The sequence below is a fragment of the Diadema antillarum genome, unplaced genomic scaffold (assembly GCF_040938485.1).
Source record: "Diadema antillarum isolate AM-2024a unplaced genomic scaffold, OU_Dant_1.0 seq00002230_RagTag, whole genome shotgun sequence".
NCBI lineage: Eukaryota > Metazoa > Echinodermata > Echinoidea > Diadematoida > Diadematidae > Diadema > Diadema antillarum.
Genome location: NW_027272862.1, coordinates 12,224 through 156,402, shown reverse-complemented (window position 1 = coordinate 156,402; position 144,179 = coordinate 12,224). Strand labels below are relative to the sequence as shown.

The 144,179-nt window shown below is 38.5% G+C and overlaps 3 protein-coding genes across 3 annotated transcripts in view; 1 reads left to right on the top strand and 2 right to left on the bottom strand.

Moving 5' to 3' along the window:
- Nucleotides 1-21,457: 21,457 nt before the first annotated feature.
- Nucleotides 21,458-23,305, bottom strand: LOC139714320 (piggyBac transposable element-derived protein 4-like). The gene has a single exon (XM_071626034.1). The coding sequence runs from the start codon at nucleotides 23,303-23,305 to the stop codon at nucleotides 21,458-21,460; it is 1,848 nt and encodes a 615-aa protein (XP_071482135.1).
- Nucleotides 23,306-48,704: 25,399 nt separating this feature from the next.
- On the top strand, nucleotides 48,705-120,449 carry LOC139714319 (tetratricopeptide repeat protein 39B-like). Its single transcript, XM_071626033.1, has 19 exons — nucleotides 48,705-48,818; nucleotides 50,355-50,430; nucleotides 80,271-80,357; nucleotides 81,118-81,175; nucleotides 97,530-97,647; nucleotides 98,389-98,417; nucleotides 106,666-106,770; nucleotides 107,268-107,476; nucleotides 108,773-108,905; nucleotides 109,743-109,842; nucleotides 110,653-110,718; nucleotides 111,820-111,928; nucleotides 112,567-112,694; nucleotides 115,679-115,840; nucleotides 116,696-116,893; nucleotides 117,987-118,104; nucleotides 118,718-118,841; nucleotides 119,618-119,734; nucleotides 120,188-120,449. Exons 1-19 carry the CDS (start codon nucleotides 48,705-48,707, stop codon nucleotides 120,447-120,449), a joined length of 2,313 nt encoding a protein of 770 aa, XP_071482134.1.
- A 12,183-nt stretch (nucleotides 120,450-132,632) lies between these two features.
- LOC139714327 (5'-AMP-activated protein kinase catalytic subunit alpha-2-like) overlaps nucleotides 132,633-144,179 on the bottom strand; it is a 17,784-nt gene continuing 6,237 nt past the window's right edge. Inside the window, exons 6-14 of the mRNA XM_071626037.1 lie at nucleotides 143,760-143,878; nucleotides 142,952-143,060; nucleotides 141,867-141,969; nucleotides 141,189-141,303; nucleotides 139,153-139,226; nucleotides 138,573-138,624; nucleotides 137,971-138,140; nucleotides 136,682-136,844; nucleotides 132,633-134,825 (exon numbers count right to left, since the gene is read on the bottom strand). Coding sequence (XP_071482138.1) covers nucleotides 134,674-134,825; nucleotides 136,682-136,844; nucleotides 137,971-138,140; nucleotides 138,573-138,624; nucleotides 139,153-139,226; nucleotides 141,189-141,303; nucleotides 141,867-141,969; nucleotides 142,952-143,060; nucleotides 143,760-143,878 — 1,057 coding nt within the window. The 3' untranslated portion in view covers nucleotides 132,633-134,673. The remainder of the gene's footprint in view (nucleotides 134,826-136,681; nucleotides 136,845-137,970; nucleotides 138,141-138,572; nucleotides 138,625-139,152; nucleotides 139,227-141,188; nucleotides 141,304-141,866; nucleotides 141,970-142,951; nucleotides 143,061-143,759; nucleotides 143,879-144,179) is intronic.

The window sequence follows — 144,179 nt, the reverse complement described above, 5'->3', positions numbered from 1 at the left end:
TCAAAGGCAAAGAAATTCTCACTGTGGTATATTTGCAGGCTGGGGCATTTGAATTCACATTCAGAATGGAAGATCAAAGTTCAAAAAAATATAAAAGAGCAATGATTGAGGACCCCACCCCCACCCCCAAACAATATATACAACATGAAAGGGATTTGGAGATTGCCACAATTGAATACTTCTACATTTGTTTGTTTGTTTTGTTTTGTTTTTTGCTCTTATATTTCTTTTTTGGATGGGCAATAGCCTATGCATCTCCCAACTTAACGTCAATTTCATGATGCTTGGGAGCGAAACAGAAACTGCCAAATGAATTCCGTAGGATCTTAAAATAATAAATGAATAGGTAATCACCACCATTTTTAATATGGGCCTACCTCAGGTGAGTCATCAGGTAAGGTTGGTAGCCCTTGGGCTTCCTCGATGTCGACAGTGTGCAGGTCTTGGTCATCATTTACTCTGGTTTGTTGTAGGTCAATGGTCTGAAGTGTCGGTGTCATGGTCATGGTCGTCGTTTGGTTCGGGTTCAGGGGGAGGGGGAGGTGGAGGGTCGTCATGTCTTAGGTCTTAAAAGTTGTCGGGAGAAGAAGGCAATCGTTGGGCATCTTCAAAGTCTGAGTCATAGTCATAGTCCTGAGTGTTGATGTAAGTTTCTTCTGAGTCGGGTTGCTGTTGGGTATTGTCAGGTCGTTCTTCGTCGATGTAGGTTTCGTCCAAGTCAAAGAGTATTGGGGTCTGTTGTTCAGGGTGCTGTGAATTGGAATAAGAAGAAAGATTATGATTAGAACTCAAATGTATACTATTAATATTACCCCACGTTGTTATCTCTTCTTCCTCTTCTTCTTCTTTTGATAAGTTATGTTTTAGTATATTGTTGAAATGCTGAAAAAACAACAACTCGTAATTAGGCCAAAATTCGTTCCCACACAGTACACTCGTGTATTCTAAGAAATGATGTGATACAAGCATAACAAGACATGATTACGCGTGCACGTGTTACTACGGCCACATCGATATCACAGTGTACTCTATGACGATTCTTGCCATATTGCGGCTGCAATACAATTGTAACAAATACTGCAACACTCCTTTCAAACTTCTAAGTTAATATATCGTTCTTACCTCGGCAAGTTCAGACACTACAGGAAAATGGCCTGTGACCCCTCGGTAAGAACGAGTCAGAGTGCTATCATATTGGAAATGACTTGCAAAGAAGAGTTTTTTGATAATGAATGTGAGTGATATAGAGCTATCGTAGTATCAATAGCCGTAAGTTTGCAATTAGGACACTCCTACAGATGCATTCTCTTGCCATCCGTTCTAACGCCTCCTCACGCATGCTGCCATCATGCGATTTTGCTACGTTACTAGCCTGGATATTGCTTGCCTACGTTCCTCAAGCTTTTGTTTGAGTGCACTTATTTCGTTTTCCCTCGCTCTCTTTGACTTCAAATACTACATCTTCGCATTCATCGCAGCTTTCTGACAAGAATGGCGTAATTCGGCAGCTGTCTCTTTCTGGGACTGCAACTGCTTCATCAAATCCTTTAGCTGTTTTTGAAAACGTCGGCACTTTCTACGTTCGGAGGTATACCTTGATTTCACAACATTGAGTTCCCATCTTAATCTCTCAATTTCCTGAAGAGCTTCGTCTAATTCCTCCCTCCTACTGTTTCCCATCTTCTCCTTTCTCTTATTTCCTCTCTCTCACCTTGCGATGTCCGGATTCCCCCCTCTCTTCTCTCCCTTCTACTCTTTCCTCTCATTCCATTTCTTCATTCATCTTCAGTTTACAGTGCTCCCTTGATTAGAATGACTGAGATGATTGCTTGATGACAAGTGGTATTACGTAACTGCAGTAATTAAGGGTTAGTTATGAAAATCAATTATTGATAGGATATGATTAGAGGATCCCTCTTAGTTCGATTATACATGATGAATATGTTGTGACTCAATGTCAATTAAACAGAAATCATGGAATGATAGTTATAGCAATCAAAGATGAATTAAAGTAATTAAAGTAATCAAAGCAATTATCAGATTCGTCTCCATTCATTAAAAGATTAAATACCCTTGCACCTGATGAAACTCCCCTGCTACTCCTCCAGGTATTCCATGTGAAACATCGTCATTGCTGTCTGCGTCCTCATAGTCCTGATCGAAGTGTTCTTGGTTTGATTTGAGAGAAAAAAAGAATGATAGCTAACATTTTTTATTTCTCTAAAATTCATAGCACATCATCAAATACCAATGAATTCATCAAAGGCAAAGAAATTCTCACTGTGGTATATTTGCATGCCGGGGCATTTGAATTCACATTCAGAATGGAAGATCAAAGTTCAAAAAAATATAAAAGAGCAATGATTGAGGACCCCACCCCCACCCCCAAACAATATATACAACATGAAAGGGATTTGGAGATTACCACAATTGAATACTTCTACATTTGTTTGTTTGTTTTGTTTTGTTTTTTGCTCTTATATTTCTTTTTTGGATGGGCAATAGCCTATGCATCTCCCAACTTAACGTAAATTTCATGATGCTTGGGAGCGAAACAGAAACTGCCAAATGAATTCCGTAGGATCTTAAAATAATAAATGAATAGGTAATCACCACCATTTTTAATATGGGCCTACCTCAGGTGAGTCATCAGGTAAGGTTAGTAGCCCTTGGGCTTCCTCGATGTCGACAGTGTGCAGGTCTTGGTCATCATTTACTCTGGTTTGTTGTAGGTCAATGGTCTGAAGTGTGGGTGTCATGGTCATGGTCGTCGTTTGGTTCGGGTTCAGGGGGAGGGGGAGGGGGAGGGTCGTCATGTCTTAGGTCTTAAAAGTTGTCGGGAGAAGAAGGCAATCGTTGGGCATCTTCAAAGTCTGAGTCATAGTCATAGTCCTGAGTGTTGATGTAAGTTTCTTCTGAGTCGGGTTGCTGTTGGGTATTGTCAGGTCGTTCTTCGTCGATGTAGGTTTCGTCCAAGTCAAAGAGTATTGGGGTCTGTTGTTCAGGGTGCTGTGAATTTGAATAAGAAGAAAGATTATGATTAGAACTCAAATGTATACTATTAATATTACCCCACGTTGTTATCTCTTCTTCCTCTTCTTCTTCTTTTGATAAGTTATGTTTTAGTATATAGTTGAAATGCTGAAAAAACAACAACTCGTAATTAGGCCAAAATTCGTTCCCACACAGTACACTCGTGTATTCTAAGAAATGATGTGATACAAGCATAACAAGACATGATTACGCGTGCACGTGTTACTACGGCCACATCGATATCACAGTGTACTCTATGACGATTCTTGCCATATTGCGGCTGCAATACAATTGTAACAAATACTGCAACACTCCTTTCAAACTTCTAAGTTAATATATCGTTCTTACCTCAGCAAGTTCAGACACTACAGGAAAATGGCCTGTGAACCCTCGGTAAGAACGAGTCAGAGTGCTATTATATTGGAAATGACTTGCAAAGAAGAGTTTTTTGATAATGAATGTGAGTGATATAGAGCTATCGTCGTATCAATAGCCTTAAGTTTGCAATTAGGACACTCCTACAGATGCATTCTCTTGCCATCCGTTCTAACGCCTCCTCAGGCATGCTGCCATCATGCGATTTTGCTACGTTACTAGCCTGGATATTGCTTGCCTACGTTCCTCAAGCTCTTGTTTGAGTGCACTTATTTCGTTTTCCCTCGCTCTCTTTGACTTCAAATACTACATCTTCGCATTCATCGCAGCTTTCTGACAAGAATGGCGTAATTCGGCAGCTGTCTCTTTCTGGGACTGCAACTGCTTCATCAAATCCTTTAGCTGTTTTTGAAAACGTCGGCACTTTCTACGTTCGGAGGTATACCTTGATTTCACAACATTGAGTTCCCATCTTAATCTCTCAATTTCCTGAAGAGCTTCGTCTAATTTAACAGATCTCCTCCCTCCTACTGTTTCCCATCTTCTCCTTTCTCTTATTTCCTCTCTCTCACCTTGCGATGTCCGGATTTCCCCCTCTCTTCTCTCCCTTCTACTCTTTCCTCTCATTCCATTTCTTCATTCATCTTCAGTTTACAGCGCTCCCTTGATTAGAATGACTGAGATGATTGCTTGATGACAAGTGGTATTACGTAACTGCAGTAATTAAGGGTTAGTTATGAAAATCAATTATTGATAGGATATGATTAGAGGATCCCTCTTAGTTCGATTATACATGATGAATATGTTGTGACTCAATGTCAATTAAACAGAAATCATGGAATGATAGTTATAGCAATCAAAGATGAATTAAAGTAATTAAAGTAATCAAAGCAATTATCAGATTCGTCTCCATTCATTAAAAGATTAAATACCCTTGCACCTGATGAAACTCCCCTGCTACTCCTCCAGGTATTCCATGTGAAACATCGTCATTGCTGTCTGCGTCCTCATAGTCCTGATCGAAGTGTTCTTTGTTTGATTTGAGAGAAAAAAAGAATGAGAGCTAACATTTTTTATTTCTCTAAAATTCATAGCACATCATCAAATACCAATGAATTCATCAAAGGCAAAGAAATTCTCACTGTGGTATATTTGCATGCCGGGGCATTTGAATTCACATTCAGAATGGAAGATCAAAGTTCAAAAAAATATAAAAGAGCAATGATTGAGGACCCCACCCCCACCCCCAAACAATATATACAACATGAAAGGGATTTGGAGATTACCACAATTGAATACTTCTACATTTGTTTGTTTGTTTTGTTTTGTTTTTTGCTCTTATATTTCTTTTTTGGATGGGCAATAGCCTATGCATCTCCCAACTTAACGTCAATTTCATGATGCTTGGGAGCGAAACAGAAACTGCCAAATGAATTCCGTAGGATCTTAAAATAATAAATGAATAGGTAATCACCACCATTTTTAATATGGGCCTACCTCAGGTGAGTCATCAGGTAAGGTTGGTAGCCCTTGGGCTTCCTCGATGTCGACAGTGTGCAGGTCTTGGTCATCATTTACTCTGGTTTGTTGTAGGTCAATGGTCTGAAGTGTCGGTGTCATGGTCATGGTCGTCGTTTGGTTCGGGTTCAGGGGGAGGGGGAGGGGGAGGGTCGTCATGTCTTAGGTCTTAAAAGTTGTCGGGAGAAGAAGGCAATCGTTGGGCATCTTCAAAGTCTGAGTCATAGTCATAGTCCTGAGTGTTGATGTAAGTTTCTTCTGAGTCGGGTTGCTGTTGGGTATTGTCAGGTCGTTCTTCGTCGATGTAGGTTTCGTCCAAGTCAAAGAGTATTGGGGTCTGTTGTTCAGGGTGCTGTGAATTGGAATAAGAAGAAAGATTATGATTAGAACTCAAATGTATACTATTAATATTACCCCACGTTGTTATCTCTTCTTCCTCTTCTTCTTCTTTTGATAATTTATGTTTTAGTACATTGTTGAAATGCTGAAAAAACAACAACTCGTAATTAGGCCAAAATTCGTTCCCACACGCTACACTCGTGTGTTCTAAGAAATGATGTGATACAAGCATAACAAGACATGATTACGCGTGCACGTGTTACTACGGCCACATCGATATCACAGTGTACTCTATGACGATTCTTGCGATATTGCGGCTGCAATACAATTGTAACAAATACTGCAACACTCCTTTCAAACTTCTAAGTTAATATATCGTTCTTACCTCGGCAAGTTCAGACACTACAGGAAAATGGCCTGTGACCCCTCGGTAAGAACGAGTCAGAGTGCTATTATATTGGAAATGACTTGCAAAGAAGAGTTTTTTGATAATGAATGTGAGTGATATAGAGCTATCGTCGTATCAATAGCCTTAAGTTTGCAATTAGGACACTCCTACAGATGCATTCTCTTGCCATCCGTTCTAACGCCTCCTCACGCATGCTGCCATCGTGCGATTTTGGTGCGTTACTAGCCTGGATATTGCTTGCCTACGTTCCTCAAGCTTTTGTTTGAGTGCACTTATTTCGTTTTCCCTCGCTCTCTTTGACTTCAAATACTACATCTTCGCATTCATCGCAGCTTTCTGACAAGAATGGCGTAATTCGGCAGCTGTCTCTTTCTGGGACTGCAACTGCTTCATCAAATCCTTTAGCTGTTTTTGAAAACGTCGGCACTTTCTACGTTCGGAGGTATACCTTGATTTCACAACATTGAGTTCCCATCGTAATCTCTCAATTTCCTGAAGAGCTTCGTCTAATTCCTCCCTCCTACTGTTTCCCATCTTCTCCTTTCTCTTATTTCCTCTCTCTCACCTTGCGATGTCCGGATTCCCCCCTCTCTTCTCTCCCTTCTACTCTTTCCTCTCATTCCATTTCTTCATTCATCTTCAGTTTACAGTGCTCCCTTGATTAGAATGACTGAGATGATTGCTTGATGACAAGTGGTATTACGTAACTGCAGTAATTAAGGGTTAGTTATGAAAATCAATTATTGATAGGATATGATTAGAGGATCCCTCTTAGTTCGATTATACATGATGAATATGTTGTGACTCAATGTCAATTAAACAGAAATCATGGAATGATAGTTGTAGCAATCAAAGATGAATTAAAGTAATTAAAGTAATCAAAGCAATTATCAGATTCGTGTCCATTCATTAAAAGATTAAATACCCTTGCACCCGATGAAACTCCCCTGCTACTCCTCCAGGTATTCCATGTGAAACATCGTCATTGCTGTCTGTGTCCTCATAGTCCTGATCGAAGTGTTCTTGGTTTGATTTGAGAGAAAAAAAGAATGAGAGCTAACATTTTTTATTTCTCTAAAATTCATAGCACATCATCAAATACCAATGAATTCATCAAAGGCAAAGAAATTCTCACTGTGGTATATTTGCAGGCCGGGGCATTTGAATTCACATTCAGAATGGAAGATCAAAGTTCAAAAAAATATAAAAGAGCAATGATTGAGGACCCCACCCCCACCCCCAAACAATATATACAACATGAAAGGGATTTGGAGATTACCACAATTGAATACTTGTACATTTGTTTGTTTTGTTTTGTTTTGTTTTTTGCTCTTATATTTCTTTTTTGGATGGGCAATAGCCTATGCATCTCCCAACTTAACGTCAATTTCATGATGCTTGGGAGCGAAACAGAAACTGCCAAATGAATTCCGTAGGATCTTAAAATAATAAATGAATAGGTAATCGCCACCATTTATAATATGGGCCTACCTCAGGTGAGTCATCAGGTAAGGTTGGTAGCCCTTGGGCTTCCTCGATGTCGACAGTGTGCAGGTCTTGGTCATCATTTACTCTGGTTTGTTGTAGGTCAATGGTCTGAAGTGTCGGTGTCATGGTCATGGTCGTCGTTTGGTTCGGGTTCAGGGGGAGGGGGAGGGTCGTCATGTCTTAGGTCTTAAAAGTTGTCGGGAGAAGAAGGCAATCGTTGGGCATGTTCAAAGTCTGAGTCATAGTCATAGTCCTGAGTGTTGATGTAAGTTTCTTCTGAGTCGGGTTGCTGTTGGGTATTGTCAGGTCGTTCTTCGTCGATGTAGGTTTCGTCCAAGTCAAAGAGTATTGGGGTCTGTTGTCCAGGGTGCTGTGAATTGGAATAAGAAGAAAGATTATGATTAGAACTCAAATGTATACTATTAATATTACCCCACGTTGTTATCTCTTCTTCCTCTTCTTCTTCTTTTGATAATTTATGTTTTAGTACATTGTTGAAATGCTGAAAAAACAACAACTCGTAATTAGGCCAAAATTCGTTCCCACACTGTACACTCGTGTATTCTAAGAAATGATGTGATACAAGCATAACAAGACATGATTACGCGTGCACGTGTTACTACGGCCACATCGATATCACAGTGTACTCTATGACGATTCTTGCCATATTGCGACTGCAATACAATTGTAACAAATACTGCAACACTCCTTTCAAACTTCTAAGTTAATATATCGTTCTTACCTCGGCAAGTTCAGACACTGCAGGAAAATGGCCTGTGACCCTTCAGTAAGAACGAGTCAGAGTGCTATTATATTGGAAATGACTTGCAAAGAAGAGTTTTTTGATAATGAATGTGAGTGATATAGAGCTATCGTAGTATCAATAGCCTTAAGTTTGCAATTAGGACACTCCTACAGATGCATTCTCTTGCCATCCGTTCTAACGCCTCCTCACGCATGCTGCCATCATGCGATTTTGCTGTGTTACTAGCCTGGATATTGCTTGCCTACGTTCCTCAAGCTTTTGTTTGAGTGCACTTATTTCGTTTTCCCTCGCTCTCTTTGACTTCAAATACTACATCTTCGCATTCATCGCAGCTTTCTGACAAGAATGGCGTAATTCGGAAGCTGTCTCTTTCTGGGACTGCAACTGCTTCATCAAATCCTTTAGCTGTTTTTGAAAACGTCGGCACTTTCTACGTTCGGAGGTATACCTTGATTTCACAACATTGAGTTCCCATCTTAATCTCTCAATTTCCTGAAGAGCTTCGTCTAATTTAACAGATCTCCTCCCTCCTACTGTTTCCCATCTTCTCCTTTCTCTTATTTCCTCTCTCTCACCTTGCGATGTCCGGATTCCCCCCTCTCTTCTCTCCCTTCTACTCTTTCCTCTCATTCCATTTCTTCATTCATCTTCAGTTTACAGTGCTCCCTTGATTAGAATGACTGAGATGATTACTTGATGACAAGTGGTATTACGTAACTGCAGTAATTAAGGGTTAGTTATGAAAATCAATTATTGATAGGATATGATTAGAGGATCCCTCTTAGTTCGATTATACATGATGAATATGTTGTGACTCAATGTCAATTAAACAGAAATCATGGAATGATAGTTATAGCAATCAAAGATGAATTAAAGTAATTAAAGTAATCAAAGCAATTATCAGATTCGTCTCCATTCATTAAAAGATTAAATACGCTTGCACCCGATGAATCTCCCCCGCTACATCCTCTAGGTATTCCATGTGAAACATCGTCATTGCCGTCTGCGTCCCCATAGTCCTGATCGAAGTGTTCTTGGTTTGATTTGAGAGAAAAAAAGAATGAGAGCTAACATTTTTTTTTTCTCTGAAATTCATAGCACATTATCAAATACCAATGAATTCATCAAAGACAAAGTAATTCTCACTGTGGTATATTTGCAGACCGGGGCATTTGAATTCACATTCAAAATGGAAAATGAAAGTTCACAAAAATATAAGAGCTCGACGATTGAGCACCCCACCCCCCTCCCCCCCCCCCCAAAAAAAAAAAAAAAAAAAATATATATATATATATATATACACAACATGAATGGGATATGGAGATGACCGCAATTGAATTCTGTAGGATCTTAAAATACTAAATGAATAGATAACCACCACCATTTATGATAAGGGCTTACTTCGGTAGAGTCATCAGGTAAGGTCTGTAGCCCTTTGGCGTCCTCGATGTCGACGGTGTGAAGGTTTTGGTCGTCATTTACTCTTTGGTTCATCGTAGGTCCATGGTCTGAAGCATCGGTGTCATGGTCATGGTCGTTGTTTGGTTGGGGTTCAGGGGGAGGGAGAGGGGGAGGGTCGTCATGTCTTAGGTCTTAAAAGTCGTCGGGAGAAGAAGGCAATCGTTGGTTCATAATCTGAGTCATAGTGACAGTCATATTCCTGAGTGTTGGTATGGGTTTCGTCTGAGTCGGGTTGCTGTTCGGTATTGTCAGGTCGTTCTTTGTCGATGTAGGTTTCCTCCAAGTCAAAGAGTATTGGGGTCTGTCGTCCGGGGTGCTGTGAATTTGAATAAGAAGAAAGATTATGATTAGAACTCAAATGTATACTAGCAATATTACCCCACGTTGTTATCTCTTCTTCCTCTTCTTCTTCTTTTGATGATTTATGTTTTATCAATTCCCGTATTTCAAGAGTCCAGAATGTCAATTATTGATAGGATATGATTAGAGGATCCCTCCTCATTCGATTATACATGATGAATACGTTGTAATTCAATGTCAATTAAACAGAAATCATGGAGTAATAATTATTGGAATCAAAGATGAATTAAAGTAATTAAAGTAATCAAAGCAATTATTCAGATTCGTGTCCATTCATTAAAAGATCAAGTATGCTTGACACCCATTGAAAACCCCCCCGCCACCTCCTCTAGGTATTCCATGTGAAACATCGTTATTGGCGTCTGCGTCCCCATAGTCCTGGTCGAAGTGTTCATGGTTCGATTTGAGAGAAAAAAATAATTTGAGCTGACATTTTTTTTTCCCTGAAATTCATAGCACATTATCAAATACCAATGAATTCATAACAGGCAAAGAAATTCTGTGGTATACTTGCAGGGGCATTTGAATTCACATTCAAAATGGAAGATTAAAGTTCACAAAAATGTAAAAGTGCAACGATTGAGGACCCCACCCACCCCCCCCCCCTCAAAAAAAAATATATGAATAAATATATATATATATATATATATATATATAGACTGCGAGAAGGGGTCTCGACCATTTACAGCACCAGTGTAGCTCCTTCATTATTTATATTCTGTGTGAAAAGAAGAGCAATCATGGACGTAGCTAGGGTCAACGTGCGTGTTTATAGCTTTCGGTCTCGTTATTACCTTCATCTGGGCTGTAACGATATATATATATATATATATATATATATATATATGTATATATGAACATGAAATGGATATGGAGATGACTGCAATTGAATACTTCTTCATTTGTTTTGTTTTTGTTTTGTTCTGTTTTCTTTTTTTTTGGGGGGGGGGACAATAGCCTATGCATCTCCTAACTTTACGTCATTTTCATGTTTAGGAGCAAAACACAAACTGCCAACTGAATTCCGTAGGATCTTCAAATGATAAATGAATAGATACTCACCATTTATAATATTTTCCTAGCTTGGGTGAGTCATCAGGTAAGGTCGGTAGCCCTTGGGTGTCCTCCATGTCGACAGGTCTTGGTCGTCGTTTACTCTTTGGTTCATTGTAGGTCCATGGTCTGAAGTGTTGGTGTGACAGTCATGGTCATGGTCGTCGTTTGGTTCATCTGAGTTGTCACAGAGTTTATAGAAAATTGTCGGGTCAAATTTTACTATACCGCCCTGCCATAAATATTGCTTGAGGTAGGTTGTTAACTCAGGCAATCAGGTATGATTTATTCATAATGGAAATGTAAAACTTTTAATTATAATTAAAGTTATTATTGCATACACACCACCTGTAATAGCAGTCAAATGTCTAGGAGCATTACCATGTTCCAGTGCCTGCAGACCAATCAGAACATTGACCGGAATGCTATTCTTCAGGTATTTTGCTTGAGTCTGTGCTGCTCTCCACCAGGATGCTGGTATGTTTTGCGGATCGAACTTGATGGAAAATTGGTTCATCGATACAAGAATTCCACAAATTTGTCATATTTGAAAAAAAAAAGGATGCAGAAAATCAGGCAGGAAGCCAGTTATGGAAAATACAACATTGATGAGATATACAAGCAACCGAAAAAGTAATAATAAAAAATATAATAATTTGCCGTTTTTCATAATTTAATGTCTAAGCGCAAAGCTGAATAAAGGGTTTGATATTGCTACTGATCAGAAATGTAAAGATAAAAAAAAGAAACGATAAGACAGCAACGCAAAAGTTGAATGTACCAGAATTCATGTTTTGTGATAGCTAAAATAAACTTGTCTGGGTTGCGCCTAAGAAAGTGATATTTTTATCTCGCTCAATTTTTGGACATCCGAAGGCAAAGGTAAGGGAGTGGATTTCTCTTGCTTCCTCTGTCCAAGAGTGTACGATGCAATGCTGTACTGCAATCGATCTCAAGCAACTTCAGGAACTTCTTGGCTTCAGTCTTCACCTGTTTGTTGCCACTTTTGATTGACTGTGCCAGCTGGATAGATGCTACCTGCTTCAAATAGTGCGATAGTTAAATCCCATTTGATGGAGCCTTCATATCATCTGGATCATCATCATCAGGTTGGCATATTACAAGTGCTGCCTCATCTGTGCGAAATCTGTGCGAAATAGCATGGCTTCATGTATTGCTCAAGATCCCAACCTTGGATGAATTCATCCTTTTGCAAAATCATCCAGAATTCCCGATTCGCAAAAATTCAGACATGGCATATGCGCACCACGGACGGTCTGACTTTTCGTTTCACGTCATGGCGCTGGTTTCTAACGCCGATGAAATGAAGAATGGTAGAATACAGCCCTGTCATAAATATTACTCGAGGTAGGTTGTGAAACTCAGGCAATCTGGTATGATTTATTTATAATGGAAATGTAAAACTTTTAATTATAATTAAAGTTATTATTGCATACACACCAGCTGTAATAGCAGCCAAATGTCCAGGAGCATTACCATGTTCCAGTGCCTGCAGACCAATCAGAACATTGACCGGAATGCTATTCTTCAGGTATTTTGCTCGAGTCTGTGCTGCTCTCCACCAGGATGCTGGTATGTTTTGCAGATCGAACTTGATGGAAAATTGGTTCATCGATACAAGAATTCCACAAATTTGTCATATTTGAAAAAAAAAAATATGCAGAAAATCAGGCAGGAAGCCAGTTATGGAAAATACAACATTGATGAGATATGCATGCAACCAAAAAAGTAATAATAAAAGATAAAATAATTTACCATTTTTCATAATTTAATGTACTAAGCGCAAAGCTGAATAAAGGGTTTGATATTGCTATTGATAAAAAATGTAAAGATAAAAAAACTGATAAGACAGCAACGTAAAAGTTGAATGTACCACATTTCATTGCTTTGTGGTACTATAGTAGCTAAAATAAACTTGTCTGGGTTACACCTAAGAAAATGATCTTTTTATCTCGCTCAATTTTTGGGCATCTGAAGGCAAAGGTAAGGGAGTGGATTTCTCTCACTTCCTCTCATCCAAGAGTGTACGATGCAATGCTGTACTCCAATCGATCTCAAGCAACTTCAGGAACTTCTTGGCTTCAGTCTTCACCTGTTTGTTGCCACTTTTGATTGACTGTGCCAGCTGGATAGATGCTACCTGCTTCAAATAGTGCGATAGTTAAATCCCATTTGATGGAGCCTTCATATCATCTGGATCATCAACGCCGATGAAATGAAGAATGGTAGAATACTGCTTCATGGAACTCACAATTGTATCAGACCTGAGCCGGATTTAGTTATCAATGTTTCATCAACCAATGTATGTATTCCCGAAAAATTGTGCTCTAAAATAAATGTTAAATTAGATGGGATCAAAAAGGCCCATTTGTCATGTGATTGTGATCTTGGCCTCGGTATCGCAGTACAGCGCAGCCACAGCCGCCATCAGACAACCAACTGTTGTGCGACGATACTCCTCGGAGGTTTATGCACACTAAAGGAAGAAGAAGAAGAAGACTCGCCTCTATCTTGCTGTTCATACGGCAGAACAGGCTTTCTGATCTTAGATTCCTCTACTACGACTCCATCATCGGGATAACCTGGGAAGGCCACCCGGTAGTAGCGGGTACCAGTACTAGTAGTAGTGCCACTACTGGCGGTGATGCCGCTGGAACTTGCCTCCTCTTCATTTAGACTTATGCTGACAATTTTGCCGTTAGACCACCTCCCCAACTCATCCACTGCTTGCACTCTCTCCCCAACAGTGAGCATTTTGTGCTAACTTACAAAATTAGCAATGCATAATAGTATTAATATTCAATCTAGCAAACGAACGAGAAGACTCGAATACTGGGGGTAGCACCCCATCAGCTTCGTTTGCCAGTGGGGTCTCGTCTCAAACGGGGGTTTGCCGGCATGACCAGTAATTATAGCATCACTGTCAGGATAAACTGACACTCGGCTCGACATTACACTCTTTAAAAAATGTGGAAAGATGAGAAGTTGTTTGGCTAAGTTCATGCTTTGGAATGAGTATGCATTTGGCAAGATGATTGTTATTTACTTTGGCTTGTGATCGGAGTAACAGTTTGGGCAATCTGCTACACCACATCTGATGCAGGCATATCCACTGCGCTTCCTCATGTCGTTCTTCCAGTCAGAGCAGACAGAGCAGTCTTGGTACTTCTTTCCCAGAACCAGCTTGTATGATCGTACTTCTTCAGCATGTCTTCCAACAGCAGGTGCCATCGTTTTGGCAAGCAAGGCATCACAAAGCGGGGCCATCATTTCCTGGAACACCTTTATATAAAACTTTTTCCTGGACATTGGGAGTGGTGCCACCTTGCTGTAGAGAATGTATGCATTCAGAATTGCCTTCTGAAGGAATTGTACAGCCACTTTTCAAAGTCCACCATTTGGTTGCCCGTTCTACCTCATATTCATACATTTCCTGATCTGTGACGTCATTTCCAAGTTTAGTGTGGTTGTAGATGTAGATCAGATTTGGTTTAGCCTTGTTGCTTGGAGGTGAACTTCCGCCAATCGGTGAACTTCTCTTTGTCTCTATTTGCTCTTCACTCCCTTTTTAGAAAAAATATGGAGGCATTCTATCTGATTGACCTTGTTTATTATTTACATCAGTTGCATGCCTCCATTCATGTTTTTTTTTTTGTTCCAACCAATTATAATGAATACCAGAAAGTGAAATGGATGCAAGATCTGTGACCATATGCGGATGTGTTTAACTCGGACTATGTGGCATATTGAGGAAGAATGATGACGATATATTTCCCTTTTGTCTCTCCACAAATCTGGATTTTTGTTTGTTTTTGTTTTTGTCAGAGGCAGACAGATTCACAAAAAACTAAATGTGAAATTCTTACAGACTCTGCAAAAAGTTGTTGTAGGAATAATAATGTCAGAGGAAGAAGAATCATAACTAATAACCAAAGTGTCATTTGACTAAACCAAATCCTGAACCTACATCCTACTCTAGTTCCACCGTAGGTCTCTGTTATGGGAATTAATTGCCTGGATACATCCTTTCCATATTTCTTCCTCCGACTCGCCTTCAGCTGGGCATAGGGCAAATGTTGCCCGTTTTACTGCATCAGTATGGTCCAGGTCTATGGCAGGGTTCTTCCCATCCCCTCACACTCTTATTCATCTTCTCTTCACTGAGAAAGAGATTCTCAAGACATCTGGCCACATCCTTGTTGCAGTCTGCTAAATCTGAAGCACTTGCTTCCCTGCCATAAGGACATGTTCCAGGTGGCCCTGTATCTCACTCTGGCTCCTCGCTACAACCATCCGTGGCCTCCTCTCCAGCTCCTGCCTCTTCCAAACCATGAGTTCACTAACCTGCTCCTGCAGCGCGTCCACCTTGGCTACAAGGGCAGCCCATGCTGCTGGGGACGATATGGTGGTTGTAGTCGGAGCTGTTGTGTGGGATGGAGGCAGGGGTTCCGTCTGGACTTCTGGCAACATTCTTAAAGTTGCATATATATATACTTTGCACGTTTGTCTATGGAATCCCCGCTTCTATCTTTTGGGGATCGTGTATATTTGGGAGCAACTGGGGTAGGGGTATGACACGGGCAGACTGGTAAGGTGTTACAAAGCCTTCCAAGTCCTTCTTGGGTGTCTGCTTATGGCTGGTTTGTGCTCTTTGCTTTCAGTTTTAGGGCCTGTACTTGCCAGTCCATGAGGTGTGCGTTCTCTTGCTTTTTTCTCTCTCCCTCTTGTGCACAGTTCCTGTTTCTTTTTCCTTTGTGATCGGGAGTGATCGGGAAGAATTTGACGGAACTTGAGACAACTGTGAGTAAATGGCCTTGAAAGTTGTGGAGCCAAACCCTTCTGAGAAATTTTCCCCCTATTTATACTTCCCACCGAGGATCCAAAAACACTTTCAATATTCCCGCAATCAATTCTCATTGGTTAAAAGTACAATGCTTCTCTTTCTATGAATGGACACTTAATATGCAAATAATTATCGGGACTTGCCGACTGACCAATGACGGCCTAGAGAAGTTTACCTCATAAAAAAACTCTTCATGTTAAAATTCTCATGCATTATCCAGCAAATTTATCACTTTATTCCATACAAAAATCGTTAAACTATCTGTGTATACCTTAATCCACACTCATCTCTCTGACAATTGAAATATTATAGAGTAAAACAAGTGGATCAAAAGAACCACGGGAAACTTACTACTTTGTTTATGCAAATGAGCTTTGATCCTCTTCGTCATTGAAAGATTTGGTGATGCACACCACATCCTTCTCTCCATTGTAATCTACAGTGGAGTCACTCGCTCTGCGATGTGACAATGGCGCATCATTAACCTTAACGTAACCCGGCTCTTTACTCGGCCATGGAGCGAGATGCTCTTGCATCTCTTGCATTATACCATATAAAAAAAACGATGCCATTAAATCCATATTAATATTCTTCATCCTTATCTTATAGACTCTCAGAATCAATACATGAAATGACATATTTCAGCTTATAATGGAGGTAAGAGGGGAGAGTGATGAGGATAAAAGATCATTTTTGCTACGATCGGGATTCCTGAGAAAAGGACGCTACCGAAAAGTTTATTGACCCTCAGTAAGGACAGTGCGTAATATGACAAAAGAGGGCGCCCTTTCACTTTTATTCATAAGCGTGCATGACTTTGGTGTGCGAACATTTCTCATCGCTTGCGAATGCTTGCCAAAGTCTCTCTAGCAGAAACAAGTGATATTCGCTCAACCAATATTCTCACATCTGAAATTGGCAATAAAATGTAAAATATTTTGAGAGTTTATTATTTTTTTTTTGGGGGGGGGGATGGTACATCACAATACATAATTGTTTCATAAAAGGACTTGGTGGAAATGAAAGTCAGTTGCATCAGTTAGATCAGTTGCATGCAATCAGTTGCATGCAGTTGCATGAATGAAGGCATGCAACTGATGTCACAATCAGTTACATCAGTTGCATGCCTCCATTCATGGTATTTTTTGTTCCAACCAATTATAATGAATACCAGAAAGTGAAATGGATGCAAGATCTGTGACCATATGCAGATGTGTTTAACTCTTAACGTGCCATGGTCGCCGATCGGCGACCATAGTCCTGACGTGCCATGGTCGCCGATCGGCGACTAAGAAGAGCAAGAAAACTCCTGCTCATTAAAATGTTTGTGGTATCATAATTACTTGCACTATGAAACTGCCATTGATATATAATGATAGCAGATAAGTGTATCTATCGTTTGAACTAAATATTTGTGTATGCTTACATAGGATTTTTTAGAGTAAATTCATGATTTTTCGACAAGGTATGTTTTCTTCGCGCCGGGAAAATTCGGCGTGAGCGCACCCTCTGTGAGCTGTGTATAAATCAAAAGTCTCATTGGTAAACCACGCGTGTGTACGCTATTGAGTCTGCGTGTCTTTTCTATGAGGTTCCAGTCGTCTTGTTCCGCTTGGATGCTGTCCTGCGGGACGGCTGAAAGCATGCTTTCATTTTGTCCCTCAGAGAAGGTCAGCTTTTATTTTGACGGTCAAGCCTTTCATCCTTTTGTCTGTTTGATGTACTGTAATCGTCCCGACGCTTACATACAATCAGATACAAAAGAAGAAAACGCCTTTGTCCTTGTGTATGCACACGTACCAGCAAGCGAAAACTTGACTCGTGAACTAAGCCGCACGGCACATCCATATAATTTGCGTTGACGTGATCGTCATTGTTTTTAGCCTGTCATTGCCGGTCTCCTTGTCCAAATGAAAGTGAATACCAGGAGAAATTTAGGTTGGCGTACTTTAGGACTAAAGACAGAATGGTAGAAAAAGAGGGGGAGGTGAAAAGGGTATAAAAATACCCAGGTATAGTCCCCTTTTGTGTATGAATGTGTCATTACATAATATCATTAGCGCTAGAAAGAGTTCGATATACACACCTTGAGAAAGGGAAGTACTGAATACATAATGCAGCTGGTATGGTAGTGCCCGACATCATAGTAATTTCGTACGCATATTTCTGCGTACTTACGATCTTCAATACTCGCGGGACCTCGTAGACTGGCCTCACAAATCGTTTATAAGGACCGAAACCGCAAAAATAGAATGCAACACAAAAATGCAAAAACGTTAAGAAATTCACATTTTACCTCAGATTTAGAAGAAGATGTCGATTTATCGCAAGATTTTATCATGGGAACTATTCAAAATGTTCGTATTAGACATTTTGCGGTGAGAAAAAAAAAAATGAGCCTCATTAGCCGATTCTTTTTCTCTTTGTCCTCCCCTCGGTAAGAATACTAGTAGGTACATGTAGTGAACCTTGGGTAAGAATTGTGGTTCTGGTGCAAGAACAAGATGTGAAAGCATTGACTATGCCATTACGAAAATCATGTACCTAATTATAATGCGATTTTTTTTTTTTTTGCGGTTGTAAAAGACAACTTTTGATTTTTTTTTAAATTTTTGGAGAGAAAGATATACTTGAAGCCTATTCTCCAAAAACCTGAGTGAATAATTTGCGTACTTTTGCTGAATTCGTATTTTCAGGACTTTGTGAATAACCGGTGTTATTTTTTGCCGACATTTCATCCACTTTGTGCTGAATTCAAAGCCACAAAAAAAAAAGGCGTTCGGTGATACGATCCGCTCTCCTACTGTATACATAGTAAACGATTCATAGACATTCACAAAGCACACATCGCGATAGCTAATGTCCTATCTTTTTGGCCCTTTGTATGCGTTTATTGTGTACTTTCTTCTGACGATAAGTGTCCCATGTTTTGCAAAATGGTAAAGTGCTCAACAAAACTAGTCAACAAAAGGAATTCCAATGTTGACATTGATCAAATCCAAAAACGTACGTGAAGGACTTTCCAAGATAGCGGAAGTCATTCAAACTGACTAAACTCTCACTAAAACCCTGTGGACTTACGAACCTTGCGATATGTCTTTATTTCTTCTTATTGTTGTTGTGTATCAATGAGCTCCTCATATACTTGGCGAGCAACTCTCTTGCACTTCCTCTTCTACAAAATTTCGTGAATAAATTTGGCAAATACAACAGATCACAGTACTGTAGGCTGTCTTACTTGACACCTGACGCTGTTTTACGTAATTTGTGCAAAGTGCAACGTGATTTTGACCTTTTTTTAGCTTAGCTTTTTTGTTCTAATCTAAGATAGAACTAAGTGTACCCGTATAATCAAACCTTTTGTTGTGGAACTTGCCTTGATTCTTGTTTGTGTGTTGTTTGATATGTGTGTGTGTGTGTTCTTTTTTTTTTTTGGGGGGGGGGTACTATCCATACAAACGATCAAGACGCAGCCTTTTTCAATATTCAATAATTGGTGCAATTTGGTCATACAAGAATGTCGTTAACTCAAATCTTTACTTCACAAAATAAGTGAAGAAGTCGAGGTAAAATTATTATATCTCTCTATGATATATGAATAACTTCAAATTATTGTTGTAACGTTAACCTCAATATCCATCTGTCCCTTCTCTCTCTCTCTCTCTCTCTCTCTCTCTCTTTCTGACAGAATCGCTTTGTCTCTCAAACTCTTGTTGTTACTAATACCCTATTGGCGAATTTCATTTCTTCTTTTTTTTCTCTCTCTCTCTTTTTTTTTTTTTTTTTTGGGGGGGGGAGAACTATATACTCTAAAGAGGAATTGCTGTACAAGGCTTCGTGCATTGTTTCTTCGTACCTTGCGTCTCGTATGATTTGATGCGGATATAAAAACTGTTAGCTTACATGTTGACGTTGTTGTACAGTACGTTTGCATGGAGTGTATGATTTGATGAATTCCTTTGTTGTGCATGTTTTCAGCTTCGCTTATTATACTTTTCCAACCTTACATGCAACTAAGTGTGCTAATAATCATACTCTTGCTTTGTTTGTATGTGTGCTTTTGAGTCTTGTTTGTCGGTTGTTTATTTGATTTTGTGTTTTTAGGCGAAGAAGAAACTGACGACCTCGATCTATGTATGTATACAATATATATATATATATATATATATAGAGAGAGAGAGAGAGAGAGAGAGAGAGAGTAAGAAATATACGCATATAATATACTTATATATTTATATATATATATGTATGTATATATACATATATATATATATATATGTATATATATATTATATGCACACATGTTTATTATTATTATTATTATCGTTATACTGTATGTCATAGATAACTATTTTTGGAACGTCGAGTTCCATTTCCATTCGTCACTTTCTCTCTCTCTCTCTCTCTCTCTCTCTCTGTCTTTCTGGCAATAGTATTCTCTCTTCAAACTGATCTCACTCCACATATACAACCTGTTACTGAATATACATTGCACCTTCTCTCGTCAATATCTCTAGATACTACTAGTATCCTTCAGTAGTTACATACACTTCAGTTTTGCAATCTCACTATAATTGATCAGCTTTGATCTGACATTACACACTCAGCAACGCTGATTAAATTACAAATAAGAAACAGATGAGTATAGTTTATCTCTTTCACTCGTCACTGTGAATAATGCTTTATTTTCAATTCCTCATTCACACGATGACTAGTGATATCCGGAAAAGAATTCACTGCTCTTACATTGACAACTTACATGCATGTAATATGTGGTGATATGACAATTACTTATTCAAATGCGATCGTGGAACTCGCTGTAAAATCATGACAGCGGCTACTTATTGTTGAAGAGCCAAGGAATAATTACACAATGACATAAATAACCCCACATAATCTAAAGTTTGATAAGATACACCATTGAATTCATAAACACAATATACCATCGAGATTCAGAATTGCCACTGACAAGTATACATTGTAAGTGTAATGAGCACTACACAAATCCATAATTCCATAATTTGTCGGACATATGTATGTATACAAAATAAATTACTAGTACAAGTTGATAATAAACTAGTGCTAGTGGCACAATCACTGGCATATCACTGGTTACTCATGGGGATCGATTTGACCCATAATATCAACCTTTTCTGATAATACAAGAACTTGTGAGCTACATCTCAATAAATTATCACATTGTCATTGATATTTTGTGTATAACCATATCATCAATATGAACGTTTATCTCTTTGTACAGTATTTGATTTTTTTAATGCTATTAATTACTATTTCGAAGACTTACGGATAATAAATAACCAATCCTTACAATTACGGGAATATCACCATTATTGAAATGTACATACATTGTGTGTACACTGTAAATAGGCAATGTAATATGAGAGATAACTTGGCAGAGAAATTCATGTCTAAAGATTTCACGTTACCCTGGCTAATGACATAATCATTGGTAACTGGGATCGATTTGACAGACAATAACCACCTGGTTTTGTGTACATGCAAATGAGTACAAGTGAGAGTACACGGAACGTTTCTTTTGGGGTGAAGTTCAGACAGATATCGCGATTATACTTCAATACATCTCAGTCTTGGATCGTAAAACCAATAATGTCCATGTAATTACAATGAATCATGCACCTGGAAATGCTTGCCATCTGTGAGCTGTAATTTGAACATGCATATTCTATAAGCAACGGTAGACAGGCCTATACACGACAAGTTCATGACATTGTTTAGAGTTCATGTCATCAGAAGACTCAGTGTTTGTGACCTATGATCGGAAATCTTTTCTGGTGTGGTAGATCTCGAAACACGGGATGCAACACATAGCAAGTCCACATTGTCGGCAGTATGTCCTCGTCTGTCTTCGCCTTCCCCTCCTGCGGTCCGAACACACGTAGCAGTCAGGACGATGTTGTCGATCTTCGAACTCTGCTGGGAAGTGGCGCTCAGTCAGTCTTGCCTCGTTGTCGGCGATGGGAGGTGACGGTGTCCGACGATAGCGAGATGCTCTGTAGCCGTTCAGCAGACCCTCAATCACCCGACATCTGAAGTCGCGCGTGGACATCTTGTGGCCAGCCATGCGAAATGCGATGTAAGCGTTCACGAGAGCTACTTCCATGGTGAAGTGGTAGGTTACGCGGTATCCCTTGATTTTCTTATGAGGGTAGCGGTAGTAGGACATGCGTTGATCCATTTTGTCCACGCCGTTCATGAACCTGTTGTACACGTCAACAGTTGCTGGCTTCTGAATCGTACGGCGACCTCCTTCGGCGTTCTTACTCCGTATCTGCTTCTGTTTGAGATCGTTGCTGCTGACGGTCGACAGCACGTTCACGAGTTTCACGTCATGCCAAGTCACTGCTGACATCTCCCTCCCTTTGGCGAAAAACACGGGATCGTCACCTTTCGCAAGGTGCAGACCACCACGTCGGATCTCTTCTGGAAGTCCTCGTCGGTTGCTCCTCACCGTTCCACAGGCTCCAAGTCCGTTCCGTGACAGATCCTCGTAGAGCTTTACGGAACTATAATAGTTGTCCATCACGATCACGCGATCCGTGTTGTAGAATGGCTCCGTCAGCTGTTTCACCAGGGCTTCAGTGGCGCTGTCCCCATTGTCTTGTCCCTCGGCTCCGACATACTGCCGCCACCGCAGACAAAATCCCGTTTGGGCGTCACAGAGCATCCAGAATTTTATCCCCCATTTCCGTGGTTTGTTTGGGATGTACTGTCTGTAGGAGATTCTTCCTTTGAACGGCGCCAAGCTCTCGTCGATTGACAGGTATCCCCCGGGAAGGAAATGCTCAAGGTACGTCGGCTGGGACATATCGATGAGGGGGCGCGTCTTGTGAAGGGGGTCGAAACCGGGCTGTCCACGGGGCACGAGCTTCTCGTTGTCATTGAAATGAAGGAAGGTGTTCAATAGCTGAAATCGATTCCTGGAAATGACGTCGGCAAACCCAGGAGTCACTAAGATGTCGGAGTTCGTTTCCCAGTACTGAGGCACAGATGGCTTTGACACCAGTCCCATCGCTATTTGAAGTGCGGTGAAAGCGCGTATCTCCTCCTCATCGGTGTCCAGCCATACGCCGAATCGAGAAGCCTCTGGGAGGGGCGCTGGGCAATCGAAGAATTGTTGCGCATACTTGTTCGTTTCATCTGCTATGTGGGCAAAGATGGGAGTCGGATAGAACTTCGTAAAAAAGTCCACTGGCTCCAATCCTTCAGCGTCGAAAAGTAGTCTGGGTTGGTCGTCATACACTCGTCGACTTGACTTGAATCGCTCGTCAGGCTCAAGTCTCCGCCAATCGTGATCGGAGAGTGGTTCAGCATGAGTTGTTGGATGAGGCGGAGGTAGATCATTGAGGTGGTCATCGTCACCTCCATCAGCTTCGTCGCCTGACGAGTCTTCAAACAGTGATTCACCGTGCTCTTCAAACTCCGGGAGAAGACGTGAGGAATCACGTTCTTCTGTGCTTTCACTGCTACGAGATGATTGCGTGTCTTCTTCCCAGTTGTTATCTACAATATCCTCGATTTCGAAGTCAGAGTCCAACATGAAATCACGGACCTCTTCGGCAGTGAACTCACGCCTTCGCCGTTTTCTCGGTGGAGCCATAGAAGCGAGCACACTTTAGCTCATTCAGGAGAGACTGATAGAGTATTTAGAGATTATGAAGCAGTAACGTTGTTGAATCGCAGGAGAGATCGAGATAAATGATGATCACTGGCAATTTCCCCCTTCTTATGTAAGTCAATGTGATCAGTTCGGGTGATAGAATAGCAGGATTAAAACTATCAACGTTCGATACCTTCGCCAATCACGTATAAGCAAAGGTTATTATAGCTCTAGAATAAAACTTTCGTTTGAAAGACCTGAAAAGAAAGAGTACCGCCTATTTCCAAAACCTAGCCCATAATAAAGACGCGGCACGCGTGAATAGATGTTTCATGGCCACCGCCACCTCACCGCGGATACAATAAGAGTGCCTTATTTGCATAGATGAAAGCGCCTACCGAAAGACCGCCACAAACAAAAGAAGGCCTTGACACCCAACCTTGGTCATGGTCTATTACATTCGAAAAACATGTGTCAGTATTTTGTTGGTCAAACTATGGAAATACATGAAAATATCCTGTCGAAACAAGAATATCGGTCTGTAAACACTCGTAAAATAATTGGGAATGAATGTTTTGAACTGGCAGTAATTCAATTGCGAATGTCAACCTTACCTTTTCCCTGTTATATTGTACCTTTTCTCCCAGCAGATTCAAACGCGTTAATAATTGTGACAAACTATAATTATCATGCAGTTGATTTTAGTCAGTAAATCTAAGTTTCATCAAATATGTCAGCGAACTAAACATTGTAATAAAATGAAGTACATTCATTTCAATAAACCATTACCATGTCGATTTAAAAGACACATGTACATATATATATATATATATATATATATATATATATACACTCATATATACAGAGTGGGAAAAGATAAAGGCATTCATGGACGTATAGATAACGTACATGTTTCACGTATATACAGTATACACACATTCGTTGAACTACGTTCGTGAATGCCCTTATCTTCTCACCCTGGATGAATAATGAAGTAGCTACATGTACACTTGTTCTGTACAAGGTCGAGGCGCCTTCTCTTTCTCGCTCTGTCTCTCTCATTTCATATATATATATAAGTAACAAAAGATAAGTAACAGAAATACAATGAATAATACAATAATGTAAAATGAATTTTGTTATTGTTCTCTCAGTATCAACACTTGAGAAAGGGTGGCGAGACGCTCGAAAATTTGTGTGAAGAAATAAACCGTTGGTGAATACAGCATGAACTTTGTTACAGCTTTGTTACTTATCTTTTTATCTTGCCAACACGTGGGCTACCTTATCAACATATATATATATATATATATATATATATATATATATATATATATATATATATTCATATTTTTAATACACATATGTGTATCTTTATAATATTAATAATTTTGCCTTATTATGTTCAAATGTATGCAAATTGGTTGCTTTTTTGCGCGCTTTTGTGTTTACGTCCCAAGCCCTTGAAAAAGACTGGTAACTCCGTCGAAAGCTTGGGAGAGTAAAAGGCTATTAGTGAACATTACTGCAACGTCTGCGAGCAGTCTTTCCCGTCACACCTACACATAAATATAATTCAGCACCCACAACGTAGGAGGCCAAGCCCGCTTCACCTTATATGTTGTATATATATGATTATATATAATGAAACGTTTAGTCCGCGTGTTGGTACCAGTAGGTATAGAAAAGATGAAAAAGTAGAGTGGTAATGCATTTTGACAGTCTTCATCTTCATCATCATTTTTTCTGTCTACATGTATATAGAAATATATATATATATATATATATATATATATATATATACCAAAATATATGTATCTTACATACAATTATAAATTCAGCAATGTTATAACAACTGCACTTGATAACCTAGGACGGCGCTTCTTCTCTGTCATAATAGTATAGGACAAAATATGTACCATGTAAAGCAGAACATAAAAATGCTTCTCCTTCATGCTTCAGTCAGATTTTTTTATCCCGTTTTGCAAAGCTTCTTCAGCATACATAATACCGTGTTGTTGTAGCCTATAAGAAAAGCAATCAGCTTTTGTGAGAAAAAGGAAAGAAAGAACACAGACAAGTTTCAAACGTAAAACTTGCCATTCATCTCTCTCATCTTGACCACACAGTGGTATAAACACGAACTAAAGATTTGCCACGCAAACGCTAAGAGGACGCTAATCAGGCAGATCATTATGTTCTGAACATGCGCGACACAGCCAACAGCCATGATCATTGTCCAACACGGGAGGCTGCGCCGTCTTGATGTTAGCGTCGCCGATCTGAAGAACTCGCTGTTACCACAGATCAGAATTGAAGATCTCGGGTAGTAGAATACCCATTTCCATGAATTTTGGATACTAGAGGTATTCACATGTGCATAAAAAAATCACACTATCGATCGAGATAAATGATGATCACTGGCAATTTCCCCCTTCTTATGTAAGTCAATGTGATCAGTTCGGGTGATAGAATAGCAGGATTAAAACTATCAACGTTCGATACCTTCGCCAATCACGTATAAGCAAAGGTTATTATAGCTCTAGAATAAAACTTTCGTTTGAAAGACCTGAAAAGAAAGAGTACCGCCTATTTCCAAAACCTAGCCCATAATAAAGGCGCGGCACGCGTGAATAGATGTTTCATGGCCACGCCACCTCACCGCGAATACAATAAGAGTGCCTTATTTGCATAGATGAAAGCGCCTACCGAAAGACCGCCTCAGACAAAAGAAGGCCATGATATCCAACCTTGGTCATGGTTTGTTACATTCGAAAAACATGTGTCAGTATTTTGTTGGTCAAACTATGGAAATATATGAACTTATCCCGTCGAAACAAGAATATCGGTCTGTAAACACTCGTAAAATAATGGGGAATGAGTGTTTTGAACTGGCAACACCTCAATTGCGAATGTCAACCTTACCTTTTCCCTGTCATATTTGTACCTTTTCTGCCAGCAGAATCAAACACGTGAATGATTGTGACAGACTATATTATCGCGCAATTGATTGTGGGCTGTAAATCTAGGTTTCATCAAGTATGTCAACGAACTAAATATTGAAAAGAAATTAAATATTCATTTCAATAAAGCATTGTCATGTCGATTTAAAAGATATACATACATACATAATATGCAGAGTGGGAATAGATAAAGGCATTCATGGACGTATAGATAATTCAACGTACATGTTCCACGTATACACACATTCGTTGAACTACGTTCGTGAATGCCCTTATCTTCTCACCCTGGATGAATAATGAAGTAGCTACATGTACACTTGTTCTGTACAAGGCGCCTTCTCTTCCTCGCTCTCTCTCTCTCTCTCTTATATGTATAATATATATATATATATAATATATATATGTATATATATATAACAGCAACAAATAGTTTCTTCTCGGAGTCCTAAGAAAGTATAGATTCACTACAGTAGGTCAATATAAACTCCGTTGGAGACGTAAAGTGTCAAATGTATTGACTTGACAAAGCCCTATGGGCGAAAATGCGTCAAATTTATGTCTCCAACGGAGTTTATATTGACCTACTGTTGTGAATATATATATATATATATATATATATATATATATATATATATATACCTTTATATACGATTTTGCCTTATTCTGTTCAAATGTATGCAAATTGGTTGCTTTTCTGCTTTTGTGTTTACGTTCCAAGCCCTTGAAAAAGACTGGTAACTCGGTCGAAAGCTTGGGAGAGTAAAAGGCTATTAGTGAACATTACTGCAACATCTGCGAGCAGTCTTTCCCGTCACACCTACACATAAATATAATGCAGCACCCACAACGTAGGAGGCCAAGCCGCTTCACCTTGTATGCTATATATATATATAGATTATGATTATGTATTATGAAACTCATAGTCCGCGTGTTGGTACCAGTAAAGAAAAGATAAACAAGTAGAGTGGTAATGCATTTTGACAGTCCAACAGTGCTATTTATTAGCACATTCGGACTTTCAAAATTCATTACCATTCTACTTCTTCATCTTTTCTACCGACATGTATATAGAAGTATATATATATATATATATTTTGACAGTAATGTTATAACGACTGCGCTTGATAACCTAAGACGGCGCTTCTTCTCTGTCATAATAGTATAGGACAAAATATGTACCATGTAAAGCAGAACATAAAATGCTTCTCCTTCATGCTGCAGTCAGATTTTTTTGTTTATTCCGCTTTGCAAAGCTTCTTCAGGATACATAATACCGTGTTGTAGCCTATAAGAAAAGCAATCAGCTTTTGCGAGAAAAAGGAAAGAAAGAACACAGACAAGTTTCAATCATAAAACTTGCCATTCATCTCTCTCATCTTGACCACACAGTGGTATAAACACGAACTAAAGATTTGCCTCGCAAACGCTAAGAGGACGCTAATCAGGCAGATCATTATGTTCTGAACATGCGCGACACAGCCAACAGCCATGATCATTGTCCAACACGGGAATCTGCGCCGTCTTGATGTTAGCGTCGCCGATCTGAAGAACTCGCTGTTACCACAGATCAGAATTGAAGATCGCGGGCAGTACAATACCCATTTCCGTGAATTTTGGATACTAGAGGTATTCACATGTTCTTAAAAAAAATCAAACTATCATTTTTTAGCTCTGTATTATTCAATTTTCAAAACAGATTCAAATTCTGTCCATTCCAGTTGCATTACTCCTGTCTCGATACCGGTGGGACGTGGCTGTTGTGATGGGTCCGTACATGTATTTCCATAACCATCCTCCATCATGTCTATAGCAACGTGGATTGACTGTATGCATTGTGCCAACGATTTTCGTGTACATTTTTCAAGAAGTGATTATGTCAGTAATGCATCTAATTGTTATCAAAAAAAGAAAATCAACAAGCTGTATACAGGTACTTGAAATACGTGGGGTACCTTGTATGAAGAATGTGGTAATGACAGGGTGTTGAAGGAAGGCCTCTGATTTCGACGGACTGTGAGAAAAAATAGGAAATGATTATCATTAGCGCAGATAGGGTCTTTACCAAGAAAGAAGAGTCAATCAGAGCAACGTACAGAACAGAAACCAAGAATTCAAGAGACCTCCCCTGATGGTAGCATAAGTTGTGAAGATTTTGCATGTTCAAAGAAAGCTTTAGTTCATGAATAAACGCAGTATAAGCATATACAAACTTCGCCTTTTGTGAGAGTTCTTTCGGTCGACTTTCAAATGCAGTGAGCATCGCGGAGCTGCAAGAAAACGATACATGTTTTATGAAGACTAGAAGAGCCCTATGATAGTTATAGTCGAAGCCTGTGAATGAAACTTATATACTAGCGTGACACCTACGCTTTATTGAACATGGTTTGAGTTTTTAGGTCAGTAAAACACGTTTCCAAATTAATCTTTGACAGGAATTACTTCGACTCCCTTTGCCTATAGCATATTTTGCTTCATTTCTGTGCACAACAAAATATGAGTTTCAGTACCACCTGTGTTCTGCATTCATTCCTTGAAACCCTTCAGTTTGTAGCGAAATGAAGCATCATCCTATATGCATCCTACAGCATACGAGTGATTGCATGGATGTATACGAAACTACAAACGTGAAAAACAGCTCATTCTGTATTTGGCGTGTACATGCATTCATTTATTATGTATAATTATTATCATCATTGAGCGTATCTAATTGAACTCATGAACCAGACGGCGAAAACTTCCCCCTTCCTTTGCAGCGATAGTGATTACTATTGACATTGAGATTATCGTAACTTCACAGTCAATTATGCCTAATGTGAATAACAAGTCAACGATCAGAAATGAAGAAGTTGAGGGGCAAGATATAAAGAGAGAGTGAGGGAGAGAGAAAGAGAGGGTGAGACAGAGCACATACTTTGATTTATGCAAAGGCACGATCAGTGATCGAAATCATAAAAATTGATAAAGAAAAGTATGAATAATGAAGCTAGCATTCTACGCTACACCGGGACGACTGAACTTCGACAGTATAGAGTGTAAATACTGTTTCTGCTAGAGAAAAAGATGACACTCTGAGTTACAAGACGTGTAGTGAACAGAATTAGCAGCAATAAGAAAAGCGCCTCAGATCTTCCGACAGAAGATAGCTGTATTGACTATACTGCTGAATAACGTAAACTAATCAGGAGCGATTAGCGAGTAAGGAGACGTAATTTCAAAAGAGAGATAATGACATCAAAAAAGCCCACATTAGCAGAGTTTCTAAAGGTTGTCTTTATGTTTGTAGTTTCTTTTCGTTGTTTGTTTGTTTGATTGATTGACATCTTGTTTCTTTGCTTGATATTTTGTTGCCCCGGCGGCTCAATCCCACTTACCAGCATTGCCTTCTTCTTTATAGCTGCTACACGGGTACGATGATTTTTGAAGTCCTTTGATTCTCTCTTTCTATCATTTTGCATCATGGTAATTTTGTTGGAAAGATTTTAGTTTTTACTGCACCTCAAATGTTTTCCCTTATGTTTTTTTTTTTTTTACCTCAAATAACGTGATCATACTAATCATATAATGTTTAACAATTTTATATATATTTTCTTTTTTTTTCAAAACATAAGGATGCGTGCTTGACTTGATCATATTCTTTGATGTGTGGATGCATGACTTTCGCGACGGATGAGTGCTAGACTTTACATTCTGATTTTGCAGTTTTCTCCGATATTACTAAGGTTGTGAGACGTTAGCGGTTAAAATGTCGGGAAATGAATCTGCCGTCATGCGAAGGTCCAGCATCAAAACACTTTTCCGAAGTGAAGTACAATTTCTGGGATACCTCTAATATCGCTGATATTCTGTTTGTAAGTGTTACCCAACACCCAATGTACCGATCACGTCAAAAAGCAAAGTAATAGATTTTTTCACATGGTCATAATATTGGTGCGATACGAAAATGAAACTCACTAAGCTCCAAAATAATTTCAGTAAACAATGATATTGTTACCGATCAAAATCTTTTGAAATATTCAGAAATACGCAAACCAAAAATCACTCTCTCCATTTCTTTACGCCTCCCCCCCCCCCCCGAATCACCGCACTGCAGTGCACGCAAATGAACTATCAGTAACCTTTGTTTATTTCATATGGATGTGTAGTTCTTGGTCTGTGTGCCATTATGTCCTTCATTTTGAAATAGACTAATTAGTTTGAGAATTTCATATTCCTACAAAACGATGTTCGCATACAGTTCGCGGGAATATTAGACCTAGATGAGGGTCTGATTGCTCTTCAAAATCTGGTGAACGTTTCAGAATGAGGATTATGTAGATATGTGTAGTGCTATATTTTCAAATTCCACTTTGTTCCACGTATCTGGTTTCAGCCAGCGCTAGGCGCAACAAGCACGTGGCTTCAACTGCAGGTTTCAGCGGCTGTCCTCGTGGTGCTGTGAGTAAATCGCTTGTTGTGAGCCAAACACGCGTCGTTGTTATGAAGTTACTAAGGTTACACTTTAGTCATGCCGCGATCGCTTTGGTGGTGGGTAGCTACGCAAAACAAGGAACTGACCATTGATCGATTACTCGTAGACTTTTGATGAAATAATAAGGAAGGCATGCGCCGCATTGTCAATAAGATATTTTTTGGTCCGACAGTGTAGCACATTGTTCAAGGCATCCTCGGATTATCTCCGCCTGTGACCATGGGCTCGCACGCCAACGAGCCCCTCACCGACAAAGGACTGCCGATTTCAATAGGGCACGCTCGCCCCTCACACTAACAAAAGAGGGATTACTGTTGGCACTTCCTGCTCAAATGGATAAAAGAGTGGAAAGACTCTCCTCCAAGACCCGGGACAATTACCTTTACTCTCAAAGAGGAACCGGGACTAAATAACCAAAGTTTGGGAATGAACTACTCGGTCAAAAAAGTAAATTGCATGGGCAAAACAAACTGCGAATATCTTTGAAAGTATACGACTCTAGTTGACAAATGTGGTATCATTCGAAAGAAAAAATGTATATCTAAAACTTTGTCACAGAGTCAAACACACGTTCTATTGAAGAAAATTCACAATTAATTCTTCCTTTTCATGCTACCCAAAATTTCTTAATAATTTTTTTATGATATGATTTCTTTCAGCAATATTTCAAATTAGGATAAATATTACTGCAAACTGACGACATGGCACGAAAGAATTACCATTTCTCCACATTTTTTGTGCAGACAACATTTCAAAACAAGCAGTAATTACAGAGATATGACAGTTTGAAATTACCCTGTCTATCCAGATTCGGAGCTTCCGAGCACTGGCTAAAAATCTCTGGCACGTTAGGGGTTTTGGGCCTGGCACATTAAGAGTTAACTCGGACTATGTGGCATATTGAGGAAGAATGATGACGATATATTACCCTTTTGTCTCTCCACAAATCTGGATTTTTGTTTGTTTTTGTTTTTGTCAGAGGCAAACAGATTCACAAAAAACTAAATGTGAAATTCTTACAGACTCTGCAAAAAGTTGTTGTAGGAATAATAATGTCAGAGGAAGAAGAATTCATAACTAATAACCAAAGTGCCATTTGACTAAACCAAATCCTGAACCTACATCCTACTCTAGTTCCACCGTAGGTCTCTGTTATGGGAATTAATTGCCTGGATACATCCTTTCCATATTTCTTCCTCCGACTCGCCTTCAGCTGGGCATAGGGCAAATGTTGCCCGTTTTACTGCATCAGTACGGTCCAGGTCTATGGCAGGGTTCTTCCCATCCCCTCACACTCTTGTTCATCTTCTCTTCACTGAGAAAGAGATTCTCAAGACATCTGGCCACATCCTTGTTGCAGTCTGCTCAATCTGAAGCACTTGCTTCCCTGCCATAAGGACATGTTCCAGGCGGCCCTGTATCTCACTCTGGCTCCTCGCTACAACCATCCGTGGCCTCCTCTCCAGCTCCTGCCTCTTCCAAGCCATGAGTTTACTAACCTGCTCCTGCAGCGCGTCTTACTTGGCTACAAGGGCAGCCAACGCTGCTGGGGACAACACTGTTGTTGTAGTCGGAGCTGTTGTGTGGGATGGAGGCTGGGGTTCCGTCTGGACTTCAGGCCACATTCTTAAAGTTGCATATATATACTTTGCACGTTTGTCTATGGAATCCCCGTTTCTATCTTTTGGGGAATGTGTATATTTGGGTGCAAGTGGGGTAGGGGTATGACACGGGCAGACTGGTAAGGTGTTACAAAGCCTTCCAAGTCCTTCTTGGGTGTCTGCTTATGGCTGGTTTGTGCTCTTTGCTTTCAGTTTTGGGGCCTATACTTGCCAGTCCATGAGGTGTGTGTTCTCTTGCTTTCTTCTCTCTCCCTCTTGTGCACAGTTTCTGTTTCTTTTTAGATTTTGGAGGATCACTCGCATCCCTATGTCTTATTTGTGGGTTGTACTCTCGTAGAACTTCTTGGCACGTATTACTTCAAGTTAAACAGGCTGTGCAAAAAGCTATAAGAAACAAGCATGTCAGAGGCAGAAGGATTCTGTCATGGCTTGGAACAATCAGTCTTTGTTCAGGCAATGGTGAACTGTAATTGCTGCTCATTTATTGAATACTGAAGCAGAGAAAAGGGCCCCGGGCTCAACAGCCGTACTTTACGAGCAATGTGCATCAGTCTCACAGAAACATGCAGGCGCCTATTGGCAGGCGCAGACCAATGGCTGCCACTTAGTCACTCCTGGGCTGATAGGACAGAGCTCCCAACCAGCACGACTTCACCTACTCATGGTTTACTGCAAACTGCCCAAGCAATCTTTCTACCCTTTCCATTTCTAAGTTGTGCTACAAAATGGTCTCTAATTACTCTTGAGCGTAGCCCTATGCATTCACACCTGACAACACCATGACAACAATTCATTCTACAGTATAAAACTACTCAGGTCTCAACCACTAAACTATAATGAAAACAAAACTACACATCGCAAGTCTCATAATTTTCCTAAATACCAGGCTGCACTAAACAGTGCATGGCAACTCAGAAAAGAGATCACCACCTGTATTGAACAATATAACAAATCACCCAAGGGGACCAGCAGCTTGCCACGCCCCATTCTCATTCTACTTTTCCTCAATACATGTTAAAAACTAATGATGTTTCAAAAGACACTGTGCTGGGGAATTATTACATAATCTTACTTATTGCTTACGATTCACTGACACCAGCAAAAGCCTGTTCCCCGACATAAGTTAATGTCAAATTGTACAGGTTTCCTAGAAAGCTTTGAAGAACATCAATATCAGAGGTAAACAGATTCACAAAAAACTAAAAATGAAATTTTACAGGCTCTGCAAAAAGGTGTTGTAGGAAGAATAATGTCAGAGGCAGAAGGATTCGTAACTAAGTGTCAATTGACCAAACCAAACCCTCAAGCTCCATCCTACTCTAGTTCCACCATAGTTTTCTGTTCTGGAAATCAATTGCCTGGATACATCTTTTCCATATTTCTTCCTCCGACTTGCCTCCAGCTGGGCATAGGGCAAATGTTGCCTGTTTCACTGCATCAGAACGGTCCAGGTCCATAGCAGGGTTCTCCCCCTACCCCTCCTATTCTTGTCCGTCCTCTCTTCACTGAGAAAGCGATTCTCAAGACATCTGGCCACATCCTTGTTGAAAGAAGCAAATGATAGCATCTCTTTTTATAATACAATATATGTTTATATATATATATATAGATATAGATATATTATGATATAATATATATTTCATCTTTCATATGTTCTAAGAGGAATTCAAAGATTATTTGATGAAAAATCGGTTTTAACTGTCTGAGATATCTGAAAAAGGGGTGAACTTTATACTTATCAAATTCTGTCCCGTCGCAGTCCCTTGATTTTTTTATCACACCCTCTAGTTTCGTCTCAAGTTCCTATTCTGGGCATCAATTGCCTGAACACATCGTTTCCAGATTTCAGCCTCCGACTCTCCACCTGCTGAGCAGAGAGCAAATGTTGCTCGTTTGATCGCATCAATTCTGAGTGAATCCATAGGAGGATTCTTCCTCCCTTTGACATTTTTGTTTGCCCTCTCCTCGTTGTGGAACAGCAAATTCACAAGCCGCCTGGCCACATTCTTGTGGCAGGGAGCAAACAGCAGCATTTTCCTGTAAGACAGTCTGCTTTACTTGCAGCACTTGATTTCCTGCCACAGAGACATGTTCCAGGCAGCCCTGAATCTCAGCTTGGCTCCTCGCTACTGCTGTTCGTGGTCTCCTTTCCAGCTCCTGCCTCTTCCAAGCCATAAGTTCATTTACCTCCTCCTGCAGGGCATCTACCTTGGCTACAAGGGCTGCTGGGGATGGCAAGGTGCTTGTAGTTGGAGCTGTTGTGTGGAATGGAGGCTGGGGTTCTGAATGGACTTCTTGTTCAAAGAGGGTGGGGTGGGGGTGGGGAGGGTATGCATTACAGGCATTGCCTGGGATGGAGGCTAGGGTTCTAACTGTAGTTCTAGCTGTAATTCTGGCTGGTGGGGACAGGTGTTGGAGGTGTTGTCTAGGGTCTATGTGGGGTCCTAGTTGTCGATCTTGCTGGAAGGGGCAGGCTTTGGAGTGAAGAGATGAGGCTGGGTTGGAGGCTGTTCTAGCTAACTCTGTATGACGGCAATGCTTTGTTGTGCCTTCTCCGTCAGTGCTGGTCTCTGCTCTCTGGGGTGCTGTTGTTTGGCCACATCCTTGTTGCAGGGAGCAAATGGCAGCATGTGTTCTAAAACAGTCTGCTAAATCTGAAGCACTTGCTTCCCTGCTACAGAGACATGTTCCAGGCAGCCCTGAATCTCAGCTTGGCTCCTCGCTACTGCTGTTCGTGGTCTCCTTTCCAGCTCTTGCTTCTTCCAAGCTTTGAGTTCATTTACCTCATCCTGCAGGGCATCCACCATAGCGACATGGGCAGCCCAAGCAGCTGGGGATGTCAAGATGCTTGTAGTCGGAGTTGTTGTGTGGGATGGAGGCTGGGGGACTGGCTGGACTTCTTGATGCAAGAGTGCAGGTGTTGGAGGCGTTGCCTGGGATAGATGCTGGGGTTCTGGCTTTAGTTCTGACTGAACCCAATCTAAGTTGGATTCTAGCTGTGGTTCTTGCTGGGGGGGGGGGGGGGGGGGGGGCAGGATTCGGAGCATAGGGATGAGGCTGGGATGCAGGGTAGTCCAGCTGACTTTGTATGAGAGCAATACTTTGTCATGCCTTCTTTGCTCTTTTTCTGTGCTCTTGTTCTGTGCCATGGTGCAAATTTTCAATTTCAGTTTCAATTAATTTTGAAACTTCATCGCAATATACACTCAGCAAAAAAAGAAAGTAAATGCTTTTTGAAGTTTAGATTTCTCATAGAATATTTGGCTGAAAGTAGTGTATTATATACCATATTAAAGGTAATTTAATTGGCTATCAACCTGGTAGGTCAACAAAAAGGGAAACTTCACGCATGAGTGAACACCATTGTTTTTCTCTTCCAGGGCACAAAAGTAAAAATTGCAAAACTGAACAAGTTGTCATTCATGCCTATGTGCTCTTCTATAGAACAATAAGAACAAACAACTCATTTTACACAAAAAGAAACATGAATTAAGTTGCAAAAACAAACCTTTGATCTCTGTGATATCTTTAAAACTCAAAAGACCAATGAAGGCTAAAAACAATGGAAGAAAATTAAGCATCTTATGTCAAATCTAAATTCAAATGAAATAAGAGAAGGAGTAAGAATTAACAACAATGGTATAAATTTGAGTTTTTTTTCCTGCAAATTAAGAAATTGTAAATAATGTTTGGTTCTTGAAATTGCAATATGGATTTTAAATCACTAGTTTGAAAGAAATAAATACAGAAATTCTGCTCATTTAACCATCTTTATACTTTTTATTCCCTATGTCATTTGAAGTTTGACTTGACAGAAAATTCTTAATTTTCCCCTTTAGTTTCCCACTTTATTTTTCTTTGAGGTAATAAAGAGTTAAGAGAACAAAAACTTATCTTTCCTCTTTCATTCATGTCTCTCATTGTGTTAAACTGGTCGTTTGTTGTCAATATTATCGTGAAGGGCATTTGCAAATGAAGAGAACATGTCAATTTTTGCAATTTTTAATTTTGTGCCTTGGAGGACAAAAATGAATGTGCTCACTCATGCGTAAAGTTTTTTGTGTAATTAATCTATGAGCTTAATAGCCAATTAAATTACCTTTAATATGGCATATAACACATTGATTTTCATAAAGATCTTCTGTGAAAAATATGACCTCGAAAAAGTGTTTACTTTCTTTTTTTGCTGAGTGTACAACAGTCTCTTTCAGTATATATACAATGGTGTGTGTTGAGATTTGGGCTATGGTCATAGTATGACGTGGCACATTTAAAAGCAAGCTTGTTCTGAGGAAAATCAGATAGAGAGAATTATGAAGTACAGATATCCATTTCAACCATACTGTGATTGGGAGGAATTTATAAGAACAAAACAAGAACGTCAAATACTGGTACATGTTACTAAGCAAAATCACTGAAAAGCCGCATGATACAACAATATCAATAAAACATCACTGAACGAGTTAAGGACATTGAAAATTAGAACTGAGATTTTAATGATTTAAATGGGTGTGAAGGTGGATTTAAAGCATGACAGTATGTTATATGTAGGAACCCCCTACATAATTGAAAAGGTAAGATAATGTGAAATTTATTGGAGACGTAAACAGTACAGATATGAAGAATGCAGCTCAGAAGTCACATTCCAGCAGGGTTCCTTGTACCAGTCCGCATTTCCACGGTAAGCGACAAGTTGCCACACTCACAGAATTTTGAAATCAGATATAATGACAAGGACTTGTGGAATGTAACATGCAGGCTGATCAATACCTACCTTCCTGATAAGGATCCCGCCAGAGTATTAGAAAAGACAAGAAAAAAACAACAGCAAGTATACTGTACATTTTGCATGCTGTAACTGCTCAAAAGATGTTGCTTCAGATTACATTTAAAAGAAGATAGTGTGGTGCAACTTGTAAATTTGTCTGGAAATTAATTCCAATACTTAAACCCAGTGAACATAAATAATTGTGTTTTTGTAAATTGTTTTTTTTTTTGCAAAAATTGTTTGAGTACGTGGAAGGTGTTAGACATCACGCTGATGGGTTCGATTTTCATAAATTGTGTAATTTCTTGTAAACACTTGGGGTAATAAGTCTGGCAATTGGCCAGTTGAAAATTGAAAATATAAACAGGCCAACTTTGTAATAAAATAACTCGGGTATTTTCAAGAATTTGTCACTCATAAAAAGTTTATTCATGTGGGGGAAATATCCAGTATGATTTAAAGTTCGGATTGCACATTTTTTATCATGAAATTGAAGCAATCAAAGCCAGTACCATACACATAAAGTACCGGTACAGGTTTTATTTTACTCAAATTGATTTTACTGTATATTGAGCTCTGTGCTGACTGTGCCATACTTTAGTCCATGACAGAACTGAATTGAAATTATGATATCTTGTACTCTATCTTACTTTTTCTTGGTGTTAGTCTTTTCATCAAACTCTTCCAGGTAGGCCTACTGCTGTAGAAGAGGCGCCAATGGCTTCTCTGCTCCTTCAAGATTTCGGCTGAGCTACACATACTCTCAACCAACTCCAGGATGGCTTTCCACACATCGCCATCTCCATCAATTTGTGCAAGCTTCTTATGGAGCTTGACAATTGAAAGCAGAACTCGGTCATCATTGAATACTGTAAAGTCAGGTTGTATGTACAAAACAAGCAAAATGATCATTTTGATATTATCTGATTCTAACGTCACACAAATTTGCGTGCCCCAACATTTAAAGGAATGAAGGATGGCTGTTTCCTGTTCTCTTCTTTTAGGTAGTTTTGGTCCTTAATTTTGCACAAGTTAATTTAGGAGCTTGACGATTGAAAACAGAAATGATTCTTTATTAGATACTGTAAAGACAGCCATGTTTGCAAAACAAGCAATATAATCATTTTTCATCATTTGATTAGGATGCCCATTTCCACTTCCTTTTGTTTAAGATTTTAGTGCTTGCTTTCAAAGTATCACATTGGTATGCCATAGAGAAATCTTGCTGTGTGACACCATCTTTTCTCTTTTTTATGCCTCCGCCACGAAGTGGTGCTGGAGGCATTATGTTTTCGGGTTGTCCGTCCGTCCGTCCGTCCTTCCGTCCGTCCGTCCGTCTGTAATAAATTTTGTGGACAGGGTAACTATCAAAACCTTTTAAGGTATCCTAATGAAACTTGGCATGTATGTGTATTAGGGGGTGAAGTTGTGCCTATCAAATTTTGAGTGCACATGGTCAAGGTCAAAGGTCAAAAGGTCAAGGTCAAATACGTAAAATTTCACTATTTCCTCCATATCTATGCAATGCCTGAAGATATTTTCTTGAAACTTAGTGCAAACATGTATTACCCAATTAAGATTCTCTGGTGAAAGTTTTGGGTCATGAGGTCAAAAGTCAAAGGTCAAAAGGTTAAGTTAACCCTAACTAGGCCGGGCTATTTAGGTAGTTGAAAGAGCCGGGGGGGGGGGGGGGGGAGCCTCCCAGGCCCCCCCTCCAGATCTCGGCCGTCGACCGCGCGATCGCGACGAAAATTGGCACACACATTGCCTATGATGTAATCTAAAATACCATGAAGTCAATTTTTCAAAAAATCATTATTTATGCTAAATTATGTTAATTTATGCATGATGGTGCATAAAATCAGACTAATTGGTATAAATCACAAAATAAAGCTCAAAACAGGCACATTTTTTGTGTAAATATTCTTTTTAGTGTCCTTAGCAAATGTAATTTAAAAAAATTGTGATATCAGAAAAAATTCTTAAGTATTTTATTGTTTTTTTGAATTTCTTATGTATTTCGTTGTTTTTTCGACTTTATGTTTTCCATTGTTTTTTCGATGAAATTTGTCCGCGACATCACTGCGAACAAGAAAATATGTTATTCATTGATTTTAATCAATAAAACACCAAAATAATCATGCTTTTATGAAATTTGCCAGTAAGCACAGTTTGCATTGAAATTGTACACGAATTAACGTTTTTGAGCAATTTTTGGTCTGACATGCATGTGCATATTTATGCGTAACTTCGGAACCGCGTGCCCGGGCGTCGCAAATTTGGTGTCAAAAGATGCGGGAGACTCAAAAGAAAAAAGTCATGAAGCGTCGCGGCGATAGCTTTTTGTGATTGCGATACATCGCGCGGAACGTTGAGGGGGGGGCCTCGGAGGCCCCCCCCCCCCCCCCCCCCCCCCGGCCTAGTTAGGGTTAAAATATTAAGACTTCGCTTTTTTCTCCGTACCTTGGAAATTGTTCAAGGTATCTTCATGGAACATAGTATATATACACGTACTGACTGGCAGTTATTATCTAGAGAATCTAGGGTTCATAGGGTCAAAGGTCAGGGGTCAAAGGTCAAGTGCAACACTTCAAATTTTTACTATTTCCCTCATACATGTATTTATGTAATGCCAGCAATTTTTTTTTTTTTACACTTGGTGTATGCATGTATAACCTAGATTATCTGGAAATTTTCTTTTTCTCTTTTTTTTTTTTTGGGGGGGGGGGGGTGGGGGTTTGCCTCAAAGGTCAAAGATCAAGGGAAAGTGCTGAACTAACTTTTTCCTCCATATCTTAGAAGTTGCTCAAGTTATCTTGAAACTTACTACATATTTATGCATGTTCTGCCTGACAGTGATTATCCTATGAATTTTAGGGTCAAAGGCCAAAAGAAAATGGTAACAGTGTACTTTTCAATACAGAAATTACACTTTTTCTCCATACCTTGAAATTACAGTATTCATACACTTATGAATGGGTCAAAGTCAAGTTAAAGTCCTTGAATCCCCAAATACATGCTCTCCTATTCATCTAATTAAACCTAGGTAAAGGAAGGTGAACATTCAACACATTTGTGACAAACATGTAATTTCAATATTTTGCCAATATTGTGAAAATGTAATTATGCATTGTCCACATATACTATAGACCTATTAGGAGAATCATGCATTATGGCGGAGGCATAGCAGTCGCCTTAGCGACATTTCTAGTTCTGATCTGCAGTGCTCATGAAAATTCATATTACATTTATCTCTAAAACTGGATTTAGTTACTTAAAGACGTAATTATGATGTGACACTAGTTTCAAACTTCAAACTTCAAACTTTATTTTCACTCTTTTTCCAACAGAATGTACAAAAAAAAAACAATATGATACATTTGGCATGCGAGTCTTTGATAATATACATAGTCAGACAGGGATAACAACATGTTCATGTCTTTATGTTTAGTACAAAAAGAAACATTTATACACTCTGTGAAAAAAATAAAAGTTTACTACCCCCTTTCCAAAAAAAAGAAAAAAAAATCCTAAAATTAGATAGTTTTGCATACCTGATCCTTATTCTATGCAGGCATCTCTTGTGCCTGTTTGCTAATGGTTTCTTCTTTTCTTCCCCCCCCCCCCCCCCCCCCCCCGGAACTCCTGCACATGAGATGAAGGTGCTCCTGTCCACAAAATATGTGACAAGCCGGCTTTTTCAGCTGGTAGAAGCCTATGTTTAGTCGGTGTGTGTAGTACGCTGGTCTTTTGTGATTTTTGTCTCTAGTTGCAGATCCCAACCTGAAGTCTCACACTCCTCTTGGTTACCTGATGGGAGTGATAATTATGCCTTTCCACTCTCCGGCTGTAGTTCTCAGCTTATCCATGCCAAACAGGTCTAATCTAGATAGCTTTCTGTTGATGACATCAACCAAGCCATCAAAAAAATATGACAGGAATTGATGTCGATAGGCATCCTTCTTCTCCTCCCGTGAGAAGTCCTGCACATGAGATGAAGGTGCTCCTGTCCACAAGATACGTGATGAGCTGGCCCTCTCAGCTGGAAGAAGCTTGTGCTTGGTTGGGATGTAGTATGCCGGTCTTATGTGATACTCCTGGCAGGTTCCAATGTGCAATTTCACCCTTCTCTTGGTGACTGGATGGGAGTGGTAATTATACCTACTGTCCCACTTCCTACTTATTCTGATGTCTACTTCCCATGGTAGATATGAGACCTTTTCCCCTCCTGCAGAGCCTCCCTGGCAATGCTTTTTCCCCCCGTCTTTCTCTCTTCCTTTGATTTTTTTTCCCTAACCATACTTTGGCTTTGTCTACCTTGAACATAGTTTTACTTTCACTTAAACAAGGGATGCATTGGGATCCCTACACAGCATGGAGTCAACAAAGTGAAGTTTCTTTTCCCACTGCAGTTTGTGGTAACACAGCTGATGGTTCCCTGTGCATTAGGCAATGGCTCCCAAAACATACCTGCTGGTATCAAACTGTGATGACAGATTTCTGCTTATGACGTCAACCGAGCCATCAAACAAATATGACACAGGCCTCGAAATAGGATTTTAGAGGGGCAAGGCCATTTAGAAAAGGGCACTTTTTCCAAGAGGCAAGGGCACTTAAGTCAGTTAGAGGGGCACCAAGGCCACATTGGAAAGGGCATGTTTGGTGTTTATGAAAAAAGAAAGAAGAAAAACAAACCGAGAAAAACAAACAAACACACACACACACACACACACACACACACACACACAAAGTGCAACACACAACAAAAACCTCTTCCCTACAGCTGTAACACATTCCCGATCTCCGCGTTTCTATCAGGTGAAACCACATTTTTTAAAACAGGAATAAAACAACAGTAGGTACACAGTGTATTGATTGAAACTTGACACCCTTTCAGGCCAGCCAGGCCTGGCTGCCATGAAACTTCAAAGCACATTCCGACAGCTGGCTGGCAAAACCACAAGGCAAAGGAATTTGCGTGCGCGTGTAGATTGCTATGATTAGTCTGTGACAGACAGTTCATGACCTCCAAGAATGCGCCAGTACGCGCAGTTTCTTCTGTTGATTGGTCTCTCTCTCCACCCCTCCCCATTTCACAGTCTGGCACACCTTGGCATCGTGGGATTTTTCTTTTTTCTTGGTGAACTTGGTGTTAAACTCTTTACTACTCTATCTGAATACCAAGTATGCGCTGCCTAGCTAGTACATACTCGCGGCCACTGCGCTGCGGAGGCAGTCGGGACGGTAAAAGCCGGTCGGGCATACATGTACGTACACGTCGTCTCGTACCTCGGAAAGATACTTTGAGTTTGAATCAGATATATCGGGACGCGAGTGAACTGAAGGTATGATATTTGAGATCAGGAAAGTTGTTCAAGCTTATTAAAGAGACTTTGAGAAAGGGCATATCATACGTCATAAATAATAACTTTCATTCTAAAAGGGCACCACGGCCCCAAGAAAAAGGGCACATTTTTTTTGGCCGTAACTTTGATCAAAAAACAAAAGGCATTGCGGCCAACGAGAGGGGCACCGACGGCCATGGCCGTCGGTGGCCGTCGGTTAATTCGAGGCCTGATGACAGGAGTTGATGTTGATAGGTGTCCTTTTCCTCTTGTTAGAAGTTGCTGAGATGGGTCCAGGTACCGTCTCGGATCTGTTTCCCCAGAGGTATAGACACCATCTTCATTGCCCGAGGATAATCCCCTCAAACTACAGAGGCGGGCCCTTGTAAGTGCAAGCTCTTTGTTCAGTGACAAGATTGGTCAATCTGGTCCTACAAACGAGATGCTTTTTTTTTTTTTTAATTGCCAAGTAGTTTAGTGGCAATGTTGTCTGTGACCAAGCATTCACAGATGCATGTTGAAGGGGATTTTCAGGTGACAGAATTTTGCAGAAGATCTTCATTATCCCACAAGTTCCTCGGAGGTGCAGAACCAGCAGGGCATTCCCAAACAATACATTTAATGGGTTTTCCATCCACCATTCAAGGTGAATGGCAGTTCAGTCCAGTCCAGCAATTTTGAATATATTATCTGCAACTCTGAGAACTGCTTGGGCAACAATGTATTCCATGTTTTCTTGTGCTGTTTTGTTTTGTTTGGTAGTTTTCTAATGTAAAGCTCCTTTTGGGACATGATATTTCTGGTCCTTTAAAGGCAAAAAATGTCGTTGGCTTTGGCTACAAATGCCAGTCAAAGATTACATGGGCATTGAAATGAGTTGGTACTTTTATCTAAGGATTTTCTTGCAGTTGTTCCAAATGCTGGCCTTTTTCGTGAGTGTGAGCAGTGAGTGCTACAAGGACTTCTTCATGAATGCCATTTCTGCATTCAGAGAAAAAAAGGCATAATACTCAGTAACTTTCCCAGAGCATTATAATGGTTGCTATCATTGTTTGTTGATTTACAGCATTCACTCTCCTTGTGATGACATTTCTACATCTTTCTTTCATTTGAAAGCTTATTTCTTGCAGCTTCTCGCATTGCTTTCTCTTTGGTTCCAGGAAACCTTGCCTCTACTTTGCAGGCCTCAAGTTTCATCAAATTTTAGTCCATTCCTCCTTTTTAGATGAGGCATAAATCCACGTAATCGGGCACAAGTGAGGAATAGAATATTGTGGCCATGAATGGTTTATTTTGAAAGGGACATTCTGGCCAGTGGGAGAGGCTTGGCCGCTAATTGATGATGGCCAGTGGCTGTTCCCAGCACTGCTTTGCTTAATTACGAGCGCAAATTCATAACCAGACAACTCACACATGAAAAATTGCAGGAGAACATTTAAAACTGTAATTTTACACAGACTTGTGTAATCTGCTGTGTGGGACCTACAAGCCATGACAGATACTGGGGCCATAGCATTGTTCTTGCTCTGCCTTCCACAGTTGTCAGCTTTCAAGTAAACATGCACATGCTGCACATTGGTGCGTACATATGAGCGATCTGTGTGTACGGGGTCGCGACTGTCTCTAAAACCTATTTACTGACTGTGCCCGGGCCCCGGTCACAGTAACTCAAAAATAGGGCACAGCTCTTTTCATGACTCCCCTTTTAACCAATCAGATGAGAGGATTCTAGAAGTGAGGTATATAATACAGACTGTGTTTTGCCCTAATGAATGCACTGAAATTCAAGTAGCATCTAAGTGAACATTGTCATACCGGTATATGTACAATTTTCTTGCCAAGATAAAGGCTGGATTCCTTCTGGCAAGTGCTGATATATAAATAGAAGCATGTACTATGAACAGACATGCAAAAACATACGACTCTCAATGGTATGGTGACCACATGCAGCAGGTGGCCTCTATAGACATTGGGAGGAGAGGAATGGTATAGTGACCACAGGCAGCAGGTGGTCACTATAGACATTGGGAGGAGGGGAATGGTAAAGTGACCACAGGCAGCAGGTGGTCACTATAGACATTGGGAGGAAGGGGGTGGTATAGTGACTACAGGCAGCAGGTGGTCACTATAGACATTGGGAGGAAGGGAATGGTAAAGTGACCACAGGCAGCAGGTGACCTGTATAGACATTGGGAGGAAGGGAATGGTATAGTGACCACAGGCAGCAGGTGGTCACTATAGACATTGGGAGGAGAGGGATGGTATAGTGACCACATGCAGCAGGTGGCCTCTATAGTCATTGGGAGGAGGGGGATGGTATAGTGACCACAAGCAGCAGGTGGTCACTATAGACATTGGAAGGAGGGGGATGGTATAGTGACCACAGGCAGCAGGTGGTCACTATAGACATTGGGAGGAGGGGGATGGTATAGTGACCACAGGCAGCAGGTGGCCTATATAGACATTGGGAGGAGGGGAATGGCATAGTGACCACAGGCAGCAGGTGGTCACTATAGACATTGGGAGGAGGGGGATGGTATAGTGACCACAGGCAGCAGGTGGCCTCTATAGACATTGGGAGGAGGGGGATGGTATAGTGACCACAGGCAGCAGGTGGTCACTATAGACATTGGGAGGGGTGGGATAGTGACCACATGCAGCAGGTGGCCTCTATAGACATTTGGAGGAGGGGGATGGTATAGTGACAACATGCAGCAGGTGGCCTCTATAGACATTGGGAGGAGGGGATGGTATAGTGACCACAGGCAGCAGGTGGCCTATATAGACATTGGGAGGAGGGGGATGGTATAGTGACCACAGGCAGCAGGTGGCCTATATAGACATTGGGAGGAGGGGAATGGTATAGTGACCACAAGCAGCAGGTGGTCACTATAGACATTGGGAGGAGGGGAATGGTATAGTGACCACAAGTAGCAGGTGGTCACTATAGACATTGGGAAGAGGGGAATGGTATAGTGACCACATGCAGCAGGTGGTCACTATAGACATTGGGAGGAGGGGGATGGTATAGTGACCACAGGCAGCAGGTGGCCTCTATAGACATTGGGAGGAGGAGGGGGATGGTATAGTGACCACAGGCAGCAGGTGGCCTCTATAGACATTGGGAGGAGGGGGATGGTATAGTGACCACATGCCGCAGGTGGCCTCTATAGACATTGGGAGGAGGGGGATGGTATAGTGACCACAGGCAGCAGGTGGCCTCTATAGACATTGGGAGGAGGGGGATATGGTATAGTGACCACAGGCAGCGGGTGGCCACTATAGACAGGTGGCCACTAAGGCAGGTTTGACTGTACCGAATTTCCAAAAAAGAATTACCAACGGGACCCCCCACAATGATAACTTATAAAATAATGAATCATTCCCAATACAATTTCAGGTTACGAAACTATAACTCATTGCCCACATCTTAAAGAAAACCCCATTTGATTTGCTTCAGTAGTCAAAGAGAAATGAGGAAATTTCTAGTGCATGTCAGGAATCTCTTCCCTCCAAGTTCTGTCTATTGTATTCACACACAAGAGCATCCAAGTGAAAAACTTTGAAAAATCAGACTCATGACATGCTTTACAACAATCCACATTTCTCTGTGACCGCTTAACCAAATTGAATGTGGTTTTCTGCAAAATAGAGCTAAGATGTTATATTTTAAGACCCTGAAGTAGCATATAGACAGTTTAATCACATTGGGTGTTATCAATGCGAAAATCCCATTGTGATTTTTTGGGGGGACATACTGTACAGTCGTTTTCAGTTATATGGGGAGCTTGGCAAATCCAGTGGTAATACATATATGAAATTGTAGGAACGATAAGCATAAGTCTTGATTATTTGCATGAAATGATTTGGGTGAAGATCATTCATTTTGCTATTAGTAAAAACAACAATTTCAGAGGTAACTTTGGTTGTACATCCACATGTCTAATACTGTACTGCCATTTTCACCACAGTCCTCAACAAGTCCTGTAGACGTTAGTATTAAAAAGGGAAATATATTTTGGAAAATGTCTCCTCATTGAGGAGGGTCAAAAGTTCAGATGTTTTAGGTCAACAAACTTTGTGAATTCAAGCCAAGGACTGTACCAGGTAGAATATTGCATTTATAGTACATGATCATGAATGCACTATACTAGGTTATATGCATGACAGTACATGTACATTTTGTAAGTCAATGCATACATGGTTTTATTTCACCATGGCCAAAGGCCGAGGTGAAATAGAATTACCCAGTGGCTATCTAATAATTTGGAGTGAGTATTGCGTAGGATAGTGCATGAAAGAGCATGTACCATTTGTTAAAATGTACCGTTTGTTAAAATAAAGAAAGTGTGTTTATATGGCCGAATCGAGACGGATTTTCACAATTTTGTCATAGTATGAAATAAACTTGAAAACGAAAGGAAGAAGTAAAGAAGATCACTTAATGGTGTAAGACAGACCAGATTGTCTCAGGCGGTTACAGGAATTATTGTGTCATCAAGTTGGATGTTAAATGACAAAATGTAAAGAATAAAAGAGACTTTGTAATCACAAGCCTCTGACAAAGTTTAGGCCTGACATAGAAATGAGCTGAGATGAAGGAGTGTTCATCTGATTGACACAATAACTTGCAGTGTGATGTTTAATCTCAAGTACTGAAATAAAATTATGAATGGTTGTGTGAATAAAAATGTATATATCATAGATATTTATGAACAATGTAGTGTATATATCATATTGCTATTATTTAAGTTAATTGTCTGGTCTTTTTTTAAAGTGTACCCAGTATAGAGTTCATAGAGTTCATCCCTGTTTGCAACAGGGTGCCAATTTGCGGCAGGGACCATTTCACTTTTTGACGAGGTGCTAGAGAACCCTCACTTTCTATAACATTTGAAAATACATGTACCACTTGTAGCTCCCACTTTTGTTCTGAAGTGGGACTAAGCACACTTGATGCTCTTTAGCCATTTGTTAATGAATTGAACTGCCCCTGCTGCAAATAGGCACCCTGTTGCAAACAGGGATAATTACTCTATGGATAACAGATGTAAAGTGACTCAAATCTATGCCTTGACATGTGCAATGAAACCAACTTGTATACAACTGTTTATATTTTAAGATGCATAAACCATTGTTGATCCTTTATTTATTGAGGGCCATATCTGTGTATATTACGCAGAGTATCTGTGGCTTGTGTTTAAGACCCTGCCCGTGACATAGATTAGATAATAAAGTGCTCAGAGTTTTGTTTCTTGTATGCTCAAGGATTATTATTATTTTTATTAGTGTTGTTATTGTCATTATTGTTATTGTTATTGGTATTGGTATTGTTATTATTATTATTATTATTTATTACTATTGTTTTATTATTAATATTATTATTATTATTATTATTATTATTATTATTATTATTATTATTATTATTATTATTATTATTATTATTATTATTATTATTATTATTATTACTACTACTACTACTATTATTATAACAATAATTACAACTACTGCTACTGTTACTACCACCACTATGCCATTTATCATTACCATCTAATTATTGTTAAAATTAATAATTCCCTATAATTTACATTGTAACCATTGGTTATTGGTATGTTGGTTATTATCATTCAGTGGAATAATTACGTTTTCAAACAAATTGTAGTAATGTTAGTAATGAGCTTCATACTTACTGTTTTAAAACAAATAAATCCGTACCTAGTAATGTAAGCAATGAGTCTTCAGGCTGACTTTCGAAGAGAAATCAATAGTGAGAACATCTACTGGAGGATTCCCATCATGGAGAAGGAGGTGAAAGTGTGATGGTGGACGAGAAACTGGCTGTCTGCCATTTTAAGGCTGACATTCCTGATGAGAAGACAGACTGTGTTGGAAAGCGATCGCGCAGTTGTTCCAGGGATGTAGTTGTGCATGGAACTGACTCTGTAACCATGGTGACGGGGGCTACATCACTGAGCCTCTGGCATCCAGCGAGAAGCGGTGCTGAGCCTTGATCTTCAAGAATGGTATTAACTTTATGAGACATGATATTGAGTTGTTCATGGATAAAGGAATTGGTGACACATGCATGTGTAACATCCAGAAGTGCAGACATGGTTTGCTGGTAAGTTGGTGGACACTTGAAGAAGGGGGAGATGTCTACTGCATGGAACAGCTCGCTGGCAGGTGCAATGATGCAGGGGGTTAAGTGCCTTGTGTGATGACAATCATGAGACATGCAGCTCCACAGAGCTCCAAACAGTTACAACTCTGCTCAGGTAGAAGACAGCGAGAGCACGATTATGAGGGAGACTCGAGCTTGGAGAGGAGACAACATCACTGTCGTACAGGTAAGCATTTCTAAGGTTAGCCAGGAGTGCCTGCAAATATGTTGCTTCAAACTTCATCCCAAAGTCAGCACTTCATTTCATGTCCCAAGTAAAAAGTTTCATTAGCAGTGGCAATTGAATGAAATCTTTACAATCAGATGCATTCTGTTTTTTTTGTTTGTTTTTTTTTTTTTCGAATTAAAAGCTGCCAGCAACAAGATTTGAAGTACCAGCCTATTTAGAGTCTGTTTGGGGGAAAACCTTTTGCTGAGATAATTTCCATAACTTGTTCTAGTTTGCTCGTTTGTTTTTTTTCTCCACAAAGGACCATTCTATTTCATGTAATCCAAGTTGTAAACACATGGAAATCATTATTTGGGCATGGCATCACATTTTTGAAGGTTATATGGGTACATTTGTATTGGGCCACAAGTTGTGATGTTCTTTAATTAATATTTAACTGAGTGTATACTTATGTTTTCTTTTTTCTTTTTTTTCCCTCAGGATTCTACATTTTGGAGCATCATCTTTTCAAATGCATCACCAGTCTCAGAATCTGTGGTCAACTGTAAGATGGAAAGAAGATAGCAGTGTCATCACCAGCTACAGTAACAGATGAAGCTTCCTGTGTGCCCTGAATTCTCATCACATCCTTGCATAACAGACAAATCAGTGTATGAGGTTAGTATTTTCCTCTGTGATTTTGTAAATATACATGTTGATGTGAATTCTTGGATTTATGTAAACAATAGTAGATGAACTGATACCTACTACATTCATTATATTGTGAGTTATCAGTGAAAGTGTGGTTTTTTTAATGATTTGCAATCATGATTAAAGGTTCATATATGGTTCAGCTATTTATGTCAATTAGTATGTATTTCCATGTAAACATAATGTCTCTTCTTCCAAAATTGAAAACAAAAAGCATGTAAACAGCTACTGTTTCTGAAATTATACGTAGCATTGTTGGTATGTGCAATTTCCTCATCGTAAAGCTCAAACGTATTTATTCTTTTACTTCAGAATGTTGTTTCACCAGTTTTTTTTTATTTGATTATTTGTTTTGGTACAAAAGTATGTTTGGTATTTTTGTTGTGTGTTTGTGCAGAGTTTTGCAGGCATGTGCAAAATGTATGATTTATTTGATGAAGTATGAGCATGAATCAACCCTTTTGAAACATGTACAGTGATATTAGGCAGGATTTTTTGATTTTGTGTTACTTTTCTTCTAATATATCTTTTAATTGGTTAGGAATACCCTATTATTTTGGAGCTTTTATTCATCAATCAATTAGTAGTATTGACTAGTTTTATTTTTGATATGGGATTGGGAAAAAAAGCTGGTGTCTTGGGATACTCCCTGGTGAAGTATTCTTAGAATGTGACAGATCACATATTCAAACTTTTGTAATATATAAATTCATATCATTTTATTTTGCAGATTTAACCCATATGACATTATCCTGTGCATGATGACCAGATGGAAGAAAAGCAGTCTGTCAAGCTTCAGTCATGCTACAACCCAAACCCCTGCTCTCCCTCTCTCTCTCCCAGAGAGCTTGCCTCAAGGATACCAAGTCTCCTTCAAGCTGCCTCATCCTCGTTTTCATCTCGATGCCACACCAGCTTCGTGAGTTACCGTAGCTTTACACGAGTCTCTGGTGGGACGTCTGAATGGCAACATCCAGTGACACTCCCACCCCAGTATTCATGGAGTCCAGCTTGTCTTGTTAGATGAATTTTCTATCTCCTTTCTCATCAATGAACTCATGCACAACAGTGATGACTCTCGATGGTGATCACCAGCATCCCTCAAGGAGCAAAACATTTCTTCAACATTTCCTTCAAGACCATCTGGAGGTGAATCATCCATGCATCATCTGTCTTTCCCTCCATGCACACACACATCCCTGGAAGTCAGTCATCAAGGCATCTTCCAACGTCTCAGTCTGGTCCTCCGTTTCCTCATGAGCGCGATTCCTACCACCTCCCAAGAACTACCCTGTACTTCAGCGTTGTAATCCAGCATAGAGCATAGCCTCCTTCCAACTGCAACTTCTGCTTGTGCCACGGACATCGTCATGTGCACACCAGTCGAGCCTCAAAATCTGCAATTACTTTGAGTTTTAGTGATTGATATTACATTACCAACAATCAAATAGTCATTTGGATGGTAAGGTTGGTGCCCTGTACGTGCTTTCAACAATTATATTGCGTAGGGTTGCATTTGTTGAAAGTACTCTGTGAAGCATGACCATGATCTCTTTTCATGTCCATTTCAAGAAAACCTGAACTTTCTCCTTGGACATTATGAAATTCATTCAAAGTGAATCCTCTTCCAAGTGCATAAAATTCTGTAAGTCATCATCATTTTGAAAGTGTTTGAAATGGCTATGGTGGTAGACATGACTAACAGCAGCATTAGAAGTAGTAGTAGTAGTAACACTTTGTAGAGATACTGTAAAAGTGGAAATTTTCATGCAAGTTGTTTTTCACACTCAGCCTTGTAAGATGAATTTATGTTTTGATTTCTGTGAATGAAAGATATAAGATAAAATTCCATGTGGCAAGCAAAAAAAAAAAGCGCATGTTTATAGATATGGACTAGTTTCTTATCCTGTGAAATTTCAACGCCATGAAAATGTCCATTTTTACAGGATTAGATTTTTTTTCTAATAGTTTTGGAATTTTGTTCTTTTTTTATTTATTTATTATTCTTTTTATACACTCTTATCAGTACTATGTCTGCTACTGTTATCCTTGTTTTAATCAATAGGGCCATTTATGCTGCCATTGAAAATTGCAATATAAAACAAAATGTGGCTGAAATGTGAAAATCGCCAGGCAGTTGCACCAAAATATTGACTGAAACATCACTACGAAAAGGGCAGACTGGAGTGGGATATTTCTGACCTATTGAGAAGTCTGTGTGACAATTTTCATGGAGAATTATTTATTTTTATTTCAGTATTTATTGATATTCTTAATAAGATGTATGTCACAAAGCTTCCATGCATGCACAAGATATGCTACTAGCCAGTCAGGCTGTTCTGATGTAATCATAGTTGAATGCAGCAGACTTTTTGAGCTCACCTGGGCCTTCGGCTCAGGTGAGCTATTGCGATCGCTCTTCGTCCGGCATCCGTCGTGCGTCGTGCGTAAACTTTTTACATTTTCATCTTCTTCTTGAGAACCCCATGACTGATTTTCACCAAACTTGGCAGGTAGCATCCCTAGGGGGATAGGATCTCAATTTGTTCAAATGGGCACCATGGCCCACCTGGGGGGCCCCAGGGGGGCCCATACCCCCTAAAATTAAGGAATCTTAAAAAATCTTCTTCTCTAGAACCAGAAGTGATAGGGCTTAGTTAATACTATGAGTTAGTACATTGATGACTGTAGTTTCAAGTTTGTTCATGGGGGAATCAGGGGTGCCCCCCCCCCCCCCCACCCCCTCCCTTGGGACCCAGTTGAGGGGGGTCTTAATGGGGCCTAAATTGTACATTTTCATCTTCACTTTGAGATCCCCATGTCTGATTTTCACCAAACTTGGTAGCTAGCATCCTTAGGGGGATAGGATCTCAATTTGTTCAAATGGACACCATGGCCTACCTGAGGGGCCCCCAGGGGGCCCAAACCCCCTAAAATTAAGGAATCTTTAAAAATCTTCTCTAGAACCAGAAGTGATAGGGCTAAGATAATACTATGAGTTAGTACATTGATGACTGTAGTTTCAATTCATGGGATTGGCAGAATCAGGGGTGCCCCCCCCCCCCCCCCCCTTGGGACCCAAGAGAGGGGATGAGGATGGGTCCTAATGGGGCCTGAATTGTACATGTTCATCTTCTTTTTTTGAAAACCTCATGATGAATTTTGACCAAACTTAGCAGGTATTGGCATCCCTAGGGGAATAGAATCTCAATTCCTTCAAATGGGCACCATGTCCCTCTTGGGGGGCCCTGAGGGGTCCCCCTCCCCCCACCACATTAAGGAATATTTAAAATCTTCTACTCTAGAGCCAGAAATGATAAAGCAAAGTTAATACCATGAGTTTGTACACTGATGACTTTAGTTCCAAGTTTGTTCATTGCAGATCCAGGGCTGCCATAAATGCAGACCTCAGTTTCCAATGTTCTCAGGTAAGAGTGTGCAAGAATGCATGGAAGGTGAAATTGCGATACTCGGGTGAGTGCATGACCCCCGGGTCTCTTGTTAGATCATAGCATTCAGGGGCAAAACCTCTGAAATCATGTTTTAACTTTGTGTTGCTGTTGTTGTTGTTTTTGTTGTTGTTGTTTTCAGTGTGGTGTAATTGAACAGCTCTCAAGTAATGTAGTTTGTAATGTTGCAGTGTTTTTGAACTCAGAAAGTGCCTTCCATGTGCAAGTTAGTCAACTTGTGTGTCGTTTAAACACTAGATAAATCATGTTTGTTTAGAGTGCCTCAAGATACAGTCACTGACGAGTTCTATTTATCAAGTATTTTGCATTGCTTCATGCTTGTGCTATACAGGAGTGCACTGACAGACTTGTCAAACTGGGGCATCATTTGATGAAAGTTGCCAGTGAAAATAGTAACAATCAGTGACCAGAGCTTCTCAGTCAATCAAAAAAATAAATAAATAAATAAATTTCTGAAGTTTTAGAAACTGACAACTTGTCAGGGCTGGCAACTTTCATGAAAGGGTGCCCAGGGTGCAGTTGTATACTAGGTAAGGTCAAACGGAATTCAAAAAATCAAACATAAGTCTTTGAATTCTCAATTCTGATTGGCTGATACATGATTTATGTTTGATTTTCTGACTTCATGTTTGATCTTACCTTTTATATGTACTTACATCTTTATATGCAACAAACCCTGTTTGTAACTAAAAAGTACCAGTATTGAAAAGTGTTGATTGATATGTGTATACTGCAACTGATTGGTTGCATTTATGTCAATCACAGATTTCCTTTGTATCACGTCTCAACAATGTAAGTGCATCAGGGGCATTGAAAAGTGCTGAACGAAGTTAGATTTTGTGATGCCTCTTTAAGTACAGCATATGGATGTGATAATTGCTGTTTATATATACGTACATTATGGAATCAGTAAAGTGATTATGATCGATAGTCATTCGTTTCTGCTTTATTTCCCTTATGTGTTAGCAGTTATGTGTGTGTGTATGTGTGTGTGTGTGTGTGTGTGTGTGCAGAATACATTTTAAAAAAAGAGTTTGAATGCAGAAACAGATAAATTCAATTTTCAATGTTATGGAAATGAAGTCATCATCAGAGAGAAAAATTAATATTTTCTGATGAAACTGGGTATTTTTTTTTTTTTGAATATTATCTTCTTTATTTTTCAGCAGATCTACCTTCAGATATCCAAGGTTAAGAAAAATGGATATATTAGTTTCTGCATATAAACTCTTCACATTTGTATGTGTAATACAAACATGATATACAAGTACATACAATATATAATGACATGTACATGTATGTATGCATACATACACACTGTACATTAATATGAAGAGTTTGAATGCAAAACAAACACCTTTTTCAAAGTTTTTTTTTTGCTAAGTAAGAACACCATCAAATAGAGGTTTTTTTTTTTTCAATGACACTGTGCTTGCTACTGCAGCAAGAAATATTTTAAAAGGGGAAATCCAGTCTAAACATAAGTTAGTCTTATACGAAAAAGTATGATATTATGAGTTCAACAGTAACATTTTGATCAAACATGACGAGAACACCTCGTCTAAATTGAACTCACCGTTTTGAATGTTTACACAAGAGAAGCTGCTATCTTAATCCTATTAGGATTTGACTGCCATACCCAGCATTACCAACGGTTAGCTCTCTCATGACAGAGACCCCCTCCTTTGTTTTTATCTCAGTCTGGCAAGTGTAAAATGACTGCATGCATGGGTGCACGCACACATCAGTGTGCTTTGCCGCACATTGCTGTTGCTATGTTGTCATGAGTATTCTCTCTGTCATTTCTACATGCCGGGGAGGTTGGAAGAGACTTCCCCACATTCCAGAATATGATATCTTTATACAATTCAGGTTTTAGACCTTGCAATCCCCTAAAACAGTGTTGAATCAATCCCTAGACTAGAGTGGTAAAGAACTGTGAAGCACTCTTGCAGAGAAAAGAAATCCTGCACAAATAAAGATTGCACTTTCTTGACTACGTAATTAAAAAAATCGTGCAGCTTGTGTTTGGTAGAAAATTAACACAATATTACGATGCCCACATCACAATCATGCAACAAGAAGTAATTTGGTCATCAGCAATGCATTTCCACTGCCGCAAATGTATAAGTGTCTTTGATGTAGACTACACATCTACAAACTGGTGCTGAAATAATCCTCAAACTCGAGTTGGAGGAGGAGTTGCACGTCTAAAATCTTAGGTCTGGGGATTATTTCGACACCATTTTCTAGATAAGGATAGTCTGAATACCAGACCCTTTGCCAATTAGATCAATTTTGCCACTCGTGTATGGATTCAAAGGAGTACTTTCTTCTGTTATAGGTCAATGTTTGTACAAGGGATTAACTGTGCAGATAAGAAGCTTGGCTGGCGAGACAAAACGGTGTTGAAAACCCTAGCAAACATTGTTTTACTCGGGTTGCCTTAGACGGACTGTATTCCTAATGAAATCGGATGAAAAGTAAGGAAGTTATGACATTTTGAAGTTTTGCTATTTTTTGAGAAAACAGTTCGTGAATGGTCAATATGTATGCTAATGGCAAAGTGAACACGTCATGCCTTCACAACTTGCCATATAGTTTGTACATAAGATTGTGAAATTTCCAGTTTTTCCTTCAAATGCAATTATGCCCAAGGCTCAAATCCTGATCTAACTGATCACTATTCTGAAGTTATTCAACCAGGAATAACATCAGGTTTCAGACTTAATTGACAGAAACATTGAATTTTTTTCATTTTTTGTACACGATCAATGGAAAATTGTGAGGTTATGACATGGTCACCTCACTCATTTGCTTATTCATATCCACTGTACAAGAATTGTTTTGCAGAAATTAGCAAAACTTCAAAATTTCATAAATTCCTTATTTTTCATCCAATTTCAATAAAATGTTAACCATTTATCTAGTCAGATTTTACTCTTTTTTTATCAGACTAACTTATATTTGGACTGGATTTCCCCTTTAAAGATATTGAAATTATCACATAACCTGATTGTATTCTTCATTTTTCAGCAGCTTCATCTCAAATATTATAACAGTTTTTGTACTTAAGACTTTTTATATCATCAATAGTAAGCAAAACAGAAAAAAGGGGAAATAATCCTCTGATACTTTATCATGCTGTAGGCAGGCCCGTAGCCAGGGGGGGTGCGTCGGGTGCGTACGCACCCCCCCAAATTCTGAAAGGTCCACTTTTTCATAATAACGGTTTTTAGCAATTCTCAAGATAACAATCCAAATAAATATAAAGACACATTATATGCTACGTAAATGTGGAAGAGTACGTTAGAATGTTAAAAATAATTGCACGAAACCCTGTTGTTGTATGAACCATCGGATCGTCCCCATGCACACAAACACAAATGTTATGTATCAATTTGTGCGAGCTATTACATATTGAAAACTTTCGGTCATCTGCGAAGCCGCGCTTCCGCGCGAACGCTAAGACAACACGTAAAACGGGTCAAAAATCGACGCATTTTTCCACAAAATCTGCCATAACTTTTAAACTGTTTAAGAAGCAAACTTGGGGCGCCCGGATTCTGAAAGTGGACACTTTAGGGATTATTTATGTGTATATATCTTTATTGTAACATTTGTAGTAGTGACGCAAATTAGATCAGAAAAGTACCTTATGAGTAGAATTGTCTATGGCGAACAGTCCAAATTTGACGAATTTGAGCATATTTTGCCGTCTTGCAATTCTTCCAGACGGGATATCTCGAGAACGGAAGATCGCACAAACTTGGGGCGCACGGTTTCAGAAAGTAGAGGTTTTGCCCATTTTTGTGACATAAGAATCTTGTCCATTGATTGAGCTGTCCTGACGCAAATTTGCAGTAAAGCTAGACTACCCATTCACAATTGCTGTCATAGGGAACGTGTACAATCCATACAGAACTATCACGTGACGAGACTACCAACGAAAATTTGAGCCGTTGACCTTCACTGTCTGCCGTTGTCAGCAGTGTGAATTCCTGTGATTTCAAGCTTTTGTTTCTCGCCAAATATCATTTTCAACGCAATATCCAGATACAGTTGTGTGTGAGACATTATCTAGATACGTAGCAGCCTTATTGACAACATAACTGTTAAGTTTGGGAGCAAAAACGACCAAAGTATCACACAGTACTTCAAGACGTATTATAGTATACAAACGATTTCTTGAGCTTGCACCGTTTCAGGCTCTGTTCTGGATACGGCGGTAGAAACTCATTCTTTTTTGTTGTTTATTTTATCATTATTTACTAATCTCTTTTCTAACTTACAGGTAGCGGATTTCTTTGCAGGCCAAATTCGGAAATGTAGTGTTGATTATTACTTATACATTTTCTCATGTTGTGACAGTTCTGTTGGTTCTCATTTTAAAGTGAGCCAAAACCTAAGAACATTTTCACTTATAATTTCCAAAGAGTATTATGCAGGCACGCAAACTCATTTTAGTTGTATTTCATTTAAATGTAATGGGTAAGAGGGTATGAGAGAGAATGGAAAGTGCTGAGCTATGAAGTAAAATGGTAAAGTAAAAAGTTTGTCAGATAGTATTACAAAAGAAACTCATTCTTTTTTGTTTGTTTATTTTATCATTATTTACTTATCTCTCTTCTAACTTAAAGGTAGTGGATCTCTTTGCAGCCCAAATTCGAAAATGCCTAGAGACAGCTAGTAACCAAATATGCTACTATATTTTAATAAATAAGAAATAACCATTCCAGTATGTATCTTAGTGTGCACAGTAAGACAGATCAAATCAAATAGGAAAACATCTGAGCACTAAGCCTGAGGTCTGAATTTGCACTCAACTTTTTCCAATGGCTAACGGATGTTTAATTTTTGAATTTCACTGACCTCCAAATTTCACAAAGAAAACCTTCTTAGCATGATGGTTAATATGACATTTGACTGATATTGGAGATGTTTGCGAATCGGATCTACTACCTTTAATATTATAAATCTAAAATTATTATTTGAAAGTTCGGAAATGCTGGAAATATCCTACCACAAGGAGGCAAAATATAAATGGTTCACATTTACAATTCATTTTGTTTTAAAAATTTTCATATTTATTTTCGTTTTTGACAAACTCGCATACCAACGGCTGATATACTGTATAGTAAAGTGAATGTTTCATCTTCCAAACAGCATCCAATGGGATGGAAAAATCCAACTGAAAGGTGGACACCGTGACCATACTCGCTAAAGAAAACGCGTAATAGGGGTCGTTTTTTCTCACGGATTAGACGGAAAGTGTGATGTACGAGCGTATATAATCAAAGGGTATCAAAAAGGCCGAAATTTGGGAAAATGGTATATTGTTCAATCATGATGAAGTACTTCTTTAGGGTGCAGGAAACATTTAAGGAATACTTGTTTTTAAGGCCCGAAAAAATCATATGATCATTACTCGTTTAGGGGCCATTTTGAAAGTCCATGTATGAGCATGGTGTCCACCTTTTCATTGTCGCTACCCCTCCCGGGACAGTATCAAAGGACCGTTTTGTTAATTAACGCAATCCCCCCTTCCTTTAAAAATCCTGGCTTCAGGCCTGCTAACGCGGGTATACAATAGAAAAAATAAAAAGTTAAAACAACACCAGGAAAATCACTATTCTCAATTTTGCGGCGCGCTACGCGCGCAGAGTCTCGAACACAATTAAACTTTGCAACTTCCTGGCAAAATGAGTTTTTACTATTTCCTAGATGAAATACCGTAACGCGATTGCATGCAACAGACAAAAATACAAATTTCCTCGAGACTTTAAAACGTCATTAAAACAGTCAAAATTCACAATTTGCGGCGCGCTTCGCGCGCAAATTCTTATACAACTTTTGTAGTTCGGTCGTCCAAAGAATATATATATATATACATATATATATATATATATAATTGTGTGTGTGTGTGTGTGTATATGTGTGTGTGTGTGTGTGTGTGTGTGTCATCATTGGTATTGGTACCGAAGGTCCGTTTTTTTAGTGACCGCACCCCCCCTTGAAAAATCCTGGCTACGGGCCTGTGTAGGTTAACACCATCAGTTTATTTTTAAAGTACCATGCGTTTGGTGTTGAACTACAGCATGATAAATTTCCGGAGGATTTTTTCCCCTCTTTCTGTTCTACTAATAACTACAGTGCACTCCCATTATAACGAACACGGTTTTAACAAAATTCTGGTTACAACAAAGTAAAAATTCAGACTGCAACATTATCTGCTCTTTGTAACGAAAGAAAACTGCCGGTCTCAAGGACTTCATTATAACGAGATTCCACTGTATTTATGATATCATTTGACCAACACTTGGACTGTGTGTGTGTGTGTGTGTGGGTGTGTGTTTGTGTATGTGGATATACACATGCATGTATATCTGCCTCATGATAAACTCTTACCTGTGCCTTTATATTGCATTATCTTTTAATGCTGCCCTCATTCTCGCAAAATAAAGAGAAGCGAAGAAGGCACCACTGACCACAGAACTCTTAGTTCTGTGCCACTGACCCTACTCACATTGCCCTAATAAAGCTGCCTGACAGCTAGCCTTTTGACAAGGCCTCGTGGCTGAAGATTTAGACTATCTCGCCGCATCGAGCACTGCGAGAAACGGGTGAACGCGAGACAGTGTGGCACAGCTGCGCCGCTCGGTCTCGCGTTCACCCGTTCTCTCGCAGTTAGTCTCTTTTTCAGCCACGAGGCCTTGCCAAAAGGCTACCTGACAGCCGACGTGCCGTTGCTTCCTCTTTCCTTTTGCGACTGTCCCTCTACTAGTATATCTCACGTACTGTAGAGCTCCGAGTGTTTTCACCTTTTCAAAGCCCCTCTCGCCATTTTCGGGTGAGATTGTTCCTTTTTCCAATCTTCTGGGCTCTAGTAATAGTCAATAGTGAGACTGCTTTTAGAGCCCCCTAATCACAAATTATCATGTTGTTTATCATATTATAAATCTGCAAACTCAAAATTCTTATATCATGGAGATATGAAATGTGACACCAATATGTGTACCTATCCCAAGCAATACTAGTACATCAGAGGTCTCATATATTTCTTTATATTGTACTGAATAACGCCCCCATGTTTTGAACGTGTCAACTATAACATACAGGTTAGAATGACTTGCTTTCCTTTGTGTCAAATATGGAAATGATTGATATGAAATAAAAACATTTATACTGGGGATAAAGAAATATAAAGAAATAACATGATTTTAGCATATTTCCTATATATTTCTTTATATTTTGGTAACAAGCGCCCTCAGTGGGTGACTTCAATTTCAAATGTTAGGTCTTTGTAAAGTACGAGCTGCTCTACCTATTCTGTGCCAAATGTGATGTTGATACGTCATAGCACCCCCCCCCCCCCTCCCAAACTGTGGACCTGGAAGGGGTCAAAATAGCTTGGGTTTTATAGGGTTAAGGGGCGACCAGGTACTGTAGAGAGGTGGGTAAATGTTGGGATGGTCTGTATAGCTACACACGGACACCAATAGACACCAATCATCATCAAATCTGCAAAAATAAAAAAGGAGTAGATACACAGTTCTCCGCAACTGCAGATACAAAATGCAAAATATTACCACAATTTGTATGGTTGACTCCAATGCTACTATAACAGCATATTTATTCAACCGCCTGCCTTCTCAAAGACCTAAAATAGGGACTATAATCACAAACAATTTACTTTTCTCACATCACAATTGAACATTTCAACTGAAAAAGAACGAAGATCCTTAAAAAATCCATAGAAATTCCTGGATCACTAATAAAATTTAATGTGGCATTATGTCATTATCAACTCCTCATGCAAGTTTCACTCAAATCCGTTTACATTTTTTTTTTTAAATTTTACAAACAAACAAACCAATGCCGATGATCAAATGACTTCCTCCTTCCTTGTCGGAGGTAACAATTTGACGAAATTCTCTGGAAACTCAGAGGATTTCTTGCTAAAACACACTGTTTTATGATTCAGAACACATTGATATTACCTCACATAATTTGCTGTAATATCAGACTCCGTTTACAGTGCGGGGCTGGGCCGAGCCGCGACCGAGCACAGCCTCAATAATATTGTATTGCATTCACGAGTTCAGATTTTACTCATTGTTTTTATGTGTTCTATAAAAATCATCTAACTCTGTATTAACAGTTTAAATATCACTGAGGTCTTTTCAGTCTAAGTAACATTGCTGTTTGACTTTCCTATAGACCATTAACCTATAAATTCATTGACACAATAAACACATGTCCATAGGACACAATCCCATTGTTCGCCACATCATCCCTGTCTTTCACTACAAGACAGTGATTGAGAGGTTATATGTTGTGCATGGCACAATCACACTTGCATATAACACTTCTAGCTCACAATACAACATGTACACACTCGCGTCCTGAGATGCACATCCTTCCAAGCAATCCATTTTACATGGAAAGTCAAACCATGCCTGATACAGCCACTATGAATGTCTATAACTTTCCCTTGATCTAAACCGAAGTCCTTTGGTTGCATAAAATGCATGTACACAATCACCATAGGGCCTGTACATTCTGAACATTATGCACAGATACAATGTATATATAAAGAAGTTTTATTAAGCCCACAAAATGTTGTACTATACACCTTTATTGAATATGCTTTTTAGAAAGACATCACTATAAGGCCACTAATGGTTCACGGTCAAACATATCGTGCTTCTGTCACATTGCAATGTATTGAGAGGATATCTTTAGCAGAGAAATAGATTCATTACCATGTCTGTAATGCTTCAAAAGCAACACAAAAACCAGAAACCTAATTATACAGGCGAAAACTATACTAGGATCAGAAAAGTGCACTACCAATAAATTACTAGAATGCAATATTGTCAAATACTTATGATAGTGGATCCCGTGAAGCAAAATCTATTGCTGACATTAACTTGTTTAGAGCTTTTCATTAGATAACAACATAGTTGCCTGCTACAAGTGCTGTGACAGTTCCAAGGGGATTTTTTTCAGCTGCTTGTTATGTAAGGCCTATTTGTGTACATTTTGTTCCAAAACGGTCTGCAAAAGCATTTCTTGATAATTTTTGACACACATTATATTTCTGCACTTTCCCAATTTATGATCGCACTGTGAAAGATTATAAAATTATCTAATCATTTCAAAAAAAAGTTAAAGCATTTGGAGACCACGAGCGCGGTAAGGCCTTTGTTTTGCGCTAAAGACTTTTTTAAAATTTATTTTCCTTGTCAGCTGAAAATACCCGGAAGTGGAATGTGAAAGATAAGCTGAAAACCTTTTTTAATTTTTTTTTTTTTTTGCTTGTTAGCTGATCAAACCTAGAAGTGGCACCAAAAGTGCAATTCTTTAATGCTGTGCTCTATGCCGTGCATTATATACATACAATATCACCATAGCTTTTATAATTCTTTGTACAACTGGCCGTCCTTGATTTGTTACTATTCATATTTTGAATAAATCAGTAGGCCTATAACTCGTTATCAAGCTGCATCAGATTTACGAAGAATAGCAATGTATAAACCGCTAATGGGCCATCCGGGATTAAAAAAAGATAATAATAATTCTAATTGTATTGCGTTCATAAGTTCAGATTTTACTCATTGTCTTTATGTGTTCTATAAAAATCGTTAACTCTGTTTTAACAGTTTTAATATTACTTAGGTCTTTTCAGTCTATGTTACATTGCTGTTTGACTTTCCTATAGACCATTAACCTATAAATACAATAAACACATGTCCATAGGACACAATCAAATTATAATTGTTCGCCACAACATCCATGTCTTCCACTACAAGACAGTGAATGAGAGGTTCTACTGTAGTGCATGGTACAATCAAACCTGCATATAATACCGGCCACTAAACAGGAAGAGGTGGTGGTCCTTATGGACAGATGACCACTACAGATGAGTTGGACAACTCGATTTGATTTTGTTTATCTAAAATGCATACAAATGCATAGACAGTTAGTATATAGGCGCCTACAATTTTATTACTGAATATGGCAGTTCTATTAGCTGCTTTAACATGCTTTATGGAGAACTATTCTCCCTAAAATAACACTTCTAGCTCACAATACAACATGTATACACTCGTGTATAATACTCATCTATAATGCATAGAAAGAAATGCATACACAGTTAATACACAATTCTATTACTCATATGGCGGTTCTACAGCACCTTTAACATCCTATATGGAAATTTTTTCTCCATGAAATAACACTTCTAGCTCACAATACAACATGTATGACACTCGTGTCCTAAGATGTACATCCTTCCAAGCAATCCATGTTATGTGAAAGGTTCAAACCATGCCTGATACAGCCACTATGAATGTCTTTAACTTTCTCTTGTTCTAAACCGGCAGATGTCCTGCAGATCTACTTGGAGGTAGAACGATGACATTGATATCAGCCATGTCAATCAGTCTCTTTTAAGTCCTTTGGTTGCATATAAATACATGTACACAATCACCATAAACATCATACACAGATATAAAGAAGTGTTATTCAGGCCACAAAGGGCTTTATTTTACTCCTTTATTGAATATGCTTTTGTAGAAAGACATCACTGTAAGGCCACTAATGGTTCACGGTCAAACATATCGTGCTTCTGTCACATTACAATGCATTCAGAGGACAGCTTGTGCAGAGAAATAGATTCATATTATTGCCATGTCTGTAATGCTTCAAAAGCAACACAAAAACCAGAAACCTAATTATACAGGCGACGACTATACTAGAATCAGAAAAGTGCACTACCAATAAATTACTAGAATGCAGTACTGTCAAATACTTATGATAGTGATAAATATGTATAATAGTTAGGGGGCTGCACTCAAATCAAGCCACGCTTATGCTGTAGCCCCACTGTATTATTCATTGTAAGTTTGTTGTACGTTTGGCTGTACATTGTGCAAAGGCAATGAAAAAAAAAATTGTGAACGAACTATATTTATGTTTGTACATGAATGTGCATGTACAATGATGATACAGAAACCAATAAATCAAATCAAATCAAATCAATAATGGATCCCGTGAAGCATAATCTATTGCTGAAATTAACTTGTCTACTAGAGCTTTTTTAAAAAAACCATACAAAGAAATACATAGGGTGTCACCACTTTGCCCTCCTCCACCCCCCCCCCCCATTTTTTCTCTCTTTTTTTTTTGTGTGTGTGTGTGTTTTTTTTTTTTTGGATGTGTTTTTTTTTTTTTTTACCCCGGAAGTGGAATGTGAAAGATGCGCTGAAGACCTTTTTTATTTTATTTTTTTCCTTGGTAGTTGATGAAACCCTGAAGTGGAACCAAAAGTACAAAGTGCCCCTCTATCACCCCCACCCCCACCCCAACATACACACAAACACTTTTGAAAACATGGCGCCGGCAATCTCTGTAATACTTAATGAATGTCTACGTATTCTTAGAAAAGGTTGTCTTTGTAATGTTTCCCTATATTAAATTACTAAGTACTATATATATTAAAACACTCTGATTGGGAAAAGAAATTGGTGAACCTGTAAATCTACCAATGTCATTGAAGAGGTGGTTGTACTAACTTCTTTTCTTTGCTCAAATTATCGTTTTCTCCATCCTAAATAATATCCCAGCAACAGATAAAGAATTTCATTATTTCCTAACTAATCCAAATCCCCAAACTGTGTTCTTTCCTCCCATCCAAGAATATGAGGTGAAGGATGTAGTTCACAAATTAAGAGAAAAACAAAATTGCTGGACATGATGTTTATTCGGATTTTTTTACTGAAAATATTATATCCGAAATTTGTCTCCTTTAACATATTGAATTTGTCCCTTCTCACTGGTACAGTGGCTAGTCAAATGAAAATTGCTGAAGTGGATCCAGTTTATAAAAAGGAAATAAAGAAGACGTAAGTAATTATTGTCACATTTCTCTTTTGACCACAATTTCCCAGACTTGTGAACATTGGATATATTCTCGTGTAATTAAGTTTTTAAATGAATGCAATATTCTTTGTGACACTGTACTACTCACGCTCTGCTTGCTTTTATCGACAAAGTCGCCCACGCCATTGACGATTCATCACATACAGTCGGTAGGCCTATATTCCTGGACCTGTCCAAGGCCTTTGACACTATCTATCACGGTGTTTTGTTGTATAAACTCTCGAACTATGGGATACGTGTTCAAAGCCCCTGGACTGGTTCAGGAGCTATCTAACCAACAGGAAACAGTTTGTTAGTATTAACGGTTTTAGTTCTAGTTTGAAAACACTTTCTTGCGGGGTCCCTCAAGGTTCTCCGTTGGGTCCGCTTTTCTTTATTCTTTACATAAATGATTTCAAAAACTCATTTGATGTTTTGTCCTTCCTTCTTTTTGCCGATAATTCCAATATCTTTTTTTCACATCGAAACCCAACAACCCTTTTAGATGTAGTGAATAGAGAGTTAAAGTCAATTCAAACGTGGATTCAAGCAAACAAGTTATCTCTCAATGTGTAAACAAAACTAATTGTACGTTATTCAGTAATTTTGTCACTCATTTGCCAAGTGATATAGAAATGAATAATGATTTTTTAATTCAAGTTGAATCGTTTAGATTTTTAAAACTATACGCTATGTCCCCCGCCCCCCCCCCCCCCCCAAAAAAAAAAAATGACAGCGGTACCCTCCACCAATAATAGCTTTAAGAATAGTGAATCAATCCAAATACAATTCCAGAGTATGAAACTATAACTCATTGCCAACATCTTACAGAAAACCCCATTCGATGTGCTTTAGTGGTCAAAGAGAAATGAGGAATTTTGTAGAGGATGTCAGGAATCTCTTCCCTCCGAGTTCTATCCATTGCATTCACACACAAAGATCATCGAAGTGCTAAACTTGGAAGAGTCAGACTCGTGACATGCTTTACAACAATCCACATTTCTCTGTGACCGCTTAACCAAATCGGATGGGGTTTTCTACAAAATAGAGCTAAAATATTATATTTTAAGACCCCTGAAGTAGCATTTAGACAGTTCAATCATATTGGGTGTTACCAATGCGAAAATCTGAATGTATTTTTTTTTTACATACTGTATGTTGCACAAAGTACATAAATTTGTACAACTTAGGCACATTTATGTATCAGTTATTATAGCCAACGACTTTCCCGACATATACATATGTTTCAGAAAAACCATGCGGTTCATGCATACCCCCCTATTCAAAGAGACTTGTTTCACCTTCCACGTACTCGCACTCTATTTGCTTAAGAAAAAATGCTTTCACCGGACCCAAACTCTGGAATGATCTTCCCGCAAATATAGTCAATTATTACCTAATATAGGGAATGCGAGGCAGTTTTGTGAGGCAATTGCAGTTGGTATTTTGCAGGGTCGTGGAAGTCAGCAGGTGGATCACTATTAATAGCATCCGGGTCTCGCCAATACTTCAAACAACAACTCAAATTTATTTTACTTAATGAGTATAACCTGCCTGATTACCTTCAAACAACAACTCAAATTGAGTATAACATGCCTGATGAAAATCATGTAACCAGTTATTTTACATTATTCTCTTTCAATGCATAGATCAGTTTTAAGTGTACGTTTGCTTTATACCTCTGGTTTCAGCTGTCATCGTGTTTATGCTCCCGTATAATTAATGCGCGAGAGTGCACTCATACTTTGAAATTTGTATACTTGTTATGAAACTGATCGTAGAAAGGTCATGCTCGTATACCAGTGTATTTTTGTGCCATCTTTTATCGATTAGTATTTATTGTCTTACTTTTCTCTTTTTTTTCTTTCTCTTTTCTTTTTCTTCTTCTGCTCTTTTTACCTTGCTGTTTTAGCTTTCAACATAGTTTCGTCATTAGTACTTTGTGTCCTGTCTCCATTGCAAAACGAGTTTACATTGATACTTTTTTTTTCCTGGAACACGCGGTTACAAGCTTTGGTTTTGCGGTTCCTTCGTATTTCACATGTTATAGATAATTGTCTTTTATGTACATAATGAATTATGCTGACACACTTTCTTGTAATAACCAACCTTATATCATATTTACCCACGCCGACGAAAATCGGCAGGGGGTTATCTAAAGGGCTCCGTATGTTTGTTTGTTTGTTTGTTTGTTTGTTTGTTTGTTTGTTTGTTTGTTTGTTTGTTTGTGTACAAGATAATAAGAGTACGGGTGAACGTTTTCGCACCAAATGTTCAGGGAATGTTTGGATGATGACAGGAAAGAATCGATTAGATTTTGGTGATAATCGGTTGACCCCTGCAACTTGTGTGTGACCTTGCAGTTTTGACCCCATAGTATACTAGTAGTATGATGGTGTGACCACTCCGAACATTTTTCCGTTTCATACTTTGAAATACTATGTTCGTAAGAATTCCGAAATTTACCCTTTGTTTGAGGGACTAGTAAAGTCCTTCTGAATTTGTGAACATTTTGTGGAAGTTCGCTTTCCATCGTCACAAAATGGCCCGTATTTGTCGATTTTCCATATTAATATTGATTCTTTTTTTCATTGGAGGAACATTCCTCAATCACGGAAAAATGTTGCTCGCTCCCAGTCACACTGCAGTGCGGTATGCTTTCGTTTCGTAGTGCACTACGTCACTGGGCGAAATTTGAAGTCTTGGGCGAAATTTGGACACAGCACCGCTTCGCACTCATTTTCATTGTAGAGTGTTTTGTTTTGGTGGAAGTGAAAGTTCGGATTGTGACAGGAAAGAATCGATTATAGATTTTGGTGATGATCAATTGACCCCTGCAATTCTATGTGACCTTGTAGCTTTGGACCCATAGTATAGTATAGTATTGCATCTACTCTGTAGCGCCGCTAGGGCGTGTGTCTGTCGCCTTTGACGGCTCCTCTGGTTTGTATTTTGTTAATTTGCTTGTTTGCATGTACAGATTTGATGTGATGTAAAATAATATGAAAATACAGCTGGAACTGTTCACCGTGTCTCAAGTATAAGACCAGTACAGTTTCAGTAATTCAATTCAAAATATGCAATCACAGAGTTCTTCATGACCGTTAGGCCTGCAGACACAGGTGGGCCTCTTCACAAATATAAAAATAATGACAGCAAGCATTAAAATGAAGACAACGCCCAATATTGGCGACAGAGCAATAACAACATAATTTTTTCCATTACTAGAAGGGCCTACTGTGTGTATCACTGTCTGTGGACTGGGTGTAGACTGCTGTAAAGTCGTTTCTTCTCCCATCTGAAGGTCATTTTCATCAGTAGACATTGATGCAGTCCCTCTGGAATAGGGGAGACACATCTCACAATGCGGGGCAAATGAACAGCAGTTGATCGGAGACTCAACGTCCATCCAGTACACAGCTTCGATGTGATCGACCGAGTGTTCAGGTTGGCTAAGATATGGCGCCCTTTTGCCATTTTGGAAACAGGCGATAGATCCTTGTGGATCTGAATTCATTGCTATAGGAGCAGAGCAGTGTATCTCGATCCAGTCTGGGGAAAGTGATGACGTCACATTCACACAATGAACCGGTCCAGGTGGAGAGATTACATTGATGTCAGCAAATGCAACGTCATGATACCTTTCACCATTGATGTCTTCGGTAACAAAAAGCTTGTAGCGTCCTTCATCTTCTTTCTGCACATCTCTGACACTCAGAATCACCACGAACTCATCTCCCGTGGTGTTTGCTGTCACTGTGAAGCGATTTACCTGTCCAGCTTTAAGACAATGTTCCCCGATCGCTTCTCCATTTGCATAAAATAGGCAGTCAGAACAATATATTTCATATTCATAATAATTTCGAAAAGAGGAACCGAAAATGATTTCATTATCTGTTCCCATGCAGCAGTTATACACCTTGATCACGTTGATTGCATCTGCCGGACGGGTGATCAACACCACATATATTATCAAATGGAGAAGGCCCACTTTGTTGACAGGTGACATTCTCTATTTGTTTCGTTTTTGTCTGGCAATCGTAGCAGTCTATGACAGCTCACTGCAATTTTACAAACACATAAACGAAACAAACGAAACAAACGAAACATAATCACTTTTCAAACCTGACAACAAGGTGGAAAAGAAGTTGTTACACAATTGGTCTTTAGGATAACGTCATAACAAGGTGAAAATTGCTAATATTTCGTTGGTCTAACGTTAGGGCAACGTCAACACGTAAGAAAGGATTAGTTTTCTAAACTTTTAACAACGTTGGTACTGTACAAAATCAATGTTGTTGTTGTTGTTTTTTCACTGTTAAAGGCAATGGCCAAGAACAAAATGAAGGCGCAGGGCCAACGTCATATTTCTGGCATTGGGCCAAGGTTTGGACAACGAGTATAGTATCTAGGATTGCTATCACTGGGACGTTGCACTAACAAATGGCGTCTTAATCGAAACAAAAGTGATTTGAACTTGGACAACTCATTTATACTGACCATTTTTCTAGCTGAACTCCTGTCGTGAAGTACGAGAGATAAAGATTTGATATGACTGTATGATTGACAATGTGTATTCTATCCTAAGTTTTCCCGGTCAAGACCATATATTAGTCAGTCAAGTTCATATTCCGGGGATTTTATTTCACGATCACAGCATTGAATTAGTTTCTAAATTTTACATTTATGAAAATTTTACTATCCAAGCCATCAATAGTTGTTTATTTGCGTCATTCAAATCTACGTGCTAAAACAGGAGCACGTCGAGCTTCTGCGTACTTGTTTTCTGTGTTTAGCTTAACTGATTAAGCTCTTCACCCTGATTTCTGTGGCATCATGTTTGATCGACGCAGCTTTTGCGGATTCTAGGCGTCTATAAGGAGGGACGAATGGGTGAGGATGGATCTTGTAATGCGCTTCGCTGCATGAGACCAAAATCTGTCTCTTGATTGATTGTTGCTGTGGTCAATTATGTAAATTGTTATCAATGCATCATCGATCTTAAAATTAGGCCCACAAAACTCAGGGCCTGTACGCCTTCAGCACCCTGGCGCCACCATAAATTCAAACTAATTCAAATTCAAACTCTATTTTCACTATTTTTTCAACAGAATGTACAAAAACCAATATGATAAATTTGACCTGCCAGTCGTTGAGAATATACGTAGCCAGCGAGGGATAACAATATGTTCATGTCTACGATCGGTTAAAAAAAAGGAAAAAAAAAACTCTATATACACTCTGCAAAAAAAGTGGACTCAAAAGACTATGCTTGTATTATGTGGGTAGCTCTGAGGGAAAGAGGGAAATAAGGGGGGGGGGGTGAGAAACTTACAATTAAAGAGTGCGGGAACTGGGAAACACTTCACAACAAAAGGACCCCTTCATTATAGTCTGGGTGCCTGAAACTTAAACTTGATTTACCGTCCACCCAGTGTCTCTCAATGGTTTTATCCTATTTCGGGGTTCTGAATCCGAATCTGATGAAACCTATAGCATCCTCGAGGGTCTTGAGATATTAAAAATGGTCCCAAAATGGAAATTTTCATGTACTTAGAAAAAATTAAAACAATTGATGGTTTTACCCTTTATCGAGGGTGCTGAATATGGATATGGATATTGAAACTCTTGTATCATTTAGGGTGTTGAAATATTCAAGATGGCCGCCAAGATGACCGCGAAAACCGAAATTCCTATATATTTCCTTGAAAAATTGAAAAGAATAATTTCTTCCTCCTCTTTCGAGGATGTTGAATCCGAATCTGGATGATAAATTTCTTGCATCATTTAGGTTTCTATTTCTCCCTTTGTTATTTGAAGTTTGAGATAACAGAAAATTCTTATTCCCCCTTCACATTTCCCACTTTTATTTTATTTGAGGTTAGAAAGAGATAAAGATAAAAAAATATTTTTGTTATTTCATTAATGTCTCTTTTTGTGTTAAAGTAGTCTTTTGTCTAAGTTGTTATCATTATCTTGAAGGGCACATTCAAATGAAAGACAATGTGTCAACTTTCTCATTTCTTTTTTTTTTTTTTTACTTTTGTGCCTTGGAAGACAAAAAAAAAGAATTTGTTCCCTCATGCGTCTTTTTTTTTTCTCTTTATATTGACATATATACTAGTTTGATAGCTTATCAAATCACCTTTGATATTGGATATAATACACTGATTTCCACCAAAACCTTTTATGCCAAATATGAACTAAAAAAGTGTTTACCTTTCATTTTTGCTGAGTATATATTGCGGGGGGAAAGAAAACATTGATTCAACAATGTCTTCAAGATCACTATATATAAACCAATTGGCCAATTTGAGTGTTGATGGAGAAAGAGATGAAGACTGTTCATTGGTTAAGATGAATAAATGCACGGTAATCTCAGTAAACGTATTGTCATTGCAATCACATTATGGATCGAGATGGGCATATCTTGTACACTAATTGTATAGTGTTCAAATCTTCTGCATGTAGAGGAAATAATATGATCTTGCAATTCAACCGTATCTGCAGTCTTGCAGAGATCATTGCTGGCACACCTGTATTGTACCATTTCCAAGATACCCAGTGGAGCTGGTTTCACAGCAAATTCAAGCTGCGAGAGATGAAACTAAAATACGCGTTTGTAGCATGAGTCAGCAGAGTTGAGTTGGGTTTAAAGTTTTAAAGAGACGAAAACCTGAATAACCGGGGGGCCAAAAGCTAAAAACAGAGGTCGAGTTGCACTCTCTCTACAAACTAAGTAGACCATGCTTATTTTCAAGTTTTTATTGTAACAAACACCATTCCACTGGTCTACCTCAAAAAATTTGTTGCGAAAGCCTCCAAATCCAAGATGGCGTCCAAGATGGCCGCCATATTTACTGAATTTGTTATTTAAATGACAGAATTCGATAGAAACATCAGATTTCAACAAATGTGATGTCATATGAAAGAGAATAAAATTTTCTACAAGTTGATACCATTTTTGTGGGTTATTGTGATAATTGGATTGAGATTTTAAGGAAAAAACACTCATTTTTTGATATTTTTCTGAAAAAAGGAAAATCATGAAAATGCTTAATTCAGCATAAATCATAGAAAGACTAAAGGATTATCTTGAAACGTTTCAAAAATTTTGTTTGACATATAATTAATATTTGAAGAAAATTAGGGGTCAGTACCGTTTTCGGTTCAGGAGTTATAATGTCTCAAACTTGAAAACTCACTACGTAAAAATGGCCACTTTAGTTGTGACCAAGACCTTGTTGGTCGTAAAAAAAGTCTGCGCGCGCCAAGACTACTACACGTACCACTGGCACTGGCGCTTGTAGCAGTGCCAGTGGTGCGTGTAGTAGTCTTGGCAAACGCAGACTTTTTCTTTGACAAACAAGGGTTTGTGCCTGCAAACTAACTTTTCATACCAAGTGGTAGCTCAGGTGATACTGATCGCTATTGTTTCAAAGTAGAAAGTAGAGCAGATGAGATGAAGCAAAAAACAAATTCAAATAGAGGTAGTAGCTTGAAACTTGGCACCAATCTTGTTATAGATAGTTTAAGACAGAATTTAGATCAACCGCTCAAAAAAAAATCAAGATGACAGCCATCAAAGTTGACATAGTGTATTGCGCCAAATTAAGTATTATTTCGTTTTTGATACAAATTTGTCTGTTGTGCTACTTAAACCGTCTTAAGTTTTTATGGACATATTTTTTAAACCAGTGATATTCTACTCTCCGAAAAAGAAAAAAAACAAATCGAGTGGAAGTTTTTATTTTTGATGTGAGGAGTGAACAACAGAAAACGGTGAATTTAGAGTGAATTTGGAGTGACTTTTGAGTGAAAATGTTCATTTTCACTCATTTTAGAGTGACCTTAGGCAGAGCTCCACACTAACTTTTATTTTTGGTGGCCCGATCAGGCCACCAAATTCTTCATTTCTGACATTTGGTGGCCCGACGTGCGTTTTTTGTGGCCCCGGGCCACCGGACCACCGTTAGTGTCGAGCCCTGCCTTAGGGATCACTCGTCACTCTTCGAGTGATCATCGAGGTCACTCTAAAATGAATGAAAATAAACATTTTCACTCTCGAGTGATCCTGATATCTAATATAGGAAAGCATCTTCCAATGGCATAAGTTCAGATCTATTGTGACACTATAACCCACATGAAATCAGCCTAAAAACAATGTAAGAAAAATCTGATAACGGAAAATACAGTTTCAGCATGCTTATTTGTAAATGTGAATATACAGCACGAATACTCAATTTGGACAATTTTATTCGAACAATATACTGAAAAGTAATTTCGCACAACACATTTAAGAGCAAAGTTGAGAAATTGCCGCCATGTTGGATTTTTTTTTTTTTTTTTTTGGGGGGGGGGTTCGGATCAGAAGGGCTTTCAAGGACATCTACGGATCAGACATTATTACACATATACCATCATCATTCACGTTTCTACAACAGCAGAGTAACATACAAGTAAAAAAGCATATCTTTGATACAGAAGCATTTCTTTTTTATCAAAGATTGGGCCTTACCCAAACACTGGAATGAGCTCCATCCCCCCCCCCCCCCAAAAAAAAAAGACCCTCAATATGGTTTACACTAGTACAATATCGTTCGGATGTATAGAAACATGTTCTATACATAGACAGCAATATAAGAAGATTAAGAAAACATATCAAATTATAAGTTATGAGTTGAGATAACTTTGACGCAACACACTAAAGGTATTGTTTACCATTGGGAGAGGTATCACATTCGATTTAAATGTGCAGGTTAGTTGTATTACAAAACATTCTACCATGTAAAAAAAAATATAATAAAGCCTAAAACATACGGAGATATCATCAATTATTTTCAAGAAACCATAACCATGATAACTGTTGACAAAAAAAAACATTCTTATCAGATCTATTTAGTATATTTAACAATATTTGGCATTAATTATACTGATTTAAGTTTGTACATTAATCCCTAACTCACAGTTTAGAACTAGTTTGAGGAATTAAGTAAAGCTGGGTTTTTGCTTTACGTGCACTAATGGTAAATAATGCCTTGAACGACAACCTCGATTAATTACCGCCATCTTGAATTTTGTGTGGATACTATTTTTATGGCTAAATATTACACATTGGCAAAATTTGTGTCAAATTTCAAGCTCCTATCTCTTTTTGGAAAATACTTTCTGTTCAATCTTATCTGCCTCAGAACAATCTACTATGATGAAATGCAGTAATAGCGACCAGCGTCACCTACCACTTGGCATGAAAAGTTAGTTTGCAGGTACTTGCAAGTCACTAGACCATTACAGTATTACATGTGACCATGTAAACACATTGTAAGCAAATTTTATAATGCATAAATATAATTTTTTCAAGTTTTAGATGTTAACTTGTCAACAGTGTATGATATTGCCTGTAATTCCAGAAATATGAATTATGTCTCAATCTCAGTAAATCTCAATCTCAATCGTAGGTTTCAAAGTAATTCTTCAGTTCTTCTTTGATAAACACTAAATCATGCATTTTTAGATTTCTTCCTTTTTTCAAAACAATATAAAAATATGGATCCCCCCAAAAAAGAGAAGCAAACAACCCCCCCCCCATTTATCACAATACACAGCTAAAGTGGTATCAACTTTTAGAAAGTTTTACTCTCCTTCATATGACATCAAATTGTTGCAATCCAATGTCTCTATCAAATTTTATGTTTGAAATGTTAATTTCAATAAAATGGCGGCCCTGTTGGACCGCATCTGTACTTTGCAACAAATCTACTGAGGTGTACTTACGGAACATTGCTTATGCTTAATATTATGTATGGTCTTGTTTATAGAGAGAGTGAAACTCGAAAAGTAAGCACAATCTTGGATTTGACCCTCTGTGACGTCTTTGCGAACAGATGCGTGTAAATAACATATTATGTAAAATGGGATTTCAAGTTTGAGACATTATAACTCCTGAACCAAATACAATACTGACCTCTAATTTTCTCCAAATATTGATTATATGGGAAAGATGTTAATTTCTGCATGGTTTTCAGAAACATTTTTGATTTTATTTTTTTTTTAACTTTCTAGAGAAATTAACATGGTGCATTCTGAAAAATGTCTCCATAAAAACCTAAGATGGTTTGGAATGGCATTAAAATGTTCAGAATATATAAAGACCATATGAACAGACAGCAAAACAGACAAAATTCTATCAAAATCGAAATGATACATTTACTTAGGCGCAATACACTATGTCAGCTTTGATGGCCTGCAATCTTGAATTTTTTGAGTGATTGATCCAAATTTTGTTTTAAACTTTCTATAGCAAGGTTGTTTCAAACTTCTACCTCTATTTGAAAGATATTTTTTGCTTCATCTCATCTGCTTCAGAACAATCTACTTTGAAATAATAGCAATCAGCGTCACCTGAGCTACCACTTGGTATGAAAAGTTAGTTTGCAGGCACAACCCCTTGTTTGTCAAAGAAAAAGTCTGCGTTTGCCAAGACTACTACACGCACCACTGGCACTGCTACAAGCGCCAGTGGCAGTGGTGCGTGTAGTAGTCTTGGCGCGTGCAGGCTTTTTTTACGACCAACAAGGTCTTGGTCACAACTAAAGTGGCCATTTTTACATAGTGAGTTTTCAAGTTTGAGACATTATAACTCCTGAACCGAAAACGGTACTGACCCCTAATTTTCTTCAAATATTAATTATATGTCAAACAAAATTTTTGAAACGTTTCAAGATAATCCTTTTGTCTTTCTATGATTTATGCTGAATCAAACATTTTCATGATTTTCCTTTTTCCAGAAAAATATCAAAAAATGAGTGCTTTTTCCTTAAAATCTCAATCCAATTATCACAATAACCCACAAAAATGGTATCAACTTGTAGAAAATTTTATTCCCTTTCACATGACATCAAATTTGTTGAAATCTGATTTTTCAATCAAATTCTATCTTTCAAATAACAAATTCAGTAAATATGGCGGCCATCTTGGACGCCATCTTGGATTTGGAGGCTTTCGCAACAAATTTTTTGAGGTAGACCAGTGGAATGTTGTTTGTTACAATAAAAATTTGAAAATAAGCATGGTCTACTTAGTTTGTAGAGAGAGTGCAACTCACTCGTTAAGTAAGCGACTTTTTGGGGTTTGGCCCTCCGGTTAGAAATATTCCCGCTAAAAAGGCTAATATCTTGATGGTGCCATAAAGGCGTAAAAGCTACAAAGTTTTCGCTGATTTACAAGATGATGGTGAGCAATTAGTGTGGACTATTGTGCACCAGGAGGAATCCGGATATGTGTGACAAAAAAAAAAATGATACTGTGGCAAGGGACAGAATTCGCTACAAAACTCTGAGTGCACCTCTATATTCTCTCTTCTCCTCTATATTCATGCACGTCATTAGTCAAGGCGCTAATTCCTGTACGGGCCTTAATTAAGGAGTTCGTTCAACCCATCCCGCAGAAAAGGTTTGACCACACAGAGCGGTAGATGGGACCTCCAGGAACACCCCCAGGTAGTATGTGAGTCGAAATTGTGGTATCAATAAAATTTTACAGGCCATTTTAGGTGCGACAAGACCTTATTGTTCGAAAAAGAGTCTGCGCATGCCAAGACTACTACACGCACCACTGGCGCTGCTACAGGCGCCAGTGCCAGTGGTGCGTGTAGTAGTCTTAGCGCACGCAGACTTTTTCCTCGGCAAACAAGGGTTTTTGCCAGCATACTCACTAGCTGAGGTCAGTGTAGTTTAGTTCCTAGCCGTTTTTATTTCGTGTATATTTTTTCCGAGTTGCAGCAAGCCGAGTGAGGTTGCATACCCAGTGATTGTGACCCCAAACCGTTCGGGCGTCGCAATCACTTGGTATGCGCCTTCGCTCGGCTTAGCACAATAAAGTGGGCTTCTACACATGCGCAAGCTGCAACTCGGAGAGATGAAAACGAAATAAAAACGACTAGAAACTAGACTGGGGTCGGTTACGGCTGGCACTGAAAATTACAACATAATCACAGTTTTTTTTTGCAGTTATTTCATGAATAATTCCTCAAAACACCGTAAAACCATATATATATATGTTGCTAGAGATGTCAGCAAAACAATGGGATACATTGTAAGTTAAAATATTGTGCATGGTTACCATGGTAACCAGATGTATACAGGTGATTGATAATCCAAAAAATGCCTCCAACTGCTGCAAACTTTGGTATTTTTTGTTCAGTTTTTTTTTTTGTAGATAGGTGAATTAAAAACAAACATTTCTATTGATTATTGTTGAAAAAAGTTTTTTTCCTGTTGCCATGGCAACCAGTAATATCCAATCAGGATTCAGCTGTCAATACTTAAGAACTAATGCCCATATTTTCAAAAAGCTCAATAAGCATGTCATTCTGCATAATTGTACCTTTTACCGTACTTTTAACACATATTTGACTTCAAATTACAGGCAAATGTTGTTTCCAGCAATGTATGGACACAAAATTCCCTTCAAAATCTATGTTAATACAGAGAGCAAAGCCGGCGATATTCTGATATTAGCTTTTTAGAGTATATATTTACAGAGAAATGGTTGTTCGAAACAACCTTGGAAAAGAGCAGAAGAAAGCAATTGATTGTTCTTGTTCTTAAAGGAAATTTATTTATATTTATTAAACCTTTTCTGCGGGGTGGGTTGAACGAAGTCATTTTTTCTGGGTCCCTGCGCCTGGACTACATGAATGACATGAATATCGTCTGTAAAGGGACAAGGACCTTTCATAAGTGAGCCAGTGGAATTTGATCTTCTTTCTTCTTTACCTTTTTTTTTTCTATTTTCTTCTCCCTCATAATTTGATTTCATGTCAGTTGACATTGGTTCGTTTGATTTTGTTTTATCTTGGTTTGTATTTTCCTTAATTCATTATTCGCTGTTCTATGTATTTTTGAGGGTACCACATCATACAAACTCGGCTTTTTGAAGACACTCTCCATTTCCATTCTCCTGCATCCTTGATATGCTTGTACTATAAGTGCATACTATATATTTGAAAAAAAAAAATACAATTTTGTTTTCTTCACTGTTACTCATTTTCACATGAATCTCGTCAACTTACATTTTTGCAAGTATTACAAATATGTTCTGCACATACATTTATATAATTTCTCTGTTTGCTGAATGGAAATGAAAATGAATTTGAATCTTGAATCTTAATTGAGTCTTGATCAAAACGGATCCAAACTGAACCACAGTAGAACAGCGAAATCCACTTGTTTAACAATCGGCGCATGAAATTTCATTTTGTCAAGCACTCATGTGAGAAAAAATGTCTTTCTCATTTTCAGATAGATATAGTTTTATGGAGTACAAAAGTCACTTAGATTTAGATATTCCACATCTGAAGAATGATGGTCATACTAACAATCATCGCGAACAACATTTGAATCTGAATGAAAGAAGGGTTTTATCCAAAATAAAGATCTGTTGCTCAGTCGTCGGGACTTCTTACTGAAAAAAGTAAGTAATCCCGACTTTTCAGCAAGGATTACTTACTGAAAAAGGAAGAATTTAACTAATTAATAGATGGTGAGTAATCACATTGTGAGAGCCATACTGGTGGTCATTTTTGCATGACATCTTTTATGTATTTACAGCATTGTGAAACCATTATTCATGTCTATTCGTATACGTCTTCCATTTCCATGATAGTGTCTGGCTTTAATTTCATCCATACAGGATGTTTACAGCAACCCTTTCAGTACGCCTGAAATTTGCGCATAGATTATAAAGATATTTGGTGTACAGTCACCCTGTGGAGATGGGGGGAAGGGGGGAGGTGTAGGGGGTTGAACGCGAGGGAGCGGGGCGAGCGAGGGTGCCCTCCCCCCGCAGTGAAAACTTTTTGCATTTTGATGTTGTAAATGGTGCAATTCGGTGCATTTTTGCATCATTGTATTATTGAATTTTTTTTTGTTTCTTACAATGAATTTCAAGAAGGCTGTTAGTTAAGCAATCAAACAGAAAAAGCATGAAGACGAGGGTGTAGGAGAGGCTGATTTGGAATTTTCGGACCTAAAATTCAGCGATTTGGCGCAAATTTTTGGTGAAATATTCCAAATCTAAAATGAAATGATAATGGAAATATATAGGGCATTTTTTTTTTCAGGAAAGTGTTAATAGATAAATCACGGAATTCATATCTTATTCCGTGTGTGCATCATCGCTCTGTATGTACAAGGTCTAATGAGGTAGAGGGGGAGGGTGTGGGAAGGGAATGCCCCCTCCGTTCGACGGAGCTTTTGCGTTTTTAACATTGAAATAAAGCAATCTGATGCACATTTTTGAGGGAAAATTCGGAGATTGTTATTACCCAAAGTGTGCTAAGTCTACAGAAGGGACCAAACAATGAAAACGAGTTGTTCTTTTTTCAGCACAAGTATTAAAATCGTATTATTACACCATATTGTCAACATTGCTAAATCAACTGTTTTTGCGTCTGCAGAATGTGGTTGTCTGTATATTACTATTTGTATTGAGAAGATTCTGTTATTGCCCCAGGTATTGTTGCCTTTCATTTTTCTTTTTCTTTGTTTTGGTCCTACGTTGCATCCGTGCTCCTCATCTGTATCTTACACTCTGTTCAGAATTTGGGACCTATACACTTGACAAGCTCGCATTTAAGTAGGTTCCATCATATTTCTTTAGCGTTATATACATAGAGCCAAACTTACGAAGATTGACCGCTATGTTTTATAATATATGTTTACATTTATTTACTGTGCATCGAAGGTGGATATTATGATTTACTTCATTTCATTATATTTGATGTACATTCCTTCATTGAGAAATATGAAAATAAATTGAATTGAACTGAATTGATCCACCACTGCAAAGATTACCGACATTACTTGCTATACATTAAGTGTCAAAGTATAATGTTATAGGCATTAATCGCCATGAAAACTGGTAGGTAACCTCAACTGGCCCAAATGTTATGCCCGCAACCGGTTCAAGGCAACGCCCTTAACACTGAAAGCTGTGACGCAGTCACGTTGGTATGCCACAAGACATGTCTCTGTATCATAATAATTATATACTAAATATGAAAACAATTTGTGAGCAGTGCAAAACTAAATGTATATAGAAGGTGATAAATTCGACGAGGTTTTCTTCTATGAAAGGCCTACCTGTTTCGTCCTGAAATGGCGGATCATCCACTTCATAAAACGTTAGTGAACAGCATCTATGACAGTACAGATGTAGACACACAGATCCTAACCACCTTGATAAAGGTGCTAGAGTGAAATGAAATACGGCTTCCCAGCTACTATGCCTAATATAATACGTGTATTGTACTCAAATGGAGAATCATCCTTCGTTGCCCTTATATGTACAACATCATTCACAGGGCGCTCTGGTAGAGGCGTGGCAACATGGAAGAAAAAATACAAGAAGGCCATCAAGGTGGTATTCATGTCCATTCTTTTGGGTGATTGTAAGTGGACTCACATATCCATTCATTAGTTCCTGTATAATATTGTATTCAATTTTGTCAAGAGATTTAAATTTATCCAAAAACCCGGAAACTAACTTTAAAATTTATCAAGGATTTAATCAAACTAATTTATGCTTTCATATTCAAATCACTTTGCACCGTATTCAGCTATCGCTCATAATGAATTATCAATGAGAGTGTTATCTGAGATAGGCTTATGTAGTTTTCAAAGTATTGAGGATCCAAGTGGATTTTTTTTTTGTAACATCTAGTATAACATACAATGAAGACGTATTACACACTTTCGAAAACCAACAGAACTATATAAAAGAAATACTATGACGAATGGTTTGTGGTGCAGGACAGCGAGTAGTTGCAGTTGCGCCAAATTATGCAAATTCATGAGATAATCTGTAGATTGGTTAAAAACAAAAGGGCGCGACCAGGCACTTAGCCAAGTGTGACAGTCTGGAAACCAGGTTTTGCGTTACTCCAGCTGATATGCCTTGCTCGCCGGGCTTTACACACATACAGTAGCTCCATCTCCATGGTAATGCGTGGCTCGGTATTTATTGTCATGTATATTTTATAGACGAGGCGATTCCTTGTAACAAGGGAGCACCGAGTTCGGAGTAAGTACTGATGTGCGTTCGCGAAGGAAAATAGAAGCTGAAGATATATGCATACATGGCCGTACAATAATAATGAAATAAAACAGGATTTATTTTCCTGGAGCAACGTTATGTCCAATATTCGGCAGGGGGAGGGGATATGGAGGTGGAGGAACATCATGCAGGCGAAGAACCCAACTGCCACACGTAGGATTTTTTGCATCCTTACGAGTAAAATCAGTGGCGTATCTAGGGAAAACGGCGCCCGGGGCAAGCGCGAAAATTGCGATCCTAATTTCTGAAAAAGTGTTCAACCCAACCCCATCCCGGTAGGGACTTTAAACCAAGTGCACATGATATGCTTTTTCAAGCACTTAAAAGGGGTCTTTTGAGAGTGATTTAAATGTAATGAATTTTGATAAATTTTGGCGAGCGAGCGCAGCGAGCGAGCCGAAAATGTTTGTATTTCAGCTTACAAAACATGGAATTCTTATCATTTTTTGCTTATCAAATCTTACAATTCTAATCAAGATATAGTGACGGCCTGATAGATAACGATTTATACGTACAAATTGAGGACTTTAAAAAATACTCTAAATTAGTACGCGCGAGGGAGCCGAATTTGTATATTTCCACGTCATCATCACGTTTTGTTCTTATCACTTTTTTATATATAAATTTTGGCGAGCGAGCGCAGCGAGCGAGCCGAAAATTTTTGTATTTCATCTTACAAAACATGGAACTCTTGTCATTTTTTGCTTATCAAATCTTACAATTCTAATCAAGATATAGTGACGACCTTATAGATAACGATTTATACCAACAAACTGAGGATTTGAAAAAATACTCTGTTTTATAGTACGAGCGAGTGAGCCGAAATTTGTATATTTCCGCGTCATGATTACGTTTTGTTCTTATCTTTTTTGACTTTTTTTGCGCCCTCTGTATGTTCGAAACCATTGGCGTCCTCTTGATCCAATCGTTTCAGAACGAATGAAATTGCAGCCGCTGCTCCGAGTAACATTTTTCCTGCTAAATATAAAATGATATGTGTGAACACAATAGACATTGTCATTGTGTCCGCGTCCTCGTCCCTTTTTTCTTTTTCTTTTTTGATAAATTTTGGCGAGCGAGCGCAGCGAGCGAGCCGAAAATTTTTGTATTTCATCTTACAAAACATGGAACTCTTGTCATTTTTTGCTTATTAAATCTTACGATTCTAATCAAGATATTTATACCAACAAACTGAGGACTTGAAAAAATACTCTAAATCGTACGAGCGAGTGAGCCGAAATTTGTATATTTCCGCGTCATCATTACGTATTGTTCTTATCTTGTTTGATTTGTTGTTGTTTTTTGCGCCCCTCCCGTTGGCGCCTTCTTTTGATCCAATTGGCGATCGCTTCAGAACTAAAGATATTGCATTCGCTGCTCCGTGAAACATTTTGGCTGCTAAATATAAAATGACATGTGCGATCACAATATAGATATTGTCATTTTGTCCGCGTCATCATCACGTTTGGTTTTACCTTCTTTTTTATATAAATGTTGGCTATCGAGCCGAAAATTTTGTATTTCAGCTTACAGAACAGGGAATTCGTGAACACAATAAACATGGTCATTTTGTCCGCGTCATCATGTTTTGTTTTTATCTTGTTTGATTTGGTTTTCTGCCCCCCCCCCCCCCCCCTTCCGGGCGAGTTTTCTTCTTCTTCTTCTTTTCTTTTTTCTTTTTTTTTCTCTTCTTTTTCTTCGTTTTTCTTTTTTTTTTTCTTCTTCTTCTTCCTTTTTTTTTTTCGTTTTTTTGCGCCCCCTAGAAGTGGCGCCCGGGGCACGTGCCCCCCTTGCCCCCCCCCCCTAGATACGCCACTGAGTAAAATTCAACGATCTGGTGCAAACTTATTATGAAAATCTCATGCATTTTCTATCACAAAAAGTAAGAAAATGAGTAGGACAATGAGAATGGCTAAACGTTGCATCTTGATCCGTATGTGCTTTTTTCCCTATGTGAATAAGTGTTTGTCTGTATTGAGATAAACCGAGGGGGTTGAGAGGCGTTCGGAACTTCTTGCATGTGTAATATAGAATTGAAATTCAGCGATTTGGTGCACACTTTTTGGTGGAATAATACATTTCCATCTCGCTCACCTTCTAGACAGATTTGCAGATGCAAAACCAATCGAAAGTGCTTAAAGGACAAGTTCACCTTCATAGGCATGTGGGTTGAGTGAATGCAGCAATAGAGCACATCATTGAGAGTTTGAGGAAAATCGGACAATCCGTTTAAAAGTTATGAATTTTTGAAGTTTCGGCTCACTCAAGGCTGGATGAGAAGTCTACTATAGCTTGTGATGTCACATGAGTACAACGATATAAAGAAAGAAAGAAAGAATAAAGAAAGTTCTTCCTCTCTTTCTTATCATTTGCGGATGATACTAATGTGTTTTTATCCGAGTCTGATTCTGCTCGATTAATTGATATTTTAGATAGTGAATTAATGAAGTTACTCCAGTGGATAAGAGCGAACAAATCATCAATAAATTTGCAAAAAAAAAAAAAAAAACCAAACACAACAACAACTAAATGCATGCTGTTCAGTAATTCGCTGGAAAATTTACCGAGAAATATTTTTCTGGAAGACACGGTCATAGAAGACGTTTCTTCCATCAAATTTTTAGGTTTGATTCTGGACAATAAGCTTACCTGGGGTTAGTATTTTGATTCTGTATGTCGTGTTATTTCAAGGAATATAGGTGTTATAAACAAAGTTAAATGTTATCTTCCTAAAAATGTACTTTTTATGTTATATTCTACCTTGATACTACCTTACTTAAATTATGGGATACTCGCATGGGGAAACACTTTTTAGACTTATACATCAGAAAGAATATTATCATTACAGAAAAAAGCTCTTCGTATCATTTGTCACGAATCGTGGAGAAGTCATACTAATAATTTATTCCACGAAAATAATATTTTGAAAATTTATGACCTCTATCGTTTGCAATTAGGACAATTCATATATAAACTCACCAATCATTCTTTCCCCCTTGTGTTTGATTCCATGTTTTTAAAAAATGAAATTGTTCATGCATATCCAACCCGTCAATCCAATGAATATCATTTGCCTTTGACTAGGATGGCTTTTGCAAAATCTTTATTCTCCTTTCCTGGACCAAAGTTCTGGAATTCTCTTGATAATAGTATAAAAGAAGCTTTAAGTTTTTATACATTTTCTTTAGAGTTAAAGAATTATTTAAAAACTTCGTATGCAGCATAATAATTCATTCTTCTTGTTTTACTTTTGATTTTCAAAGTTGTTGTTGCTTCGTTAATCTCACTACTTTTTGTTAATCAGCGAGCCCGTGCTTCTGGGCCTCCAGTGCCCTGGGTATGACCCACCATTTCCCTCTCCTCCCCCCCCCCCCCCTTGTCCACCTCGGACTTACTACCTTCTTCACTACTATCTTTCTATCCTCTCATCAATCTTTCCTTGCAAGAGAGCCGCCATGTGTTGTGTTTGTTAATGTGCGTCCGTATGTGTGCATGTATGTATTACTCTGTCTGTCTTTTCTTTTTCTTTTTTTGCTACCGCTTAGGGAAATTTGTTGTTGTTGGATTTTTTTTCTCTATGAGGGGACTGCATTCTACAAGCTCTGCTTTTTAGCAGTCCCCTTTATTTCCAGCAATATTATTTATGCATTTACCACAGTGACGTAACAGTTATTTGTATCTCTGTTGATAATTTACTCGTATCTCTTTTACAATGTTATTCTGTTCATCGCATTGTAGTACTGATTTCATGACGTCTGTGTATATGAGCGTTTCTTTGTATTTCTAATTATTTGTTTGTTGGAAGTGAAATAAATCAACTTGAACTTGAACAACTTGAAAATTCAACATAATATATTTTCACTTTTCTGGCATAACAAAACAACACTTGACTTCTCTCTTTCAGAAGGCAGGGGGAATAATATTACCCTTAACATAATATGTCAGTAACAAGTCGAAGAAATGTGCACTTTATTCAAAAAGTAAAGTTTTGCGCAATTCTCTTTTTATTTTCTTTATATGGTTATACGCATATGACATAATACACTGTAGTAGTCTTCTCATCCAGCAGTGACTACGCAGATACTTTAAAAATTCATCACTTTTGAACGGATTGTCCGATTTTCCCCAAACTTTCACTGACGTGTTCTACTAATATTGCTGCAGTCACTCAATCCACATGTATATGAAGGTGGACTCGTCCTTTAACAAAACAGAACTAAATGTGTCACTATGGCGACTGGTATGCCTCCGCCATATCGCATGGTTCTCCAACTAGGTCAGGATTACGTCTCGACAACGTGAGACGTCAGCTTCAAATAATTTGGAAAAAGAAAAGAAATCACATGTATGTCACAGACGTGATAAGTGTTTATTTTCTTTGAACTAGGTTTCATTTGGATGAATGGCTTATAACAGGGCCGGCGGAGCGTTTTCAAGAGTGGGGGCCAACTTCCGGGTTTAATGGGCTAACAAGCAAAAAGAAAAAAAAAAGTCTTTACCTCATCTCTTCCCTCCCACTTCCAGGTTTCTTCAGCTGACAAGCAAAGAAAAGAAGAAAAAAAAAAAGGTCTTCAGCTCATCTTTCCATCTTTCTCCTTCCACTTCCGGGTTTCCTTGCAAGCAAATAATAATAACAATAATGATAATAAAAATAGGGTCTTCAGCGCAAAAACATAATGTTGTCGCCCTCACACTTCAAGATCTCTATTTTAGTGCCACTTACGTAGATGACACCTCATGTATTCCTTTGTATGGTAGGTGCACAAAAAGTGGGGTTCCGCCGGCTGTGGCTTACCTCTTTGAGAGACCCATCAAGATTCGTGAATTTGAGCATTTTCACTTGACATTTGACCCTATACCCTTTGACCACATGGCCCACAATTCTTTAAATAATTATTGGTAACATCTTTTTCATCTTTTTTATTACAATACTTTAAGCTCTTTAAAAATATGAGAAAATGTGACAAGTTAACATTTTCACTTAACCTTTGACCCCGTGGCCAAAATCTTTCCCTACATAGTGCAGTAACGCATACATTTAAGAAAGATAATATATAATGTTCGGTCTTGCGCCTTGTCTAGGGTAACACTGGCTAGGGACACATTTACAGGTGAAACTCTGCACATTTCAGACCAGTTTATAGCATTCTGTGACTCCAGACATGACTGTTGACAGACACACAGCCTCTTGATGTTGATGGAATGCGAATCATGAATCTATACGTTGCATACATATCCGCACACTGCAGCTGTGACACAAGACGTCCTACAACCTAACCACTATGCACATGATGCAAGAGATCTTGGATAAAGGTCATTACAGACCAAAAGCTTGATTAAAGGCAAAAGCGGAGAGCAATGAGTGGCCTATAATGCATACACATAATCGATTACATTAAGCCATAATGAAATAATATTGTATTGGATGAATATTAATATATTACCCTTTTTTATCCTGCAGTGTACTTTTGAAAAAATGTAATTTTAAAAATATATCTTTTTTTTTAATTCTTTGGCCGCAATTTCTTTAGATGTTTTCCAATGCATAGTATTGAAAATGTGTTCTCATGGAGATGCCATTATTTTGTGCTTTGTATGCTAGTAATCCAAAAGTTTACAGTTCTAAAATTTTCAAGTTGTTGTGGGGGTCCAATATTATACTCCGTTCAGAGGTTCGTAAAGGAAGACTGTATATCCGGTATCTTTACGCAAGAAGTCCACACATTGTGAGAATCTGCAAAGGTATAAATGTATAGTTCCCGTGAATCCCCTGAAAAGTGTGTTTAACCTCATAAATGTATAGTTCCCCCGAATCCCCTGAAAAGTATGTTTAACCTCATAAATGTATAGTTCCCCCGAATCCCCTGAAAAGTGTGTTTAACCTCATAAATGTATAGTTCCCCCGAATCCCCTGAAAAGTGTGTTTAACCTCATAAATGTATAGTTCCCCCGAATCCCCTGAAAAGTGTGTTTAACCTCATAAATGTATAGTTCCCCCGAATCCCCTGAAAAGTGTGTTTAACCTCCACCTCAGGTGCAGCAAGAAACCCGCCCCTATCACCTACACCTATAGTTCTTATCATGTTAGTGTTTTCTGTAAATGACATTTTTGATCACGACTGATCGATCTATTTCACTCTTGTTCATGAATATTTGCGAGTAAAGCTGCTAAACACACACACTTTTTTTTGTTTTTCAACGATGTTTATTCTGTTCCATTCAAAGTAATAGAAAAAAAAACACAAACACACACACACACACACACACACACAAAGATAGAAAAATATGGGACATTTTCAACAAAACTCCAAGAATATTCCCTATTATGCAACAAGACGGTGATGAATCACTGTAAAGGTTTTATTTTACTGTATTTGATGATGGACTTACTTGAAATTGTTTAGAATTGGCGTTAAACCCGTTTCACGGCTTGAGTCTTCATTCGGATATTCGTCACGAAAAAAGAAAAGTTACAGGCTTGGCAGTAAGGCCTAACGATAACAGTGTCCAAGGCAAGGCGCATGGATAAGTGTCATGGCAGAGGGCGCTATTCAAAAAGAAGAAGAGTGAGCCGCATGACACTGCACTGATGAACCGAGTCATCCTATCGAGTGTCTGAAGCCAGCTAGCAATGTTTTGCGTCCCTACTCAGGGGCGGATGGAGGAATTCCGTAAAGAGGGGACGTGTTTACAAAATTAAAGGGGGGGGGGCGCACGCACCCCTCCCCCCATTTTTTCTTTTTATTTCTTTTGTTTCAACAAAAAATAAAGGGGGGCGTGCGCCGTTTGCGGTCCTCCCTGGATCCGCCCCTGCTACTGAGTATCGCATGCGGATAATGGCTGTCATGCTCTCCTAATATCGGTCACAGTTTGACCAAGGAAGTTAAACTCCTTGGTTTGAAGCTTCTTGGTTTGACACGCCTAAGGTTCCTTCTTTTGAATGCTTTTTTTTTTTTAATCTGAAAATAGACAGTGATAGAATAAAGTTGATTATTCCGAAAGTTCATTAATACAATGTAATAATAATAAAAAAAGTTCGTTCTTCCGAAAACGAAATGAGGATCGTTTATTCTGAAGGCCCTAATAATACTAGTAGTACATCGTGGCATACTTCTTTACACAGCCTGGTTAGTATTCACCGACACCTTCTTTTCGTTCTCGGAATAACGAGCCGAAGGGCGGACTCACACTATGCGATTTTTACTGCGATTTACACAATGCGATGTCGCACCACCAAAAATCGCACAGTGTGAGTCCGCCCTTAGGAATAACGCCATAAATAGCCGGATTATTACACAAACCTTATTTCATTTTCGGATGAACGGAACTTATACGGGAAAACGAATCCTAATGCATTTTCGGCATTACTCTCAGCTCTGAGATCTGTACTATCCACGACTGACGATGTCAGGTTCTTTTATGAGACACACTGTACATGATACGCTGCAACACTCGGTTAGTTTAACTGAACAAAGCGTACAACTTATTACGCTATTCATCTTTTCATTCAGAAGCAAATGAATTAGACAATTAATCATATAAATCCTTGACCCGGGCTTTACAGAATACCTATGTGGTTCACTACCTAACAATGCGCACGTTTGGTTTGAAGTTATACTGTTCGACGGGGATGGTGATGATGTGGGTGAAAAGGTCTGGATGTCATTGAAGTGACGCGAATGTTATCTAAGTAATGTAGATGACGATTGTATAGCCAAGGTAATAGGGATGTCGTCGAGTTGACGGGGATGTTCTCCAGCTGACAAGGAGGTCATCCAGCTGACTATCTCCCTATTCTTTCCTTCCTGTTCTCCCTTTCTAAGTTAGCTATTATTCCCTGGTTCAGATGAGCCTTTCTCTTAACTTCTATACAGTCTTTTCTTATTGACCACTTTTCTCCACTCTCTAAAAAAATCGAGTGAAAATATTCACTCTTAAAGGGGAAGGCTAGTAACTGATCAGTGGGAATCAGTGGAAATGCTGGGAGATGATTGTTCCAATCCTTATGGGATTCATTCAAGAGTTCATTGTATATCTATTGTTGTGTGAAAATGATTGGCTTCAGAACGGTCTCATATTCAAGTAATGTGCAGATTAATGCTCCATCACTGACCAGGGACGCTAACCTGGAAGCATTAAACTGCACATTACTTGAATATGAGACCATTCTGAAGCAAATCATTTTCACACAACAATAGATATACAATGAACTCTTGAATGAATCCCATAAGGATTGGAACAATCATCTCCCAGCATTTCCACTGATTCCCACTGATCAGTTACTAGCCTTCCCCTTTAAAGGAGTGAATACAAAAAAGAGTAAATTTTGAGTGAATTTTGAGTGAATTTTGAGTGAAAATGTTCATTTTCACTCGTTTTGGAGTGACCTCAGGGATCACTCCAAAATCTTCGAGTGATCCCTGAGGTCACTCCAAAATGAGTGAAAATGAACATTTTCACTCAAAATTCACTCTTTTTTTTATTCACTCCTTTGAGAGTGAATATTTTCACTCGTTTTTTTTAGAGAGCTAGATTGTTTTCTTATTGACCACTTTTCTCCACCTAGCTTGCGCGGTTCTGAATTTCTAGGCTATGTTTCTTCGACTGCTGCCCCCGTGTATTTCCCACTTTGGCTTGCCTGGACAAAGGAGTCTCACCCACACTCTCACTCTCAGTCACATTGTAATATAAAAATGATATATATAATCGAAATATAAAAATGATATCAAGAATACTTGGAAAACACCAAAAGATACAATAGGCATCTTCCTGGACTTTTTCAAGGCTTTTGATACGATTTATCACGGTATACTTCTCTCTAAGTTATCGCATTGTGGTATTCGTGGAAAAGCCTTACAATGGTTCACGAGTTATTTATCTGACAGATTTCAATATGTACATGCCATGTGAACGGTTTTGATTCTTCTTTGAAGAAAATCAAATGTGGCTTTCGGCAAGGAAGTTTGTTAGGCCCACTGTTATTCATAGTTTACATTAATGATTTTATAGATCTTCAGATAAACTCTCTTTTATATTATTTGCAGATGATTCCAATCTTTTTTATTCCAACCCTGACCCTTATGTTTTAATTAGTACAGTGAATTATGAATTAAAGAATGTATCACAATGGATACATGCAAATAAATTGTCGCTGAATATTGAAAAGACAAAGTGTATGTTTTTAAGAAATTCCCTAGATAGATTACCAGGTACTACTCCCCTAGAAGAGGTTTCGCCTATAAAATTTTTAAGTGTTCGTGTTTGTATCATGAAAGTGTCATATAAATAATTTCTGTAATGTAATTGCACGTACCGTATTATATGTGCATAATGAATAGATTGAACTATTACCTTCCTTCTTCTGCTTTGATTACGCTTTATTCAAGTTTGGTATTGCCGTACTTGAATTACGGAATTCTTGCTTGGGGGAATACATATTCGACATTGTTAGATAAACGTTTTCTTTTGCAAAAGATGGCGCTCAGAATTGTTTTAACCTTCATATCCGAGCACATAATAGCTGTTCCTTGAACACAAAATCCTGAAAATAAAAGAGTTGTATTTATTTCAACTTGGTCAATTTATGTTTAATTACAACTGCAACCATTTATCCAAAATATTTCATTCTTTATTTCACCGTAACAGCCACGTACATAATCATCCCACGAGACAATCTAAAGAATTTCATCTTCCCTTAGTGAGAACTGTACACACCCAAAATACATTTGTTTATACCGACCCAGATTTTGAAATAGCGTAGATAATGATTTAAAAGAATCTATGAAGTTAATTACATTTAAGTATAAACTTTAAAAATATTTGTTTTCCATATATATCAGTTAATTCTGTTTAATAAAAAAACCCGTTATATGTTTCACTTGTCCCTAAGATTTTGTAGTGTGTCCACAGACCTTTTCCATCCCTCTCCTTTTCCCTCTCCTTTTCCTTCTCTATTCTTCCCTGCTCCTCTTTCCTCGTTCTTCGTTGTCCAGTAGCTGTCTGAGTGCATTTCCTCAATTTCTGTTATTTCTGTGTTTTGTGTTGTTATTATTGTTCTTGTCGTCGTTATGTTTTTGTGGCCGGTTGTACATCTTCCTTCCCTGGCATACCTGGCCCTATCGTGTCTGTGCCACAAATGTGATATGTTATATAGTTTATAATTATGTTTGCATTCTAAAATCATAGTAAGTATTGTTTACAGTATCAACATCGTATATCGATGAGTAAATGCATAATAGTAGAAGAATTTGAAATGAATGTGTTTTATTGGTATAACAAATCATTGCTGTTGCTGTTTTGTTCCAGTGCTCCACGTATTACAAGCTTTGCTTTTTTAGTGGAACACTGTTTTCTATCGTCGTGATTATTTACTATTTTTGTTGCCATGGCAAAGTGCATTATTTCTTTTTATGACATCATTCGTGCATATACTTCAGACTATACTATCAGACGAATGTAAGACAAGCTGAAAAAAAATTGTATCACTTTGGATCATGTTCCTTTTTTCTTTTCTTTTTTGATGATGGCAATGAAATAATAAACTAATGAATTAAATTGAATTGTAACAATTATGAACCTTCGAAATAGCGAACCTTAACGAACATCACCCTGTATATCAGTACAGGTCTCTGAATTTAATACATAATCACAATACAGAATTCGTCCACACACATCTAATAATCAACGTACATTCAGCAAAAAAAGAAAGTAAACACTTTTTCAAGTTTGAACTTGGAAAATAGAATATTTGGCTAATATGAAAGGTAATTTAATTGGCTATAGAACCCCAGTAGGTCAATAAAAAGGGAAATTTTATGAGTGAAAACCTTTGTTTTTCTCTCCAAATGCACATCACTAAAAATTGCAAAAATGAACAAATTGTTATTCATGTGCAAGTGCTCTTCCATGTTTAAGAACAAACGACAAATTCAACACCATAAAAAACAAGAATTAGGTTGCAAAAAATAAAGCTTTGTTCTCTATAGTATCATTGAAGCCCAAAAGATCAATAAAAGGCTAAGATTAATGGAGGAAAATGAAGAATCTTCTGTCCAAATCAATCCAAAATCAAATTAAATGAAAGAGGAAGCAATAGTAACAAAAATGATTGCAATCGAAATTGATCGATCAATTAAAAAAAGAATAAATCAGAAAAATTGTAAGTGATATTTTGGTTCTTTAATTTGTCTCATGAATTCTTAAATTACTAAATCAAGGAATGGAATAGAAATATTCTGTTCATTTAATCATCATTGTGTCCTTACTCCCTGTACGATCTTCAAATAAAAGGATATGTTTGTATTTTCCGTTTTGAGTAATTCAGCATTAAGTGTTTAAATCACATTTAGGAGGAATTCTGTACCACTACACATTCATGCAGGTCGATTTTGTCGAAGCCTGAAATCGTGAAATCGGACGAACACAGATCGACAGAGGGTTTGAACATGAGATCTGAAGTAATTAAGTAATGGAATTTCAACGTTTCCATGTTTTCACAAATTGGTAATTTGGTCACAACCATGATCGCGCTCAGTGGATTGAACACTAATTCATCTTCCCTAATTTTTCTCTTTTTCCATGAATATAAATCAATCAGGATGATACGTATTTGGCATTAGATAATCGCGGCCTTGTAAAATTTTACCAGTTTATACCAATGTCTATTTTGAAACTCGTGTTGAAGTCAAGAGGGGGTCCCTCAGCCTACTTTTTTATCAAAAAGTGGCATCAAGTATTCCCCCTTATTTCGTGTGCAACACCCTCCTTCCTGGGTTTCCTCCTGACATGGAGGAATTATCAGTATCATGTGCTTAGTAGTCGTCTATTCATGAGTATTTTATGAGCTCATGTTATGTTCTCATTGAGCTGCATCCATCTCTCAAATTGCATCCTATTTGGGCACCACCGCGCCGCATCTTCACTCTTTTGATGTGGCCAGTGAGTGGATGTGGCTCTGTCCTCCGCTGCTAGCCGTGCGACATCCTTTGCAGTCGTTTGGTTTCGCATGGGCTATGTGAATTGCACTTCGTTCCATGCATTCACTTTCGTCCTTCAGTTGTAATCGGCCAAGTAATAAGCCTATGTAACTCTTGCTCGTGTACGTGTGTGTGTGTGATCGTATCGGTGATGATACTGTACATTATACAGGTACAAGTACACTTGTACTCTCGTTGAATGGGAACACTGGTTTTATGATGAGGGATCCAACTTGTTCTGCAGGATTAGGCCTCTTCTATGGATTCACTGCAGCAGTGATGCAGTAATTCCGAACTAGGACTGCCCGACTTATCCACAAAATTATATGAAAGAAGCACATTGTTTTAAGAGTAAGTTTCTAGCATTGTTTTGTTCTTATCTGTTTGCAGTATCCCAGCGGTGAAACGTACCACTGACTGTTCTGTATTGTCTGTGTGTCGTGTGAAATGTGTGTGACAGCATGTACGAACGAAGGGGATTTTACTGCGGGTACCGATATCGGTACCGGTCTTTGCACAACAAACAAACTGTGCTTTGATCTCCCTTGCTGTCCTAGAACAGGCCTACTGCAGTGTAGTAGGCCAGTAGCTGCGGTAACGATGTAAATTGAATACTATTAACGTTAGTAATACTAAGTTAGCGAGTTTAGTCCTACACACTGTGCTGTCCCCGGTTATATTACCCACCACAAATTTCTGAATTTCTGTATACCAGGTATAATGTCTAAGCTGTAATGATGACTGCATTCCATGTTCATGATTCAACAACATGAATCTCAATCTGCTCTGCTTGTAACACTATTATTCAGACAGGTTAACACTCAGTAATCTGACTAACAATATTAATCATTGTTGGTAATGTAGACCACTTATGGCCGTGGGATGAAAGTTGCAGTTGCACTTTCACTTGCAATCAGCAGACGACAGAAAGGTCTAACAATACTCAATACGACAATAGACCTAGTAACATTAGAAATGTCCTTATTCTCTTGGTGTATCAAATTGTACTTGATACCCCCAGGGGACATCAGCATTTTACCTTTTAGTTAAATTTAGGATACATCCCTGTCGTTGATTCATTCACAAACCTGACATATCCATCTGCGTGTGATTCTGCAGATCGCGGAAGAAAAAAAGTTTGCGGGCACCAAGTGCAAGTAAGAGAGCTTTAGCTGTTAAGCTTATGATAGAGATTTGGGTTTTGCTTCCTGTACGATCTCTACTCTAGCAATGTATGGCATGCTACAGTATGCACGAACTTGAGATATATTCCATCCGCATGTGATCAGGGAAGAAAAAAAGTTTGGGGGCGCCAAGTGCAAGTAAATATAGAGAGACAAGCTTTAGCTATCAAGCTTACGATAAAGATCCCATCATGGGTTTTGCTTCTCGTGCGATCTCTTGCGTGCTACAGCATGCACAAACTTGAGATATCCATCCGCATATGGTTTTCACGGAAGAAAAAAGTTTGGGGGCGCACCAAGTGCAAGTTAGTAATAATAGAGAGATGAGCTTTCACGCCTTTAGCTATCAAGCTAACTATAATAGAGATCCAATTGGTTTTGCTTCCCCTTGCATGCTACAGTTTGCAGGAACTTTAGATATCCATCTGCATGTGATATGGTATTCGCGAAAGAAAAATGTTTGGGGGCGCACCAAGTGCAAGTATGATATAGAGAGACGAGCTTTAGCTATCAAGTTTAATTAACTATAGATGTAAAGGAAGGCTTTCGAGGCTAGAACTAGAAAAAGAGGGGAACACTGGGTTTATGAATAGTGGAATACAAACTTCTGAATTCACATGCTGAATTATGGGGAATGTTTTGGGGCACCAATTACAAGTGCAAGTAATATAGAGTATACTATTAGAGAGACAAGCTTTACCTATCAAGGTTAAATTAGGTATCAATGTAAAAGCTTGGTTGCCTTTTTACTTTGCCAGAACTGTTTTCATGTGTTTTTGGGGGCATCAAGTGTAAGTAGATATACAGAGAGACAAGCGTGATTGCTTTTCAAGCTTTGATAGCGATTGATGTTAAGTAGATAGTGGAAGTAGGACCTGAGCCCTATAGGACACAAAATATGGGACACCCTCGAACACCCTTTGATGGTACAAATGTAATTTATGTTTTTTTCAGAGCGCCTGATGCCTCGATATTGGCTGCAACCTGGATATAGGGGTAACTGGAACTACTTCCATGGTCACACTAAAACCCCCCAAAAAGCGCTAGCAATCTCTTGCCCAATTACAGTAACCGCTCCATGATCATATGTACATTGTATTTTTGAAAGGTAGAAACACTGACGTCCCCTGGGGACATCAAGTGCAATTTAACAGACACCTAAGATTTTTCGTATTACATGTACCAGACAGGGATTACAATAATTACTCCGGATGCGTACATCTCTGCATAATATGACACTCAATGCACGTGGTACTTTGTAGACTAGCCTTCCTGTATGTTGTGTGGACTGAAATCGCCAAAACAAGAAGCGACACAAAAATGCAGACTAGCAAATGGTGAGAAAATCACATATTAAACTTCAGATGTATAAGAAGATGTTGATTTCAAATCACAAGGTTTTATAGCACAAATTTTTCAAAATGTTCATGTTAAACCTTACATCATAAATTATGAAATTTGAGCCTTATTTGCTTTTTTTCCCTTAGTCGTCTACTCAGTACGAATGTGTAGGGTGACTCTTGGGTATGTAGGCCGTAGGCCCCTGTAGTGATTCCATTGCATAAATCAGATTTGAAAGACTTTAATTATTCCATTACGAAAATCGTGTCTGCAATTATAAGTAAACTGCAATTTTGCCCCGTGCTAATAGATAACTTTTTGTAGAGGGGTCTATTTTTGTCTTTCCAAAAATCAAAGTGATTAATTGACATTATTTGCGTCATTTTGCAAAGTTCATAAATTTTTAGGACTCTTTCTATTAAGATTGTGAGTAGTGTTACTTTTGCTTGAAATTTCATCCTCTTAGTCTGAGTATGAAATTCAGAGCAACAACAAAGTAAGCCTCCAGTAAATACAAGATGCTCTCGTAAGTACTGGTAATGCTTTGTAATGCCTTACCGCTGGCACTACTGCCTAGCTATGTTTTACTGGGTTACGTTAAATGTTCACCGTGACATGACAGAGCATCATTTTTAACATTAACAGGCAAGTTCAGTCCTATATCCGAGAGTATAGAGTTTTCATCCCTGTTTGTGACAGGATGCCCATTTGTAGCCAGGGAAAAATGTTTCATTTGATAATGAAAAGGCCCAATCAGGTGCGAGAGTACTCTCCTTCCTATATCACTTGCGAGTAACTCTCACTTCTGTTCTGAAGAGGGACTGAGCACACTTGATGCTCCCTTTGCTGTTATATCAGTGAATGAAATTCCAAAGTGCCCCTGCTGCGAATAGGCACCCTGTCACAAACTGATTACTCTACATTGAAAATTGTTACTCGCCCATCAGTCAGTTTTATTTACCAGAGCTGAGGCAAGGTGACAAGGTTTCGCCATAGCCCCTATTTTTCTTCTTCAATCTTCCTGTGATATACATGTACATGTAATATCCCCTGCGGGGTCATCATCATACATGTAAAAATGCTATTGACATAAATTTTATACTTATTATGAACTCAATTCTAACACAAATGATTTTAAAAGACAATTTCTTTAGATTGCTGATTTAACAGCCAAAGATTTTGCACTTTTAAACACAAGTACTGCTAGCTCTAGCCCTAGTTGGTGTTGAGTGCGCTTCATCTTGGTAGTATGTGGGTTTGTGAGGTGCAAATGTTTACAGTGTGGGAAGTGATGATGAGTGGACATTAATTAATACGTATATATTCTAGACCTGCAGCCCTGTTCTATAGCCCCTTTATGCAAGCTTGTATCACTTGGGTGCACCTGGTTGTGAACCCTGGGGATCTTATGAATAGTCTTGTGAGTGAAATCTCACGTAGGGAATTATCCAATTTTACCCCAAAACAAATCTGCTTGATTTTGTCTGTGTCAAAGACCTCTTCCTTGGTTGTGGAAATGAGAGTTGAAATTGAACAATATTAAGGGTGTGATTACTTTCAAATTGTTAAAAGCATGCTTTTCTATCAAAATGCACTTCTTTGATTTCTAACTGTCTCCTTTAAAAACTGCTGATCATGGGTGACAGATAAAAGTATCTGATCAATCCCCTTTTGTAGGTGACAGATAAAAGTATCTGATCAATCCCCTTTTGTATCACCTGACTTGTCTTACAGTGAGGAGTTTCGTATCATTCCAAATTGCAAATGTTCAAACTGAAAAAGATGAAAGTTCATGTACCTCATGTATTAATGTTTTATTCAAGCTAAGAAGTAACTACACTAATTGACAAAAAAAAATGTTTGTATTTCTTTGGTTTAGTGATATTGGGATGCCCTATAAACATTACAAATTTCTGCAAGGTGAACATTTTCATCTATCCATCAGAGTTCTGTGGAATTGCTTCTCATATTGTGGGTTTCTTCATCACCCTCCCCCTCCCCATACAGATTTTTAAATCAGTTGAACAAGGCAGGACTAGCAGATCAGTGGATAATGGCATCCAGAAAGAGCAGTGCCAGCGTGGGGCAAGCCGCTGAGGATGGGTGCAGCAGTGATGAAGAGCAGGTGAGAAAATTTTCTCAAAGTTAATGCCAGTGTAGTGTAGAATGGAGGCAAAAGGAGGCTTGAAATTTTTCCTTCATCCCTGAAACAAGAAGACAAAGAAAGCAGACTTGCTTAGATGTGCAAGAAGTGCCTAGAATTATATTTTGAAACCTCATGAGTGTCACAGTTTTTCTTGTAAAAGATAAAACAAAAGAATGATATTGAAGCAATTTCTCCTTCAAAGACAAATTTGAAGTTATAAAGTAATGCATGAGCGATGGCCCAGTTATAACTGGATGATTCTTTTCAGATGCTTGCTGATAGCATGTTGTCTTGATGACGTACAAATTTATGCAAAAACTATGCAAATAGTTGTGAATATGGATCATTCACTTACGATGTACGGTAAATTCTGTTGTACTGATAAATGTACAGGGATGATAACTGACAGATCTGTACAATGGTATATTAATTATTATTCAAAGAAAGAATAGTGCTTCCACAATGAAATGATACAGACAAAAGGCATTAGCCCTACATGTGCAGTATTCTAGATCTACTTGTACAGACAACTTGTAATTTTGTGCAGTTTCTTGAGGATATGTTGATGTACTACATATGTTCTGCCCTAGACATCCATGCAGTAAAATCAAATTAATCCACACATTTCAGTGTCTGACGTTTACTGTGTCACGTATGAAGATGAGAACACCCTAGTGTTCAAATGTTTACAATGCATTTTTCATGGATTTTCTTGTGCAGTTCCAAGATGCTATGGAGACTTTCCAAACGTGAGTACCCTTTAATTGCTCTCTTCCAGCATTTTTTATATGTACTGTACAATGCATTATGCACAGGTTGAATTCATGAGCTGTTTTTGTATGAAGTTTGTTGAACTCAGTGACTCTCATGAAGAGGCTGAGATGTTCATTTAAATGTGTTGAAAATTAAAATTTATGGGTATTGAAGACCTGGTAACAAGCTCTTCCATCCACCTGGACTTACATGATGCGTTTATTTTTTCCCCTTTTTTTATAAGAGTCCAGTTTGCGTGCATAAGTTATTGCTATGTCAGGCAATTTTCTGCAAGCTCTGGTTGTTAGAAGAAACCTTTGCTTGCAAAGAAAAAAGAAAAAAAGTAGGGCCTATCCATGTTAAGATTTGAATAGTAACCAGGTCCTTGGGCTACTGAAAAAAATAACAACAAACAAACAAACAGTATATTAGGCTGAATTTGGTGATGTGCATCAACTGTAACTTTAAATAAACACCTTGCAAATATACAATAGTTGTTCCCCGCACTCATGCCATACACACACAATATAATGTAGTGGATGTTGAGAGTCAGTGATTGATGCATCAGATGGATTGATTTCTTGCGTGATAATTGATACAGAGTATTCAATTCAATATACAACCCCTATATGCAGCCACATCACATGGATCTCTTAGACGGGCAAACTCCAGTGTGACTAGTTTGGTCAAAGAAAACATTGTTATCCTTCCTCTGATTATATTACAGAATGTCAATGGCTATATTAAGCAAGAAAACAAGCATATTGTCAGCTAAGAAACAGAAGGGTGCTACATTGCTTTTTAAGATTTGAGCATAAATGAAATAAGTTTATAGATAGTCAAAAGTGGGTAGTAATAAGCATTGGTTCAAATATTTGGTGAAGTAGCACCCTTGTGGTTTTGATTTTTAATACTTTACTGAAGATAGAAATAATCTGAATTGACATCATAGTGTAGAGGAAGTCAAGCTCTACAGTTTATAAATCAATACCCCCCAAAAATTTGTGATAACGCTCTTCTGGTTCTCAGGCGAGGATACTTGTATATATATGGGAAGATGTTATTACACCGTATTTGAGTTCCTTGTTCCTCTTTGAACATGCATTTAGTACTACAGTACAATATCATTAGCTGCATGAAACCAGCAATGAAGGAAAAGTGTCATGGATGCTGTATAATAATATACTACATATTCTCTAATATCACTGTCTTTGTTTATTACAGAAATGACCCCCAGACCCCCCCCCCCCCAAAAAAAAAAGAAGAAGAAAAGAAAACATGACTTAGTACCCTAAATTGAAATGGCACTCTCTATGTTGCAGTCATTCTTGTCTGTCATGTGCACACAGTGATAAAGATGGCATGGGTGTGTCATTGAGTTTGCTAGAATTTTCATTCTCATTTGAATCACATGAAAATGAAGAGTAACAACCTGCTAGCCATTTGCATCTGTGGATATTGTGTACATCTGTCCTCTGTGAAATTGAATTCCTCTAAAAGATCCAGAAATACATCTTCATTAATACATTGTGTGCCATGTTTATTACATTCCATGTATTTGTGTGAATATTGTGCATATTTGACTTGCTATCACAAAAAAGGGTTAAAGAGCTCTCTGTTTGGTATTTTTGCAAGAGACTACAAAATTGGATATTTACAGCATTCACTGAGGGCATTTGTCTTCTTGTTCTTACTGTAGCAACATATTTGCTCATGTGAGTCATTCAGCACATTACATATGGACTTCACAAAGTGTAGTTTGCAGACACACAAATCACCCTGAACATACCTGAGCCTAAGATTTCATTCATGGTTTTGTGAAGCATTTGAGCATGTAGAAAGCCTAGATACATATATATGTATTTTATTTTGTGGATTAAACCCAGTCCCTTCAACCCTAAAACATATTAACATAGCCATTGATACAATAACTCCGTTCCGCACTTACTTTTGACCGATCAGTTTGCCATGTAGCAGTCGATCACTTTCAGCTTGCTATGGATTTCTGGCAAATGTTGTGGGTGCCCTGAATTACTACAGTGGTACACATAATCCTTTAATAATGTAATCAATACACCAAAGGCTTGTTACGCAATGCAGAGGATTGACCTCTCTTGAGAGGCAGCCACTGACAGCCTATACCTGGTACGCACATTTTGATACGCCGTTGTGGCGTGTCTGACTGGAGAGCGACAGTGTCCTTTTTACTGTATTGTTTTGCAATACGCATATTATGTAGAAGGTCATTTGTAAGTCCAGATCACTGTCTGTTTGGAAGCATTTTGCCAGGTATTGTTTATCAAACCAACCAGTGACTTTTTCTCCTTTTGTTTTTTGTTTTGTTTTTGTTTTTTGTTTTTTGTTTTGTTTTTGTGTTTGTTTTTCTTGCTCAGGGATGACAAAGTTTGTGACTGTTTCAGATAGGCAATTGATGGTTATTTGTGTCTTTCCTGAATTAATTTTGTCAACCTTCACTTCATGTAGCAAGCTATCAAAGCACAATGCATTTTGAAACCACATGTGACCATTTGACTCAAGGATGTCAACTTTGCAGCTGATTGTCTTTTTTTTTTTTGTCTTTGGTCTGTTATTAAACATTATTCTTTTAATGAATAAAGTACATTTAAGTCTTTGTGATTTTGTGTATAATATTCCGTGATTGTATTTGAGGTTTTTACTGCTTGGTATGAAAGGTTCAATGTCAAAATGTAGCTAAGTTTAATAAGCTAGTGTTTATGATAAGTTGTACCTGAATGAGACATTAAATATCACTCATCAAACCTTCTGTATCGATTAAACCTTCAAGGATAACAGATCTGTTGATCTCTTTTCAAAATGAAGTACCGGTACCACTTATACACACATCCCATTACTTTCTTCAAAAATTAGTTTTGTTCACAAATAAACTTTTTTCCCCCAATTTTCAATAAAGGGGATTGCTATCACATGTCAAGATTTTATAATCTTTGTAGAAATAATGAAAGAGAATAGAATTTTGAGTTGTGAAGCATGTGATCTGTTTTAGTTCGGTACTAAAGAGACCCTTTGGTTGCTTTGACACAATGTGTGTTATGTTGCTGGCTATTGAATTTCTGAGGAAATGGAAGGGAATTCCACTGACCTGTCAAATCATTTACAGTACTGCTCAGCAAATTGGCAAAGCCACACCACTTTGCAAATATGATGATCCATTGTGTCAGCATGCAGAACTTTATCAGTGCTCAGTGTGTCATGCTGATCAAACAACTACCCTTATGGGAGACCAGCTGAAAACTATGCTGGCATGATACACACTTATGCGGATTCAACAGTGTACATACATGTACACTTGTATGAGCATGACATGACAGCTTGAGACTTATCAAGGGAACAGGAAACGAGTCAGTGATATCACCTGGCCACTCTTGGATTTCAGGTGTGCACGCTTGCTATAAGCCTCATGAATACCTTAGACCCAGCTTTGCGAGGCCACTCTGGTCAGTTGTATACCCACGCCTTCTCTGGCATGACTCAGGACCTTGGAGTTCATCAATTAAATTAGAAAGCTGGAGTCAGATTATATCAGTACCATTCCACCTACAGCTTTATTCATGAGCAGACACCCCCTGCGTGTACCAAGTAGAGCAGAAAAATCTAATTCCGTAAAATCGCCTATAAATGCCATCTTGAGAAGGATTCTGTCATCGCATGTCTGTACCAGTAGGAGAAGTGATCGCAAAGGAGTAAGTTTGATCAAGTTTGTACACATGTCTAGATAGCTCTGTGATAAATGTATGTTGTGGCAAATTGCCAGTGTTAAGAATAGCTCTATGGCTGTAAATGTCAGTGACTAATTAATTCTTTCCCCTAATTCATTGATGCTTGGTCATTTATTAGAGGAGGCGGTCGAAAAAGAAGGTATGCTGAACATCATTGTTGTTGTTGTTGTTGTTGTTGTTGTTGTTGTTGTGTGTGTGTGTGTGTGTGTGTTCATTAATGCATATTTTGATTTTACAACATGCTTTTATTTTATTTAACCCCTACCATTGTGTGTTTTGCTCTATGTCTGACATTGTTTGTATCACATCACACATCTTTCTGTACATTGTAATGGTGAACTTTCAACTTTCATTTTGCATTTATCTCTCATGAATCATATGTTAGCAAAATATCTAGACTTAGGTAATTTACTTTTTCAAACAAGAATGCTAGGACACTTTACAAAGTTTAATTACTTTGTAGATATTAAGGTTCCTGTTCACCTTTGCGAGCAATGATTTTTTAAAAGAGAATTTTCAAGATGTCACATATGATGAATATGTGTAGGTCTATACCACAAAACATCAACCATATAAAATTTTCGCAATGAAGCCTAAAATACAAAGAGAATATCAGTATTTTTCTCACTAAACCATAACTGTAGACAGTTTTTAATAGTCTGGAAACATTTTTATGAACCATTATCCACATTTTGTGTATTTAACAATACTTGACATCAATTATACGGATTTGAATTTTTACATTAGTTGTTTTTATCTCTAACTCACATTTTAGAACTATTGAAAGCACTTATGCTGGGGTTTTTATTTCATCTGCAAATGGTAAATTATCACTTTAGTATTAGATAGTTGTAATCTCTTGACATGGAAGAACAAGAATTTTTCGTATCTGAGCCAATCTGCTTTTTACGAATGAATACTGCTAATTATTAGAATGAGAGAACTAGTAAACTTATGCATGGAAAGGCAATTAACTTTTTAAAGTGTGTATTATATCTGCTTTTCAATAAGTGTTCATATTTGCTTGGCTGATAATATTTAGATATACCAGGTACACATGTCCGCACATTTTAGGTATTATGTTCAGTAACAGTTTACACAATTTGTTTTTTATACCTTTGTACAGTACATCGTACAGACTCTTTGCAACATCAAAGAAACAATGTATTATGGAGCTTGGTCAGACCTTCTTTTTTTTTTCATTCTTAGAGAATCGTCCTTTTTAAAGCAGGGCTCAACACTAGCTTCTTTCTGTGCTGACTCCCCCCCCCCCCCCCCTTTTCCCCCTTAAAAAAAACCAACAACAAACAAACAAACAAACAAACAAAGAATTCATTTTGAATTTTAGATACCTGGTCAGGCCACCAAAAGATAGCCTGATTGGAAATTTGGTGGCCTGACATCCATTATAAGTGGCAACTGGCCACTGCTATGGTGGAGTCTGGCCTAAAACAAAATTCTCATAGCAAGCCCATAAACATATTAAGTTTGTAAAGATTACAAATTACTACAAGTTATGTCCAGATATTCACCATCCTGCCTTATTGCCAGTCAATTTGTGTTCTGTTCAATAATTTTTCTCATTTGTGTGTGCCCTGTCATATTGTGTTCTTCCTCGATGGTATCACAGTACAATTGTATATCATAACACACAGTAATACTGTTTGTAGAGCTGTTCACCTGTCAAGTCACATCATCCTGAATTACTTTTTTTTCCTCCTCCAACATTTCTATGCTCAAGTATTAAAAGCCCCTGTTTTTTTCCATGTGCGGCAGTATTTTCCCCCTTTCTAAACTAATATGGAAATCTATTGAGTGCAGTGTTTCTTCCATTATATATTGTTATCCAAGTGCCTAATGTGAACATAATAATTGAGTAAAATTTACAGTGACAGAGTTATCGTACATTTTATATCTGCCTATATCTTCTCGTAAACCTCATATTCCCAGTTTGTAAAATGCAATCCTAATGTAATTTATTACATTCTTGCACTTTTCTTAGGCTTATAGATGATATCATCACTTTATTATTCAAGGTGTTACAAAGACAGTATGCTTTACTAACATCTTTATTTTATTTTAGGCTCCGGATATGATATATGGATGTGGTTTTGATTTTTGTGAATGTAGATTTCATGGGTATGGAAGGAAATTTGTACAGGAAATCCATGATTTTGTATTTTTACCCATTTTCTTTGGGCTTTTCTTTTCAGTGGTCACAAAGGATTGTATTATGTTATATTGTATTCTTTTTGCATTTCAACACTCTGGGAGAAAATTGGGCAATCGTGATAGATGACAGAGCAGTGCTTTAGATTACAAGTCACATGGTGAAAAGTATTCTTCATACACTTGTAAAATGCTCTGGTGAATGCAAAGTGGCTGTTTGAAGGAATTTGTTGTCTAGTAGTAATTACAAAAGAGACAATGCTATACATCGTGTTTACATGAAATAATCAGTGGTTTTGCTTGGAGAAAATGTATCCGACTTTAAATGGAATATGTCACCTCATTCACCATAGTGGAACGTTGTAAGTTGCAGAGAGAGAGAGAGAGAGAGAGAGAGTACAAAGTTTGGAGTGTTGGGAGTCGAAAGCAATGCGCCAGGACAAGTCTGAGGAGTAGGCCTAAATTTACACTGTAGCTATTAAATGATGACAATGTTCAGATAAACTTGACTAGAAAATAGATTGAATGACAGAAAATTTTGTTTGCCATGCTAAAGGAAGCTCTTGAAAGTGAAACTGAGCAATCATTTGAAAACCATACTCCCTACAGTTTGTCAAATAATATGTTTTACATTTAAATACTCAAACGCTTTCATTTAGTTTTTCGCTACCTAATTTTATTATGTTTTTGACATGACCAGAATCTGATTACCAATGCATTGTACAGGTCTTTCCCTTCATTTGTTACCATGTCAGTGCCATCCTTTCTTAATGATACATGTATCTAGTTTAGAACTACGAGTCTTTTTCCATGATGTTGTCATAAAGTTCTTCTAAATTTTGCCAGTGATTAGATTAAATACTAGATTATTGTAGCAGAGTAGTTTTTAACTTTTTTTAATTCTTTCTTTATTCATTTATTTATTATTTTTGTTTGGGGGGGGGGGGTCCAAAGGTTATCACTCAGGTCTGAGAATCCAAATTTCAACAAGTCTCACTGTTGTTGAAATGAGTCCTGTTACAATGGAGAAAGATGAATTTTGGTGGAACACACATCTCAAAAAACTGTTTACAATGTGGGCTTTTTTTTTTTTTTGAGAAATGAAATGAGATGAAAAAGAATTGTATGTGAAAGTTCACCCCCCACCACAACAGATTTCTTTGCTGGAGATAGATATGTGGTGCAACTCGAAAAATATACATTTCTTTTGTGTGACTTGTAAAAAAAAATGAACAGATTGAACTGAATTTTTGGTGTCAATTCAGCAGTTTTGTATGTTTTTGTCATAAATCACAGAATGAATGGGTAGCTGTTGTGTGGATCAAAGGAAAACTTTGACAAAAGCTGAAGACTCTATCTGCAGTGCAAGATTCTCATATAATCTTGACATTACATTCTCCTTCTTCGTCTTCTTCTTTTGTAATTCATGCCTCTGCACAGTCTCTGGTTTGTGTCTCTTGATACAATGTGCTTGTCAAAAATAGGAGAAGAAAAATTGTTCGTATGATGTTGTAAACCAAGTGAAGTGCTTTCGATGTTGATTACACAATGTTTGTCTCATCCCAGTGAATTGACCAGCCTATTGCTTTAGGCAGTTTTGCTGTTTAGTCATTTCCTAAACTCCCTATACATGATGTGTATATATGTATGCCATGGCACTTTCTTTTAATGTAAAATGCGAGCTTATGGGTGTGTGTGTGTGTGTGTGTCCTGAACTAAATTCTTCCAAACTTTTTTCAACTCGTCCCATATTTACATAACATAATACATTCCTCATGTGTTATACTTTACTCTCTACTGTGTATGTCGTATCATGAAGAAAAAAAAAAGTGGCAAAATCATTTTGCATACCATGCAGTCATCATTTCCCTGTTTTGATAATAGTGCAAGTGTAGTACTAAGAAGGAAAGAGGTCCAGCAAAAAAAAAAAGAAAAAAAAAGAGTTGTAAATAAGACTTGGTGAACCTTGTTTTGTAATTGGAGTATTAAGTAGTTGGTTGTTGAATCAACGATATTCAGTGAAACAAATCTGCAGGTGCATTCCTTCAGTGGTGTAATGGCAGGGCAATCTTGATAAGGTGTTATTAATGTTGCTGTTATTCTGTGGACTGTGCACATAGCGGCAGTTGTGTGCTAACCTGTTAATCTGCAGCTATTGAGGGTATTTAAAGAAATGTACAATTATTCTCCTTACAAGACTATGGATGGACATCAGGATGGTTACATTTTAGTCTAAAGCCAAAGTCAAAATGAGATGCTATGATTTGTGATTTTCATCCAGTCTCTTTTGTTTTCGTGTTCTTTGAAACGTTGTCAGGGTGAAGGAAATGGACCTGGCTACCGCCATTGAAGAGACGACGGTAGCCCTCAACCTCTTTCTGAACAACAAGTTCAGTGAGGCCCGCGCAATATTTGAGCCATGGTGAGTTGGAGATGTGCTTCCTCAATTTCATCTGTCAACACCTCCATTTCCTAGATTACTCTTAATGTTTCTGTGTGTGTGTGTGTGTGTGTGTGTGTGTGTGTGTGTGTGTGTATGTATGTATTTATTTTTCATCGTCTTCAGCTTCATTTGCATACTATTGTACAGTATTGATAATTCTGTATGTTTCGAGTGGTATTTTTGTGTTAAACATTTTTAAAATGTGATACTGCATGTTATTATTATTGTAACAGGACTTTTTTTTATGTGCAAAGAGATTCAAGATGCAAGATTCAAGACCAGCAATGATATGTTATTTTCAAGATTTTCGACTGCATGCTCAGCTCAGATCAACTGCAAATTTATCTCTTTATTTGCTTCCCCTTTGGTCTATTCAGCATAGTCCAGGTTATAAGATATTTCAAAATCATTATTGACATTTTTCCATTAAAGAAATAATGTTTCCCTTCATCTCATTAAAACGTACCCCTGTGTAGGTCTCATGCCAGCATCTACCACGCCCTGGGCCACAGCACCATCAGCTACCTGCAGGCCGTGATGACCTTTGACCCCTCGGACATCCAGGAGTCCATCCGGCTGACCAAGAACTCCATCGAGGTGGCGGGGCGGTTCCGGAAGAAGCAGGGCGTGGTCACCTCCATGTCCAAGATGGTGTGGAAACCCAACTACAACTCTTACACTGATGGTGAGACAATCTTTTACACCCCTTTTACGCTGACTGTACCACCTCCTTCACACTGACATCTTGTACTAGCTGACTTTGCATTGAACTCCCGGATTAAAGAGAGAATTAAGTTAACATCTTTTGGCTTGAAAACATAATTTTTTTTTTCAAAGGGAGTAACATATGAGGACTTAAACTATCATCTTTGAGCACGGCAACTTTGATTATGATTGCAGTAGGTCTTTATTTTTTAATTGATTAATATGGTTGCATCCTGCTAAGGGTTAGCAACAGGTGTGTTCCACTCTTGATTCCTTCATCGTAGTGACAGCAGACTCATAGATGGGAGCAGACAGTGTTAACATCTGGTCTGGTGTAATCCTCTTGTGCTTTTTATCACTTCTGGCCAAGCGGGATGATAGAAAATGCAAACATTGCAAAATGCCTTTATCGTGTGAAGTGATGCGCTGTAGATAGCTCATCATGTTTGCTCTTTTTGTTTGCCCTTCCATGTCATTCTGTACTTAATTGTAGCGCGAGTTACAATTTGTATGCACTATCTGTCTTTTCAAATAGCAATGTTTCCTGCATCCTTGAATGTTTGTTGAGAACTCTTGTCTAAAGCCAATATTACTCTTTTCCAATCACTGCAGTATTTGATATCATTGCAAAGTGATTATCTTTACCTTTTCTGTAGCATAAAGTTTGTCAAGCAAGTGTACTTCAGCCTTTTGTGACTCGTAAAATCTGTTTGTCCTCTCATCTGTGGCTTGTGCCTGGTAATTGTTTTTTTTTTTCACTAGGTTTTAACAATCGAAAAGAGAAAAGGGCCGATTAGTTCTGAAAGTTGTACATTTAGCCTTCCCTTTTGTAGTTGATTGAAATGTAAACTCATTGGCCCGAATTCACGAAGGTGGTACAATTGAAACCATGGCTGGTACAATTTGTTTGGAGCGCCAAGTGTTGCGTGGCCTATTTCGTTACGAAATCAGTCATTTCGTCGACAAAATGACCATTTTGTTGATGAAATGTTCATTACATTTTGTCATTTCGTCAGCGAAATGACTGATTTCGTAACAAAATAGGCCATGCGACACTTGGTGCTCCATACGAATTGTCCATGGTTTAAACCATGGTTTCAATTGTACCACCTTCATGAATTCGGGCCCTTATTGTTTTGTGCTGAGAGTGTCCCTACCACATAATAGACAAAAAAACAACAACTAAGAATACAAACAAAAAATCATTATCTGCTATCCAATCTAAGCTCGCTGAAAATATGATCCTACCAAACATGGTGTAATTTTCTTTTAACAGAGGAGGTTCACGCAGAGCTGTGCTACGCAGAGTCTCTGCTGGAGCGTGCCATCCTTTCTTTCATCCAAGATGACAACCTGATCAACTTCATCAAGGGGGGCCTCAAGATAAGAACGGGTTACCAGTCTTACAAGTGAGTTCACTCGTCATTCATTTACACGTCATCACTTGTAAAAGAATATGCATTTCCTTGTCCACGTCACTCTGTGATGCACTGAAATTTTAATTTGTCAGTTCCTGAACAGGACAGTTTCCAAGCAGATCAATTTCACCTATGGCTAAAACATAATTATAACTAGAAAAGCACTCCGAGAGCGCAGACCTCTGCCAAGCAGTTACTTTCCATCGATGATCTTGCTCTTCCATTGAAGGAGATCAGTGATTTCCACCCACTGAAAAATTGCCTGAGATCCCCAATATAGAAGCCTTTGTTACGTCATAAACCCTCAGATGCGCGGCGCGCCTCGCCCTAGCAGAAACTAGGGCACGCACTTTATTGCGCGCATGCAAACCTCAAATACACCCAGCCTGAACTCCCAAGTTCATTGACCCTACCTGCCAAAATATCAAAAATCCTTCATAAATTCCCTAAAAATTCTTGGATCATTACCAAAAGTTAATCGTTTGGTACTTGTGTCATTCTCAACCTTTCCTGCAAGTTTCATCCCAATCCGTTCAATACTTTTTGAGTTATTTTGCGCACAGACAAACGAAGGAACGAAGGAACGAACGAAGGAACGAACGAACGAACAAACAAACCAACAGTAATGAAAACATAACCTCCTCCCTTGGCGGAGGTAATTACTCTTTTCAAGACATGTCAATGCAATATCACTTCATATTTAGATTGTATCTACAGTGCACTTGTTGAAATTACAGGTACAATATTACCTATTGTAATGAGCAATGAATTGTGAAATAATTAAGCACTGAGCTACTATGTTAATTGAAATTGTGTTTCTCTCATCAGATCTTGTGTTCAGATGCTGGAAAACAGGAATTGGTCATCAGCGAGATCGAAGCAGCAGTTTGAGAGCGGTGTCAAGTTTGGTGTTGGCACATTTAACTTGGTATGTGTACATCATCAATAGATGTATTATTTTACGACATGGAATAACTCTCGCAAATGTTTACATTGAAATAATGGGTTAATCTCAGTAATAAATGAACATTTTTCCATGTCTTGAAGTATTTAGCCCCATTTTAATGGTCACAGGATGACATAAATTAGTTTCTAGATGTTTAATGATATGTGCAACCTACGAGCAACTTGAACCTTTTGCAGGAAAAAAAAAAAAAGATTGGAGAGGCCAAGGTCTTAAATGTCCTTGCTAGATTTGGTAGTACTGTAAAAGTGGTTTCTTTCACGGTGGTTTTATTTTTGCGCTTTTCGCGCTTTGAAGTTGAACCGTGAATTTAACATCACGCGAAAATATTTTGAACTCGTCGCTTGTACAACGCTATCATTACCGACCGCGAATTTAAATACACGCAAAAAAGTCCGCACCGATGGAAACCGCGAAAGTTTCTGTACACGAAAGAAACCACTTTTACAGTAGATGATAGTGATGGTGATGACAATTCATTGTTCTGAATTCAACTTAATAGAGGATGAGCCATTTGTAATCTGTTCTTGTTGCACATCACAAGAGTATGAAAAGAGTTTTTGAATCTGTTTCAGTGTGAAAGGGGAAATTAGCATTATGTTCTACAACTGTCATATAAACTTCTTTTCTCTGTATTCCTATTTGAATGGACCTTCCCCTTTGTAAACACTTGCTCCACCGTCAATTTTTATGAGAAGCCTCCAACATCAGACGTATAGAATATCATGGGTGCGTGAATATGCTTATGTTTTGCAATTGTTATTGTCATTGCAGTGTATATCTATGCTACCAAAGAGGATACTGAAATTACTGGAATTTGTTGGCTTCTCAGGAAACAGGGTAAGACACCAGCAATTCAGTGCCTCTATTTCAGTGTTTACCTTGTTAGATTCTAATAAAAAAAGAAAACATGTATTTTATAGAGTGTCCAAATAGACTCCCCCCAAGCAAGATGTATTGAATGATTTGCTGCCATGCATTGTAGTTATTACCTTTTGCAATTGTAGGTTGTGGCACGGCATTGCCACACAGAATAGAGGGTTTCATGATATCTCATTGCAACTTACCACGATCAGTATTCCTTGCAAGGAAATGTTAAGATCTACCTAGTTTAAAAAAGACACAAGTCATTATTTGCTTTTGCAGCATTTGAAGAAGACTAGTCATGGATAGAGAAAGTGATCATCTTTTCACTTCATTCTCTCAGTCAAATTTTTGGCACTTTGTGTTTATAGAGAAGGTCATTGGGGTTGGGATAGTTTGATGTAATGTATTCTGGGTTTGTTTTACGTGTGTGTATTTTTTCCCCTGCAAATAGCACTGTCTAATGCAAATGCAGCTGAGAACATTGCAACATGATTTGCAACATATCTTTGCTATGTCTGACACTCAAGCAATGGACTAACCGCAAAAAGAAAAGAAGAGAGAATTTTTTTTTTTGCTTCGGAAATTTTTTTTGTGCATGTCATATGGCATGTACCTAGTGCAAAAATAAGAGTGTGAAAATTTTGGTGCTTATTGTTTTGTTGTTTTTGGATATGTGTTTCTCTTCATGTTTGCTAGCCCATTAGCTTGACTGAACTTGCTGTTGTTATGCGGACCAGTTGCCTTTTACTGTAGTATGTGCTGCCAAAACCCTTAGCCGCCGAGGTGACAATGATCTGTTGTAAGTGCTTACACAAATGTTGTGAATAAGATTTAAAACATGAAATTCATCTTACCCGGCAGAATGCAGAGAGTCTTTTGCATGGAAATTTCCGCTTTTGCAGTACTTTGTAGGTTCACAAGGCATCAAAATTAGAAACAGAATAGTTAACACATCGGCAGAGGTCCTTTTTTGCTTCTAGTAGACATTTGATTTATACTTTCTACTACAACATCTGTGACATGTTTAACGTGTAACGAAATAGGACCATGGCACACTTCTCTTTTCTCCCACAGGTTAAGGGGCTTACTGACCTGGAGACAGCCTCCAAGCTGCCCTGCCTCAGGTCCCCTATATGCTCCATGGTTATTATCAGCTACCATTCCATCGGCACATACGTCTTTGGTGAGTCTTGACATGCTGTCTGTAGGAGTTGCATAGAGGTTGCGTAACAATGATGCCTTTCAGGTGTGAGTTTCTTCAGTTTGACTCCCTCCACAAATTAAATTTGTTAAGATCACAACTGACCCCTCTGAATAATATCATTCTTTCATTTAATGATGCCTTTTGTGTATTTTTTTCTCTTTCAGTATTTTAATCTGTTTCCATTTCACTCAGTGATTTATTTAAAGATTCATCGAAAATAATTCAAGAGGTGAATGAAGTGTTCCTTTTCAACAATCGTAGGCAGTGAACAAAATTCAGCAATGTAAGAATCAATATCACGAAGCAAACAAGCATCTCTCCTATCCCTGCATCCTTGATTCCTCTCTGTACCCTTTATGTGAGCATTCTGCAATATGTACACACACACACACACACACACACACAAAGCTAGGGTGAAAATCACTTCTTCGTCTACCATGTCATCAGAATACCAGAATATGTAATCAGAGAATGCAAGATATTTCCAAAGTCACGATCTCATAACTACACTTATGGTCATGCAGAATCCCTGATAATGACAGTATCCGCAGTGGTTGATGGGTTCTATTAGTGAACTAACTGTTATGTCGTATCCCTCTGTGATCATTGTTATCTAGGCACTGCTGATGGTGACATCAACCTAGCGAGGAGGGTGCTGGAACCCTGTCTGGAGAAGTACCCCAAGGGCGTCATCTTCCTCTTCTTTGCTGCCAGGATAGAAGAGATTTCCGGCAATTTGAATGAGGTCAGCATAAAAGACAACACAGACAGTGAATTGTCATGAGAATGGGATTGGGGGGGGGGGGGGGGGGGGGGGGGGTGGGGAACTAAACATTTTTTGTGCAATTGTTTTTTTTTTTTGACAATTATATTCTATTATTTTGTTTGTTACCTCCAACAAGGGAGGAAGATTTGTTTTCATCAGCATTGGTTTATTGGTTTGTTTGTTTGTTTGTCCATGTGTAAAATAACTCAAAAAGTTGTGAACAGATTTGGATGAAACTCACAGGAAAGGTTGAGAATGACACAAGTAACAGATAATCAAATTTCGGTAGTCATCTGGGAATTTTTATGGATTTTATGAAGGATTTTCGATATTTTGGCAGGTAGGGTCAATGAACTTAGGAGTGCAAGCTGAGCATATTTTGACGTTTGCATGGGCGCGCAAAAGTGCATGCTCTAGTTTCTTCTAGGGCGAGGCGTGCCACACAGCTGGAGTTTGATGATGTTACATATTTAAGGCTTCTATATTGGGAGAGTGGGCTATTTTCAGCATGCATGTATAGAAGAACAAGATCAGTTGTGGAAAAACCTGCTTGGAGGAGACCTGCGCTCTCAGAGTGCTTTTCTAGTTGTTGTTGTTGTTGTTTTTTATTCCTCTTTTTTATTTATTTTTTTGTGTGGATAGAGGCTCAGACTGTGGTGCTTTGCTGTTCACTATGTGTTCATGATTCTTTCTGGGATGAGAATTGGTTCTCAAAACATCAGTGAGTTACTGTAGTCCAGCTCAGGACCAAGACTAATCTTTTTGTGAAAGAGTATCTGCTGGAAGATATCCTCAATGCTTTCCTGCAAACAAAGATAGTGGTCTTACACTGTAGCTATGAGATCAGCATTGTTCTCACTTAAATCTCCTTAAAAATCAAAATTACCATTAACACATAAATCATCTTAGATAAATAATTACTGTTATCATCTGAAAGGAATCTATATTCAAATCTTCCAGTCATTCAAATGTTTAATGAATTCCTTCTTTAGAACATTTTTCACTCTTTATTTCTTTCTCACTTTCAATTATCATTCTTTTCTTTCCTCTTTTTAGCTCACCTGAGCCAAAGGCTCAAGTGAGCTATTGCGATCGCCCTTCGTCCGGCGTCCGTCGTGCGTCGTGCGTCGTGCGTCGTGCGTCGTCCGTCGTCCGTCGTCCGTCGTCCGTCGTGCGTCGTGCGTAAACTTTTTACATTTTCATCTTCTTCTTGAAAACCCCATGACCGATTTTCATCAAACTTGGCAGGTAGCATCCCTAGGGGGTTAGGAACTCAATTTGTTAAAATGGGCACCATGCCCCACCCAGGGGGCCCCCAGGGGGGCCCAAACCCCCCAAAATTAAGGAATCTGTAAAAAGCTTCTTCTCTAGAACCAGAAGTGATAGAGCTAAGTTAATACTATGAGTTAGTACATTGATGACTGTAGTTTCAAGTTTGTTCATGGCAGAATCAGGGGTGCCCCCTTGGGACCCAGGGGAGGGGGGTGGGGAAGGGTTCTAATGGGGCCTAAATTGTACATTTTCATCTTCTTCTTGAGAACTCCATAACCCATTTTCACCAAACTTGGCAGGTAGCATCCCTAGGGGGTTAGGAACTCCATTTGTTAAAATGGGCACCATGACCCACCCAGGGGGCCCCCAGGGGGCCCAAACCCCCCAAAATTAAGGAATCCGCAAAAATCTTCTTCTCTAGAACCAGAAGTGATAGAGCTAGGTTAATACTATGAGTTAGCACATTGATGACTGTAGTTTCAAGTTTGTTCATGGCAGAATCAGGGGTGCCCCCCTTGGGACCCGGGGGGGGGGGGGGGGGGGGGGGTGAGGAGGGGTCCTAATGGGGCCTAAATTGTACATTTTTATCTTCTTCTTTGAGAACCCCATGACCCATTTTCACCAAACTTGGCAGGTAGCATCCCTAGGGGGTTAGGATCTCAATTTGTTAAAATGGGCACCATGCCCCGCCCAGGGGGCCCCCAGGGGGCCCAAACCCCCCAAATGAAGGAATCTTTAAAAATCTTCTCTAGAATCAGAAGTTATAGAGCTGAGATAATACTATGAGTGAGTACATTAATGACTGTAGTTTCAAGTTTGTTCATAGGAGATCCAGGGGTGCCACTCTTGGGGGTAGGGGGGGGGGGGTGGTTGGAAGGGTCCAAATGGGGGCCTGTATTGTACATTTTCATCTTCTTCCTGAAAACCTCATGATGAATTTTTGTCAAACTTGGCAGGTAGCATCCCTAGATGGTCAGGATCTCAATTTATCAAACTGGGCACCATGCCCCACCCAGAGGGCCCCAGGGGGCCCCAATTCCCCCAAATTAAGGAATCTTGAAAAAATTGGGCCCTTATTGTACATTTTCATCTTCCACTTGAGAATGCCTCGTCAAATTTTGGTAGAGCTGTGAATAATTTAGATTAGTGACTGCGTGAAAGGTGAACTTGCGATACTCAGGTGAGCGCTAGACCCGCGGGTCTCTTGTCTACACTTGTATTAAGCTTTTTTTTTTCATTCTTCCTATTTTTCTTCCTATTTTTTTCTTTTCTTTTCTCTTCTCTTTCTCTCGCTCTCTTTCTCTTTCTCTTGCTGTGGCTGTCTATCTGTCTAGCTCTCTCTTTGGCCCGAATTCATGAAGGTGGTACAAATGAAACCATGGTTTACACCATGGACAGAAACCAGGGAGCGCCAAGTGTCGCACGGAATATTTCATTACGAAATTGGTCATTTCGTCGACAAAATGACCATTTCGTTAACAAAATGTTCATTTAGTTACAAAATAATCATTTCATTGACAAAATGACTGATTTCGTAACGAAATATTCTATGCGACACTTGGCGCTCCATGATTTTTGTCCATGGTTTAAACCATGGTTTCATTTGTACCACCTTCGTGAATTCAGGCCTTTATATCAGGCTTTCTGACAAAATTCTGTTTTACTGTTACAATGATATTACTTTCTCGTAGGCTATTGAGAAGTTCCAGGAGTGCATAGCATCCCAACACGAGTGGCGGCAGTTCCACCACCTTTGCTACTGGGAACTGATGTGGTGCCACGCCTTTAAACTGGACTGGCAAATGGCAGCGCAGTATGCAAATAAGCTGTGTGAGGAGAGCAGGTGGTCAAAGGTCAGTTGTCATACAATATTGCGGCATGACTGCTTTGTATTTGTTTGTATTCTTACATTTGTGAGGAATATGGTAAAAACAAAAACAAAAACAGAAATCAAGGGTTTTGTGTAACATTCAGGCACCTTTAAAAGATCCTATGTACTGTAAAATGAGGAATGTTCATGTGCATATCAATTTTGGGAGAGCCAAGATTCGCAAAATTAAAATGTACGCGAAGGCTCTTGTCTACACTATATGCAATGAATGCCAGAGGGACTTTGCAAAATTTTCATGCTGTGAAAAAGGCCGTTGGCTCCAATTTGTGAAAATTTCATACTGCTGAAATTTCATGTTTTTACAGTAAGTAGATCACTGCTTAAAAGCAAATGACCCTTGTTGGTATTAATGAAATTGTTTGTTGTCATGGTAAGATCCAAAAGGACACTTTGGTAATTCTTTACAAAGTGGATGGAGTTCATACCTTTTGCAAGTGAGCTGATGACATTCATACTTTTGCCACGTAAATAACACATAAATCAGAGCAGCATTTCAAGGAGAGAGAGAAAAGTTCAGTATCACAACTGATTGACAAATAGCCCTTCATCGACATCAATAAGCACCAGTCATTGAGTGTTTTGGTAGCAGCCATGATAAGTAATTATGAACATACGTACTTTGGTTGAACTTGAACCAATGATTTCCTGATAACTGGACAAGTGTTGTATCTATAGACTACTGAGCTTCTGCTAGGCAGCCAGTGCTGGTTCTTTTCCTTATAACTGGTTCAGTATCATTCCTTAACATGGCACTCGTATTCTGATGTGCAAATTTGTAATTTGAGTGAAATTTCTGTCTCCATCGAAATTTCACTAGGCCATCTACTTCCAGCTGCAAGCCAGCTTCCTCGCCATGTGTGAGGAAGAGGATGTTGAGAAGGTCAACGACCTCTTTGCAAAGGTCCCCACCCTCAAGCAGCGCATCGCGGGCAAATCCATCCCGATGGAGAAGTTTGCCGTCTCCAAGGCCAAGAAGCACATGGTGCATGGCACCAAGTATGCCCTAGCTGGACTAGTAAGCATTCTCTCGGCTTTTCTTGCTTTATTTTCTTGAGGTCAACAGTTACATCTTCTGCTCCCATTTCTTTTGCACAGAAATATAGACTGCCTTTTTTCATGATTCTCTTATTCATATCATCCTTACATTAGTGTGTTTTCAAATGATTGCTTTAGTAGTGCAGTCTTTCATTTTTTTGTTGTGTGTGCATGTGCTTGTGTGTGTTTGTGTGAATATGATGAGTGGGGCTTCTGTCGCAGCTTGAGTTCCTGAATGAATGGTGTCATACCAACGAGTACTGTATATGCCATATATTTATCGAGACTAATTTTAATCGAATTGGGATTTACTGACAATTTTGCTCACAATCTCGGAGTTCAGGAATGAATGGAAAAATGAATACATGCATGTTGCATTCATGCAGAGATTACACTTGATAATTTTTTTTGTGTGTTTTTAAACGTGCAAATTGCACTTGAAAATAAAAACCCTGCAAAATGTATGGTGTATACAGTAGTGTGTCTATTCTGCATACTTGAAGATGTAGTTTAAGTTTGCATTATATTCTACATACAAAATATTTGACAGTGTGTCAATTGCAGCCAACCATATTTCAGGTTATGTCTTCTCAACAGGGGAAGAAGCATTTCTAGGTGATATAATTAAAGGGACCGTACAGTTCTGGTTGAGGTGAGGATTTAGCTTTTAACGTTTTGCGAGATATTCAGAAACCACTCTATGAGATGTCAAAGAGCATGCAATTCTATTAAAGGGGTATCAAAAGTTTCTTGGTTTTGAAATGGCTGAGATATCCAAAAACAAGGTGAAACAAAAAGATCCTAGTAAAAGACGTGGCCTGTCGCCTTTTATTGTTATCATTTTTTTTTGGAAATCTCAGCCATCTGAAAACACATTTTCATCAAATAAACGTTGAATCCTTCTTAAAATTACATGCTCTTTCATATTTTATACGAGGTTTCTCATTATCTCACTTAGGAATGTTATAAACCTGAATCCCCACCTCAACCAGTACTGTACAGTCCCTTTAAAGGTAGTCACCACATGAATAGTGATATAATCCCTGATTTCTGTGTTCTGTTTTTATTCAAAGGAGCTTGTATACATCTGGAATGGCTTTTCAATATTAGCCAAGAAGAAGGAACTGTTGGAACCATTTCTGCTGGTTACAGAATCGACTCTCCAACAGCTAAAGAAAACAAAGGGTAAGTGTCCACCCATTCTTTTGGTAATCTCACTATATTAAACACAGTGGGAGTTCATGTTCATTAGAGATTATACCATGAGATTGATAAGAGTGATGTGTCACTCACAAGAAAGTGGAAAAGTAGCACAAAGTCTTGTATAAGGGTCAGCTCTTCAACTGGACATATCCTTGATGTCAGCTATATAGAAGGATGCATTATGTTTTGTAAGCATTCCATCACAATTTTTCCTTTCACTGAGACAATCATGGTGTCCCATAAACTTTTTTGATTAATAAGAGATATCATTATTTGTTGTGACCTGAAGAGAGAATTAGGTTTAATTTTCATTTTCACTTGTAACACATCATTTACAGAAGGAAATGAAATCATGCTCAGAATGCTGCGATAAACCAGTGAAGGACCTCTGACCATGAGATGACAACTATTATGTTAGTACTTCTTCACAGAAATTAACCCTGCTCAATTTTCCAGATCAGCTCTTGTTGCTCAGTCAGAAAATAAACCCTGCATGTCTGTGCTGGGTAAATGACTCCTTTGCAGATGCTTTCTGCATTGTGTGTGAGCTGCGAATGTGTATAATCTCTTATCTATCATCCCATCCATGTCGCTATGTCAGGCAACGGAGGCAGCAGCTGCTACTGGGATGACTATAGCCTGGCCATGCTGCTAAAGGGGATGACACTGCGTCACCTGGCCAGACCCTCACAGGCTGAGCTCTGCTTCCAAGAAGTCATCAGCAAGTGAGAAACCTGGCAATTGCTCCAAATATTTCAGCTCTGTGTAACTTCATTTAACCCACTGCATCCTGGGGAAATTTTGCTGCAGAATTCGTCACCTTGTGATCATTACATTGGCACCTCAAAATGTCACTGTTCTCATATTTAACAATGATCAGATGGAACTGGTTAATTCTTTATTTCTGCTTAAACTTGGAAAGAATTATACTGAATTTGCCAATATGGATGAAGAACTGGAACTTTTGTTCCTGTAACAGATGTTGCTAATGTAACATTCACTTATAGATATAGTGATGAAGAGGATTTCAAAAGTTGTGCACCCATAGCAAATACTTTGTATGAATATCACTAAGAAGTGATTCCAATGCATGAGGATCTTTTTATTCTATCTTGTTAAATGCTAATATTGAATCAGGAGGATTTGATTAATCATGCAAAATATGAGCAATGCCTATTTCTGTGAATCTCCTTTGTTGGTTTCCCTTGTGGTCATTACGAATTTTAAGCAAATGAGATCTCATGCCCACATGTTTCCTGAAGTGAATAGGAAATAGTGGACATTCAAATAAGACTTTGTGTTCCTGTGCAAAAAAGCAAACAAAACCGTGGATCACTATGTGATAGCATCTGACACATCTGACACATATGTGTATTCTGTCTGTAACCAGTAGCAATCCACTGATGCAGTTTGCTTGAGGTTGTGCCAAAAAATGAGAGATATATTCTCTATGAGTTTGTATTTACCGTACAGATACCTCTTTGCTCATTCTCTCTCCCAGTGAAAAGGAGCTGGAGTATGACCACTATCTCGTCCCCTACGCCACGCTAGAGCTTGGCCTTCTCTACCTGCAGTATGACAGACTGCCAGAAGCCAAGACATTCCTCACTCAGTGCAGGTGGGTTCAGGAAAGGGAGTGTGTCCAATCTTCCTTGCTAAGATCATGTGTAGAGAGCAATCAAGATTAAGGTGAAGTATTAACCAACACAGCTGCCAGCTAGTACTGTAAAAGTACACACTTTCTTGTAAGTAATTCTTCATACTTGGCCGAGTAAGATGAATTCTGTATGTTTTTAATTCCAAGGAATCAAAACATTGAATAGTGTTACATAAAACAAGTAGAATGTAAGATGCACAAAAATTCCCCACACTGAATATTTCTACTTTTACAGTATCTTTTTACTACATGTACGTTTGGCATGTTTTCTGTCACCTAAAGAACAAAAACTCGTATTCAATTTTCATTACAGAGTACTCAAAGATAAATGTCTTCCTCGATGGATATTTTCCCTACCATGTAATTGTTTTGGCAAGCATTCAACCCCTGGCTCTCGTTTCCTCTCCCTTGCAGACATCACCACAAGAAGTACGTGCTAGAGAACAGGCTCCACTTTAAGATGCACGCAGCCCTGGAGAACCTGAAGACCAAGATGAGCAAGTCCCAGAACGGGGTCCAGGAGCCCCTGGACCTCGAGGAAGAGCTGTCGGAGGAGGCCCCGTCCGATGGACCGGCCGACGAACTGGCCCAGGAAGCTGCCGGGATGGAGGAGGTGGAGGAACAGGACTCCTCGTCGGGACCGAGCACCTCTCCCTCCCAGGATACCCTGAACTGAGGATGGTGTTTCCATGGCAACATGGTGAACAAGTGCATCATGTGAGCCTCCCAGAGGGGATACTGAACATCTCACCCCAATGGAACAGAAGGAGGAGGACCAAAGTGATGAGACTAGTGAATGTACTCAGAGCAAGAGAGGAACACTACAGGGTATAGAGAGATTAGCAATGCTGTGTAGTGGATCTTGCAAGTGATTGATTTTGAAAGAGAATGATGGTGTGTGGAGAAGGTAGATGAAATGGAAGCAATACACCTATGGAGACATTAGCTATGTTCCACAGTTGCTTTGAGGAAAAAAAAAAGCTAAATGGGACCAAATACAGCCACTGGAGGAAAAAAAGTAAAACAAAGGGGAGGATATGTACAAGTTAAGTGTTTTATTTTTCTCATAAATGGTTGAATGGTGCATTTATGTGATTTGTTTTTTTCTTCAGAGAAGCCTATGCTTGAGTAACACATGGGCTGATGAGATGCAGGGAGTGAACACTCACTAGTAAACCAAGGCATTGGTGACCAAAGAAGCTTGGAGTCATACGTGCATAGTATGTGTGTTATAGCAAAGGTCAGTTCATGCACCATGTGTGTTCCAGAGGCTGCATTTGTGCCAAGACGGGAGAAAAAGGCCGTTCCATGTCCCGCACGGTTTACTTTATTGAGTCTGCTCTTTTTTCGTCGCTCCACTGTCGGTGCTCTGATGTATTCTGATGATCCATGTGACTCCACAAGCTTTACTGCATCAAGTTATTTGCCAGCTTCCGCAACATGCACTTCTGACCAAAGCCCTAGGAAAGAAATTGTACCGTCGGCCTATTCTCTTGACTAATATTACGTGCATTTTGTATTGTGCGCCGGATGCGATCAGCTGTTGTCATGGATACAGTAAGCCATTCTTGGACGAATGGAAACTGTGTATTCTCATCATTATAGCTTAACCCTTTGTCTCAACAGAAGTTGTAATTCCAATGGGGTTGGCAAGTGGCCTGCCAGCTTCCTGGAGAGCATTGAGTTAAGCACATAGTGTGTGTGTGTGTGTCCATGACAAGTGCAATCTGTGATGATATCAACCATGTGTGTGGGACATTTGGAATGGTGTATGCAGAGTGTGTGTATGGGTATATGATTGATTTCAGTATCTTTCCTGAGTTTTTTTCTTCTTTTACTTTTTTGTTGTTGTTTTTTTAGCTGTAGGCAGAGTCTTAACGGGACTTGTGCAATTTCTTGTAAGTTGTACATTTTTATGAGGTACACACTTTTTGTTGCACACCTGATACCCAGTTTAAGTGATGAATCAATGGCAGTCGACTCTTCATACTGGTACTGACAAAGTTGCAGATGTTGAACCTGGATGTAAGTCAAAGTGAAAAAAAGTCAAAATGTTGAGTGCTGATTGCATTCTTTATGTAAGTTGAATAGGGCCCAGGCTGTCAAAGTTTATTATCTAGCCCCAAAGAAAATTTGACTTGTGAAGAATTGGCTATATCGCATGTTACTGTCATCACACAAACAGGGGAAATAAAGATATTGAAATGTTCTGATCGAATATCACTTGGTAGCTTTCACCTACTTGCACTTGCACACATTGAAGCAGGCAGGGTGTTGATATTTATCACAGGCTTTGCAGAAGAAGCGTATTCATGTAGGCAAATTTTCAGGTATAAGTTTGCACAAAAGAGCAATAACGCAAAGTGTTGTTAGTGGCCCATCTTATGTTTTCCCCCTTTATTTCTTTGTATATTACATGATGTCATTGCTATCAGTACTTATTGTAGACAATATGACATTTGCTACAATGTATTCAGGTAGTCATTATTTTTGTAGTCCTAGATAGGAATTTTAGCTGACACTGCTCTGAAATAATGTGACTGCAATGGTGCAGAAGTATTTCTATTTTATAGGAGATTCAGTCAACTCCATTTTTTATGTGAAAGAGGTCCATGATAGTATTCATTTTACGAGATATACTTTCTAGAGTCTAGTATCGTGTATTGGTATCTAGGGTGAGTGAGCAATGCAAAATGAATGTTTGTGTTATGTACAGGGAGGGCTCATTAAGGTTTGCGGGGACTACAGATTTTACCTCATTACAACCTGTATCTTCTTGTAGATGTACAAAAAAGGAGACCCGTTATTCATTCTGTATAAGCTGTTATTTTCGCGAGGGTTTAATTTTCGCAAATGTCGCGAATCACTCTTGGACCGCGAATCTAACAACACGCGAAAATGTCGCTATGCGCTGGGATAATAGTACACTTAAGATATCCTAGGTTTCCAATCGCGAAAATGTCTGTGACCTCATTCGAGAAAATATCTGTATTATCTTATACAGTACAATAATGGGCAGTCGGGACTACTGAATTCACCTCAATTTTTTTTCTCTCTCTCTCTCTCTTTGTTTTTTTTTTATGTTGTTGTTGTTTTGTCTCTGATTTTTCAAAAAAATAATCAATCTAAAGTGTACCACATACTGTGCATGGGCTTGTAAGAAAAAGATTCACATAAAGTGTATATAACATTTTATTGTTTGTATTCTTTTGAATTGACCGTCTCTATGAGTTTCAGATTTTTAGCTCACCTGAGCCAAAGGCTCAAGTGAGCTATTGCGATCGCCCTTCGTCCGGCGTCCGTCGTGCGTCGTGCGTCGTCCGTCGTGCGTCGTGCGTAAACTTTTTACATTTTCATCTTCTTCTGGAAAACCCCAAGACTGATTTTCATCAAACTTGGCAGGTAGCATCCCTAGGGGGTTAGGAACTCAATTTGTTAAAATGGGCACCATGCCCCACCCAGGGGGCCCCCAGGGGGGCCCAAACCCCCCAAAATTAAGGAATCTGTCAAAATCTTCTTCTCTAGAACCAGAAGTGATAGAGCTAAGTTAGTACTATGGGTTAGTACATTGATGACTGTAGTTTCAAGTTTGTTCATGGCAGAATCAGGGGTGCCTCCCTTGGGACCCAGGGGAGGGGGTGAGGTGGGGTCCTAAAGGGGCCTAAATTGTACATTTTCATCTTCTTCTTGAGAATCCCATGACCCATTTTCACCAAACTTGGCAGGTAGCATCCCTAGGGGGTTAGGAACTCAATTTGTAAAAATGGGCACCATGCCCCACCCAGGGGGCCCCCAGGGGGCCCAAACGCCCCAAAATTAAGGAATCTGTCAAAATTTTCTTCTCTAGAACCAGAAGTGATAGAGCTAAGTTAATACTATGAGTTTGTACATTGATGACTGCAGTTTCAAGTTTGTTCATGGCAGAATCAGGGGTGCCTCCCTTGGGACCCAGGGGAGGGGGTGAGGTGGGGTCCTAATAGGGCCTAAATTGTACATTTTTATCTTCTTCTTGAGAACCCCATGACCCATTTTCACCAAACTTGGCAGGTAGCATCCCTAGGGGGTTAGGATCTCAATTTGTTCAAATGGGCACCATGCCCCACCCAGGGGGCCCCAAGGGGGGCCCAAACCTTCAAAATGAAGGAATCTTTAAAAATCTTCTCTAGAATCAGAAGTTATAGAGCTAAGATAATACTATGAGTGAGTACATTAATGACTGTAGTTTCAAGTTTGTTCATAGGAGATCCAGGGGTGCCCCTCTTGGGGGCAGGGGGGGGGGGGTGGTTGGGAAGGTCCAAATGGGGGCCTGAATTGTACATTTTCATCTTCTTCCTGAAAACCTCATGATGTATTTTCGTCAGACTTGGCAGGTAGCATCCCTAGGGGCTCAGGATCTCAATTTATGAAAATGGGCACAATGCCCCACCCAGAGGGCCCCAGGGGGCCCCAATCTCCCCAAATTAAGGAATCTTAAAAAACTTGGGCCCTTATTGTACATTTTCATCTTCTACTTGAGAATGCCTAGTCAAATTTTGGTAGAGCTGTGAATGATTCAGATTAGTGACTGCGTGAAAGGTGAACTTGCGATACTCAGGTGAGCGCTAGACCCGCGGGTCTCTTGTTTATTATTTTTTTTTTAATTCTATGGACATGATGTGATTTTTAATTACATTAACCAAATACATCTGTGTGCATAATAATGGAGTAGTATTATAACCAGACAGTTGGTAGGAAATTTTGTGCTAAAACTTTTAGTTTATTCAATTATTTTCTCTCAGATGTTTGTAGTCTTTGTATTCATTTTACTATTTAATAGCATACAGTGTGTGCAAATGGCTAAGGCTAGGCAGTGGTTCATTACTTAAACAAGAACCACTTGTAGTGTGTGAATGCGTAAGAAATCACTCTCCTGCGTAATGAGTGTTGGAATTCTATGACTCATGTGACTTTGAATAGGGTCTCCCGCAAATACCTCTGGACTCTCAAGGTAAGATGCTGCACTTTCCATAGCATGTTATCGACTGTCATGTGGGGAGCCTTGAGCAAGTATTATTTTGGCCTGACTTCCAGTGGCAGCTTGTATAGTGTAGAGATACCCCAGCACTCAAAATATGATGGGGTGCATGATAAAGTAGGTAGATCCTGTTTGTCTCTGTCAAGTACTTTGTCAAGAGACGTAGTTGATATTCTCAGGAAAACAGGGAGAAAATTTTGTGTATAAATACATTTCTTTGTTGCTGACTGGAATTTCACAGCAGAGCTGTCCTAAGATTAGCACATGTTGTCATGTGTACTGACATAAAGCTTGACTATCTCTGTATCTCTCTCTCTCTCTCTCTCTCTCTGAAAATATTTGTTTAACAGTGTGGAAACACTCATCATCTCAGAAAGCTGCAAGCTCAAACTGAAATTCAGAAGAAATTCAAATCCAAGAATAGCTTTTATGATGTACCTGTACAAGTGGCACTCCTCCTTAGAATGGACTGTAGTTGTGTTTTGTGAAAATGTGCCTGATATACATCTCCCACAGAACAGAGTTACTCTGTTAGGGTGGGATTTCACGGAGCACGCGAACGATTTGCGAATGACGCGAATGGCAAAATCCAGCATTCGCATTTTAGTCTGCAAAAGATCGCCAAACAAACGTGAGGGTTCGGAAGCGTCGTCAATTGTTCGCGAATGTCGTTTTTACTTCGGCGATAATTTCAAAAAAGTTTGAATTTTTTTGCGAACCTTTTCCGCACACTTAGTCGGGATTTGCTCGTGAATTGTTCTCGAAAGTGTCTTTAAAGCTTCGTCATATGCGCAAAACCTTCGCAAGACACGCGCGATGTTCGCAAAATGTTTGTGAAACCCCAAACAGACTCCGAAACTTCGGAGAATGTCTCGCGTATGTTACGCGAAATCTGCGAAGTTTTTCCGATCATTTTACGACGTAATCGCGAACTGTTCGCGTACCTTTTGAGACATTCTCGCGAACGTTTAGCGCACGTTTGAGGGATGTATGCCCTGTACGTTTTCTACAAATAAAAATCGTAGTATACATCTAAACATCAAACAATTAAATATTAACAACTATGGTAACGAAAGAAATTAAAGACTAGCAAAGAGAAAGAATATTTGATATACAAAAAAAAATCGCAGAATACACTTAAAATCAATCTTAAAGGGAAGGTAGACCCCAAGAGCAATGTGGATTGAGTGAAAGCAGCAGCATTAGTAGAACACATCAGTGAAAGTTTGAGGAAAATCGGACAATCGATGCAAAAGTTATGAATTTTTAAAGTTTTGATGTTGGAACTGCTGGATGAGGAGACTACTAGAGGTTATGACGTATGAGTGGACAACAATACCAAGAAAATATAAAGAAAATTCTGCAAAAATCCATTTTTCATGAAAATTACAAATTCCATCAACTTGATATTGAGATATGTTAAGGGTAGCAATTATTCTTCCTGCTTTCTGAAAGCGGTTGGTCCATTGCTCTTTCATAATTCTAGAAAAGTGAATTTTTGTTGAATTTCCTTTATATTTTCTTTGTATTGTTGTCCACTCATACGTCATATCCTCTAGTAGTCTCCTCATCCAGCGGTTCCAAAACCAAAACTTTAAAAATTCATAACTTTTGCATCGATTGTCCGATTTTCCTCAAACTTTCACTGATGTGTTCTACTAATGTTGCTGCTTTCACTTACTCCACATTGTTCTTTGGGTTTACCTTCCCTTTAAGTATGTAAATTTCATTTGAACTATAGAGATTATGTGTTGGAGGAACTGCAAAAAAAAAGGAACAAATGCTTTACTAGTGGAGATACGTCCTAGGGGGAAAAAATGTAGGCAAACACACGATAGAGAAATGAGAGAAAAAGAAAGGAGAAATACAGGAAAGAAAAAAAAAATCAACTCAAGAAAGCTTTTTGAGTTGATTTTTTTCTTGCTTCCACCTCTCCTTGCTACATTTTCTCCCATGATTATTGAAAATGTTTCGTTGTTCGCATTTCCGTCGCGTGTTCTTCGTGTACGTAACATGATGTACTTTAGCAATGATACACACGACAATCGCACATACGTCGTGGGAACTTCGCACAAATTGCGCAAGAATAGTTTTTGGCTTCATTGTCGGAAAACATTCGGAGAAAAACTTTTCCGAATGTTGGATTTTGTCATTCGCGTCCTTCGCAAATCGTTCGCGTGCTCCGTGAAATCCCACCCTTATGCTAATGTCTGTAATAGCCATTCTGTTTGTCTGTCCTAAAAATGTGCGTCACACACCTACAACCTTTTACTCTTCATCTCCTGGTGAATTCATAGTTCATGCACTTTGTCCCTATGAAGTCCTGTCTGTCTGTCTGTCTGTCTGTCCATCTCTCTATGTTCATTATTTATTTTGTACTCAAAGAGATTTGATGTTTTTCATGTACGCACATTTCTGTGTTTGTCGATGGCTTATTGTGTACATGTTTTTTGAAAGGTTATTTATTTGTTTCTTTGAGAGAAAAGTCAGTTGGTGCATTGACATCTATTTATCTGCTTACAGCAGTGTTCTATTGCTGACTTTTTTTTTTTTTTTTTTTTTTTTGCTCTTAGTTTGAAATTGGAAACTTGTGGGTGATAAATGTTTCATCCTTTGTCTAGTAGGGAAGACAAAATCTGCATGCTTCTAATATATGGCTGGCGGTTGACAGTAAACTGAATATACTCTAAATTCATGTTGACCAAAGATAGTGAACAAAATATTTACATGTCTTAATGTATGCGGTGTAATCACACACACATGCGCAAAGCGCAAACACACACACATACAAAGAATTTCCATACTGTAAAATATGATGATAATAGTAGTCGGCATAATGATAATGATAGTAATAATGATGATGGTAATAATGATGACTATTATTAAGATAAAAATATTTCCGTTATGCACTTTCTGACAGTTTGTTTATACTGAAGGCACTATATTCATTGCATCACAATATTCTGGGTATGGGACTGTTGCATTATTCAACCATGATGGCCAGTTGGGTATGGGGATAAGTTACTGTATGCCAGTATGTGATGTAATGTGGCCAGATGCTAAGAAATGTATGAACAAATAAAGGGCCAGGCAATCCTAAGGTCACGGTGTTGCCATGGGAACAGTTAGGCCTGAGCAATGAGGGTCAGTGTTATGCCAAAATATGATTTTCTAAAGCCCTTTTTACACTTGTGTTTCTTAACCCGGTACTTTCTCTGACCCAGGACTATCGTTAGTCCCGTACCAATTTTTTCATTTTTTTACACTCGCCAATAAATCCCGCACTAAGCTCTTGTCCTGGGCTAAGGAGAAAACTGACCTTTTTACACTCGTATTTCTTAGCCCTGTTCTTTCCAAACCACATGAATATTCATGATTACGCTGTGCACTGTACAAGTACACGCACGCACCGGCAGCGCTTCATTACCTCGTTTCTGATTGGTCAGTGGGGGGTCGGACTTCATCTCCATTGCTTAGCCCAGGATTGTTTTTTTGTTCTGTTTACACTCGCTTGCTTGGCACCACAATTGCGGTGCTAACCCTGCTATTTTGCAGGGCCAGATAGTACGGGATTATCGGTGGGGCTAGCCCACTTTCACAAAAACAAGTGTAAACAGAAAGTGGGCTAAGGAAAGTCCGGTACCAACGGTGGGGCTAAGGCCCCCCCCCCCCCCCCCCCCCCCCCCCCCTTAGCCCCACCGTTGGTACGGGACTAAGCAAAAATTTGCAAGTGTAAAAAGCCCTTAAGAGCAGCTGTACACTCCTGTATGTGCATCCCTTTAGTGTTCAGGTTTGAAATACTGTCCAGCTCTGTACTGGGTTCTCTGTCTTAACTCTGTTTGATTTGTTGTTGTTTTATTGTATGTGCTCATAGCAAACACTGTGTCCTATGACTAAATTGTTCTGATAGTCTTTAGGGAATGTTGAAAAAAAAAAGAGAACCCAACAAAATCCCTGTGCAACAGTATAGTGCAGGAATCACCATCCCTTTCACATTTGTATCCCCCTTATTGCTCTATATATGAAGTGTTTGTTCGCAAAAACCGATAAGTCCATTTTTGAAGATTTTAAAGTACGGTGTCTGTCATAAAGTTCTAAATAACACCTTTTAAATGATATATTGGTCACTACATATAAAGGTACATTTTTGAAGTTATGGTTAAAAGAAGCAAAAATTTTCTTATTATTCTCTCTATTTTTCTTGACCTTTAATCGCAAATATCTCCATTTGGCAAATATGGACTTATCGGTTTTTGCAAACTTATCGGTTTTGGGGACTCATCGGTTTTTGCGAACTCTTCATATGTTCATTACTCTATTCATCTTCACAGTTTCACACTGTATACACTATGGCCCCGTTTTATCAGAAGATAAAATCAATTTTAAATTTCCTTACCACACAGGCTGCTTTAGACTTACAGTTGAAATCAACTATAAAATCAATTTTAACTCTTCATAAAACAGGGCCCAGAGGTATTCAGTGTGTCTATTTTTTTTTTCCCGGCAAATCAGGATTTCCCAACAATTTTGCTAATGGTTGAATTCACAATCATGTGAACAGAAAAACGTACATGTTCATGTTGCATTCATGTCGAGATCAGAGTTAGTGAAATTTGCTAGTAGCACCAAATTTGCAAAATTTTGGAAAAACAAAAAAAAACCTTGAAATATATGAAGTGCACAGTTATGTCTAGGCATGGTCATCTAGGCTTGCTAGTAATGTTCATGGTAATAGATTTGGTAGTTTTAAACCTGTCGACAGTGACATCCAACTAATGTCAAAAAATGAGTGATGTCTAATAATGTATGTTGAGGCTAGTTTTTGCATCATTCTTTTGTTTTAGGATTTTTACATCCCTTTTGCAGTAGTGGTCCCTTATCTTAGCAATGCCCCTCTTGCTTTTACTATGTTTGGCCATCTGTCTGATCTCTGCCAAATTTCTAGGTCTTGACCATAAAATCTGACCAATATCCCAAGAAACTTCACGCTTTCATGAATAAGATATGTGCAGATTGGTTGACATAACTGACATTCCAACAAAATGAGAAAGTGGACATATGAATACTGTATAATATGATTATATCAGAATATTATCAAATTATTCTATCAGTTAAGCAGTTCATAGATTGTTTTTTAACATTTGAGTATTTGGATGTTTGTTTACAAAATGAAACTTTAAGATAGATTTGTATTTTATAGCTATATCATGGTGAGACAGTGATGTACATAAGAGTGTCTACAAAATGTAAAATTGATGAAATAAAGAGTAAACTGCTATGAAAGAAATACAAAAACACAAAGAAAACAGACTTGTTTGTTCTGAGTTGTTTTTAATGCTTCAACACCAAGGTATTATTTTCAGCATACTGTTTTTTCGGCAAACGCCATCTGAAACCTTGTACATGTGTAACATGCTACTTCAATACACAACAAATAAAGAGCGTGAACCCACAGGGGGTTTGCAAAGAGTGTTTGGCACAAAAGCCGTTTTTGCCATGATCCACACATGGGCAACTGCCCTGTGGCCTTGGGCAAGTCAGAAAGAAGGGGGAAATATATTCAGGCAAGTCACTGAAATATTTTTATATGATAAACTTCTGGTTCAAAGTAAGCTAACAAATGTACCTTAAAATGTAATGGCTCAAAAGTAAGCCAACATATATATCTGAAAATATAACATTTTATGTGATTCTCTGATCGACAATCTGTACTTTTATCTATATAATATGACACTTTTAATAAATTTCAATCTTTCATCAAGTATATGACAATGTCAAAACAATTTGATGTGAGATGATCCATATATATGATTGTATGTCATCAGAAATACCAGTGCTTTACAACTCTACTTCTTCTTTGTTGTTGTTGTTTGGGCATGGACATCACATGAATTTTGAAATTCTTTAAACTTCCACAGACAAGTACTGAGCCTAGGCATGCCGAATATTTGAGAGAATCCAACTTACACATGTCTAATATCATTGGGATTGCCTACGAAAGGAAAGTCACTACAAACAAAATGTTAGAGGGTATTACACATGTCAGGATAAAAATCAGGACAAAATATATACCGGTAGGCAAATTTTGAGGAGAGCACACATGATTAAAACTCTCTTTTTCAACCTCTGCCTGTGATAATAAACAAATAATGAGTGCCATGGACAGAATATTTCAGGAGGGGAAAGATAAAATGACCCATTCAACTCGCCTGCACCTCGAATGGATTAATAATTTCATCTTTCACCAAATGAAATATTCTCTCCATTGCACGAATGAAAAAAAAAAACACAATTGTTTTATATAACACCTAGAAATAGATTCTTGTCATTTGATATTCTAGGAATTTAGAATCCAGAGAATGTGTGAGATCTGAGATCGAAAGAGTACTTAATGAGGGCTATTATGCTAATACGCTGTCCATTCATATGCTTGATCATGTGACACTGCAAATACGAGCGTTTTACATAGTGTGCCGGGCTCTCAGCATGCATACAGTGGAGCAAATCAGATGGATCTAAGATTGCGCAATAAATGGAGCCACAATTGCACAAATAATGAAGAAATTGTAAAATGGGACAAATGATCAATATCAAACAACCAATCAAATGACAAAGATGTATTTACGTGTTACATAACAGAATTTTTGTAATGTCTTCCATGATAAATGGTGAAGCAGACTCAAGACTTTAGCAACATGATCATCATTCTACGAGACAAAAACAAATGAAAGTAGCCCACATGGCTCTTCAAACACTGTTAAAATGCGACTACTTGGCTGAAATTATCTAACTGTACGGCAGTTATGATATTCACATGTTGTAGGGTCGTATACAGTACAATGCACTCTCGTAATAAAGAACACATTTTAAATGAAACTCTCATAACAAGGAAGTATATATTCAGGTCCCAGAATTATCATATGCAGGTATATACTCTTTGTATGCTTTGTTGTCTCACAAAATGTTAATATAACAAAAGAAAACTGCCGGTCCTGAGAGCTTTAGCATAATGGGAGTCGCATGTATTGCGAAAAAAAAAGAAGAAATGACGCAAAACCAGGATATCTGTGAATCACTTGCAATGGACTTACTATCTGTAGTAGTTTTGCCATGTTATGAAAAAAAACAAAAACTGAAGGAATACAAGACAAGTGACATAAAGTATGATGAAATGCACACAGCTCAGCTTCATTTTCCATATTCTAAGCATTAACATCACATAAAATCACTGCAAAAAGCACTGTCCTGACAAACCCCATGAGTGGCACATGACCTTGTTATGAACACGCATTTTTATGAATATGCATATATACGAATATGCATTTCTCTGAATCTGAAACAAGGTAGCTTCGTTACATACACCGTGTACATATACCAGTAATTTCTGGGCAAAGGTGTAATATGGAGTCTGATGTGTTAGTTTCACACCCCATGTCCCAAATAGACACCATTCTGAAGCATCTATATTAAACAATCTTTTGATTTAAAATATTCTGAATCTAGTACCCTAATACAAGAAAAAACTTGGATGATTTCAAAAGCATAACCATCAGAACATGAGGAGAAAACATAAAACCATAGTAAAACGACTGCATTTAGGGAACAGACTAAATTGCACAAAATAAAACAACTGAATCAGTGAAAGGTACATTTGACTTGCATTCCTTTTTGCATCATATCGTTTAAAAAAAAAAAATATGTGAGCATAAGATTGTGATCCTATTGACTGAATCACTTGAGTTCTAAAAGTAAATGAGGGAACCACAAATAATAGCTTACATGTAATATCTGTTTTACAGCCTGCTATGCCTGTAACAGATAAGAGAGTAAAGGGGGGGGGGGGGGGGGAGGGGAGAGGGGGACATTAGCAAAGCCTAAATAAGACAAAATATTGTTGACCCATTAACACAGTTTTGCTTGGACTGACAAGCTCAAGTAGTGGTTGAGATATATCAGTGTACATCTTCAATTTGCATGCAACTGACCAACAATCACATTTAGAGGTATAATGCACTTCAGACAAAAATACAAGCTCTTTGTATTACCACAATATGGCTATGTATTGATGCCTAATGGGTAAAACAAATGTACAAATTGTCAACAATTCTGGATAATGAACACTTCTAAAATGTAAAAATAAATACTTACCAGTTGTAGTTCTTAGGTGCTACGTTGTACACGTATTGGAACATTAACTTTCCGACAAAATGTATACGAATAGGACTTCTTACCAATCAGTCAAACTAATAAAATACTGCTTAGAGTTTTTATCACCTTTATTCTTATTGTAGTTTGCTGAGGCTGAGGGTATTTACCCAAATTAATTTGCGATGGTACATACTCTCAACCTATCTCTATTCTCAAATTCTGAATTTCAAATGCAGTTCACAGCTGATTAAACTTCCCTATCAGAGGCTGATAACTAATGGCCATCAGGTTGTTTGAACACTACAAATACCACTCTTTTTCTTTCTAGTAAGAGCAGGGTGACTGATATTTGCTTCTTGCTGAATTGTATATCATCGCAAGCTACATCCGCTGCATTAACAGGATACTTCAAACAAATAAATGCTCATGTGGAATAAAGACAGTGTCTTCATGTTCATATTTCACAATGTCAAAATGTATACTCCTCAATTCAGTGGTGAAAAGTTACATGTCTGTAACATCCACAATGTCCACACAAACACAGAGCATGTGGCCATTTCAGATCGGATACATTGTAGTACTTAAGTCAGTAAATACAAATATACATAATCAGTTTCCGCTCATATATAACGACATCATTAATTCGGCAAAGGTACTTTCTTTATACATCTACACCATCGACATCATCACACAAAAATTTATATCGGCATCCCTTTATCTTGAACTATACATTTTTGTGGCAATCTATATATAGATATTTACAGGTTGTGAAAGTATTTTATCCTAGCAACATTGAGTACATTAATAAAGCATCAAAAATAGATTATAGTTCTCATTTATTTATATGCTTACCTCTTTATATTTCAATATCTATATATGTTTTTTAAATCACTGTCTTATTCTATTCATCAAATGCTTTACTACTATAAGGAAGATCCAGGGATTACACAAGTACAAACAAATGTACAGGGCTTTATAGTGTGTCGTGGTGTTAAAAACACCAGCAACAAAAGCTTTATGTATGTCCTACACTGTCTCATGCTTGTACAATGTAAGTGCTGTTCTTACACATTTAAGGGCCACACCACTGCTACAGTGTACACATTACACTATTAAACACTAACAATAAATGTTGGGTATGCAATAACACTGCACACTGCAACACCATCAACTTCACTCTGTCAACACTACACCGTATGTGTGTCAATACACGCCACACAAGGTTAGCTGACACCATACTTGTAACACTACACAGAATTTGGGGTGGGCAACACTACACAAATACATTGCCCTTGTGTGTGTTTGGGGTGCTATCACCAGTACAAGGCATTGCCCCACGGATGGTAATGTCACAAGGTTCTGCTCTTGAAATTCAAAATCAACGGTCGATCACACGTCTTTCCATCGCAATCTGCATTCAAAAACCAGAAGATGTGAAACACCGTGTAAACACTCTTTGGTGGTAACACCCCTTCTTCTGCTTAAAGTGCTTTCCCATCACTCCAAGAGATCATTGCACAACGGCAACACGCTGAGCAGTCAAAGAGTCACTTCACTACACAGCATCTTACAGTGGGACATCGCAGTCATGTTAGTCTATTGACCCAAACAATGCTCCATCTTTCACAGTCATCTGTTTCATCCCTTTGTTGTTTTTTTCTCTCTCTCTCTCCATCTCTCTCACTCACTCCCTCTCATCTTCTCGCTCTCTCTCTCTCCCCCTCCCTCTCACTCGGACTCAGCGGGCCAAGGTGGCGATGAGGCTGGCGCACATCTCAAAGAACTCCATGGTGCAGTGCTGCATGCAGCGTGGTGAGCCGGGTGACTGGGGAAAGGTGGGCGTGTTCGGTGATCGAGGGGAGAGGGGCTCCTCTCCATCCAGTCTCTCCTCTGTACACGTAAATGAGAAACAAGAGAAAAAATGAGTACAGACGACTCCTCTGTTATATCAAAGTCCTTGGGACTGACAGTTTTCTTTCCTGGTATCAAAATTTTGTTATACACTATTGTAGCTGAACAATAAAAGCATATAAAGATAATGTAGATGATAATTTTGGGACATGAATTTTTACTTTGCTGTAACAGAAATTTGGTTATAACCATCTTCTTTATAATGGGAGTGCAGTGTACAAATATTTAAATGAATAAATTCTTGCATCCAAGTTGTTTTTATTGCTACTGAGCAACAACTTACATCAATAAAGGGCAATTTGTCAGTCAGTAGCAATAAAAACAACTCGACGTAAGAATTCAATAATTTGAATTTAATACAGAGTACCTATTGCTATGAAGGATAAGAACCAGCACTGGCTGTTGGGCGAAAGCTTGGTAGTCTAGTGAATACGATGCTGTCTTGTAATCAGGAGATTGTTGGGTCAAGCCCAACCCAAGTATGTATGCTCATTATATTTATATCATGGCTGCTACTACAACACTGAATAATCGGTGCTTATCTACGTAGAAGAAGGGCAATTTGATAATCAGTTGCAACACTTGTAACTCTTTTCATACAGCACTAAATCATGAACAGAAATGGACGAACAGGTAACTGCTTCAACACATCCCAATTGCAGCTATAATCATGCAATACAATTCCACTGGCTGACCAGTGTCAAAAACACATATTAAACTTGGCTAAAACTACTTCACTTCAAGAGGCTTGAAACACATTGTAACCCTAGCAATACTTTGCCAAAACACAGCAAGAAAAATGACTGTGGATCAAACATGAACAAGGAAAAGTAGAAATTACATGGTGCATAATATATGTCCCCGCCGGAAGTAGCATTTTGTAGCAAAATGTACAATATAGGTAAAAAATCAAGGTCAAAGGTCAAAGAAGTCAAAGGTCAAAATTCTGTGTACAAGTTTTGAAGCCCTCACCTAGTGCCATCACATAAAGCAGACGGAATCAAAATCGGGTTAGAAATGGTGAAGGAGTAGCATTTTGTAGCAAAATGTACAATACAGGTCAAAAATCAAGGTTAAAGGTCAAAGAAGTCAAAGGTCAAAATTCTGTGTATAAGTTTTGAAGCCCTCACCTAGTGCCATCACATAAAGCAAACGGAATCAAAATTGGGTCAGAAATGGCGAAGGAGTAGCATTTTGTAGCAAAATGTACAATACAGGTCAAAGGTCAAGGTCAAAGGTCACAACTGAAATTCTGTGTAGAAGATTCAAAGCTCCCATGTAGTGCTATCATATAAAGCAAACAGAATCAAAATTGGCTCATAAATGACAGAGAAGTAGCAAATTGAAGATTTTGATCACACACGGACGCACACACGGACAGACAGACAGACACATGGACACACACACGTACGGAGCCAGTTTCATAGTCCCCTGCTCGAACTCGTTCGGTGGGGACAAAAATCTGTTACTCAGGATAAAAGCCGATCAAGCTTAATTTCCATAAAAAATTAGTAAAAGCCTTTTGAGTTTTCAACCCATTTCTCTGTCAATGTGACATTGCAGAAATATTGTAGACCATGTCTGACGATTAGGCAGACCCTGCAACTGTTGCCACTACTTTGTTGCAATATTGCAGCAACCACTGCAGCTATCTCAACGTCATGGGCAATTGGAGGCACAGTCAGCCAGTGAGAGTACCCTACAGTGTTTGCATCTTCGGTCCAGTAGCAGCACTACAGTACAGTATCTCAGTGTGCACTTAAACCTCTCTGCACCTTGTACCCTTGAACCTCAAAATAAACCAGAAAGAAAACAAATGCCCTCTTTGTTCTCACCTGCACTGATGCCGCTATCCCTTGGGTTGGTCAGACTCTTGAAGTCCAGCAGGTAGCTCTTGCTGTCCACCTGGTACAGCTGCAGCCCCATCTTGATCTGGGCACCGGTCACCGGGTTGATTTTCCTCACACGGACGTAGAATGGATTCACCACCTTCCACTCCTGTACAGGGGCAATATATTTGTGAAACACACCTTCTGAGAAACCCTGTGTTGCCTAATCAATCTTCAATCATTTCTAACAGTTTATTACAATAGCACAGACTATACAGCTGTACGTGTACTGTATGAGTCTAATTTTGGAGAAGTGGGACTTCCCGATGTTTTCGCAAGTGGTTAAATTTGTGATCACGGAGTACAGTACAGAACGGAGAAATGTTTATGTGCACGTCACATTCATATCGGGATCAATCAATTTATTTTGTGTGTCTTTAACTTTGCAAATAGCACCTGACTGACGATATTTGCGAAAATAAAAACATCACAAAATATTTGGTGAATACAGTACTTGATGTGATTAGGGGCAATGTGCATCCAGGGATGTGACTGTGGGTCCTGCATATATAGCAATGCCATACACCAACACCAAACTTGCAATGACAAAATTGATAATCCCCAGGGACTGTTGTTAGCCAACAGAAAAAAGGATGATAATTGCAAACACGTATTGTGTAGCATGGTTCTGCAGACTACATTCAGCACCGGGCCAAAGAGTACATGTAGCTCCCGGAACTACAAAATCATAATTTTTAGGCCAATCTGCTATTCAATAACTGATTTCAAGTCTGGGATTATTGCTGGAGCTAGTGTTGAGATAGCACTAACACCAGCACTAACACCAACTTAAAATCAACCATTAAAGTGCACACAGATAGAAAGAGGATAGCCAATAAAAAGCTGATCCATGCATGCAGGGATGCCAGTTTTCAGTCAAAAGCCTGAATTCAGGCCCCTGGTAGTATCAAAGTTCAGGCACTTTTGTGTACAAAATAGCTTCATGTAGATGTATTTCAGGCCCTCTCTTTCATTCGAACTGGCATTCCTGTTATATATAGTGGTGTGTCTGAGCAAAGTGGGAAAACATGTGCCCTTATATTTGGGTGTGTACGGCTACAAGAACTGCATTCAAGCCAACATTTGTTGACATGATGATATTGATTTCTTTCCTGTTTTTGACAGGACACAGGCTACTTGAGCTAACAGCAAGAAAACCAACTCTAAAGCCATCTGTTGGATATTACAGGATTGTGAATGATGGTGGGGAAGGGATGTGAACTCAAGGAACTCACAAAGTTGAGTGCCTTCATGGCCCTGAAGACTTCACCCATGATGTCATGGGGTCGGCTCTGGGATCGGATGCCCAGGTGCCACTTGGAACGCTTGACGGGTGTGGCCAGTACCCGCCGCTGGCTTTCTGAACTTTGGTTGTTGAAGTTCTCCAGAGAGTTCATTGTCAAGGCTACAAGAGATGGACATGCACATACCAGTGAGAATTATTAGAACAAAGATTGATATTCAAAAAATGCTGCCTTACAACTCAGTGCAAACGTATGATTTTAAGTTATGAAAATTAATTTTTTGCCCAAACAATTAAATTACAGCAGTAAAAAAGCCATATTTTTTTTTATAGAGATTTGTTTTCTTTTTTTACTACGATCAAACTTTCACTGCTGTAATACCTAACATTTCCCTCATTAAATGTAATGCTGTTCATCATGGAAACATGGTTTCAAAAAAAAAATAAAACAAAACAAGATTGCAATATGTATCTTATTTCCTGGGACCCCAAACCACACTTCAGAAATTCTAAAATTATACATACAGGTCAGTATATCAAGCAAGAAAACTAAAAACTAAATTAAATTTACATTCAGTAACACAAATCACTCACTTGTTAACCGCTCTGGATGAGCCTTGGGCTGTGCAAATCCTCCTTCCTGTGACTTCAAATGATAACACAAAGAAACTTTTCATTTATAAACCATCTACATGGTTTGTTTGTTTGTTGTTTGCCATTTTCTTCTCTGTTGTCATGTTTGAACATGTATATACTCTATATATCTATCTTTTCATTTTTGAAGTGCCATGAGCACTGAAAAGTGGACCTCTAACTCATTAAAGAATTTAAATGCTCTAATCACAACGTATATGGCACAAAGAAAACATCAAGATATCATGTAAATGCATTACGTGTGATTGTATGTGTTAATCTTTAGTGTTTGCATTAATCTTCCAGAAGGCTGCTCCATTTGTACAATGTATGTCACATCACAGGGAATAATTTTCCTGGTATCGCATCGCTTTGATATGCATTTTTACACCACTGCTACACAAACTCACGTTTCCCTCCAGCGGTCTATGTACACAGATTTGACTGCGTATGGATGATATCACTACTTCTTTAGTTCATCAAAATTCTATTATCATTTCCAGTCATCATATGACATCAAATAAAGTTGCCTTTGTCTCACCTGCACTTCAAGGTATGATTCCCTTGGAGGTGGGCTAGAGGCTAGATAGAAATCTTTCATTTGTGACTTGGCAGCTAAAGAAAGAGACACAGAGAAAGGGAAAGAGTGTGTGTATGAGTCATGGCAAAATTAAGAGGAAAATATATACACTTAATATGATACTTTATTACAAAGGTTTGTGAGATGGATGATCAAGTGCTGATCTTTTCTGAAGGCTTTCAATATCACATAAAAAGGGTACTGTAAAAGTGGATATTTTCGCGCGACTAATTTTTTGCGCTTGGCCAGGTGAGAAGAGTTTCGCGGGTTTTTAATTCTGCGGAATCAAGACATCAACTACTGGATCATATGGCATGCAAAAATATTCGCATAATTTTATTTTCGCGCTAGGTTCTGGTTGCACGAAACGTGTGAAAATTTCAACACTGTGAAAATTTCCACTTTTACAGTAATGCATAGAAATGACACAAATATACATCTTGTCTTAAAGGTCAAGTCCACCTTCATATACATGGCAAAAATATTAGTAGAACACATCAGTGAAAGTTTGGGGAAAATCGGACAATCCATTCAAAAGTAATGAACTTTTTTAAGTATGCGTCTGCACAGTCACTGCTGGATGAGAAGACTACTACAGTGTATGAGGTCACATGCGTACAATGATATAAGGAAAGTAAAAAGAGAATTTCACAAAACTTTACTTTTGAATAAAGTGCACATTTCTTCGACTTGTTACTGACGTATGTTAAGGGTAATATTATTCACCCTATCTTCTGAAAGAGAGAAGTGGAGTGTTCTTTTGTTATGCAAGAAAAGTAAAAATATGTTGAATTTTCTTTATTCTTTCTTTATATCGTTGTACACATGTGACATCACAAGCTATAGTACAGTGCACTCCCGTTATAACGAAATGCTCGGGACCGGCAGTTTTCTTTCGATATAACGAAATTTCGTTATAACCGAACAAATACAATATATAACGAAAACAAGGAACCACGTATATATATCATATTATGTTTGGTGAATACACAACATACATTGGAAAGCTATGTGAAATGTGATGGGATAACTGTATTACAATAATAAACGCAAGTTCCCCTCAGAAACTGCGTGACACAAGGAGCGAACACACAGTGGTGTGAATTGTTCACCCATGCAGAGACGCTATAAATGCTTGTTCCGCTACGTATTTTCGAAAGCAATTCGCATTTCGTTATAACGGAGTACATTTCTTTTGTTTTTCTTTGTCTGTGGCGCTCGGAAAAGACTTCGTTATAACGGAAATTTCGTTATAACCGTGTTCGTTATAAGCGAATTTTGTACCATATGGTGATAATTTTGGGACCAGAAGATTTACTTCGTTATAACGAAATTTCGTTATAACCGTGTTCGTTGTAACGGGAGTGCACTGTAGTCTTCTCATCCAGTCGTGACTGAGCAGAAACTTCAAAAATTGATAACTTTTGAACGGATTGTTCGGTTTTCCTCAAACTCTCACTGATGTGTTCTACTAATATTGCTGCATTCACTTAACCCACATGTCTATGAAGGTGAACTTGTCCTGTTGTAACATTCCTTGCACAATCCTTCAGCACCTATTCTCTCGATATAACAATGAAGATGACGTTTCATGTAAAACTAATAATAATCGCAATGATGACTATACCATACTAATCATCATCATTCTCATCATAACTTATAATGCTTATCAAAATTTTACTTTTGACATAAACCGGTCTCTCTTTTCTCTGTACAGCTAGTCCGTTCAACACAAATACTGCATATGCCATATATTTTGTGGGTCTAAATTTTTGCGAATCGAGACTTCCCGACGATTTCGCGAGTGGTTAAATTCGCGAGCGTGGAGTCCTGTACTGAACGGAGAAATTTGTATGCGTACGTCACATTCATATCAGAATCAGAGTCAATATTTTCGCATGTTATTAATTTTGCGAATAGCAGCTGACTCGCGAAATGTGCGAAAATAAAAACTTCGCGAAAAATTTGGCGTATACAGTACACATTTGAATGCTTACCTTCATCCATAATCCTCTTGTTGTCTATGATGAGGTAATATGCGATACGAAGCTGATCGTGAGGGTCTCCACACAGCAGAGCATTCTGAACCTCAGTTTCTTTCACGTTGAATTTCTGTGGGCAAGTGTCAAAGGTCAAATGTCACATGTTGATGAAATTTCTTCTGGTAGCAACCACAAAAATTAATTTCTAATGCATCTAGGGTTAAATTGTCATGATAACAAAATTGTCACCTCATTAAGGAAGTGGTAGAATATGGTTTTCATTTCCATAGGTTAGAGCCCATTTAATTCCACAAGACAATTGTAAATGAAAATCAACTACAAAAAGCCTAGATTACTATCATGTCTGCTGAATTGAATGCATATGTTACTGCTGCCTATCATATACAATACAAAACAAATTAAGAAAGTTTTTCAACAGTTGAACCGTGTTGTCCAACGAACTCCTTTCAAACTGCAAAGAATCTCTTTTGCTAGGCACATGTCGTTGTGTAATCTCACAGAAAAATGTGTTCTTTCTTTTTTTTTCAAGTCATATGGTAAATAACATATTTTCACAAATACATGTACTTTAGGATAAAAATCAGCATACCACATATGAGATTTACTTCTCCAGTAAATTGCAGTAAATTTTGCTTTAAAAAATGTTAGATATTAAATCATTTGAAGGCTTACATCACAGATTTCCTTGACTGCTTCCACATCGACGATGGAGTCGTCAAAGTCGTTCTGGGGGAACAGGTACCCGGGAAGATCCACTTTAAACCACTCGTGGTCCCTGCAACCAAAATAAAGGCCCATAGAATTTCAAGGTCAATGAACACCGTTACTTGGAGATGGTGGTTCTAAATGGGTTGATGTGACTGGACATGAGCAGTGTTTTGTGATTTCATACCATAACACAATGTACAGTGCTATACGTAACACACAAGTCTGCACCATACCTCGCATTATTATGTCACTGGACCCAAGCCAGACTGAATTGGAAATTAAAGTGACATTTAATACTATGATCTCTTATATTCTAACTCTCTTGATTTTTCTCCTGTTCTTCTTCAAAAGTGTGTGTCGTGTTCATCATCATGATGCAATACTATGTAACCAGCATTCAGCATCCACAGCATTTATTCTACTGTAATCAGTCCCTGATAGTGTGAAATTCTTATAAACAGGGCCCCATGAAGACCAGAAGTGACAATCCTTGTCACTAATGAAAATGGGCAACCTTCCATACGTTTTTTTTTTTTTTCATGACCTTTATATGCAAAACATTTTTCTTCTGTATGGAATATGTTGATATTTTTAATGGAAAACAAACAAACAGAATTTGCTTCCATATATGAAAAAAAAGGGCATCTCATATTTTATCACAAGCCTCTGTCAGAAGGTGCATGACTTACAAACTGACATGAAGCTACTGAAGCAAGGCACTTATAAATAAGTTCTGTTTCAAGTGACATGAGACAGATTTCAATAGGCTTTCACCAGCAAGATATATAATATGCATTCTACATGTAGTAATTGACATGTACAACATAATCAGCCTACATTGTACAAGGACTACAAATATATCATGGACAACAGTCTATAGGACACTATAGACTCTATTGCCAACATTCTACAACACATTACCAGCAAAATTCAAGAAGAAACAGTAAACATGTATTACTGGCAACATTCCTCAGCTAAGAGTCACTTTTGTGGGAAATGCCTGTAACTTTTTACAGTGAGGAGAAAAAAAAAATGCATGAGTAACCCACCTGACTTCTTTAATGGTTGCTCTCTTGAGTGGGTCTACCTGTAACATGTGTTGGATGAGACTCTTCACTTGAGACTTCTCAATGTGGTCTGGTATCACAAAATGTCCACCTGCAGCAAAAACCAATCAAATGCAGCAATATACTCTGAGAAAATCTATCACAACCAGTACGGTAAAGAAGAAGATATCATTCCAAATGATTCAGAGATGCTAAGGTAACAGGTCAGTAGTAGTTAGAGCAAAGTTGGTATTGAAATAAGTTATAATAGACAAGAGTATGAGTATGCTGTTTAAAATGATGTCCTGTAGGGACATAGAATCAGCAATCTCGGTCAATTTAGTTGAGATTGGGCTTACATACAAATCTGTGAACATCGTGTTCACATGAAATTATAACTTTGAAGGCAAGGACTCAGTGCATATTACCTAAACAAAACAAACAAACAAACACAATTTCACATATTAGTGAGGGTGCTGTACTGGTGTTATTCAGCAAGTCTACTAGACATGTCTTTACATATTACTGTATACACCATATATATAGCAAGTGCACTTTTTCCTGAATCAGGACTTCCCAAACAATGTCGTGAGTGGTTAAACTCGCAATCACAGAGTACAGTAATAGACAGAGAAATGGATGTGTGTACATCGCACCAATGTGGGGATCAGAGTTCATATGTTCACATGTTGTTAAATTTGCAAATAGCACCTGGCTCACAAAATTCATGAAAATAAAAACCTCGCGAAACATATATGGCAAACACAGTAAATCACACTGTCTGGTATTCTAGACCTTTTGATTGTTCTACCTTTGATCTTTCTGAAGAGAGTTGGAACATGCTCATCGTCAAATGGGAGCGTCCCACAGAGCAAGGCGTACAGGATTACTCCACAGCTCCAGATATCAACTTCTGGTCCTGCATATAGTCTGAAAAAAAAAAAAAATGAATAAAAAATAAATAAAAAAGACACTGTATACGGAAACAGAAAGTGATCTGTGATTTGTCAAGAAACAAAAATAAACTGCTTCTCCTCCTGCAGTCAACATTCTATCACAACTTGAGACTATGACACCATCCAATATACATATGAACAAGGTACAGGATGTATATTAGGTCTAACGACATAGTTAATTCCAGACCTACATACATCTGGCACACACAGACACAGACACACACGCACACATACACAATTATGTTATAGCACTGTCATGGCGCTGGTTATGTTAC

Excerpts from the sequence above, each read along its gene's own strand:
- LOC139714320 (XM_071626034.1), bottom strand. The coding sequence starts at position 23,305 with ATGGCTCCACCGAGAAAACGGCGAAGGCGTGAGTTCACTGCCGAAGAG.
- LOC139714319 (XM_071626033.1), top strand. The coding sequence starts at position 48,705 with ATGCAGCTCCACAGAGCTCCAAACAGTTACAACTCTGCTCAGGTAGAA. Across the intron at positions 112,695-115,678 it reads TTTCCGGCAATTTGAATGAG|GCTATTGAGAAGTTCCAGGA; the intron begins GTCAGCATAAAA and ends ACTTTCTCGTAG. Across the intron at positions 118,105-118,717 it reads AAAGAAAACAAAGGGTAAGT|GCAACGGAGGCAGCAGCTGC; the intron begins GTCCACCCATTC and ends TCGCTATGTCAG.